General features: G+C 35.1%; 1 protein-coding gene across 1 annotated transcript; it reads right to left on the reverse strand.

The window, feature by feature from the left end:
• Positions 1 to 19,381: 19,381 nt before the first annotated feature.
• On the reverse strand, positions 19,382 to 70,630 carry LOC145678637 (epithelial serine protease-like). The gene is made up of 8 exons (XM_081749004.1): positions 70,609 to 70,630; positions 68,653 to 68,752; positions 58,539 to 58,590; positions 46,288 to 46,420; positions 43,901 to 44,070; positions 31,778 to 31,870; positions 27,759 to 27,886; positions 19,382 to 19,649 (listed from the first exon to the last, which is right to left on the reverse strand). Exons 2-8 carry the CDS (start codon positions 68,692 to 68,694, stop codon positions 19,485 to 19,487), a joined length of 783 nt encoding a protein of 260 aa, XP_081605130.1. The 5' UTR covers positions 68,695 to 68,752; positions 70,609 to 70,630; the 3' UTR covers positions 19,382 to 19,484.
• Positions 70,631 to 144,179: the final 73,549 nt, after the last annotated feature.

A 144,179-nucleotide genomic window follows, 5' to 3' on the forward strand; every position in this document is an offset into this window, starting at 1 on the left:
AATATTCCAAACGAAAAGAAGATAATATGTTCATTGCCTTTGTTATGGACACCATTGGTGTTTTCAGACAGAAAGCTAGGAAACTCCTAAAGGAAATCGGATCGAAATTAAATCTCAAGACGGGAGATCCGAGAAGTGCACAATTTTTATTTCAACTCATTAGTTTAGCAATACAGCGAGGTATTGCGGTTAGCATTTTAAGTACCTTCCGTCCTTTTAAATGGATGATTTTTTATTTGAAATGAACCAGAATGTATGTACACTTTGGATTGAAAATTTCGTTAACTATTTAAGTTTAGTCAATTCCGTCATATTTGTCAAGCTAGTTCCAAAAATGATGAAGACGGTTTTACTCGCTCTTCTCTATTATAAAGTTACTTATTCTACACAATTTTGTTTTTAATTTTCATTTATTCGAATATTAACTCAAAATCAGATTTGATTCAAATATGTAATGGTTTTTTTACCTCTTTATTATTGAAAATGACAAAATATCAACATGTACGTTTAGTTCCTATCTTCCATATGTATAAATATATAAACATACAATAATTGGTGTAAATGTTCTGGTAATAATGGATAGCTATATATATATATATACAGGGGTAAACAAAAAATGTAAAAGCACTTCATACAGCACACGTAAGTTTGGCCCTCCACTGTACAACACGTGTTGCGGTTGCCGATCGTTTTTTGTTTGCAATGTGTGATGTAGACCTTCCTCTTCCGTCAGCAGTAACCATTTCACCTGTGAATGTCGTGGTGTGGTAAAATGGGCGACCTGACAGACGTGCAAAGAGGCATGATTGTTAGTTGGAGCTCCAGTGGCAACAGTGGTGAACATTGGGGGGGTATCGAAAGGCACTATATCCAATGTCACGAGGGCGTACACAACTCATGGGCATTGGCTGCGGTGGCTCAGTGGTAGAGCGTTCACCTCTGGTGCTTTTGGTCCCGGGTTCGATCCCAGCCCCCGCCAAGTGAACTTTGTGGTGGACAAACACCGTGTGCGCGGGTTTCCTCGGGGTTCTCCTGTTTCCTCCCACTTTCTTCATTCCAACATTTCATTCATTACTCGTCATCACCGTCTCCTTTAGTCTAACAGGCATACCCGTGGGACGTAAAACTCAAAGATTTTATTTCATTTCATTTCAACAAATCATGGGCAAACGACGTCTACAAAGCTCAGGAGTGTTCGATTGACAATCTTGTCAGATAGGAACTGGAGGGCATTAAAACGCATAGTAGCAGCTAAAAAGAAGACCACTGCAATAAAAATTACGTCTGAACTCAATTTCGGCCTACAAAACAGTGCAACGGGAACTTCATAAAATGAAAATTCATGGCAGGGCCGCTATCGCCAAACCCTTGGTCACAGCAGTAAATGCAAAGAGGCGTATCCAGTGGTGCAAGAACCACAAGACGTGGACTCATGAGCAGTTGAAACACGTAATGTGATCCGATGAATCGACCTTCACCTTATTTCCAACTACCGGTCGTGTTTACGTATGGAGAACACCGTCGCAGGCCTATGATACAGACTGCCTGCTCCCAACTGTAAAGCATGGGGGTGATTGTGTTACAGTATGGCCAGTAATATCGTCTTTTTCTGCAGGTCTCATCATAGCCTTGCATGGAATGATGAATGCTAAGGCGTATGAGGCCACTTCGGGGGACCAGGTTCTACTTATGGTCCAAATATTGTTCCCTGATGGTGATGGCATCTACCAAGATGAATTGGGACCCTGTCACGCTGCAAAAACGGTGAAATCATGGTTTGAAGAGCATGACCAGGAACTATCACACCACCTCTGGATCCCACGATCACCAAAAACGAACATCATTGAGCCATTGTAGTCTGAGTTAGAAAGGCGTGTTCGGTCTCATTACCCTCCACCAGCATCCATTAAGGAACTGGAGCATGTTTTGGAGGAATAATGGTACAAAATTCCACACATCACGATTCAGGAGCTGTATACGTCCATTTCATGTCGGATACAAACTGTTTGGACGCAAAAGAAGGCACCGCACCATATTTGGTATGATTTTCACACTTTGGAAACGTTTTAGATTTTTTTGTCCAACACCTGTAAATGCTATTGAATGAAACGAGTATCTGTTAAATGGGAATTAGTAACGTATTTACAAATCTATATGTAAAACTCGTCACTCAATATCCAAAATTATATTGCGGCACTAATTTGCATGCGTATGAATTATTCTTACCAATTGGAGTGCATCTGCAAGTCGAAACTTGAGAAATAGCAACATTGAAAAAAAATTGTCTTACTGGTGAAAAATACAGACATCCTACCTGGTTCAAGTGAAGCTAAGATATTCACAAAGTGTGCGTTTACTTGATACGAGGGCTGTCCAGAATGTCGAAGAAGTTTTGGCTTATCGCGGCAATGGGAGGGGCTATAGTCACCATGTTTGTGTCAGAACGTTGCCATACTCAGTACGAGTCCGGCTGTGGTAGTATGAGGACTGTGAGACTCTTACTGTGCATTCAGTAACGCGTTACAATTTGCACTGCAATAGAAAATCCCGTATCTTACGAGATGCGTTCTCTGATTAGGTTTTTATTGCCAAAATACCACAAGCCAATTGAAATCCGTCGCCAACTGTGTGAAATGTACGGAGATTGAATAATAAGTGCAATGGTGCTTTGATTTTAAAAATTCCGTTCCAATGTTCACAAGGACAACTGCAGAGGTGGGCCTAGCCTTGTGTCTGATGAACTGGTGTGACAAATCGACCCAGAAAATTCGTGGAATTTGTCATTTCACGATTACCGAACTTATCGAACATTTTCCTCAAATTTCACCGAGTATGGAATGTGAAATTCCAGTGGAAAAGATTGATTACTACAAATTTGTGCTAGTTGGGTTCCGAAAATCCTAACGGAACAAAAAAAAAAAAAAAAAAAAAAAAAAAAAAAAAAAAAAAAAAAAAAAAAAACAGAGAGTGGCTGCCTCGAAGATTATGCAAATAATGGCAAGAAGGTGATGGATCCTATCTTCACTGGGGACGAGACTTGGGTGAAGCATGTCAATTGTTAAACAAAACATTAGTCGATGGAATGGGGACATACACACATTCAGTGACATAACTAAGGATGGAGAACTGGGCTTTTGCCTATGGCGCTGGATTGGGGGGGGGGGGAGTGCAAGCTAGTCAAATATTTATTTTTACTGTCAGGCCAGGGAAGGAGCTTTAGCAAACTAAAGATCATAAAAAAATACTTCAGAAACTTAACATGGCAACAACGACTCACCAACCTTAAGATCATATTCATACAGCATAAGTTAGCCTCAAAGCTATCTTTAGAGGACATTGTAAAAATCTTTGTAGTCAAAAGATAAATTTTAGTTCCAGCTTTTTGTGTTTCCATTTACCTCACATCGATTTAAGAGATTTGCAAAATAACCGAGTATAATACTCGAGACAACATCTTGACTCTTTGTCATAATTAAATATTCTATTCTAAAGCAACAGACTGTTGATTCATTCTACACATATGCTCCTTCCAATATAATTCCAAAAACCTTGTGAAATGCAGTTATTATGATAAGACTATACGAGCATGCCAAACATGGAATTCTCAGATTATTTGTCAATCAAACACTAATTAGTTTGGTGTTTTATCTTGTACTAAACAATTAGATTATCTACTGCAATTTTGAAATGAAGCGTTACCACTTGGAAAAAATGGAATAGGAGAATTGCTGTCTGATAACAATATCAGGTGTAGTCGGGGAGAGTTTTGGTTTGGTGGATCAGGGGTGGGAACGCTAAGTCGAGTTCTTACCCCGGACGACAACTAGCCTAGTTGGGTTGATGCACACATTATCCCAATAAACCAAGGAAACGTTTGCAAACGCTGTCAGCAAGAAAGATAATGACTACTGTGTTCTGGGACGCTCACGGACTTCTTCTCGTTGATTTTCTTGAACCTTTCACAACAATTACCTCAGAGATGTATTATGAAACACTGAGAAATTTAAGGTGGGGGATTCAGTACAAGTGGCGGGGAAAACTTGGCGCGAAGGTGTTGTCTTTTTACAGCAACGCACGCGAGGGCTCTTCGATAATTTTTGACTTGAGGTGTTCGATCACCCTCCATACAACCCGGATTTGGAGGCAAGCGACTACCACCTCTTCCCAGCCTTGAAGACATGACTTGCTACAGAACGCTTTGATACTGAAATTGAACTGCATGCCGGTATAAGCCGGTGGTTGAAATCGCAAGGGCTTATTTCTACCGCGACGGTGTTGCAAAACTTATGCCACAGTATGATAATTGACTTAATTTGCATGGCGGTCATGTGGGAAAATAGCTTAAACAGCTTTGAAATTTATATAACAGAATTTGGTTACTTTTGTTTCATTTCAAAACGTCTCTTATTTTCTGGACAGTGCTCCTAGAAGGGTGAATCATGCTTGTTGTACCTAACTAGAAAATGCTTTCATATGTGGGTAACTCAGCTTGGAAGAATTTTGATCAGGAAGAAATTGGGATTTAGACACACCATGCAAAATATTGGACATCTCTTGGAGTAGAACGTATAAAAAAGAGCAGTGAGTTAAAGTGCGCCAAAATGGTGTCAGAAGTGCATTGCTATAATATACAAATATGAGTAAATAGCCGTAGATTATACGGTAAAGTCATGGATTGCTACCGATGGGGTCGTATTCGAATATCGTTGTGGTAATTTATTATAATATCTCATACTAGTCGCAACACAATTACTACATAGCATATTTTCACTTTTGCTCAAAATGTTCACTTTGGGGTTAATAACTCTTGAGACACACCCTTTCAACCTTTCTGCTTACAAACTGATATGTTTTTCTTAATGTTCATTGAATATAATTAAAATTACCTCTAACTAATGCGAAGCACTCTTGATATAATTATTCATGTTATTTACAAAACATTCTGCAATTTAACATAATTTATGAATGTGCCAATAGAACTCTGCATCAGCTAAATGTCATTGTAACTATATTAAATGAATATGCTTTTTAAAATGTCATTCCCTAAGCAAAGTAATGGAAACTGGAAAACTGAAACGCGATCTTTTGACTCATTTTAGAGAAAAGAACACCAAGTCGAGATTTGAAAGAAATGAAATGAAATTTCTGTTTTACGTCCCACGATAATGCCGGTTAGCCTAAGGGAGACGGTGATTGATGAGAAATTAATGAAATGGCGGAATGAAGAAAGTGGAAGGAAACGGGAGAACCCCGAGAAAACCCACGAGCCCGATGTTTGTCCACCACAAAGTCCACACGGCGCCAGCTGGAATCGAACCAGGGACCCCAAGCACAGGAGGTGAACGCTTTACCACTGAGCCACCCCGTCCCCCTAGGACGAGCTTTGAATAAGGGTTCTCTACGTGGCAGTCTAAGCTTACGAATGTGCTACGGCAACTTCTCTACTGCCAGAAGTTACGTCAATCCATTTCTGACACCACTTTGCAGGACCTTGACTTACTGTCAATTTTTTGCATGGTATCTAGAACCCAAATTCCTGACAAAATTTGATCAAAATTGAACCAGCTACATATGAAAACATTATTTCGTAAGTCATAACAGATTAGAACATAATCAGATAATACAAGAGCCCCGATCAAACGTGATGTGTTAATTTTGAAGGATTCAGTATTATACAATGGCTTCATGGCAATTAAACGTCCGAGTGTCACGTGGGGAAGCTGGATTATGCGAAAGAAATATGAGATACCGTGAGTTCAAATCCCACGTAATGATAATTGCTATTTTTTCTCGTAATAATCTACAATACAAACCAAGTACGGTAGTATGCACACTCTACTTTATTTTGTATGTTGACAGCTCTTATACAGGAAGTAAAATAATGCGTGTCAATATTTTGGGAAAAGATTGCTCATATCAGGGAAATCCAAAATAACCAAACATAAAATTTGCGAGAAAGCTTCATATCCGAGATACACGCGATGTCAGTGAACCTTTCAGAGGAAGAAACGAATTGATACCAATAATCAAAAAATTACGCTCATAATATACCAGGTGTGTTGTGTAATTGTGAAACTGGGTATGACAATATTTAGTAGTAGAGAACAAATAGATGTAATTTGGCTGACACTGTTACCAATCGCAAATAAATTTACGCAAAATTATGCAAACCGCATGATTCTAGGTACAACACATAATTCGAGCCTCACACTCTGGAAAAATCTCTGCTCAATTGTAAGGATATAATTATTACAGCTACTGACCCGGGTGAGCTAGTGCCTGATTCTGGAAGGATGACAAGTGAAAGATGAAGTAAGTGATGTATTCATTTACCAGAAAACAAATATTGAAACCCATTCAAACATATTTGAGGAAGTAAGATGAATTCATTTTTATGGACGATAGTACTGCTGTTCGTACATCAAGAAAGACAACGGAATGGTCCGATGATCACTCTGAACTACTCTGCCTACACTGGCCTCCGAAATATTTTGATTTTATCCCATAGAACATGTTTTTGTTTCTATGGTTTAAGAGTGTGAATACATCGACAGGACCTGAAACACAAACTTTTTCAGATTCACATCATAGAACTCTGGGATCATTTCAGATTGTATTTGACAATGAGTTCCATTGTGTAACAAACATGAAGAAATATCTGTCTGCTATTATTATTGTCACAAATGCAGATTATACCAAGTTTTAATGTGTTCATGCGTAAAACGACGTGATTTCAATAATTCTTATCCCTTTTTCGGAAATCGTATGGGGCATGGTGGCTCAGTGGTAGAGTCGTCTTGTAAGTTTATGGTGGATAATATAATAGTCGTGGATTCCTCAGTGTTTTCCGTTTCCTTCCACATTCTACATTCCATTAATTCTTCCCTAATTTATTTTCGTCATCTTCCATCGCCTCTATTAACCTAGTCAGGATAACTGTCAAGAGCTTAAAATGTTTCATTTCATTGCTTTGCTATTTTAGTGGCAAGTGAAAATTTTATTTCGTTCAATTTTTCTTCTTCATTCAAACATATTGTTTCTTTCACAGCTCTCGGGCAAATTAAAATCTTGGTTATGTTTATAACTATAAATTTTACTACAAATTGTGGTAAATGTGAAGTTAAAGTTTATATATATATATATATATATATATATATATATATATATATATATATAATACTTTTCTACGTATTCCCCGTTCCTGTGTTTTTATATTTTAATAGTTAATAATTTCTTCGTCTTCTTCTTCTAAGACTTTTTTTCATTTAGCTTTGTTAGTCGGCTTTTCGGATAGCTGTTCTCACCGGTTTCACTTCTTTTTGACTTGTCTCGGACTCATTTCTATAGTACTTGTGAGCTGCGCATTTCAAAGCTCCACTTTTTCATGCGGAAACCATCTTATTTTTTCTACTACTGGTCTCACCTTTACTATTTCCCGGATCATTTTATTCTTAATATTGTCCTTGCGCGTCACTCTACACATTCACCGCAACATCTTCATCTCCGCAAAAATGCAACTTCTATTAATCTCTCTTCTACGTCGTCCAACATATCGCTTCGTATAATAAAGCATGTTTCACTACTGTTTTGAAAACCTTTCCTTTAAGGCGTATTGTTACTCTACAGCAGACAACATTTGTACATATTGTTTGAACATGATATCACCAGTACCTGACTTGAATTTGAAGTAGCGAGGACATGAAACTTCGGCGGATGTAATTCTTGAACATGTTGGCATTTGTAAGCTTTTAAGCGAAGATCCTTACGCAATGTACGCCGAGTTGTTGCATGCATGTGAAGCTTTTGATGACGGCGTCGAATCGATTGTTCACAGTCATGGTGCACATTTTGAGCTACTGCTTCATTCTTTTCACTACGATCTGAACGTGGTCTATTCGTTCACTGACTATCCTATAATGCAAACTCAGTTCAAAATATTTCGTTGGTATAGGCAATAATGCGTTCGATGGGTCTACTATTCCGATTGTAAGTTGCTCTAACATGGAACATTCGCAAAGTGTTGCATGCCGATTTCAACGAAATTTTGCAGGTAGATACTAGATACATAACAAAATGACCCGAATGTTTCCGCTGAAAAACGGTTTCAAGGGGTCTAAGCCCCTCATGAAATATTTCCAAAAAAGCTCGAAATCTCCAAAAGAACATGAGTAATTTGCAGAAAAAGGCGTATAGACATACTAGGTACAAAATTAAGGATTATGGTTTTTTCCTTCAGTGTGAGAAAATGGTTGCAGTGGGAGCAACGGCCCACATTTAAATATATCCAAAATAATGACAAAGGCCAGAATCGACAAAAGGGCACACGCTACTCCAAGGAAACTACACATGTAGATACTAGACTTAAAAGTAAGAAATACGTATTTTTCGTTTCTGCAAAAAAAAAAAAAAAAAAAAAAAAACGGTTTGAAAGGGCTTAATCCCCTTCCAAAATGGTTTCGAAAACGCTTGAAATCTCCAAAAGGACACGAATAAGTTTGCAGAAAAAGGCGTATACACATTCTAGATTGAAAATTAAGGAATACGTTTTTTTTCTTTTGAACAAGAAAAGGGTTGCAGAAGGAGCAACGACCCCCATTCAAATATCTCCAAAAAATATTGACAAAGACCAAAATCGACAAAAGGTCACAAGCGATTCCGAGGAAACTACGCATGCAGATACTAGACTTAAAAGTAAGAAATACATGTTTTTCTTTTCTTCGGAAAAACTGTTTGAAATGCATTAAGCCCCTTCCGAAATATTTTCTAAAAAGCTCTAAATCTTCTAAACGGCACAAAAAATTGTAGAAATTTCCAGCATGTATTTCACATACCCAACATATATTTCTGTGACCCGTATATCTTTGTATTACAAGCCAATGTATATGTTCCACTCATGGAGACACTACACTTAAAAGAAATAACTTCTGAACCGACATACGAATATCTTATGTCTCACAGATAGGAAGCTGTTAAAGTGTCATTTACTGAACAAACAATGAGAAAGATATGTATTCTGAAGAACAATTTGAAAGGTTCAGTACATATAATTGGGCAGCAGAAGATATCAAACTGTATTATGAAATATCTATAATGTTATCTTACATTAGCAAGCCTACGAAGTGGCCATGCTTATCGCTGCATATGATAAGTTCGAGCAATAGTAACTTTATCTGTGTGTGCAAAACATATGACCGATAATTTGCAAAGCGATGTGCAATTATACTTGCCTGGCAATTGGCTTGTGTAACAACTTGTTTACCTGTGATAATGATACATGAATGCCACAAAAGAACACTTCAAGATAATGAGCCGAAGGTGCAAAGTGAGATATCAATATCTAACATGCACAGGGGGCCAGTTAAATTCTTAAGGTACAAAATCCGTGAGAGGCATCTCAACTAACGCCCTCTCCAAGATTAATTACGACTCGTAGTAGCTAGAGCAGCAGCATAAAGTTGCCTCCAACTGCTTAAAGCAAAAATCGGAAAGCTGGTTGATGTGTAGAAGTGGGACGAAATGCTGGCTGTCGAAATGACAAAAGGGAGTCTTTGGATACTTGTACTCATAATACTTCTTGCTTGTATGATACACACCTATACACATTATATGATAATTATACACATTCACTTGAAAAAATATACAGATTGGAGAGGCGCCGATCAGTAGATATAAGTCGGGGAACTTAGTTAATCTTATAATGAACTCAAATGAGGGATTATATAAACAAGTTAACCACTTCAAATGACTGCACATATCCGCGTATCAAATAATATACGTATGGATTATGTGGTATATGTAGTAGGTTATTTTTTAAGTAACTCAAAGCTTTGCGCTGAGTTTTGAAATTATTAACAGTAATCCGACCTGTATATCAATTAAAAGTATGGATGGATCATTTGGGAGAAAGAACCCAACCCCGAATGAAAATTTTATTGGTCTAACAGTGTGTGAGCTCCTAGGTTCCAACGCCACTGATCGATACGTAATATTACTTCGAAAGAAGGAATTGTTGATTTCAATATTCGCTAAATAATTCTTGAAAATGCTAACTATTGGTAAATTATTTGTAAATATTAAAAATGCAAAATTCGATGTAACTCAAACTTATTCGTATTAACGTATGTCCCGTTAGGTTGTAAATATAACTGAGGTTTGTACCTAAGTATAATATTTGTGAAAATTTACACACTGAGACAGAAAGAGAAAAGGGGATAATATTGTGCCAATAAACAACAATATACAATCACGAAATTAATGGATATAAGCAAATATAGAACCATTGACAGAAATAATTCTGCATATCGTTTTTTTTTCTTTTCATTTCTCTTGCTTTATTTTCAGGGTCACTGAATTTCTCCACTAGAATCTTTCAGTCCATATTCTCTCCATCTTTCATTTAGCAGCATCCAACTGGAGCTCAGCCTTGTAAATTAAACATTTTAAAAAATTGTAAAGGGGAGGTTGAGAATCGCACCCGAACTGCGGGATTTGAAAACCACAACATTAACCACTCATCTAGAGCGTTACTTATTTTAGGTTGCCTAAATAAAGAGCCTTTTCAGTTCGTTCAAAACAGTTGCTTGTTAATAGTCAAGTTAATTGGCAAGAAACAGGAATATGTAATTGAGGGCTCCAAGGTTATTCACTAAATTATCAACATTACAGATTTTTTTAAAAAAACAAAATTCAAACCTTCTTTATTGTGAATCAAATACAGCGCGTTTATTATATTCGTACAGAAAAAAGTAAGCGATGTGACCGGGAATCGAACCAGAGACCCCTGGAGCAACAGAAGACAACTATTTTACTCACCAAATTTTCAACTGAAGCACTAAGTATTCAAAAACGATACACAGGGTAGATCATCTTGCTTCTCTAGAAATGATATAAACATTCATTGCTTTTCGGATTGGAAAAGGATTTTTAAATAAACATGAAAATCAACAAAATGCCGATGCTACCTTACAAAAAAGGAGTGAAATCCCATTAAAAACAGTGGACCTGTCAAAACGCTAGGCAGCGAACGCAACGAAAGTACTGAAATCAAATACACGTAAGTTGGCCAAGTGCTTTTGTTCTTTTGTGATGTGAAGTCATAACACTTGGCAAACCGCAGATGAGGTAGTTGAAACTGCACTTTCCAAATAACGTAATTTCACTTTTATAGGCTATCCTTTAAGGTACTTGGCTTACTTTGTGAGAGGTTCACCCTTTTCAATGTGTTTTACGAGGAGAGTTCAAATTACGTATTTAATTAACCTTTTTAAGGCATCATGGCCTATGCGTTGAAGGATCTATACAGTACCATATTTCACATAAGTAGAAATATATCCCCAGGTTAAGGGTTTGCGTATCCAGATTTATAACTATGAAAACATTTACGACCACTCCAACTACAATCACTTTAAGGATTAAAACTGTTTTCTATAAGTTATTAGGACATAAAATCTAATGTGCTTTATTCGGAAAATAGTTTTGTACATTGCTAGGCCTCTTACCTCGCGAGTCCTAAAATGGTGGAAAAACTGTGCAAAAAACACGTTTGTTTTCAGTTTTATTTCTTTTTGGACAATATTGCCATCACTTTTAGGCCCTGATAAAAATGTATGTTCTACCTAAGGGTATATATTTTTTTAACCAAACAATCAGCGACGTGTCCTCCCCAACTTTTTTCCTACAATTTCTTGATATTTTCAACATGCAAAAACATATAGAAAATATGCATTGATGGTTTTGTAAAAAGAATGGCATATTTACAGTGAAACTTTCAAAATTTTCAACCACCTCCACCAAACTTTTTAAAAAATATTCAATTTTGTGCATGTGTGATACGATAAATCTGTAAGGGGAAGGGGTAGGAGTCAAATTTTTTTGAGGTAGTTTCAGGGTGGGTCAATAACGACCCAATTTGGATCAAAGGCCGTTTTCACTATATTACTAGGAAAGACCCTTTACCATTCTCAAGTTTGATTGTACCATTTTTAATGAAAAACTTTAACGCACCCCCAAATAATCTCATAGTAGAAATCTGATGGCCTTAACATCTCATACGTAGTGCTTACCTTGTAAAACCACAAATTTCACCACAGAAAAAAATGTATGTACAATACTGCAATCGAGTTTTCGAACTTCTTGCATAAAGACATTCCGTTAATTCTGATATTATTCCAATATTGACACATCAAACAGCGTTATCAAGTGTGTGATACGATTGGGTTACTCTCATATGCAGGACATAGAACATATTCTCTAGCTTTTAGGACACAACAACACTTTTCATAGTGTTCAAAGTCATCTACATATGCTAGAATATATTCCAGTAATCATTTTCTCCGTGCAACGACTTGCACACACAAGCGTTGCCAGTTGCTAGATGTTACTAGAGTTCTTATTTCGTGGATATAATTATTACAACAACTACTACTACCATTACTACTACTACCACTACTACTACTACTACTACTACTACTACTACTACTACTACTACTACTACTACTAATAATAATAATAATAATAATAATAATAATAATGAGAATATGTTCTGGACTTACAACTAGGATTGTCAGATTCTTCAGAGAGAAAAGAGAAAATTTACAAGTTTTAGCACACAGATATAGCAAAATGCATACTTTTTCATCAGGGCCGTACTAGCCAGGCGGGAAATCGGGAAATTTCCCGGTGGGCCCTCAACGGTAATTTTTTTATTTTAGTGGGCGCTCAGCTTCGTATCGTAAGTAGCGGTATATGAACAAAAAGGCACACATCACGCACTCCTCGCATACATGAGTAAGGGAACGATGGACGATAACACTTTGAGTACAGGTAATACAGTCACCTAATCCCAGACCAGCGTTGCCAGTCCATGATGTTGCGAAAACTGCCTTTCACGTTTATCGTAATACAACCGCTGAAAGGTTCCTGATTAACCACTCTACTTTAAAATTTGCTAAAGCTAAATTGAAATCTCAAATGATACCATAACTTGAAATTAAATAATAATTTATACTTTACAGCACCGTTATTTTTCGTATAGAAAATATACAGGGCTGAATTAAGACCACTGGGGACCCTGGAGCGGGATATACAAGGGAGCCTCACCGAAACTTTATAATGGGCGTTCTCTGAACCTGTTCAAAAGGGTCCATGAATTATATAGGAGTGACTCATATCATGTCTTTTTATTATCTTTTATGGTGAAAACGTTTTCAGTAATTTTTAGAATTTTACCCCCCTCCTGGTCACAGTCAATCAGAACCGTAGCTAGAGATTTCGGCGCCCGGGACGACGTAGAATTCGGCGCTTTCCTTCCCTACATTCACTTCACCAAACTTTTACTTTATACATATAAGAGAAGCAGCTTTTGTCGTTATGTTACGATAAATTTATATCAAGCTGCTAGGATAGACCATTGCAACAGCCAAAAGCTATTATTATATTCTTTGACAAATAAGACCACTTTTAAGAGGCTTATATTAGTATTGTTAAAGTTCACAAAACTACCTTTGGTTGTATAGAAATCAAATTTGAAAACGGTTATAGAAATTTACAACTACTTACAATGATTCATACTATCGGTAATAAGTGAAACTTCAATGCATTAGAAACTATGTGATTTTAAAATGTTCGAAATGGATGAAAGCATTAATTTCCAGTCATAATTGTAAACTTTTGAAATTTTATTCTGCATGTGACTACAGAAAATCAATTTTTATTTCGATTGTTTTGCGGCAAAAAAATATTTTGTGAAATGTAACGGAAATCAGAAGAAGCTTTCTTTGCGAATTCATCAATATTGATCGACGAAGATGAAGAATATGTTTAATGTTTCTCTTTAAAATCCAAAATATAGTTTGGCTACTACAGATGTTTGAAATTATAGTAATTACTTAATTTCTTAAGAAATGAAAGTTCTGAAATTAAGGCTACTTATTATTAATTAACATATTGAAAATACACTAACACTGTACACATATATATGTTTATATATATATATATAAACATATATATATATATATATATATATATATATATAAGTTTATCTATCTATCTATCTATCTATCTATCTATCTATATATATATATATATATATATATATATATATATATATATAATGTGTGTATATGATTGTATGTATGTAGATAGATAAATATATCACACAACTAGATTCGTATTCACAAAAAATATTCTGGCGGTACAAGTAAATGATGGTGAAATCATCGCAATAAATTCCTTCACATTAGAAGCGTTTCATATGTCAATGGAGTAAAAAAAAGCACCAGTAGTGATCAGTCATTGCAAAGACGAAATTCGTTGGGTTACGTCTTGTTCTCTTAAGCCCCTACTCTACAACTGCTTCAAGTTGGAAAGTGTTACTATTTCCTTTGTTTATCTTCATTTTTAATATGCTCGCTCAAACAACAGTTTGCAGCCTTCTATATCACATCGTCATTAACAAATCATATATAATAACTTTCTTTAAGTAATAAGTAAAAGATTATTGAGACTTATAGAAACGTTTGGGGTGCTAGCGAAGCGAGGAAGAATTTTCTTTAATCTATTCTTTTGCTTTCCCACAACAATATTAATTCAATGGGGCGTCAATACTTTTTCGGGGCGACGCGTCGTTTATTCATTTCCATCACCTTTTCTTTCTTGTTCGTTCGGCACCCTCATGCTATCAGTGCCCAGGGCAAGAGCTTCACTCGCTCCCTCTCCCTAGCTACGGTTCTGCTGTTAATACAGGAGAATGGAGAAGTGCTGCATTTGTATAAATTATAAATTAATTCTGATGCTTCATATATGTATTTGTATATGCACCAGGGGCGCCTATGAAAAGTTTATGGCACAAGTGCAGCATTTTTATTTGGGAGACATATGAGGTAATCGAGCTTGTGCCATAAACTTTTGTGTAAATGATTGTACAGTTGCAAGACAAGAATGGAGGTTTGGGCATTACGTCAGATCAGTCAGTGTATTGAAGAAATTACTACCTTGTAAAAAGTTTTAGATTTGCATTTTAAGACTTTTCAGCATACTTGATCTGAGTGACACTCCCGGACTCCTTTTATTGTCGAGGGAGAGGACAGTACGTACATGTAAGTGGGCCCCCTAGAAAGTACTTTACCAGTGGGCCCCTGGGTTGCAGTACGACCCTGGATTTCAAATAATGTAGAAGAATATTAATTAAAAATGAGTAGTTTCATTAAAAATAGTTGCAACATACAAAACAACAATACACTACATATTAAAATTGCCGGTGGTAACTCATGTGATTCCGATTACACTTTAATAGGTAGGTTGTCTCATCATAGAGAAGTCTTATTGCTGAATAAGACACTAAACTCAATTCCAATTAAACAAGTATATTATATAAATTTTTTTCCATTCTTATTGAATTTTAATAAAAAAACTTTGCATCTCCCAACAGTCTTTTTTTTACACGTTCAAGTAATGAGCTGCTTAAAATAAATTATTCTCAAACATAGGTTGGAGTGCCAGTTATACAGGAAACATAAACGCTTCCTGTAGCGTTTCTCAATGAATATTAAGTTTCAACGTTGGGCTGCATTGTTAAATTTATGTGTAAAATCAATTCCTCTAATTACTTAGAAAACATGCACTAATTTATTAAAAATATTCTGAAATTGTTCAGGACTATATTTTTTGTTTGTAAGAAAACAAAGAAATTGTTTTGTATGTAAAGTGAAAAGTATAATGTAAGATGTGCCAGGAAAATGAAAATCTTGCAGAGAAAATGTAAGATTGGTACCGTTAGATTCAACTGTTTTAAGGATGGTAAAGTAGCTATTGTTATATTATTAGGTGGGTTAAAAGAATGTAGAGAATTATCTGCTTAGAGCGGAAGACAAATGAGAGGCTGTAATAAATAGTGGGAAAGAAAATAATGTTAGATATAATTGAAACGAGGAAGAGACTTGTGATATTGGCTAAGAAGAAACTGTATCACGAAGGACGTGGTAGAGATAAGGATTCAGAAACGAAAAGAAGGGGGTGAGGGGGGCTAGGAATGGTAGACGATACCAAAACCAAAATATCGTAAATGATGACGAAGAGGTTAGTTGAAAACCATGAACCATAGAAATTTCTTAGTTGTGCAAGTGGCCTGACAATAATGGCAGAATAGCTATGATGATTATTATTTGGTCTGATATTGAATTCTATCAGTTCTGAAAGCTACAATTACAAAATTAGGCATACCGAATTGTCTTCCTAATTGTCTTCCTAATAGTTTAATAAAACTCAAAGAATTAGCCTCCATCTCCTTTAGCCTAATCGTGGGACTTAAAACTCAAAAATTTCATTTCATTTCAAAGAATTAGCCAGTTACTGATTTTGAATACATTGAATAAATATCAAACGAATAAATGATTTTCGGAACTTTGAATACTTTTAACTGAACTTGCTTTCACAAGGAAGCTTGTATTCAACTATTGCCTTTCTCATTTCTGTATTATTTATTATGTTCCTATCATGAGGCGCAGTTGCGCCGGATTCTGTTCCAGTCCAATTATTCTAAATATCATTATTGTTATTAGCTTAAGTGAATGTTATTACCAATCCTCTTTTCCACATTATTCCTCTATAATCACATAGAAAGTCAGGTATCAGACTTAATGGAAATAGAACAGTAAAATTATTTTTCGATCCTAGTATTTCATGTGTTTGGAAACCGGCTTGTTTTAAATATGAAACTTCACGTTTAGAAATTTTTGAAGTTTTAATTACAGTTGAAATTCTTACTGGAAATTCAATTTTTTTCATAACAGCTTCACCCTTCGTAATTCCTATTTCTGAGAAAAAGAATAGAAAGACATGATGTATAAGTTTAACATATCATTTCCATCGTATATTCCTCCGGCCTGTAAACATACAACTTCAAATTTTATATAAAAATCTGTGTTGTGAGAATGGACAATACATTCGTAATTCTACGCATATTATAAGCTATGTCTTTATTATGCATATTCAAATTTTTAAATGTTCATTCAGAATATTTTCAATCGTATACATCTATTCTAAACACAACATTTTATTGTAAAACCGCACTTGTAGTTGCTCCATCGAAATTAATAAAAATTATCATCCTCATCTATTATTTTATTTGAGTTTCATTAATCTTATTTTCTATTACAGGAAAACAAAAAAAATTAAAAATTTGTATACGTGCTTAATCTCTGCATCTGTGTAAATTGTTGTACCTTGTCTAGCCACAAATACTGTTACAGAACTACCAGACGCTGCAACGCTGTTGTAAGTAGAAAGAACAAACCTGGTGGTGGAAAGTGTGATCATTCATTGAGAGTGCTGCTGTAGAAAGGGATACAGGTAACCCATATTGGCAGGATGAAATGGGTGATTATGAAAATAGGATAACAGTAATAGCGCTACACAAAGTTGGAAAAACAGCGAGCGAGTGAAATTTTTATCAGTTTCATGTTTGTGTACCACATCATTCAGCGGTTCCTTAATACTGGTTCTATTCAGGATCGTCCAAGATCTAGCCGACCACAAAGTGCAAGGACTCCAGACGCTGCGAAACAAGTGGCATGTATGGCACTATGAGGAGAAATCCCTACAGTAAGGCCCGCGAGATGAACATCTCCAAGCGAACTATGTCCAGGCTACTGAGAAGCGACCTTGGTATTCGAGCGTACCGACAGTCACGGAACAATTTCTGACTCCTCGTCTGATGAAGCAAAGGAATCGTAAAAGTAGGCGCCTGCTTCAGCGATACAAGCAAAATCGCACAGACAAGTTTTGTTTACCGATGAGAAGTTGTTGACTATCGAAGAGTGTTTCAATCGCCAAACTAATAAAATGTATGTACCATCAGCTCAGGAAGCCAGAGAGAAAGTTCCGAAAATCTAGAGAGCCCATCGTCCCGCGTCCGAATGGTGTGGTGGAGAGTATAGTATGCTGACGCAACATGTCTTCATTTTTGTGAGAAAGGAGTGAAAACTAGTGCCCGGGTGTACCAAAACACTGTGGTTGAGCCTATAGTAAAGGATTTGACTACCGCCCGCTTCAGAACACCCACATGGACTTTTCAGCAAGACTCAACTTATGCCCACAAGGCAAAATCAACCCAGAAGTGGCTGGACCACAATGTACCTGACTTCATGTCCACTGAGGTCTGGCCCTCTAACAGCCCTAGCCTTATCCTGCACTACAAACTGTGGACGGTGATTGAGGATATTGCCTGCAAGAAGCGTCATCCTACAGTTGCTAGTTTGAAGCACTCTTACTGGCTGTAGTGGCATCAATTTCCCTGAAGACAGTGTGTGCTGCCATAGGCGAGTGGCCCGCCAAGCTGCGAGCCTGTGTGCGTAATAACGATGGACATTTTGAAATACGATTGGCCCAAATTATTGTCAGACCACCTATCCTTCAGATACTACAAGCATATTAAATTTCATTTTCTCTTATTGCTGATGTTGAGATATTGTTTTGGGAGAAAGGGGAGTATTTATGGCTAGAATGACTGACGTTTCACTGTGCACGTAATCGCTACTTTCAACAAACATTCCATCGGCCACATTACTGTGAATATTTAATATGTTGAAAGAGTAAAGTCTCAGTAGCTTATCTCCAATATGTAATTTATTCTTTTCTAAAACTTTTTAATGCTCAAAACCAAGAACATATTATTATATCTCCAATGTCTGTTTTTGTTACTCTTTTTCTTAAATGATTTTCTCACAGGATTATGTTTATTGATTGAGATTCTAAATAATTGTTGAGATCTTTCGCTCTGTATGGCCCTAGTAATAGTGCAATAGATAATAGTGGACAATACACTCCAGGGGCAAAATCTGAGATGGCACTACTGAATTCAGTTCTTATTTTCATTGCACACTTATTTTGTACTACAAAACAAGTGTCACAATTGTAGGAAAGGATGAGATTATACATGCTATTCCTACATACACAAGAACTAATACTGTATCAAATTATGTCACAGACTGCAAAAACTTCATTGATTAAAAATATTCATTACAAATCTCACAAGCTGCAACCAAAACTATAATTTAGCACTACTAAGAGACCATGCAATATCAATATAATCGATTGTGTTGATGTTTGAGTTTAACATCCCGTTCATCAGTGATGCTATATGAGACGTGGACGTGCTGATTAACGTGGAATCCGAACCACTTGAGCTCCCGCCGGAAATCAAACCCGGGTCTCCCGCACCAAAGGTACGTACGTTAACCGCTTAGATGAATAAACTTATAACCATTATTATTATTATTATTATTATTATTATTATTAGCAATAATAATAATAATAATAATAATAATAATAATAATAATAATAATAATAATAATGATCATTGTGGGTATGAAAGAAGATGTAAACATTTTGTTAGTATATATAGCTAAACTCTATTAACATTTATTTCATCAATTGTTCGCATCAACAATATTGACTTGTCAGTTGCAAGTTCACCTCAACGAATGATGTTACACTTGTATTCCTGTTGTACTTGAGATCCAGTCTAAGTAATGAGTGAGGCGCATATAACCTTGAGGTGCTTCTGGAGCACAGTTTCCATCATACCACGAGTAAACTCCAATCTGAACATATCGACCTCCTTCATTCACTAGGAGAGGACCGCCACTGTCTCCCTGAAAACATGTACAATAGTGTTAATTATAAAATTGCATAAATTGATGGAATTTCAAATTAATGAAATTTGCACATTAATTATTACTGAAATATGTACAAACAACACTTTATCAAAAAGTGTATTTCTTGCATGAATGGCTGCCTTATGCTCTTCTTGATATGGACGACTATATAAAAATCCACAGAATTAAAGAAAAACATACTAATAGTTCCCCTAAAAAGCACTAACTGTGATATTTTCTTTTCTTCATTAAGCTGAATTTTTTAATGCAATTAAGTATAATATTTTTATAATGCTTATAACATCATCAATTACGAACAGGTAGTTTTTTTTAATAATAAAGTTAAATCGTGAATATTTTAAAGCAGTATTTTATTTAATATAATAAATTATTTTAAAATGCACAAAAATATTCTATAAAATTAATAAATAATAATGTTTGAATTATTTTATTTATCTGGAACAATGTGGGTATTTGTAGTGTTTTATACTCCCAAAAATTAGAATAGATTAAGTGACAACCTAAGACAAAATAATGCAAAATTTAAAAATATGAAATATGATTCTCTTAAACTAATATAATTATTATTTCTTCCGGTAAAGGTTACGTTGTATTTTCAGCATTAAAGTAAGTAATAATGCAAAATTTAAAAATATGAAATATGATTTTCTTAAACTATTATAATTATTATTTCTTCCGGTAAAGGTTACGTTGTATTTTCAGCACTGAAATAAGTATCCACTGTACAGGATAAATCATCTACCTTGATATGTCTTTTGAACGTTTAAACTAATGAAAAAACGGTAGAATTTAGTACAATCTAGTGTTGAAGAAGGACATTGAGGAAAATATTATTAATTTTATTTTACATAAGGAGTTTTATTGTTTTTTATTTATGGTTTTACATAATGCAGATATTATGAAACACATAGTTTAAAGTTTTTTGGGGTCTCCAATCAAGAGACAAAATATCTTCTACAATACTTGAGTGCTATCACGGAAAATCCTAACACACAAAATATATCACCACCAGAAGAAAGGAGTACAGAAGGGTGCATCAATTATCATAAGAGACCGGATGATTCTAGATGTGGACATGGAGAATTAAGAACATTGTTGGAATTGGTATGATAAATGTTGTACAAAGTGGTTGAAGAAGCGATTAAAAGACGTAAGTAACGATGTTATTAAAGCCGAAATGGTATTCTGAACAACAAAATTAGAGAGAGGTAATTTTGCAAGAGCTTCCCTACAGAGAGAAATTTTCCAGTTATTTTCTCTTCTAATCTAAACAAGAGGAAAATCAACAAACATTATATGTACTGAGTTGATCTAAGTATATTATCTATTGGATTAAATGTGTACTGAAATATCCTGCTTAGATGTTTGTTTAGACGTTTATAACTTACAATTCTAATAAACACTTTATGACATTGGAATATTGTGCAATATTTAATAGTTACTACACACAAGATATAAAAATATACAGTAGAACTATCGGCTCCGAAATATTTTTGGGCACGTTTTTTAGTATACTATTCTTTTTTCTAAGTCTTTGTTAGTATTAATTTAGAATCTGGTAGTGCAAATAGTGATAGAGGGTTTTCTTCAAGTTCAAAAATTTCCAATTGAACTTCAAGTCACGTACACTGGTGTGGAAAAACAACGTATGTTTGAGTTATCCAGGTATTTTCTCCTTAGTTTCATTGCATTTAATGTATATTCCAAAAACAGATGACGTAGTAATACAACTCTATTTACCTACTACTATTAAGAGTGCCCAATATATCTAAACCTGAGAGTAAGAATCCGTAGTAATGATTTTTATCTATCAGCGAAGCTTTGTGCGGTATATTATTGCAAGTAACGAACAATGTTTTATATTTCCTGGATGAGTGTCTCTGGCGGAGAGGACAGGGGGTTGTGTCTCTTGAATATATCGCGTAGACAAATTGAAATATAAGAAGTGCAAATGAATCTAATTTCTGTTGTTAATTAACAGTTGTCTAGATGAGAAGCTGGATGAAAGTTGGTGTATTTTAAATGAATTTAGACCTCCGTTCTCCCATTCTCGTGCATTGAAATGAATCTGCTTTTCTTTCGCATTGGAACGATATATGCACTCAAAGCAAAAACACGTATTTTCTGTTTTCATTTCTTCTTTCTTCTTGCTCCTTACCACCCTTTTCGCTTATTTCTGCAACACGTTTTAACAATGTTGTATACATGATTGGTCCATTTCTGAATGTTCTGCTTTGTTCGCATGGGTGCGTTCTACTTCATGGCCTTGAGTCGACTATGGGTAATATTTCGTACATTTAACCTTTCCCAATCTCTTCTCGTTCTCGCTATATTCCACATAATATTATTTTGACCCCACTTTTATGCCCTATTTGACCCTTCCACAGTGCTTGTTGGCCGATATAAAAAATACGTGTCGCTTCTTTTCCGATGTTCTGTATGTCTGTGCAATTTTATCAAATTCGGAGTGTTATGCTTTTGTACTCTGCCTTTTTAGTATCTTTAAAACATTGATTTCTGAGGTAGCTAAGAATACAGTATATACTATTATTACGTAACAACCGACAACATATTATGTATTTGTTGCATTTGTTCTTATTTATTAGTACTCAATTCTTATCAGCCTTCGTCCATTTCATTTTGAACGTCTTGGCACTAAGAGTTCGGTTAAACTTTAGAGAATAATTTTAAAGTACGAGAAAATGTAAGAAATTATACACCTAGGTATAGAAAAGAAAAGAAATCGTTCAAGTAATTTTAGTGGACTATATGATTGCTTTTTTGAAGTAATATATTCCCCTACACATGGTTTAGGAGAAAGAAATACAAATGTTGGCAGATTTTGTAAGTTTTTACAGACAATGCTCATTGAAAATAGAAGATACAATTAACTAACTAACCTTATGGTCCATGAATCCCGGAAATAGATTAACCAAAGCAAGAGGAAAAGGTTGTAGCTAAACGCTTTTGTGTTATGAGTAGATATAATAAAATATTATAAATATGTTCCCAACTGATTTAAAGAAAGGAATGTTCTTTCTGGAATGATAATTTCTGTTGTGTTATTTTTGTACTAGTAAAGTGAAAAAAGAAAGAGAAACGAGATCAAAAGGTATGCTACAGAAGTAAGATACAAAAAATTAAAGTAGAGAACAAATGCTAATTTGTTCGGAAGAAGTATAGAAGTATTTATGTTGAGAACTTAACAGAAACAGGAACTAATTTGTGGTGGGCACATTTTCAAATCTACCAGAGTCAGTCAGGAATCGAGGCGATATCATGAAGGGAGCAAAGCTAAACGAAATTCACAGTAAGCATTAATACTAAAAAATAGTGCAAAAAATGAAAAAAGATGTTTGCTAGGGACATTACTAGAAAAACAATAAACTCCTGACGTCTGTTGCAGAAATACCTTGCGGCAGGTTAAGAAGAATTTGTGATTAGTATAAAAATGAATTTGATGGAAAAGAGTAGAAGTAATAGTGGAAGGGTTGGTTTGGCACATAACACTGCTCAACAAGAAATTGTTTATCTTAATGTTTTTACATTTACCAAATGATTTTGACGTGCTAATTACGAATCTCGTATTAGTTTTTCTCAAATGTCGATTGTTTGGAAGGAATTTTACAAAATCAGCTTTGTTCAAGAACGCCATTTTAGAGAAAGATTTCATCCTTTACTTCGGCTGTCCATAGATGGCAACAGAGAACAAACTCTTGTGGATTAATTAGCAAGTTCCGTTTCGTAACATATGCGTTCTATGATTACAAATTTGAATACAGCATTTATTTTGAATGAAAATAACTGTCTAGAAAAATATAATTTCTTATTTTTTCCCTTACTTTTACAACAACAACAACAACAAAAATAACTTAAGTAAAGTCAGTAAATTTCTATATGACTCCAATTGGATAGCCAGCTCCATGCAGTATTGAGTAACTACTATTTTAACTACAAAATATCAGTGGCATTTGATTTAATTTCACTAGGTGCTGTGTGGAAGATAAAATGTTAGCAGACTCATTTTGTTATGTTTGTGGATATTACATAAGCCCCAAACAACTTAAACATAACATTGTGGTTAAAACAAAGTTTTGTGTTGCATATGAATCTTACTTTCGAGTGCCCGTAGATGGTCAAGACAAACATTGGACTCCACGTGTGTGTTGCGGTAGTTGCCGCTCTACGTTAGAAGGTTGGTTATGGGGAACCAGAAAGTGTATGCCATTTGCTATTCCTGGAATTTGGAAAGAACCTACTAATCACCATAATGACTGCTACTTCAGTTCAGTTGACGTGACGCACTATACAAGCAGAAAGAATATTAGAAAAAAAGAATACCCCAGTTTACCTTTATCCATTGCTCCAGTTCCACAGAGTGACGAACTCCCTGTACCCAAACAACCAGAGATATTGTCATCGGAAGGAGAGCCAGAGGAATCTTCCGATCTTGATATTAGTTTTTCGCATGAAACCAGGAAAAAGGAACTACATTTGCTTAATCAGCAAGAACTTGATGACTTCATAAGAGATTTAGATCTTCCCAAATCAAAGGCAGAACTTCTTGTTTACGTTTAAATGAGTGGAATTTTCTCCTTCCAACATGTAAAATATCAAAATATGGGAAAAGTCATAAGCCTTTTTCACAATTCTTCAAAATGGAAGGAAGTTTGTGTTATTCTTGTGATGTTAGTGGTCTGTTTGAAGCTATCAGTTTCCCATATCAACCAGAGGAGTGGCGTCTTTTCATAGACAGTTCATCTAGAAGTTTGAAGGCAATTCTGCTGCACAATGGAAATGTGAATCCTTCTGTACCAGTTGCACACTGAGTCCACATGAAGGAAGACTACGAAAACGTGAAATTATTGTTGGAAAAGATTCAGTACCAAAAATATAAATGGGATATTTGTGGAGATTTTAAGATGATCGGTTTTCTTCTAGTTTTGCAGAGTGACTATACTAAATATTCGTGTTTTCTTTGCCTTTGGATAGCAGAGCTACTGACCGTCATTACACACTCAAGGTGTGGCCAGAAAGGAAACATTTACTTCCTGGCACTTACAATGTCATACATGAACCTTTAGTTGAAAGGGAAAAATCTGCTGCCACCACTCCACATAAAATTAGGACTTGTAAAACAGTTTGTTAGAGCATTAGATCCACATTCTGCAGCTCTTTCTTACATAAGACAAATGTTTCCACAGTTAACAAACGCTAAAATCATAGCTGGCGTATTTACTGGCCCACACATACGTGTGATGCTTCAGTCTGAAGAACTTCAGAATAGAATGACTCGAGAGGAAAGAAGTGCTTGGGAAGCTTTTAGGACGGTAGTGCAAGGTTTTCTTGGTAAAAATAGGGGGTGAAAATTATAGGGAGTTAATAGATTCTTTGATTGACCTATATCGCAATTTGGGTTGTAGAATGTCGTTGAAGTTGCATTTTTTGTTTTCCCATCTTGACTTTTTCCGTCCAAATTTAGCAGATGTGAGTAAAGAACATGGTGAACACTTTCATCAAGATATTGAACAAATGGAAAGAAGATACCAAGGGCGCTGGGACACCGCGATGATGGGAGATTACATTTGGACATTGATTTCTGATGACAAATCAGCTTCGCACAAGCGAAAAAGCAAGCGTGCTCATTTTTAAAATGTTCTGCATTATGTGCTTGTAGTGAAAGTGGATATATTATTGCGAAGTTATTTTTATTTTGTACGCTGTGTTCGTACTTCATACTGACTAAGTTAATTATGCATAATTTCTTCAGTGAAGCATATTGTAAGATAACAATTAGCTCTAAGTTTCTCTATAAAAATCAAAATCGGGTCAAAACTGCGGCTTATATAGACTAGCCATTTAGTATTAACTTCTTCTGCGTACGAAGAGTGTTAGAAATGTAATATATTTTAGTTGAAAATAGGGATTAGGAACTATTACACGGAAATGAAAAATGACTTTTTAATTTTTCTTTGTCAAGTACCAGTTGATTTCATAACCAAATTTCCAATTTTGTCCCCAACATATTGTGTCTTCTCGTGAATACCAATTTAAAATTTACAGAATCAGTTTCTGATCAAAAATTATCTTATGTAATTTGACTAACTGTATAGTGTTGCAAACTCCAAAAATAAACAAAACACTTAATTTTGAGGAAAAATTAAGAATTTTCTCAAAATTTGTTGAATAAATTTTCTTTTGCATGTAATATTGCAAATAAACTCACACAGTTTAAAAGCCTGTTCCTTCGCTTAAAAAGCAAGGCATAACCGGTTGTGTTAGGGCAAATGGTATCTTAGTTATTATGCTTTAACGAAAAATAGAGGAAAAATCCGACAAATAACAGTATTTCTAAGGGTTAAAGACGAATTTTAAGGCGATTTTTGACATTTCGGGAAAACTAATGTTATGCACGTTATTAGTAGAGGAGAGGGTGCAAATGTGGAAACATGAGGGTAATGTGGAAACGTAACGTTGATTGCAGAGAGCTTTACCCTAGCAGCAATTGCCGTAAACAATCACCCTCATCCCCATTCGGCACGGCACAACGCTATGAAGCAGTCGGCCAGTGTAGTTAATGGTGGTGCGTAGATTGTTGTTTACACATTTTCGAGAAGTTTTTGGAGGTAAGTGTGTAGTATTATTAAGTCTCAAGTATCATAGAAGTAGTGTAATACATATTAGAGTATTGTGAAAGGAGGTTATTGGGAAGGTATTGGTAGCTTTCAATCAATTACAAGCAAACGTATTTTTAACTTAACTCGTACAATCCAATTTGACTACAGTGCTGGTAACTTGGAAACATGTGGATGAGGGAAATGTGGAAACGTTTCCACATTTCCGACACCCTAAATACCATTGCTTTGTTTTATTATTAGTGAATGATTTATTGAAGATAACACACATTTAAATCATACAAGTATATGTTAGATACGTTTTATTCATGGCCTAAGTGAGGGGTATGGCTTTGGTGTAAAGCAAAGTGAAAACAGACAAAGAGGTTGGAAAAAGGCAAATAATTGTCTCCACGATTTTTCTTACAGGGTCCTAGCGTACCGAGTACCTCTTCAGAGGATCCCAGTGTACCGAGCACCTCTTCACAGGATCCCAACGTTCTGAACACATGTCCAAAAGTTTGTGTCACCATGTGAAATCATGATAATACCCCTTTTTGGAGAGGAAGCCTTCGAATAGAGGCCGTAAGCCGAGTTCTTGTGCTGTTTTCACATCGTCTTCGTAGAGAAAACAGCTCGAGGAAACGTTATCTAAGAGTACGACTTAACCTAAACAGAAGCCGCCTGCAGCCAGTAAGAAAACTACAAAAATGCCCAAAGTTCCTCCTCCAATTTTTTTTTAAAAAACAACTGCAGTCTAACTTCCAGTTGAAGTAGAAGAGTCCACCGAGAAAGACGCCCTGTGCATGTTTTATGGGAATCTATTTTCGAAAGATATGCGTGGTGAACTATGGATTCAATGTCAATTATGTGAGAAATGGAAACTGACATTTATGTGTGATATCTGCAAATAAGACTTACCTACATAACGTCTTTGTCTGTTGACAACCAAACCTTGTATCGAAATTTGTTTACTTTGTAACTATCAGCTTTTTAACTTTGTAATCATTTAAAATCTTTTGTTGTCTTTGTTTCATCTACAGATTAAAACATACTATGATCAAACAACTTTAAGTGTATACACATTGATTTATTGTAATTTTATGGTCTTTCCACATTACCCTCAGTTTTTAAAAAAACGAAATATGCTAGTACATGTGGCAAATATTTTCTTTATTTTTTACATACATAGTTTTTGGACTTGCAAATTATGGTCCCATTTTTCTAACATTCTAAGGTATTTTGAGACAATTTTCCAGGTTAAATTAACGATTCACTGCTTTTTTACAAATTAAATTCAAACTGGGTTTCCACACTTGCACCCCCTCCTCTACCACCCAACGATATTAAAAAAAGAAAGAAATCTCATAAACACAAAGTTGGTCAAAATTTGTTATCCAGTGTAATAGGATTAACTTAATATTTTAGACCGACAAGGTATAGCCTTTATTTTTAAATTCTTAATACTTACAGAACATCCCCCATCTGTAGCTGCACCTACAGCACAAACTCCAGATGTTGGCATTTGCCAGGATTGAGCACACTGCGCATTACTAATTATCGTTCTTTCAGTCCACTTGAGGTATTCACGGTACTGATCTGAAAAATAAACAAAGGTGAAGTCTTAATCCATTTAAAAGTGTAGTGTTCCATCTACTCTGGTCTAGTGACAAGATCGTTTACCGTTGATGCATTACTCCAGATTAGAAAGCAGAAAAAATAAACGCATTACGTTACTTTGAACTCTACTTTAAACTTTGGTTTCAGACCTCATAAGCTCGGTGCTGAAGACGGCTTTAAACTTTAACAAATAAATATCAGTGTGTTATGTTTCAGTGTTTTAAATAAGATCTAATTTCAGTCTCGTATTTGCTTCGAAAATATTCAGATATTTCTTTGGAAAATATATGGAATTATTCCAGCAATTACTTAACTTTCTTTTGTCTTACACAAATTTATATTTTGTCTAATATTTATGTTTTAAATCATTTAGTCAATTCTTCCATTATAGTTTAAAGTGCTGTTGTACACAGCACAAAAAATATGGTTTCCTTGTCCCTTTCTGGTTTGCAGAAGTCCTGTTTTGTCTCGATTATCCAAGAATTGAGGAGTTTGATATAATAAGAACGTAAGCGAGTTCATGTCCTTTTTGCATCAAACGAATTTGTGGCTTTTGCCATGCTTGTTTAACCTCCTGGTAACTTTTCAATTCAATATCGGAATAAAATGCTGCATATTACATTGTTTTGTTGAAAAAAAAACACAACTTAATTTTTTTCTTCCAACTGCATATTTCAGACTTACTCCCTTATTGCATCAAACTCCTAAATTCTTTCTAGTCTTGTCTCAACTTTTGGAGAATTCTTTCTTGTCTTGTTTCTAGTTGTTCAAAGCTTTTCTCTTCTCGATTTGCAAAATCGCGGACAATATTATGTCCTGCCTTTTTCTTGACTTCATCAAAAAGTGATCAGAATCCTTCTGCGCCACCAGAGTTCCACGAAAAGTGTGATATAACATTTCAACCATTTTTATGATTGTAGTTTTGTTTTAACTTGCGCATCTTTTAACGTTGATAAGTTCTCTTCATTGTGTATAATCACGTTATTAATTTCTAGCATATTATACTAGGAACTATATAACAGGAAAACATTGTTTGATATCTAACAGTAGGACTTAACGTAAATTAGAGTTATTCATAGTACAGGATATCTCGTTCTCGTCTCGGTTTAATTTTCTTCTCGAAAATGAGACGGAAATTAGAAAGATGCTTCTCGTCACGTGGAGATCAGTTTAAAGTTCTTTTTTTCTATTCTAAGTGAAGAGAATTATATCATCAGCAAATATGAAATGATAACGTTATGAACCAGCTGCTTAAACTCATAAATTCGTCTTCTAATACAGCAAATGTAGACAATTATCTTAATGTCTCAATTTGAACTCTTCACTTCATTGTCACGTTCTAATAACGGATGTAGTAATCGAGTATATAGTTTGTAGCAATTAATTATATTTTCCTCTGACATGTTCCCTCTTAGTTCGTTCAAAATTACTTCCTATGCATCTTAAACGCAGCAGACATTTCAGTTCTTTACTTATTTCCACTACTCTATCTAAAGTATATTTACTATAAACTTCTATATTATCTACGAGAACCAACACTTTTTCGCTAGTTAAAATCTAAAATTTACATTACTCGATTCAAAGTAATATTAGTGAATAGCTTCCACAATATTGAGCGAAAGGTTGCTGTTATCTATATGTTTATTACACCTTCTCTTGTCTAACAAAGTACTCGTAATGTTAGTCTTATTCCAGCTTACCGACATTGCCCTTCACTTGACGCATCAAGAAAATAGGTTAGCGTAAATTTCGTCTTTCGTCCATTCCCCACCCAAGTTATTTTGCAAAATTTGCTTTCGATTTAATCATTCTGAAAGTTTCTATTCTTCTTCCCTCTAATAAATTTGCCCACTTCTTTTACCAGTACTTCTAATATCCTATTCTTTTATTTATTCTTTCTCTACTGGTCCATTATTATCATTCCAATAATATAAATTTTTACAGAAATTTTAGAATAAGTTGATCCTATTATTCTCACTTTTTGACAATATTCTATCAACTCTATTCATTACATTGTCTCTACTAATCATGCACTGTTGTTTAATTTTCAAACTCTATTTTCCTCGATTATTTTTGTCGACTTATTTATTCCACACTTGTAATCTTTGTTATATTATTTTCTTCTTTGATTCTGCTCTTTCCTATATCGACATTTTTATACATTTTGAAATTTCCTTTGTAAATCATCTTATTTTAGCTATATTGCTTTACAGCTAGACCTTACTTCTACAATCGATTTTCTGTTGATATTCTACCTCGTCTAAGACCTTAGAACTGTAACTTTATTAATTTTCAAGTTTATTATTTATTTGCTGTTAAATTTATTTTAGTTCTACGGCAGTTGGCTTTCTTTTGATACAGTACTTCCTTTCCAACATTATATATTTGAACATGTAATTTTTGACTCCTGTGATGACTGGAAATTTTAGAGCGGTTCATGTTGTTATACTTTAAATGTGCTACTTACTATTTGAAAATATGGTATCATTTCTATTTTACTTTAGCTCCTATGCACAAGAAACAGTTTCTTGACCTCTGAAAATTTTATTAATTTCTTCTCTTTATTTCTAAGATTTCTTTCATTAGAGCCGAATTCTTTCCCCATTGTATAGTACCTAGCCATCTTTTCTCTTTAAACGAGTTCTATGTCTTTCAGTTATGCCATTTAGGCGAAAAGAGAAGGATGGTTAATAGAAGTGAATAATTGTGAAAGAATTGGTGAAATGATATGTGGAAGGAATAGGAGAACCCATGGACATGATGATATTTTTCACAAACTCGCGTTGCTGATAAACAAATCACGAAGTCTACACACTAGAGGTGAGCGATTACTACTAAATTACCGTGCTCTCCACTAGTCTGTTTATTTGCTACTTCTGGATTGAAGTCTTCTATTGTGATTATAATATCCTGAACTGTTATTCTGAAACGTCTGACTTTCTTCGTAGAATTTCGAGTCGAGTTGTCATGATAATGTAGAATAATAACCTGGAATTATTTATAACAGATGCTTACACTACATCTTGTAAACACATCTATCTTACTACGCGTGTTATATGAACATATGCTTCAATACCCTCTGAAGTGTATTATACGTGAATTCTGTTAGAAGTAATACATGAATTCTATTATATCTATTCTTTTATTTATGACTAAAACCTACGCCTAACATTGTCCTGCTCTATTGTTTTGAAGTAGATTGTGTATCCTTATTTTAATTCTTTTCGTAAGCTCTTAGGTGATCTTTTATAATTTTTATTTTTAGAGCATTTTCTACTTGTGTTTCCTCTAACGAAAAAAAAATCGCATTTAATTTGCTAATCAGTTCGTGGACACAGCTTGGTAAGCAGCGCGTGTATGTTTACTCGACAAGAGTTCTCAAAAAAGTTTCAACACTAACAGATTCTACAGGGTAAAAGTTTCAATCGTCAGACTTTTACCTCAATTGTAAGCCTCTAATATGTTGAACAAAAATACATCCTTCCAGATTCTAGTAAAAATTCTGTGAAGTCTGCCCCATTTGTAAATTTGAGTTTTATATGTAAATTTGATTTTCTCCGCAGAGGCTATATTTCGTAGAAAGTAATTTATTATATAGTATTAGATTTGATATTTGTTTTCTGCCATCAAACATAATTGGATACTCATATCAATACTCTTAATTAATGTATAATGAAGTCTAAATAAGGTAGTCATTATGAAAGAAAGGTGAAAGTAAAACGTATTAAAATGATACTCTTAATTTTTATAATTTAAAATAGATTAATTTATAAACTGCAGAAAAATATCAAACGTAGCAGTCGAATAGAACAGAACTCACAAAGTCTCATGAAGTACCCATCCCTATATTAAAAGTACAATTTGACTTACGACTTTCGTCCATTCCCCATCCAGTTACCACTGCTGACCTTCCGGCGAAATCTCCAGCGTTCCTAGATGGTAGAGCAACAGGCTGAATGGTATCTACGGTGAGAAAATAAACATAATATAGTTTTAATGTGTAACATTTCGAGTGAATGTAACATTTATTTTGTCGAATACTCACTTTATTTAAAATAAAACTGCATCTTAGATTAAATTATTCTTTGTTTGTTATGTTGAATTTTAATTGGAATGTTACTTGCTAAAATAAAAAAAAAATCACCACATTTCTTGTTTGCCAAACTAATAACGTAATACATTACACAAACTAAGAAAAACAACACATACGCGGTTTAGACGGGGAATCGAAAAATCGAAAGTCTGAGGACCCATGTGCGGTAGTGGGGAGGAGTTGTGCCTATATGTAAGTATTACCACTGCGAAATCTCAGAACTTTAGGCTGGCAGGTATCTGAAATTTCGAAAATTAGGTAAAAAAATATAATAGAATTTTGTAAATTTTCAGTAGAATGGTATGCAGCTTCGCGGTAGTTCGGAAAAGTTGTACCTACATGTTGATATTACCTGTGCGAAATATCAAAACTCTACAATAATACCTTATGTTCTGGCAGGGAATGCAAAATTTTGAAAATTCCTTGAAAAATTCAAAACATTTATCTTTCTTTATTTTTTAATACTATACATTTATGAAGTATATTTTATGGTTGTAACGAAGAGTTCTGTTTACATATATTTAACACTATGAAAAGTTTCAGAGCTCTGGGCTAATATTTCTATTCTGGCAGTTTGCCTGAAGTTACATATTTTTTTTTCTTACTAGTACATGAACCATATTCTTTCAATTACAATAACATATGTTATTTGTTTCAATAAATTAGCAACTTTTTGTAACTACATAATTTTTAGGCTTCTAATGTCTCATTCAGATTAATATTAATCATAGTGTATTCATATATTGTATTAATCACAGTATATTAAGTTATCATATTAATGTGTCTTTTCCGTAGTGAAGAAAGTTGCAGCTGCATACTGTGCAGACTTTTAGAACTGTTGGGTATATTTCGTTCTGGCAATAGGCTTAAATTTTCATTAAGTTTAAATTAAAAAAAAAAAACATTTAAAAAAACTTTCTTAAATAAAAATATTATTCATTTCTTTTTAAATAAATAAAGCAACACCATTCTGCCTGCATTAGCGTGCGCAGGACATTGGGAATGTGGGTGTCAGATCTAAAGTACCACTATATGGAATGTCGTCCGCCTCCCCCCTTTCCCCTAAGAAAATATAGCGTCATTGCACTCGATGCTGCGTCGGCGACGCATGGCACACATGTAGACGGGAAATAATTTACACGTAATTATTTTGTAAACACCTCTTCTTGTGCACCTTACAAACATAGCGTACACACTCTTTATCCTTCTTAATTCACCAAAAAATAATTTTACTATTAAATATTATAAAATTAACATGTCATATTTAGCATATGGAAGTTAAATGTGATATTCTGAAGCAGAATGTAGATCATTCTCTTCTAGGTTTGTAATAATTCTGCATAAAAAAAGTCTGTCTAACGGGGGTGCCAAGGCACCCACGTTGCGCACGACTGTGTCTGCCTGTAGTCTGAACCTACAAAATGTGTAATTGCATTATCAAACCAAAATGAGGTGTACTACAAGTTTGCAGCGTTCGTAATAGGTTCGTTCTAGTTGTTTTAAAGATTGGGCTGATAAGAACAAGCGCAAACTGGTTTAGTTCAGTCCTTACTGCGTAGGGTAGAGCATGCCACATAGTTCTAGTGTACATAATGCTTTAACCATTTTGCGTGCCACATCTTGTTTTCTTTAGAGACACTTATAGTGTTATTACATTTTTGATGAATGAATGTTAGCAGTGTAGATCCGATAAATGGATGATGATTACTGCATCATTTAGAGATTCATACTGGTGTGGATGATTTATATTACTGACTGGTGACAGCCTCTGTTGTGCTTAGACTGTTCGTGTGTGAACTGTGTTGGTGTTTAGTGTTTAATAGAAAATAAAACTTCAGATAATAATAGTGTTTCATCAAAACGATGGCGAAATCTACAAAGTTTTCGAAACGACGTTCATTGGGTTGTTTACCTTTTCGACAACCAATAGATTTCTCTACAATGCTGCCAACATACGAAGATGTAATTAGATGTTCATTTACGAAAAGTGGAGTATTGGATCTGCTTCTAGTGGTAACAAGAAACCTCTGTTTTCTTTAGTTGCTCAACAAGTATGTTTAAAACTGCAGAAACTGTACTCTGAGGTCCAACTGTTCAATTCCAACTGTTTCGACAAAACGAGTCATGGATACGATAAACCCATACCACAAGAAATACATCGACATCAAGGCGGTTAGGCTTTTACTTTGACGGCCGACTTGATAACACATTGTCAAAAGAAAAGATTGAATAGAAGTACTATCAGAGAACATTATTAAAAGAACATAATTCTCTTGTGAAGGAAATTCTTTCTGCCTACGTTGGACACGTTACACCTACTTCTGGATCCAACCTGGACATTTCTGAAAGTATTATTTACTATGTCACAGCAGAGGTGCCCGGAGGTCTCAACAGCGTTCTTGAGCTTGATTGTGATAGAACACTAGTGAATACATGAATACATAATGGAATACTGTGCCGTCTTGAATTGAAGTTAGGCAAAACTGTTCAATGAGCTACCTACATTATCCCTACATCACTTTTACCAGTTACTTGATGGCCCCACTTCTAGTCCTTCGTCTTACACTGACAGCATTGGAAAATCTTTGGACGGATGCGAGCAGCTTCCGTTAGTAACATATGAGCCAATTAATTGTGCCTTCCCTTCGATTAATTCATCCATTCTTAGTAAGGATCAAAATATCTGATGGGTATTGCTCTTGCCATTTCCTCAGGAATCTGTCCAGAAGATTTAACCAAACGCAATCCAGGACGCCTTAACGTGTCCCGCTGGTTGACAACAGCGAAAATGATCTTACGACTGTATGTTTTCACAACGAAACCTTTGCACAGCCTAAACACCATATTGGAGGTCATGATGGGAGTGTATGTTCCATTCTGGTTCCGCATCAAAGTTCAACATTCAATTGAGGATGGAGCTAGACACGTTAACCAATTCAGTGTGACCTATAGTTATTTGGACAAAACTCACCTCGACATTATCGAACCTGTGATTTTGCGAAATGCTTTCTTCTCAAACTATTCTGATTAAGGTGCTAACCGACGAAAGATCACACATTCGAACACTTGGTTCTAGTAGTTATAAATGTCAGAGCTAGAGAAGTTGAAGCAACAAGTGAAGCTGATGATGTTCGCAAATTCAACATTCCTAAAGAAATTTTGAAGCTAAGAACTATATTGACATGATCGACTGGCAGACAACCCAAGTGAACCCACCACCAGTCTTGAATCTTATATCATCCGAGGATCTTCAAACCATATTGTAGGAAGAGGTTCTAACTGAATGCTCTTTCACTTACTTCCCATGACACACTCAAGCTGTGGAAAGAACTGTACAACTAGTTACGGAGGCCTCCAAGAAGGTTTGCGATCATGAAAACCACGACGACTTCATTCGGGCTATCTTGAAATCCAAAAATGTATGCCATCATTCAGGTCCAAGGGTCAGAATAACTGTGAAACTTGAAACCTTCGCGAAAAATTTTTACGAACCCGAAATTGACAGTCCATAAATTTTATAATGTATAAGTTTATTTTTCTGTTTGTTAAAACATAAACATTAAACATTCTAACCCACTCTGCTTACTGCATTATAGACAATATTTACTGAACATGGGTGAATTTTTCTACGTTTTACTTTCATGGCCTCCATTTCCCTTCCTTTTCCTTTTGTTTCTGTCTACTTACCTGAGATGGGTATATCTAAGTGAAAAAAGAACTCCAGGCACTTTTGAATATTTGTAATTGTAATAATAGCAATAGGACTTGTACCACTACTTGGTTTTCGAGGCCTGTGAGCTTTTAGAGGAGCTAACTACTGAAAAAAATACTTTTTGAATCATTGTAATATATCAATTAATATATAAAAATTGAATATAATTATGTGTGCCTGATCATCACAGCCAAATTGCAAAGGCAAACGAAATGACTTTTGGTATATAGTTAGTTGTTAATCCAAACTGGGATGTTATCATATCGCTTTCGTTATAATACATATCCTAAGGGGGTAGCGGAGATCTGAATTTTTGCGAAAGAAATTGAGTATTTCGCAAGCCCTTAAACTTATGGAGCTGAAATTCAGTATGTTAACTCGTTATTGAAAATAAACAGCACGTGTAACCGCATTTCTTAAATTGTCCTTTGTGGAGGGGGTGAATTTTCTCTATATGAAAAATTGGTAGTGGGTTGGTTTGTAAAAATAATCGAAAATGATCGATATTAGTCGAGAAAAAACCAGAAACAAATATTAATTCAGAAACAAGAAACACAGTGCTTCGATTTATATATCCATTGGTTGCTACTATGATCATTACGGAAGCTTATGTTTATTATTTGGAGCACTTAGAGCACAGTGCGATCAACCAATGAAGTTGTGAGAAAAAACCCAAAATTTGTACTGTAAGCTTAATTACACGGAAATTTTAAGTTTGGAGTGTACGCATGATTATATGGAAAATTTTACACATTCTTTCCTTTACGTTGATCTACTTACCTTGATTTGGGACTTTCACATTTCATCCCTTTCTTCCACTGATAATTATCGATAATTCAATAAGGAAATAATTATACTATGATAATTTAATTGAAATTCATCGTAATTTGGCCCATGACAAACACTTTACCATTTTATATCGTAAAGGTCAGATTCTTCGTTATTGTAACAGAGTGGTGCTTGAGCGATTGAGCTTAGAAATTCAAATTCCCATTAGCGATATTCTCACAGCCTTGCTTTATTACAAATGTATACTCTTTAGTCAGTGGAGAGGACGGCATGGATCATGTGTCAGAGTTGATGACGATAAATTTTTGTGGGTCAGAGTAGGTCACAGTGAGTGAGAGTGGTTCATAGTGGGTGGTAGATCGGAGTGGATCACGGTGGGCGGTGGATCAGAGTGGGTCACGGTGTGTGGTGGATCAGAGTGGGTCACTGTGGTTGGTGGGACAGAGTGGGTCGTCGGTCAGAATGGGTCACGTTGAATCGTAAGTCAAGTTTTTATTCACCCACGCGAACTCTGTAGAACATAAAGTATTATTCTAGGGATTTGAAATTTTGCACAGGTAATACCTACAGATAGGTACAACTTTTCCGCACTACCACGGAAGGACCAACGATTCTATTAAAAATTTACAAAATTTTACATTTTTTCCTTTTTTTTTTTACTAAATTTTTGAAACTTTAGAGTCATTGCCAGAACAGAACATATTATCCTAAAGTTCTGAAATTTCGCAGTGGTAATACTTACATACAGCACAAGTTTTCCCCACTACCGCAAGCGGGTCCTCAAATTTTCGAATTTTTCGACCGTCCCCCTAACGTGGGTGCTCCGGAGCTCCAGCACACACACAAATAATCTTGTGGTTTCGTTGCACCCACAAGATCTTTAATTTGATAGAAACAAAATAAAATAAAAATTTCTCACTTGCCATTATCAAAAAATAATAACCAATTACAACACTGAGATGGAAGTTAAAATTTCTAACCTATAAAACTTAATTGTTTGTTTCAAATGTGTTTGTGCAAAGATAACCAAGCAACACACTCTTCCTTACGTATCAAAGATCCGAGAAAATGTACAGACAAATATTTTTTGAAATAATTGATGTGGCTGTGGATTCGCTAAACCGTAGAATTCAAGCAAATGTTTTGGAACTTATTTCAGAAGTTGAAGCTTTTGCTATAGATGAAAGTGGTATTGATCGAATTCTACAGTTCTATAGGACAGACTTTGATAAGGACAAGCTAACATTGCATAGGGATATGTTCCTAGATCTGTGCAGAACAGAAGAAAGAGGAAGTGGCCAACTTATGAGACATTACAAATATTTTAAGTAGAGAAAACAGTGCTCTTGTGCGTGAAATGCTTACAGAATTTGTGAAGTTATTTGGATGGTTTTAACTATGGGTGCTACTTCTTGTAATTTTCAACGGCCATTTTCAGCACTTGGACGATTTAAAACGTTATTGAGGTCAACAATGAAAAAAAAGTGATTTGGCAAATTTGCATGTTCATAAGGAAATGACTAATAAAATTGGAAACAAATTCGTAAGTGCAAAATGACGTAAGAAGGAATGAGTTTAATATTGATAGATAACATGTCAAGATTATTACTACTATTTAGTACATAGTCATTTTATAGTTTATGTTAACAACAAAATTCTTGCACAGTTCCTTCTGCAATACCATTAAAGTTATTTGCTTTTATAAAGATTCTTTTTTTTTAAATTTTAATTTGTATGAATGTGATATTTTGTTTCGGTAACATGTTGATATCATTGCCTCTTGCAATCATGATGCATCATGTAAGTTGTTTAAAGGATACACTTAATGTTACGATTACGTACAGGTATGTTGAGGATATTTATTACAGTAACTTTTATTTAACCTTGGACGGGGGTTTGAACCAGTCTCTCTTACGTTTAAGTCAGCCGTGTTATCGAGCTAGGGCAGCTCAAACTTGTTCTTCTAATAACGGTATATTTTACTTTATCACAGCACAGCCCTTGATGACAGTGTTCACAAAATATTATAACTAAAAAGAAATCGACCAAAAAATATCAAGACCCCTGAAAACGTATAACTGGTCCCGCCATTGATATGCACCCACATAAATTTTGGAAAGTCGGCTCTGTTGAAAGAACAAATGAACAATGTAAAATTATTTTGTATATCTTATGTAAGAAACATTATCATTTGATTTACAAAATTCTTTACACAAAGAATGTATTATCTCTTAATATATCAAGGTTCTCCTTCGTGGCTAAGCAGTTGACGTACGCGCGTTTGACGTGTGAGATCAGGGTTCGATTCCCGGCTGGAGTTCATGTGGTTTGAAATTCACTTTAATCAGCAAGTCCCGTATCATATAGCCTCGCTGCTGAAAGGGGCGCTAAACTCAAAATCAACTCAACTCTTAACATGTCAACTTTGGCATCACTTTTCTACGATGGTAGTTTTCCCTTGATTTGAAAAACCGCGATTATAAATATGTTCGTAGCAACATCATTATTACTGCAATACAAAAATGGAATAAATAAATACACACAATTTTAAACAATCTAAAGCAAATATTTTTAAAGTAATAATCGTGACCTCTAAAGTAAGAATCTTACGTGTTAGTAAGAATAGACTTAATTCGAATTCAGTAATGACGAAACAAAAGTCATGGGAAAACATATTGTAAATATACGTATTGTAACATTTAATCTGGCCTACTGTCTTCATGTGGTGCAGCGAATTTAGTTTACATTGCGGAGTTGTAGTCATCAAGTTATTCTAGGGGTACCAATGACTTCATTGCTTCAGTTTTTTTTTCTTACATATTAAAACCAAGCTAGTAGTATTCTTTCAGAGTGTGAAAACATTAATAATTTCCTTTACATACTGGATACAATCATTATAAACCATATAATACATATATTATTATAATTATTAATTATCCTTATAGTAATAATAGTTTTGCAGTAAGCGTCAGTAAAGTTTCAATTATTCGACTATTCGAATGTATTTGTATGTTTGTCCGTCTGTTTATTTGTCTGTTTCACGATAACATTCACAAAGCTTATCTGAGTTTGATTATGCTTTGTATGTGCCTTTCCTTCAGTTGCACAATTAACCCTGTTGTTTTGGGTCGGAATCTATTCCTTATAAGATATAAAAAAAGAGGTTGAAATCAACCTCATGTTGCTAGTTTACGCTTGTAGGAGAAACACACGAAAGACACTTTTTAACACGCGTAAAAAAAATCGATTATGATATAACTTAAACCATATTTGCTATCTTATTTTTATGGCAGTGTGACTGCCTCCAACTTAGGGTTAAAATTCCCCAAAACTGAAAGTGTAAATTAACCTTCCTTAGTTTTCATTTAAAAATGTTGGATTTTGGTGTAATAAGATGTACATTTTCTTTAAGGCTTTCCAGTCTTCCCCTCTGTGGGGTTGTTAAAATCAGTAAACAATAAAGTAGTAGATTTACCTTCCTTGCCTACCCTTCCCTTAGATTTCTCCTAGACTTGCCCGTTGAGTTTTCTATAATCAATATAATATACATTTTCTTTAACTCTTGTCCGTAATTCCCAGTGTTTGGGATTATAATTAGTTACTTTTTCTCAAGTTGTACAGATTCCCTCCCCCACAATAGAAAAATAGGTTTCCCAACTACTTCCGTTACAGCTCTTTGATCTTCGTGTAATATATTCTACATTGTCATTAAAATTTTCCAACCATTCACCTCACATAGAGCAAATCAGTAAAGCATCATGTAGAGTTGTTATTATCACCACGTGATTTTTTCGAGTTCTATAACCGCCACCAGGTTATAGAAGTATTTTTTGTGGACACCCTGTATATTTCGTGAAGACAGTGATTATTATTTTCGATTTATACTTTATTCTGCCACGCACATAAGTTCTTTATTTGGTGGGAACTGCTTCTTTCCCACACAATTGGACAAAGAAGTCTTTCATCGTTTTTTCATATATATATTTAAAACGTTGCTTTTGGTGAGAACATTTCAGTTAGTGACGAACCATTTCAGTGTTTCTCCCTGACTCATTATATGCACAGTATATATTTTATAGTTATTGGAAACTGAATTAAGTGCTTTCTTTAATCACTTATGGAAACATTACAATAGATTAGAGAAATACGGGCTGACCAGATGTCTCAGTGGCCAAAGTGGCACCAGCCTCACAGTTTTTGCAGTTCGTTATCTGTACTTTCTCACGCCAGTGTTATCGCCGTGTCTAGTGCATTATAGGCAGTTGACTAAAATTAACATAAATTGTTTTCCGTATTCTGTTTGTATGTGCATACAGGTGAGTTAACTGAGTGATTTTTAAAATGGACTGCAAACACTTTTAGTTGATCATTGCAACCCGTAGCTTGAGCTTGGATGCTCCGGGAGTTTGACTCCAGGTCTGGAAGCCGTAACCACGCATATCGCGCCGAGCTTCAAATGTAACTTTCGTTAAGGTGCACAAGCTATTAGCCGGTGAAGGACGTTTTATTACGGCTAGCCCCAACTAGTGAAGTCCCAGGTTCACAAACCTAGTGCGCTAAAAAGTTATATACGCGCCCTCCCACATCAGCATTCCACTTTGGAGAATTTCTTGTTTAATTGCTGAAGATTCATCTTTACGCCGCAGGATTGTCGGCACAGCAATTGGATTCATCGTGGGACGATCCAGACAACTTTTCCCCAGTGCTAATCCCCCAAGTGTGTCAAGGGTGTGAGAGAAGCATTTGTAGTGATATCTGAATTGTAATCATATATATATATAAAGGACTATATTGCCCGAAAAGGGCAAAGTGTGATTTCAGCGACGAAAATTATTATATATATCTACTGTTCAGTGTTGTGTCCATTCCTCTTCGCTACTTTTTAAAATAGTGTTCTAATAAATAAGTATGGTGTCATTTAATCCAGTGTGTTTTCGTTGTTTGTATGAGTGGTGTTTGTGTGCGTTATGGTCCGGATGACCGTCTGATCGTCCGTGAGGTTTTCGAGACGAGACACCCGAACCTCTCGGCTCCTAATGCTCATCTCATTATTGAGACCGACGAGCGATTTGGAAACAGTTTGTAACCTTTTCTTGGAGAGGTCCTTCATCGTCCTGTCCAGGTAAGTTGAAGTATCAGGAAGATACTTATTGGTAGTACCACGAACCACGAACAGCGACTTGACACCCTGTCGGTTACAGTTCCACGATAATTTATGTAAAACGCATTCGGTTTTGTTACATTATTATGTATATGTCTGTTGACTGTTTTCAGTAATTCGTTGTACTTGGGATTGAAATCAATTTAACCCTTAACAGGAAACGTAATTTTTTCTCGCTTACAGGAAATGTGTGTCTGTGGGACACGGACATGTATAAGGCAATATCTTTTTTTAAAAATCATATGTGTGATGTAGATTAATGAAACATTATATTTTGTACTTCGAGCAAAATATGATAAACAAGAATTACATACATTAATTCGGTTCTATTGGCATATAAGTTCAGAAAATATTTCAATATCTAAATAAAAATAGTACATAAATTTAAAACAAGTGGACAAATTTTAAGTTAGTGTAATTCTACACATTACTACCATGCAAATATGCTATTTGTCCACATGCAACTACCCTGTTCAAATGTGCTATTTGTCCAAAAGAGCTTGGAAACGTTTGACGGACATGGTAGATCTAAATAGAGGTAGTCCGAAAGTGTTTTGAAAATGGTGAATACATGTCTTCATATCCTGATTTACAAATAGAACAGAACATTAGGATAGCAATAAGGGCTTTATTTTCAGATAAGTCAGTAGATCTGTAGTTTGACTTTATTCTACTTCAAATTTGTTTCGATCTTCTTCCAACTTCATGTTGAAATCTTTTCAATTATATCATCACATAAGGTAGACAAATATCAACTTTGCTTGGATTTTTTCTCCAGATTTCTTACATGGGTGGTTATACCAGGCATCCCTCTTACTACGTTTTGATGAAGAACCCTTTGGTTTCTTAGTGGTTCATTTGAATTCCAAACAAACCTGTTTTTATCTCTGTATCTAAGCTTTCATTATCACATGATACTTGAGTAGGGCTGCTCACATTGACACTTCTGTTACTACTTGACCTCACACCTTGCACTGTACCAGAATTAGTATCGCCCTCACTGTCAGTAGGTAATTCTTGACTTTCAGGAAAAAATGAGGGGTCTTAATCAGAATCTACTGAAGACAGTAACATAAATTCCTCCTCCACTTTCAGCATTTTTGGAATTTTTGCCGTAGAATAACGATCTGCTGTATTTACAGTTTCTTTCTTACATTTGTTTCTCGAAGTACTAGGTCTATATTTTGCAAATACATAAAATCACATACAAACAAAATAGTATGTTTAAAGAGTTCTATAGCTTCTCTTTCATGGTAAATAAAAGTCAACCACAAAACCTTCTGAAAGAAAAACCATCTCTTCAGGAAATGTGTGTCCAATAGACACGCAAAAATATAGACGATAACGGAAATGCGTGCCTCTCAGACACCGTAGGTTCTCTAAAATCATCTATAAATGTTCACTCAGACATTAACGCCAACAATGAACTATTGCAACACACGTACAACTAAATAATAGGAAGGTACTGAGAAAACCGATACATTGAGTGAATCAGTGTTGCCAATGTAATAGAAAGAAAAACCATACGTGTCTGACAGACACACATTTCCTGTTAAGGGTTAAAATGAATGGCAAATTTATCCCTTTACGTGGTATAGATTATCCCGACTCCCAAATGAAAAGTGTGTTTCATGATAATTTGTGTTAAGAAAATCTTAGAGTTTGTTGGAATACATTGCATATTTTCGTTGATCTTAGCAGTGATCCCTTATGAACTGTTTTAGAAACATCCGTGAAACATAAAGGGTTTATCCAACACTTCTCAGATTCTAATTACATAGCATGCTGGTTTTGTGTGCATGGGTATTTGGAGGAAATAATGTCAAATGATAATCAATAACTAACTTACCTGGTTTCCAAAATTTGATTGAAACATGACATGGTTAAAAGCCAAAACAGATAAATATTTTAAGAGTTTGGAAAAATAAAACTCTTTTAATTAGTCTGTGAGGAAGATGATAAACAATATTTTAAACATTTTATAATTGTAGAATAAAGTAAGTTGTTTCGAAGTTAGAGGAGAGAAGGATGAAACCAAATCAAAAGTCAGATCAGTTCATAGTAGATAACGCCTATTCTTATTATTCAGTAAACAAACAACATTGAAAAGTGTGGAGCATCCTTTGTTTAAATATTATTAGAGTACACATAGTTTGGAATTTGCAGTAAATCAATGTATAAATTTCCTGAAAAAAAAAATGTTATATACGATAACTGAAAGTAAGACAAAGTAATTACCTGTGAAATTGATTGGTTGTGGGAGTCTGAAGAGAGCTAAGTCATTGTTTGGCCAATCAAAGTCAGGATGTAAATGAATATCATTTCCAGTTATAACCACAGATCCTGGATCTTGACTAGGGTTATATGGATCAAGAGCTCCCAACGTTACAGTGAACTCATTAGACTCTCTAAAACGAAAGAAAGAAATTAACGTTCAATATAATCAATAAATTATGCAGAAATATGTTTAAAAGTTTTCACGATTTGGCTAAAATGAATCCACAATTTTAAGCCTTCTAACAAAACTGAGATTCAAATAGGAAACGTAGTCCTAGACGTTTCTCAGGTAGATGAGGGAGGGACAGTGGAACTTGATAGTAATCGTTTACTATTATTTTCGTAGTTTGGAATGAAGTCACAGTGAATAAGTGGTAAGATGTATACAAAATTTATGTTCCTGTTTCAATTGCAGGTTACGAAAATTTAGAGGTAAATTTCGTTGGCTTTTAGACTTTATTCCCATTTACTATTGTTACATTCCACAAAAGTCTTCTTCATTACTAATATGCAGTTATGTACTTAATATATCAATTGCAACTCTTTGCATATCTTGTTATGTTATCGCGAATGTTAATCTATAATTAATTTAAAATATTTTGTTTGAACTGCTTATGACATAATTACACCTAATATAGTTAACATTGTATAATTTATTTCATAAGATAAAGTTATGTTATTCCCTAATCCTGTACCCTTGTGCAGATTAATGGACTGAACGACATTTTGTCTTGAGGATCATATATTCACAAAAATGTACAAATTTGCATGCATGTAACGAGTTGTATAATTTTGTATATGGTCCATTGACATTAATTAGCATTTTTATTTACTGTGGAATTGAGTCTCCAACTATTTTCAAGTTGACATGAATGCGTCGTTATGGAACAATACTTTATTTAGAACGGAAACAATTTTCTTTTGTCGTGCAACTCTCTCTCTTGCAAATAGACCACAAATTTTTGATCATATTTAAATCAGGTAAGTTTCCAGCCCAGTCCAAAACGCTTACCTCCCTCTTTTCGAAAAAAAAGTTTCAATTTTTTTTTAGATATGTGACACAGTGCCAAGTCTTGCTAAAAATGTGCTATACTATATATGTGGTATATATGTATTTGTTACTGTTTTTAGTCTCTTTAATAGGTATAAGTAATCCTATCGCACTAAAGGAAAGCCTACCCCAAAATATCGGCTTTAAAGGGTGTTTCGTTATTTGGTTAATATGTTTCGGTGGAATGCCTTCGCCTGACATCCGACAGATGTATTGAATCCGTACCTCTTGGATCAGAAAGTGGATCTCAACACACAACCAGTATTTCTTTTTCCCAATTTCTGTATTTTCTTTCTCATTGGAGATATTTCTTTGTGATGGTCTTTGAAAATGTAGTTTTCTTTGTTCAATTGGCCTTCTGTTTCTCGGACACCTCCCAACAAACATGGACACATAGTTGAGTCATGAACATCAGTTTCAGCATGAAGACGGTCATAACTATTTTTCTATAAGTCCGTTTTACTTCCTGTAACAAATAAGAGTCATCGTTAGTAGTTATTGCCTTTTTTTCAATCACATTTGCATTTCCTACGTGGAGAAACGGGATCACATTCTTATCCAGACTCCGAAGAGACAATGTCTTTTTTTTTTACCGGACCTTGCTCGCACTACGCCACTACGCCACTACGTCGCACTACGCCAAGAATATTGTCATTTCTTCGTAGTGAAAGCATCCTCTTCGTTGAAAAAAGAAAAAGAAAAAACCGTATAAAATGTTTTTTTTTTAATGGAGTCCTCATTCTCAGGTACTATCTTAGTTTGGAAATAAATTTCAAAAATACATATCAATCTTCATAGTTTCTTCAGTCTACTGATTTTTTGTTGACTTTTATGCCATTGAGAAGTACCCTAATACTTTATTTTTTTCTTAAAGTTAAATCAAAACATTATCATAGTTGTGTGAAGAAAACTTACAACATATACTAAAATGTAATTTTCAAAGTTTAATATAATATTCTTTCATTATTTTCTGAATAGAGATGAATAAGATGTGAAAAAGTAAAAGATTTAAAATACAATTTTCTATTTATAATACAATACCCCTTCAGTGTGTTTATTGATGCAAGCTTCAAAACATTTATGAATTATTGGTTGCATAAACATATAGGCAAAAATGTCAATATTCTCAATATTCGCTAGCTGCAGTGCTTCCTACATATCATGAAAGATATCGTTAGTGTGCAATCAATTTGTATGGGAATGGAACTTTTGGCCTAAGCAAATAGTAAGAATTATAGAAACACAAGATATGATTAAAGTGGAATATGAATTTAAAACGGCATAGTTTTGAACTTACACACAGTGTCCAGCCGTTAAAACCCATTGTTCACTAAGAAGAGTAGCTCCACAGTAACAGCAACCCACTTGGTAAGCCACCATAAAGGGAAACTGGCCTCGTTCGGCAAGTTGACCTCCAGCAATTCTCTCATCTTTTCAGAAAATAAAAAAAAAATATTAAAATAAAAACTCTTTAAACCATTCTTTATTAGAGAATAAACAGTATGAGATATTAAAGCTAACTTATTTACAGCATACGGAATCCGCATTTGACTCCAGCATTCGCAAAACTTTCCACTGAATTCTCTACTTACGTTAGTCAATTGGATTCAGTTTCTAATTGAAATTCCTATTTCTGCGAAATTTATCTTAATATTGTCCTTCCATTTGTGCTATGGTCTACCTAATGAGCTTTTCTGACCGGATATCTAGTTACAGTTTTGAAAGTGTTGTTAATGTTTTTAATTCAAGATATTATTTCATTCTGATATGTCCACCTTAACACCTAAACTATATTAATTCTCTTAGATTATTTAGAGATGCAAAAATTTGGAAAGAACCGGCTTTTCGGGTTTTTCGATGGAGAATTTTCGACATTTCAACTCCAATGAAGAAATTTGCAATAACCTTTCTCTCCATTTCGAAGAAATATACGCTCAATATTTTTTATTATAACATTAAAAAAAACATAATTAATATACACTGAAGAAAACATTATATGAAGTTCAATATTCAATGACAATCGATCACGCGACAGGAAAGAGAAAGAGATCGGTGAATGCAATGAGTTTCCTGATTCAAACGAATTGTTTCTCTAGCTATTAGGATAGTGTTCATTGACAAAATGTTTTAATGAATAAAAAGTCTTGTTGCAACTAATGTTAACAGAAACTGTTCTGAATAATTTAGTAGTTAAGACTTGCTAGAACAAAATTAGCATTTAGAGGTTATGCATAAGGTAAAACTTAAGTTTCTTGAAGCTAAACATACCCTTTATATATTAGGTAATGCGGAACAAATTTTTATTGTAGCCGTTAAACTTCGAGTGGAAGAAGATTCAAAAATCTACACGAAAGTTTATTTCAGATTCATTTACACAATAAAAAGAAAAAAATGTAAATTCTGTAAATAATGAAATTTTATTACTACTAAAGTAACACCATATCCAAAACACCGTTTATGGATTTAATTTTGTAATCTGAGCTTAAATTAGATATTAATAGAATATCTGAAGTTCGCAAGAGTGTTTCCCGAACGAAGAACGAGACGCAAGTGAAATTCTATGCTGAAACAAATAAGGGCTTGTATCTGTTTTTAATTCATAAAACATTTTTCTGTCTGCTGGCTTAATTGATCAGGCAACTTAGCAACACACATTGCAAGGTGTATAATTTCCAGGAAGTTAGGAAGGTCGTTAGGCAACAAAATCAACCCTCTGTGTAGGTGCGTAGCGTAACTTACAGCTACTTGTCACTAATTAAACGTCAGTTCGAAATCCAATAAAGGTAGCCAGTTCTGAATTGAACATAAGTCTCATAAATAATGAATGTTGTAAAGGTAAAGGAACCTTTTTAGTTACTGAATCTTCTATAGGGAAACAAAGGTAATCCTTCAATAAGAATACCATAAAATGTACTAAAATCAAAAAGTTTTGTTTTCTTCCCCACAAAAGTTGACTTTCAATAACACAAAACTCCATCCCGAAAACTCTGACCTTTTTGCATCTCTACTGTTAGACTTGATAACCCTAAGGATGGCGAGCACCAAACTATTATAAATTACTCTTGTAGTAACTCTTATTTGTTTAGTCTGGACTACTTTAGTAAATTACTTCAATAGTAATATACTCTTTTAGTGACTGTTGGAGAGCTCAATTTATATTTACTTCTTTAGTTATAACTAAAGTAGTAACTCCTTTTTACTAAAGAAGTAAGCCACATCTGCACACTGCTGGCAAGTGCATTTCGTTTTCTATCGGCAGCTGAAGCTTATCGTAAGATGCGCCTATGAAGAAAGGCAGAGAATATGGGGTTGTAGTGAAGAGCAGGAAGTGGGAAAAAGCAAACGAGCTTCATTCGTTAAAAATGCGTTTAATACGAGAGGAATATAATGCAAAAATGTTGTTAATTTAAAGACCAAGACAAATCATGGAAGAAGAGCATAACCTTAAATGGAAAGTTCAAGAATGAAATGGTGCAAACTTCAGGTTCCGATTTTTCAGGCAATATGTTCGAGAAGTTTATGTTTTTGTAAATAAATATAAATATGTTTGATATGTATAAAACATATTTTATGTGCTTGATATTTTTAGTGGTGTGTTTTTGTTTTCCACATGACATAATATTTGTGTATATTATTTCAGTATTAGTACATTTAATTTTTCTAATTACGACATTCTAATATTAATTTGTGCTAGCAAAATTATAATAGTAGACATCTTGTTTTTCTTAGAAATTATCAAAACACCTTTATTGTATAACTTTGTGTATTTAAGTAAGAAATAAAACGAAAATATTAATTCTCTAATTGCAAAAATGAAAAAAGGAAAAGAAAAGAAAAAAAGAGAGAAACGTAACTAAAATTATACGTAAATAACAGGAGTGCGAGTTAATTATTTATTCATTTATAGAATTATAGAATATAGAAATATAGAATAATATTTATTCATTTATAGTATTCATTTATTTACTTATTCATTTATTTATTCACTAGAAGTTATTTATTCATTTAAGAAGGAAAAGTTTTTACACTAACTTATTTTACTAGAAAATTAGGTACAATTTTAATTAAAAATAATTAAATATAATAGACCTTCTGATAGATTGCCTTGCAGCATCTACTTCTGTATGAAATGCATATTGGTTGATGTATTCGCATCCATAACATTAAGGTAAAACACGCCTTCAGTTCTATTCCAAAGTATTGTAGAACTGCAGCAGCCAAAACATTCCCACACGTGTTCTGTTTATATCGCATTGTTTTAGTAAGAATTTGGAAACGTTTCTTCCAACACCGAATGTACGTTCTATTACACATTTTGTAGCAATACGGGCTCTAGTCTAGCGCCCTTTGGCTCCTATGTGGGGCAGAAATACAGAAGTCATAAGATGTTTGGAAAGAGCATGTCCACTGTCTCCATAACAATCAACCCATCATAGTGTCCATTATTAAATTCTACAGCAACTCTATTATTATCCTAAATACGTGCATCATGTGTGGAACCCAGCCTTTGGCTTACCATGTTCAAAAATTTCATATTGGCATCACAAATGATTTTTGTATTGATAGAAAAGAAATTTTTGTTATTTCTATATAGTTCTGCTTGTGCTTTAGAATGACAAAGTATGGGTATATATTGTAGAGGTATGTTGTTTTTAATATCTTATTTTTGGTGATTGGAATAAAGATTTGTTAGAATTAAAGTTAAAATATTAAAATGTTACGATGATGTTAAATTATGTCATATTGACACGTGCGTTTGTTTGTTGATGTAAGTTGTTGCACATGGTTGTCTTTATGTTATGTTATTAATGAAATCCTGGCGAGAAGCTAACTCGCAGGATTATGTAAAGATGAAAACCAAGAACTACAACCTCCTTACGTCGTGCCTATAAATCATGGGGATATTTAAGTAGTGACGTAACGAAGCTGCTACTACTCATTATCCAAAATGTTTAAAAGGTTTAAATGAGAGGATAATTACAAAAACCCTATAATTCGGTTAAATTATCTATTTGGCTATTTAATGTCATTGTGTTAGTGTGTGTGCAATGAATGAATATGGCCTAATGGTTCAGATCACAGATCGTTAAATGCCCGGAATTTAGATCACGATCAACACACATAGCTGAGGCACACATACCTTGGTTATGTTGCGTCTGTCTGGAACGATAACTCCTCACTGCTTGGCTCTGGATCTTCCTCTCTGGAAAAGGATGGTGGCTGCGCTTGGTCTCCACAGAATGCCAACTAAAGACCAACCATTACTCGATTATATATCTTCGTGATTAAAACGTAGTGTAGATCAACCCTCGATCTACTTGCGGTCTCCAACTAATCTCAGACCGATGTTCATTGACTGATCCAAGACTGATCCACATCTGCTCTAAGACTCCTCCACATCTGATCCAGATTCTCTCTAACTCGGGGTTTTTGTTGTCCTTTCCAGACGGTGGAATTCGTCATGTTGTTCAACTGTGTTTACATCAGCTATTGGTAAAACATTTGTTTCAAACCGTATTACATCGTGACCGTGACTAGAATACAAGGATGAAGTATTAAAGTGTTAGATTAATGTAAAAAGGAAGAAAGATGGGCAGTAAACATATAGAATTTAGGTAGATATTTCTAATGGAAGGTTCCCTAGATAGGTAGGAAATCACATTCTCAAGAAGTTCAAGTTGGTGGAAAACCACAATTCCTCTGAGAACATTTTTTTTTTAAAAAAGCACATAAGTCTTCGACGACAAAGAAAGAAGAGGCACCCGCTAGGAGAAGTGGGTCAGGTCTCGTTTGTTCGTTTGTAAAGCGGTGGTATATTTATTTATAGTAGAGTTCTATTTATCTAGTTAAAGGAATTCGGAAAAATCAAAATTAGATTTTAATTTTAGTGTGTTAAGAATATTATGGATAAATATTATTTATGAAATATACAGACAAACTTAGTTAATAATCACCTTGATATTCGGAATCAAGAATAGATAATAGAGATAGTAACATATGATAGAAAGATAGAGTCATCAATAGAAATAGATAATAGAGAAGAAAGATAGATATTAAATAGAAATAATGAGACGTTGAAAAATACAAGGATAAGACTAATGATTGCTTGAATAGACGAAGTTTTACACGAATATTGACTAATGAATATATAGAGATATGAGAATATAAGAAGATAATGTAAGAGAATAGAAATATTGATTAATGAAGAATATATAGATATATAATAATAGTAGCTACGAAAAAGTAGAAGTATAGAAATATATAAGAATATAATCAGTAAGAGTATACTCAGAAGTAAGTATAAATATTTAGGGTAAGAAAAGACAGTGAGGAACACTAGTCAGAATAATACCCCTAAATGTAGGAACAATATTAGATTGGTTTAATTTATAAGTCTAATCGAAAACAAGACTAAGGATTACCATATCAAAGCTGGACCATTTGGTATAATAATAATATAGAAGAATATAGTTAAGATTATCAGTTATGTTAAGAGATATTAAGAATTATAGATAAGAATTATTTTCTGATTAAGACATTTAGAATACTACTGAAATAGACGGATAAGGAGTTAAAAACTTCCAATGATTTTGACTAAATCCTAGATTTGTCGTGGTTTGAATGGTTATCAAGCGCGAAATTTAGGTAAAATACGGATATAGACGGTTGAAATTTCACGATAATGGTTTTTAATTAAAATTCTATTATAGATTGCATTGAATTTTGAACATTGTTGGAAATCACCATGTTAATTAAAAGTGAGGACTAAATCTAGTCATAGAACTCAAGATGAAATCTAGTCATAGACAAAATGGGTCTATCGATGAAACTGCCAGACAGGCGGCAGTTTAACTACCAAAGCTCAACTGAAGTCTGAGGAAAAGCGAACTTCCCACTGGACATGTTTTGAATACAGTAAATAGAAGATAGGTTAGTAGATTTATATATATTCATATATACACATATTTATTCTTAGATGTACGTAGTTAATAATTTAACTTAGGTAGTAAGTAGTATTTATAGTATAATAATAATAATAATAATAATAATAATAATAATAATAATAATAATAATAATAATAATCATAATCATAATAATAATCGAAAAGTAGTAACATAGTAAACGGATGACGTAAAACAATGTTGGACGTACCTTGTATTTTTAAAAATAGTGGTGAACATTTATAGGTATGGAGAAAAAAAATATTTTTTTAAAGTGAGACAATAACCTGAAGAGAAATACTGAATTAAGAATAGTAAACAGTTAGAGAAATTAGTGTAAATACTTACCGAACAAGAGTGGTAACCATGAGTCATGAGTTAGTAAGCCTAGACAATAGGATAATCCTAGAGATCCTAGAGTCAGAGTATCCATTGGTGTAACGGAGAGGTTTAATCGAGCGAAAGGAAATACGTATGAAGTAAAACGATAGCATCCTGTACCCCAGTCACGTAAAAGAAGCAATAAGAATAGTAATAAGCAAAGCCTAGACCATCAAAAATGAGGCTAGAGAACATCAAATAAATGTAGCGATAACTAGGATTAGTAACAGTCAAACATCAGTGAGACAACTAGCTGAAAGCTAATAGAGTTAGCGAGAATAAAAATAGATAAAAGAAGTATAAGTATGTAGAAAGTAAGCTCATTAGTTAAAATAAATAAGTTGAAAAAGTATGTAGAAGTTTGAAAAATAGAAGAAATACCGAGAAGCAAAATAATAGATCAATAGTTAAAAAAGTGATTAATAGACCATAAAATAGTCACAATAGAATATATAAGTATTGCATCTTGTCTAAAACATTCAAAATATTAATGTAAACATTGTATTTTGGACCAAGCTAAATTTCTAAATTCAAAGTTTTTTAAAAATAAGTGAAAATTAAAAATAATTAGTAATTAATATAGTAACATATTAGTAACTATAGCATATTGATATTAATCAATATGAGTTAAAGTATTCATTATGTAACATATCAGACGTAAAAAATTAATTTCTATATGGAGAGCAAGACAGATGTTGATTGCTCTGACGCAGAATATACAATAGCATGGCAACCATGTCTGGATGTTTCGCAGCACGAGCGCTGGTACTGTAAAATCCCTTGAAACGTCAACGAGGCGGAGCTTACGGAAACAAAGATGGAAGCTTGCTGCAAGTCACGCTTCCACATAATGAATACAGAATTTTCATGCAAATTACGATGCAATATGTATTAATTCCGACTTAATAAATGATTGTAATGTTATAGAAAGATACAAGATAGATAAATACATGTATTAGAACATAAATATATGCGTATAAGTAGTTGAAAAGAGTATTTAAGTACGTAAATATGAGCGGTAATTAGTCTCGGTAGTACGGCTTTGGAAAAAAAGTGTAAAATAAGAGAGGAGAAATGAGAGAAGTAATATGTAATAATAGTGATTTCTAGCACTAGATAGATTTCATAAGAGTAGAAAAATAGTTCATTGCAAAGAAATATGCATCTATTGTGCATTAAAAAGAAGCAATGAAAAATATATAGAACGAAAAATAGACCTATGATAGAATACAGTTGAAATTTTCACTGATAGAAATCATAGACAGAATTATAAAAACTTATTAGCTCAGCTAGATGGAAAAAGAAGAATAGAGTCTCACACCTAGTTATTTTATATTTTTGCAGAATTATGGAAGAGAAGACAGTGATGTTAATAGTAATTTTAATAGCCTTAGGAATGTTAGTATAGTTGGTAATAGTAGTTACTGGATATTAATATATAGATTAAAGAAACTAGACAAAAAGAGAGTAAAGATCACTAGTAGTGGTCTCATAGAAAACATGGACACGACGTATGAAAAAGCTAGGCAAGACGTACACTATGCTAGTACAAACATTTACACTGTAATTAATAAACACAACACTGGAAATCACTGGAAAACACACACTTCGGATCACAGTAGTGAGATGATTGTAATATCACGAGAAAGCACAGATATAGGGGGTGCACAGGTTTTAACGGACACTGATGTAATCCAGAGTGTTGCCGATAGTAACACGAATTGTGGAAGTGCCGATAGTGAAAATAAACACGAACTTTCATCTCGATAGTCGAACAATTCTAAACTTTATTTTACACCTTGCGACATTGTTATTATCTAAAAACTAACAAATTTGCAAGAAAAATAGCGACAGCGTGAACTTCAGGGCTATAACACACATTGAGAGGAAACTACTGAGGACGCCACGTAAAAGATTTTCAAGTTCAGTGCCAAGGACAGTCAAAAAGTTCGGACTCAGCATTCTACGGCATGGTTGGAACACATAGTCGCCAACCTCATGATTACTATTTGTGATGTTGAATGAAGTGAAAACTTAGTGTTGTTATATTTTAAGCATTTTTTTAGCATACTACAGAAATAAGATAACGTAATAAGGACGTTATTATAGCAACAAAGAAGGTGTGCAAATATATTCTAGATACGTAAATTTTGTTTAAAATGCAAGATTAATGGTGAGATAAATGGTGAGCAAGACAAAGAGACTTGCAATAAAAGTATATGAATTAGAAACTATGCAGTAAACTTTGGTACTGTAACGAATGGAAAAGTACTGTGAAGAGATCTAAAAAGGAAATATATGTATATAATTTTGTTGAGAGCACTGAGCAGTAAGCAGTACAATGTAAAAAACGCTAGATGGCATAAGATCACGTTTTACCATTAAAATACATGCCATGAACATTTAAAAAACCTGAAAGATATAGAGAATGTATATATTTTTGAAATTAAACGTGAAATATTTGTTTTATATAAAATAAAGTATAATAGATGAATAACGATAAATATAGGTGATGGGAGATATGTATCTATTTATGAATTTTAAGATATTAATTTTGTTTAAAAATGAATTATTTTGTATTAAATGTTAAATCGATTTCTATGTAGAAATCTAGTAGAGAACGGAGTTCCCTCGTTTTGAAGGCGGAGCATGTAGAGGTATATTGGTTTTAATATTTTATTTTTGGTGATTGGAATAAAGATTTGTTAGAATTAAAGTTAAAATATTAAAATGTTACGATGATGTTAAATTATGTCATATTGACACGTGCGTTTGTTTGTTGATATAAGTTGTTACACACGGTTGTCTTTATGTTATGTTATTAATGAAATCCTGGCGAGACGCTAACTCGCAGGATTATGTAAAGATGAAAAGCAAGAATAGTAATGTCAGTTTTGTAATGACATAAATGTGTAATATAATTTGTTGTTAACATTGACACAATTCGGATATGGCACAATATTCAGATTCGCAGAAAATTATAGTCTGGGAATTCGGTTACGATGTAATACGGTTTGAAACAAATGTTTTACCAATAGCTGAGGTAAACACAGTTGAACAACATGACGAATTCCACCGTCTGGAAAGGACAACAAAAACCCCGAGTTAGAGAGAATCTGGATCAGATGTGGATCAGATGTGGAGGAGTCTTAGATCAGATATGGATCAGTCTTGGATCAGTCAATGAACATCGGTCTGAGATTAGTTGGAGACCGCAAGTAGATCGAGGGTTGATCTACACCACGTTTTAATCACGAAGATATATATAATCGACTAATGGTTGGTCTTTAGTTGGCATTCTGTGGAGACCAAGCGCAGCCACCAACCTTGTCCAGAGAGAAAGATCCAGAGCCAAGCAGTGAGACGTCATCATTCCAGACAGACGCAACATATCCAAGGTATGTGTGCCTCAGCTATGTGTGTTGATCGTGATCTAAATTCCATTCATTTAACGATCTGTGATCTGAACCATTAGGCCATATTTATTCATTGCACAGACACTAACACAATGACATTAAGTAGTCAAATACATAAGTTAACCGAAATATAGAGTGTTTGTAATTATCCTCTCATTTAACATTTACCTACTCATTTTGGATAATGAGTACTAGCAGCTTCGTTACGTCACTACTTAAATATCCCCATGATTTATAGGCACGACGTAAGGAGGTTGTTAATATATATACATAATCTATGACCCCTATGACATTCTTCAATCCACCAATTCTATAGAATTCCCTTTTGTTCATTGATATATTTTCTTGGTTCTGTGGCACGGATACATACAGTGGCTTTAAGGCAATAGAGTGTCTATCACTGGTAAAAGCTCTTCCAGCACTTAATAAGGATCCCCTGCTACAATTTGAAAAGTATATACCAGTGCGAAATATTTGCAAGCCACAAAGGAAGTTGCAGCTTGGAGACAAAGCACGGTTCCTGTCAGAATTATGCTACAGTTACGGTTCCAGCATACCAAACAGCGACTCGAAAGATTCCGTACAAAACCCAAACCGTTCTTTGAAATCAATGTCGCTACACATAGCAAATGGATCTCTTCTCTCCATTGAAGGCTCCATGCTTGGGATGTGTACCTGTTCTGCCATCTCTTTCTATTCTTTGTAGACCAGGTAATCCATAGAATTCGACATTTAACACGCAGAAACCAAAGAACTCATCTTACTCTCTAACTTTAGTCCTACTATTGCTTAGGAGTAAAATTTGGTCTTATTTACTCCTACAGTTACTAATGTAGTAGTGTACTCTTTGATGGTACTCTCCACCACTTGTGGAGTAAATAAATGAATGGGTGAGTTGAAAAAGGAACACATTCCAAAAGCTCAACTTTCAAACACTGGGTGGAAACATGAATACATTCCAGAAATATGTTCGATTTTTCACTCATACGTTCGCGTAGACTTCAGTAAAGAGGACCTAAAATTAATGAATGCGTTCCTTGTTTCTCTTACGCGCTGTAGGTATATATAAATGAATATAACCATCTCAGTTTAGCTTGCCTATTTTCTGGAATGTGTACCTTTTTCAACTCACTCGTTCAAATTTACTACAGTAGTAAATGAAAATTTTTCTTCTGTGGTAATTTACTCCTTTAGTTCAGTACTCTCGACTGGAAGTCGCCGATTTCCTTCTCTCTTAGTAAGTTACTACTTTAGTTTCACTTGCTCTTGGCTGGTAGTCGCCACCCTAAGTATGATAGATGAGTGGGAGAAATTTCGAAGTTTCTCGTTAGGAAGTTTCCGCAATTCCACTACTCCGTTCTCTTCTCTTCTGGGTCAGAATATTAGCCTCAGGATTTTATTCTCAAATACTTTCAGATTGCGTTCTTTTCTTATAGTAAGGGATCATGTTTCGCAACCATAAGATATTTATAGTTTTATATATTTTAAGCTTTAAATTTTTCGATAGCATTCGGGAAGACAGAATAGCCAAACGATACTACTATAGTTGGTGTCAAATTAGAGAAAATTAATTTTATTGTAAACTTGCACACTGAATGGGTCGTTGTTTTATATTTTGTCATATGTTTCTTTAAGTGTAAGATTTCATACGTTTATTTCTTTGGTTACAAACCTTTGAATAAAATGAGTACTGTAAGTGGAAAGTTCGCCGTGGGGAACACAATGGTTTCAAAGATTCATAAATTTGCTTGGCTTAAAAAAAATATCAACCATTATTCTACATCCAACCGGATTCTCAAAAATGTATTTATTTATTTATTCATCAACACAATAGGCATATGCCAAATTACAGTGTTGAAATATTATAATTCATTTTATAATAGTTCTTTATCAGTGCTTTACAGGACATTGTACACATTTCAATTTAATCTGTTTATGACATAATTATTATAGAAAGAACAAGCTCTCCAGATTGGTGGCTTCAGCATTGTGTTGGTTCTAGCCTTTTTGAAACAAAATAGATTTGTACTATTTGTTCTAGTTCTAACTGCAGGAACATGCAAGTATAATGAAGAAGTATCCAGTTTAAACAATCGAATTCATTTTGAACGATTTTTTGAAGGAATACCAGATCGGTAATATTACGCCTTTGTTCTAACAGGTAAATATTAAAATTGTCTATCAGTATACTATGACTTTCAAATGAGGGATAAGTTCCAGTAATTTTGCGCATCAAATACCTTAGAAATCTTGATTGAATTGTTTCAATTTGCTGCCGATATTTTTGTTGTGAGGGGTTCCAAATCACGACAGCATATTCCAACTTGGTGCGTACATATGAATAATACATTTTCAATATTGTTTCAATATTTCTGAAGTCGTTACTACTTCTAATTATAAATCCTAATAATTTAAACGCATCATGCGTATCATTTTCGATATGTTTAATGAACGCTAATTTAGGGTCAAATGTAACACCTAAATCTTTAACTGTATTAGGTCTACTTATAGAAGTCCCAGTTTCTATTTCTATTTCTTAGGGACAAATCCACCTAAATATTGTCCTTCTATCTTCACCTAGTCCTTTCCAATGGTCATTTTCCTATTTAATTTCTAGTTCAAGTCTTCCATAAAGCTCCTACGTTATTCAGTCCTACTTTATTTATATGCCTAAACAACTAATCAACCTACCAATCATGTTTTGTTTGAGAAGAAGCATTAAGTGGTAAAATAAATGTTATTTTGATATCTCATAATATAAAGTAAATGTGTGAATAGTTGTCAGTAACAGTAAAAATACACCTACTTACCTAATTTTGTTTTACTTAGCGGCCTCACGAACTCTGATGATGAGAGTGCTCCCTGCAACAATAAAAGTTTCTTCAGCAAATCATCGTCTTAATTCTATGTATGAAGCTAAAATTTATCAGTCTGTGAAAAAAAATGCTAATTTAGTGCTAATAAAATATAGTGCAATAATCTCGTTTATAAGAGAGATCATATTGCGAGCTTAATTAAGACAAGAAATATAGGAAATGAAGAAGCTGTATGTAAATTTAATGAAATAAACAACCATTATAATTACCATACATGCCAATACAAACGTTCTTTCAAAAATTATGTTTAAAAACATGCAAAATGGTATTCTCTGAATGTCCTCTAAATTCAACGTTCCCAATAAAGGATGCAAAGTTTTTCAAGTATGGATTTTTTAAGTGAATGTAATATTGTAATATTACAAATGTGAGGAACATTGCTTCCAGCCTAAAGGATTAGACTTCTATTTTCCAATCAGCTTAGGTTATCAATTATCAGCGGTAGATTATCTATCTTTTACGTTATTTCTATTACATGCTATATAATTCAAGATCTATGAGCTATGTTTATCTTTTAAGCCACCTCCCGCCAACAACCAGTATGCTTCGCGATTCCGCGGGCCATTTAGATGATTTTTAATTCTCTATAGTGTATGAAAGAAAAGCGTATAGCATTACTTCTATTGTGCATAGAGACATGAAGTAAAAAGTAGCTTATTGTCTAGGATCTCTATGTTAATTTTTGGTGGAATTCATAATATTTTTTTTTCAATTCAGGGTGGCCACGGGAGGCAAAATACGAAAATTCTAGAAAATTCTTTTGGGGGGAACCACCCCAAAAAACCCTGTTTTCAATTTTGTTTGTAAATAATTTTATTTGAAACGTATTTACAACATTTCCATTACGAAATCTGTTTGGTTTAGGTGGCGCTTTTGTTTCATATACTATAGACTATTAAAAATCATTCAAATGATCCGCGGAATCGCGAAGCATACTGGGTGTTGGCGGACGGTCACAGGAGGATTAAATGTTGACTGAAAGCAGTGGGAATAACATACTTATTTTATTATATGGTGTGCCTTATTGTGTAAAGAGGTATTCGACACCTAAACGAACCAAAAACTCCATTTCCCAACCAGCCAGCTGCATGTCACATCGGACCTTCTGCATACGCCAATATAATGGCGTACGGGATCAAAGGACGTACTATTTTGTCAATGTAGTTGTGGGCTGAAACAAAATGGTACATATCAAAGCATAAGGCAATGAAAAAGTCAACCCATGGAGATACTATTCATTATCCAATATATATCCATTTTTTTTCGGTGAGTATTGTCGGTCTGCCACTTCCTAGGACACCTGGCACACGCTTAGTTTTCCTGAATTGGTAGTGCTGACACTTCATGTTTGATTTATTTGGAGATGCCTGCACGAGAAACGCCTTTTCAGAGTGTACTAAGGTTGTACTCTTCCAGAATAAAAATAATTTCCTCCAGTGTGTGCACCAGTAATGGATCTGGTCACGAACCTCATTACCTGTGTTCCGGAGGCAGTAAGAGCCATGAATTTTCAGACCCGGTAATTCGGGCAAATTGAAGATTCGGAATATCACAGTCTGATCTGCCGTAATCCGAATAGATTCATGACCTCAAGTGTCCCGGCATCACCGGATCAATTCTTGATTCGGACCACCCTGTGTTACTCAGACGGTAGTGTGACGAGGAGACGACGAAACATTATCATACACTGGGAGTATATAAGAGGTTCATAGGTCATGTACGAGGCTACAAGTGCATTAATTCAACAAATACGATTCCTCCATCTCTCTCTCTCTCTCTCTCTCAATCTGTCTTCTCAAGTCAAATCCATAATTTTCTTTCTCGCTTCTTCTATGAGTCCTTATGTGTCAAAACATTGTAGAGAAAGGTAACTACAAGATTTAAAAGAGTATAAATACGTTGGGATCACAGAAAAATAAGCTACATGTCTTTCTTGTGGGTGATCTTCAAAGTTTAGTCTAGCTTACAAATAAGCTTGTGACAGAAGAAAAGAGGTGTCAATCGTTAGTGCTATATTAGTGTTGATTAGTGCTACATTAATACTACAAGCACTACATTAGTGCTAGTACGTACGGAAAGCTATAAAAAATTAAATTGACGATTTGACTCGAGTCAAACCAAAAGCGTTACTTTGACAAGTAAGCTTTGCCGAAAACGGAAAGCATCTCAATTGTTAGTGCTGTTTAGTTCTACAAATGCAATGATAGTGCTTCTAGTATAGGAAGTCGTTCACAAACTAACCAATTTAAACAGGATTCTAGATTGATATAAAACCAGAATCGCCATTTTTATAGAGAAGCTTTACAGAAAACGAAAATGTTGATCATTAGTGCTATATTGATACCCATTAGTACTGTAGTACGTTAGTAATAATGTTCTTTGCGTAGGACCACTACCGTTGTGCTTATAGCAGTAACGTAACACTAACGACTTATTCTTCATAAAGTTGATTTTAAAGATTGATGTCAAGGCAAAATTGTCACATTGGTTTGTTAAGTAAGGGCACTAGTTTTGTGCTTAGAGCACTAGCGTGAAACTAATGATTAATACACATTTCGTTGTCCAAAAATGTTTTGTAAATGTAATGTTTCAACTTTCATGTAAAACCAAAATCCACGTTTTTCATTTATTAATACATTTCCGTAATATTATGCTCAACCAACACTAACTAGCGGTAAGAATTAACACCATTTTTACTATTCACAAAGCTGTTTTGTAAAAACTGTGATTCTAGCTTGATATCAAGCCAGAATATTCAGTCCAATTTGTTAGTAACGTTCCGTACGTAGAAAAACTAATATTGAGTTTGTGGTAGTATCCAACAGTAGGGTAGCACTAGAGACTGACATTATTTTTACTCACCACAATGTTAGTTTATAAAACTGGCAATTCTAGCTTGACGTGAAGTCAAAATCTCACTTTAATTTCTTAATGAGTTTCCTTACGTAAACGCACTAATGTGTTTGTACCACTAGCTGCACTAACGCAGCTCTAATGATTAACAGGCTCTTTTTATGTGTAAATGTGGCTTTCTACTTTCATGTACATCCAGAGTCATCACTCTATTTTATTAATAACTTTCCGTAGGTAGAAGCATTAACATTGTGTGGATTGCACTAACCAGCAATAACGTAACACTAAGGAGTAATACTAATTTTATTCTCCACAAAGTTATTTTGTTAAATTGGTGATTCTACCTTCACTTCAAGCTTGAACCGTTATTTAATTTGCTAATAACTTTATGTAAGTAGAAGTACTAATGTTATGTTTGTAGTAACACCCAGTACTAACGTAGCACTAATGATTGAAATTTCCATTTTCCTCATAGTTTGTTTATACAACTGGCGATGTTGGCTTGATGTCAAAGCAGAATCCCACATTAGTTGTTAATAACTTTCCACACGTAGATGCATTAACTTCTAGCACTAAACAACACTAATGAGAGAAACCTTTTTCTCTTTCCTCAAAATGAATTTGTAAAAGTTGAGATTTCGGCTTGATGTTAAGCCAATATTGACATATTAATTTGTAAATACTTTTCTGCAGACAGAAGCACTAACATTGTACTACTAAGCAGAATCAATATAGAACTAACGTCTAATAGTCTTTTCGTTTAACACAAAATATTTTTAGAAAAACGACAATTTTGGCTTGACGTCATGGCACAATTGCCACATTAATTTGTTAATAACTTTCCATTTCGGAGCACTAATGCTATGTTTGTAGCTTTAATTAGTACTAATGTAGCACTAACAATTGACTCCTCTTTCGTTCTTCCTTAAGCCTGTAAAGATAAAAAAAATTGTTTGACGTTAAACCAGAATTACCACTTTAATTTCTTAAATAACTTTCCGTGCGTAGGAGCACTAGCATTATGCTTGTAACACTAACGCAGCACTAACGATTGACATGCATTATGTTTTCAGCAAAACTTATTTGTAAACGTACGATGGACGTCATGCTGGAATCGCCACTGTAAATTTTTAATAACTTTTCGTGCATAGCAGCACTAAGATTGTGCTTGCGGTAATAACCAGTAGTAATGTAGCAACAAGGATTAGCATAAATCTTATTAGGGTCTTCAGATGTGACGACTTTGACTTGATAAACGTTTTGAAATAACAAAGAATTAGGATTAGAAATTATATTTCTAGGCTTTCAGCGTCTATGGCTATGTTAGCCCGTCCTATATGAGGGACGACGTCCCAAGGGGTTCACATTGCCCGGAGAATAAGAGAGGAGGAAAGGAAGGAAGCGGTCAGGAGACGTTATGCTAGTGCCATCCCGGGATTTGGCTGGAGAATGGGAACAAACCCAGGAAAATCTCACTGCCTGAAAAAGCCGTTACATAAAGCTAAGAAGTCAGTGTAAATAAATTGAAACAAGTATATATATATATATATATATATATATATATATATATATATATATATATATATATATATATATATATATATATATATATATATATCCCTAGCAGAAATAAATTTGTTTAGATCTAACAAAGAAGTTAAGTTAAGGGATACATGATCTTATTTTTCTAGAATTCTTGAAAATTAATGAAACATAAAGTCAATGAACAGCATTGATAAGTACTAAGTTGATAAAATATAGTAAATAAGTAACTAATTCAATATCCTACGGAACCCACAGTTTCAATGCGGCATTCAATAAAGCTCTCCATTGACTCCTATCCTTAACCAAATGGATCCAGTTTCTATTTTGTATACCTATTTCTACGAGATACATCTTAATATTGTAATCCCATCTCCGCCTAGGTCTTCCTAATGGTCGGTTTGGAATTGGACTTCCAGCTAAAACTTTCAAATCGTTCCTACTTTCTTCTATTCTGGTTACATGACCTGTCGACCTGAGCCTCCTACACTTGATGACCTAACAAGGTTTTGTAAACGGTATATTTGATGGAATTCCCCCTTAATAAAGTTTCTACCATTCCCGTTCTTTTTGGGTCGAAATATTCGTCTCAGGATATTGTTCTCAAATACTTTCAGTCTACGTTCTTCAATCGGAGTAAGCGACCGTTGAGGAGCACGATATTTAATTAAATGGAAGGGCTTATAATAATTTCCTCACATGTACATTAGGTTGATACATATTTAAGGAATGAGAAATGTTTCTACATTAAACATAATAATTATTTAGGCCTGCATGGAAAGATAATTCTAAAATGAAACATATTCCAGAAGCCTGTTGTTTGTAGTCGTGGGTTAAATTATTGTAATGACATTTTCTACGTCACAAGTTAGAGCACAGCTAAATAATAAGGAAGAAATATCTGATGCTTATTTTTAATAGTGCAATAATTTGTATGGATCATGCATTTCCGGTTACCAGCACGAATTTGGTCAGGGTGTTTAACGCGACATGTGAATGAGAAAAAAGCCGGGAGACAGCTCCTCAATATGTTTCATGTACTCTGGGCGCCATCTTGAAAAATAGCCTACTTTTCACAAGTTCCCTAAATTTTGTCCGATTTACACCGTGTTTGGGCTCAAATTCACAGGCAAAACGACTGTAGAAAACTATGGACTGCTAGACAGTAGCTTTAATTTCTTGAGGAGGCTAGTGAAAGGACACAGGTATTCTGGGAGGGGGAGGAGTTATTTTGTGTACACTAAAAATAAGACTATTGTATTACTTGACCTATATATCAAGTTCTACATCTCTGGGAAGGGGGCTCACGACAGGCCCGTGTCCAGGGGGTCATGGTGGGCCACCCCTAAGTTTCTACTGCCCCCCTAAAGTTTTCACGGGTTGGATCGGGCCCCGTAACTTCTCCCGCTCCCCCTCTATATTTTTGCGATGGCTACGAGCCTGGCTCACGATGCCACCAGAGGGCACTTGCCCACTTCTTCCCATCTAGCGTTGTCACAGTGCTGCCATTATTTGCAACATGTATCGACTATTAATACATGTTTCGGCTGCATTCAGTAATATTTTGTTGGAAATAGCAGCCATCTCGAAAATGTCTTATTATTCTGCAACGTGCCTATAATGAAACGTTCAAATAATACATTTTTTATGATCTAGTTCGTACATTACGTGCGTAGAAGTATCATTTAAATTTTGCGTGTGTGGAGATTATAAAGAATGTAACACACAACCGTAATTACTAGAAAAAGTAATTACTAGATCGAGATCACACCACGAAGACACGGATGCATTCCAAAGCAAGTGCAGGACACATGTGAAGAACCTATTTGATGTACTTCGTAATACTGGTAATCCTTTTGAAGAAGAGCATCTATCTACAATTGTGTTCACCAGACGTATAGCACCAGAAGATTCGTGCCAGTCTGTCCGCATCGCAGCTACCACAGGAACCAAAATGTATGAGGACTTCGTTTATAACCGTCTAATGACATGCAAGCAGTCTATACACGATGTTATAAAGAAAGTTAATATGCAGCTTTTCAACTGTAGCTCGTTGAAAGTTCGTTGCAAAGATAAGATAAAACTTGATAGTGCACACAAAGATTCTAACCTGTTCAGCAAAATGTTCATAGCATGTCAGGAAAGGGAGGACGATATCAGAGAATTCTTTTCTCATGAGAACATAACTTATCCTCCATCAATATCTGAATTTGGAGATCTCAGACTTCCTACCTCTAAATTAGTTCTCACGACGTTGTAAGCTACCAATCTCTCACGCTAATCCAACGATTTGTGATGCTCATGTACGACAGATCGAGTTCTTTCGAGAAAGCCAACGAAACCAGACGTATTCTATTCAGCGAGAAAAATTGCACAATACAATACCACAATTGCACAATTGCACAATAGACAGAATACCTCCAACCGAAGACGCATTGAATCTCCATACAAGAAGAGCAACTCTTCAGTGCACGGCCTGGCGACAGTGTCTCGAAAAGGATGTGCACGATGTTGAACCCATGAACTGGGGTTGGGAGGAAACAGATGACGGAGTCGGTTACCAACCTGTGTGCACTACGTTGAGGAGTATGTCTGATAACAGTCGACAACTAGTGACATGCCGTTACAAACTGCGCTGTACTGGGAAATGTACTTCTATTAAGAACGACCTCGTCTGTACGTTGCATTGCAAATGTGAAGGACAATGATCACAGTGATATCACTATGAACACAGCAGCTGAACTTTTTTTTAAATGTGAATGTGTATATGAGTTATGTAGATATATAACATTGTAGCAAACGTATTAAAGTTGTAGAATGATAAACTGTATTAATTTGTACTTGATATACAACATCTCTAGAATAAAATCTCACAGTGAGGTCGGGTGACCGGGGAGGCCATTCATGCAGCTAACCTTTATAGGACCTTGCCTTTTTATGTAAATTTTAGAGTTTCAGTCAAGCAGTTATTGCAACTAGACTGTTTATCGTAGGATCATGGTTCATACCTCGTTGTTTTTGTAATGAAGCTGCGTTTCCAACTATACTAGTCAAATTTCCTTATTTTGTACCTAAGACGGTAAATCCCCGCCCAAAGTGGGAAAAACGGAAATTACAAAAAAATGGCACCAATATCTTCCCTCGAACATGTAAGTGGTACATGACACGAACATGCAAGTGGTACATAATACGAACGAACATGCAAATGGTACACCGTACCAAAAATTTTGCTTTATAGTGAATAGAATGAGGTATGAAGAATGGTCGCCCCAAAATTAGTGTAGATGCCCTAGCCGATTTACCAATTTCCCCCAATAATACATTGTCAGTCAATTGTTTTTCAATGAGCTTCAGCATAAAGACTATTCTTCGTAGGAACATGCATCGTACCTTGTTGTCTTTGGAATGAATCAAACTTTCGACTGGTATTACTCGCATGTGGGTACTATGTGCTTGTGGACGAAAAATTACCTCCAAAGGGAAATTTTGTCAGAAAAAGCACTCTTTTTCAAGTTTCGGTCCCTCTCCCCTCTGTGTTGACGCTTAGATCTCAAAATCGCCTAAAACATACTACATGGTGTATGTAATATCTGTGGAAAATATCAATCTCATATCTTGAAACCTAAGGGCGGTAAAGAAAATTCCCCCACGTGGAAAGCATAACTCGTTCTACTTTAAGGAAAAAACAAAAAATCCCTGACACGTCCCTATTTATCCGAGGATCATAATTCGCAAACGATTTCGTGTCAATTTAAGGTAGCTTTTAAATGGTACCACTCACATGTCCCTATCTTGTCTCCGAGGGGGATAAATCCCGAAAAGGGACATTTTTCCTGAAAAAATCTCATTTCTTTTCAATTTGGACGCGATTTTCTCGCTTCTGATACACAATAGGGAAATTGTAAGAGTACAGTTGGAAACAGTGCTTCGTTACAAACACAACGAGGTACAAAACATGATTCTAGAATAAATAGGAACGTGTCAAAAAATTCCCCAAAAAGTTCTAAAATTACCCAATGTTTTTCTTCTTCAGTGTTCGTGACGTCACCACCCGTAGGCATCACTCGCGTGACTGGAAAGTACCCATGGAACACGTTCTTTGATGCTTCCACGCTTGAATAAATGCAAAAAACGATGTAAAAAGCTTAACTAGAGACTTATAAGGCAAACTCCAAAGATCGACGCTATGATACAGATGTTCCATCGGTCCCCAAAGGGTTAAATGACTAAAATCGAATTTTTTTTTTGCTATTAACTGTTTCTGATTCTGTTTGGCAACAGACTGGAGAAGAAGAAAATTGTTTTCTAAAACTTTCATGTAAATATTTAGATTAAGTTGCTAGAAGTTAGCCATTTTCCAATATGGCGTCCAGGGTCGACCATAATGATCCTACGAACTGTATCCCGGTAATTTTCCAACCTTGATTGGACATGTAACAAAATGGCAAACTTTCATACTGGTAACCGGAAATGCAGGATACTTACGCTAACATACCACACTATAATGAATTTAATGAATTGAATTGGTTTTCAAACAGAAATACAAACATTTGATAGCTAATAATTAAACTCTATAATAGAGACATCTGGTGGTAAATTTCGAAGCTATTGAATATTAAAGAGATCGAATTGTAAACATAAAATTGTTCCTTTTTCTTCAGAAATTATTCAGTAAAATAATACGAAATCGATGTAACCTATATATTATGATTTTAGGATTGAGTAGAATACACTGTATTAATGCAAAATGTATTTATTGAATTTTATTTTCATTTAATCTTTAAATTACTGAGAGTATGAGGTGTTACACTGAGAAAAATCACTTATCCAACAGCGGTATGTTGTAAAAATATACGGAATATTATATTTACTACAGAAATCAGTACGGAGCATACGTTATCCATAAACTACGTACGTACTACCCTTTTCCCTCTCGGATATTTCATCATGTCGTTGCAGAATGTATTACATCTAATAAACTACAGTAAGTCCAAAAACTACAGTATTTACACATGCAACCTATGCTTTCACGTACGCCACACTCGTTTTTCTTTACTCAGTGTAGCGAGATTCTCTAGGAGTATTATAAAGATGTAATTGAAATAGATCTTGAAAAGTTGCAGTTCATTTCAGTTTGCGTAAACTAGTCGCAAATTGAAACATTCTAATATTAATTAATTATATTTAGTTTTAGTAGGTGGAACTTTTCCTAATTATTCCTAATAACAATCTTTATTATTATTATTATTATTATTATTATTATTATTATTATTATTATTATTATTATTATTATTATTATTATTATTATTATTATTATTATTATTATTATTATTTAGTAGTAGTAATAGTAGACTCCAATTATTTATTTACTTGTTGTTTCAACCTGAAAGGAAATTCATATGATTTCGGTAAAAAGCAAATAATAATAATAATAATAATGATAATAATAATAATAATAATAATAATAATAATAATAATAATAATAATAATAATAATAATAATAATAATAATAATAATAATAAACAGCGATGCGGCCCTAGATGTGCTGACACTTCGTCAGTTTTAAAGAATAGATATTTTAGATCAATCAGTCAATCTACAGACACATTATTAATTCTAAGCCAAGTAACACATTAACATAGACATAAATTACCTGTGTTAGAGAAATTAAAACGAGTAGTAGTAAACCTTTCATTCTTGCTACGTTTGAAAAACTGCCTTGTGCTTGATGTATCCTAAATGATTTGATGGCACTTTGAAAGAGAGATAAAGTTAGTAAAGATTTTTAAAATATATGTAGTTTTTCTCAATAACCTATAATAAGTGTGTCAATATACTGAAACCTTTGATCTAATTTTTCGTTATCTCTATATCTGTATTTTTGAATGATGAGAATAGGATTTTAGAGATTATAAACAATAATGAAGGACAATATTAGAGGGAATTTCCATTTTTACCATTGATTGTTCAAGTACAATAGGTAAGAAGAAACTCTCTTATTAATACCGATCTTTTATCTTTTTTTTTTTATCATAATGAAGAAACAGTAAACAGTAGACAAGTAAAGAATACTCGTATGTTATTATCGATCAATTTTCAATACAGTCAGGGTCATTCTGAAATCTATTTTACTGATTGTCCCGAATTGGAACCAGTGTTGAATTCAGACATTTTCACCCTGGGGGGAATGTGAACTCGTCGGAAGGAAGGGAAGTTTTTCTATATTTTTGAAAGAACACAGCATATTTAACAATTTTATTCACATGCACAACTTATCAAATATTGGGACTAATTGTGGATAAATATTCAATTAAGATTATAATTTAAAAAAAAACAATCGTTTTCTTATACAAAACATTAAATAATTATTAAAACTGGCAAAAAAATATTTTAAGACTAAACTTTTGTTGATATTTACAGTAGTTATTTTTGTTATTGCTTCTTATTTACAGTAGTTACTGTTCGTTATTAATGTAGAAGTTTGGTAAAAGAAGATTTAAAATATCTCAAAAATTTTAATTTTCCTAAAGCAAACATATATATAGATATTTTAACAAAAAGTTCTCATTCTTTCTCATACCTCTGATTATAAATCAAACACATGCGCCTATTGATAAAATCTATATAAATCTCAAACCCAGGGAGGACAACTGTTCCTCCCTGATTCCTTTAAATGACGCTCTTTGAATTTCTCCCTCTAACTGACTTCACTTTTGTTAAACAAGATGTGTTTGCTTTAACAATCGTAAAATACACGTCTCTTACTTCCGGTGCCCAAAATGGGATTTAGGTTGCTCTATTTCAAATAATGCAAGAACTGTCAGTTTTCAAGAACTGAAGTCTGCTGACGTCAAAGATCATATCGAATGATCGAAGGGTCTTTCCTATCTTTCCTTTCCTATCTCAATCTGTGCTAGTGCTACCTTCTGATATATAATAAAGGGCCAGAGTAGAGTACCTACTAAAATATAAATGTTTCATCAACAGTTGACAACTTCATGTTCTGCCAAACTCAGTCATAGCGTTAAGGAACATAGGTTCTATTGATTATTTGGTATTCTATCTTAGATGTAACATGTTTAATATTTATATAGAATGGGTCTGAGTCATTTATATGTATATTGAGAGATCGGACTTCTTCTGCACGTGCACGGAAAGAAAAGCAGGTTACTGGGTGAAGTAATTTCTTCATTTTGTGAATAAAATTTCGAGTTTCTCCGGGGAAGGGTGAATTTTCTTCGGGGGATATTCTCCCCAGGGCTACCCCCTGAATTCATGTCTAATTGGAACCCATCCTAAAGGGAGCCCTGTACTGAAATGTAATGCCTCGGCTTTCCAAGTACAACACATTGTAAATTGTCAGGAAAGTTGGAAAGACTAAAATTATTCTCGCTTTAACCCCCCACCTCCTACGGTAGAACTTGAATTTAGCTTAATTTATTTAAGAAGCAGAGCTGAAACCGTACTAAGTGTGTGGTATGTAATAAATGTGAATATTTTGCTTCTAGTGAAAGTCAAGACCGGTATAAAGGTCCAATGATTGTACTTACATTCATAGTTTCTAAATTATATTATAAGTATTATGACACATTTTGGAAATTATTCTTACCAATCACTTGAATTTCTTAGAATAAGAGATGCTTAAACGTATTAATTTATTTTCCTTCAGTAATACAAATAATCGTTTTTAATTGAAATAGTTGTTCTCACCAAGCCGTCTGCTCGTTGTACTCTAAAGATAAAAAATCGTGCTTAATTAAGAGTTCAGTTTACAGTTAAGCTTTTTTTTTAAAAGAAAAGAAAAAGAAAGAAAAGATTGCTCACCTACTAACTGAGGTTACGAACATATTATAACTGATTTGAAAGTTTCAGAGTTACTCTGTAGAGTGGAGCGTTTTGCACTTTTGTTGGAAATTCGATGTCGGCTTGTGTGGAAAAGGTGCCGTTAGTGGCACCGACATTACTGATTTTTTATTTTATTTTTTTAAACAACCCCTTATCCTGCCCCTGCTTGTAGAGTTGGCAATACGCTTGCCAGTGCCTGGCTTAGGTGTGGCATGACCCAAGTATTCTGAACTGGGCTCCAATAGAACTGTGATATGCTTTTCTGTAACCTCTCATCTTCGTAATTTGCCGTTAATATTTTCTTGCACAAGAGTTGCATCATTTTTTTTTCGTCGAAGTAGATACTTGTAGTCGCCCGGCCTAGGTGAGCCTTTTCTTTCTAGATTTTTTCACGCATTTTATCTTTTCCTCTTCGTACCTTTGATCTGTCAACAACAAGGTTCTTGTTCTCTGGCGTTATGAGTCTCCCGTCCTGAAGTACGGCAGAAGCGATCAAAGCAACATGTCTGTCTGAAGCTTCAGTTCTAAAAGCTGCCTTCGCTGTACTTTGAAAACAGATGCGCTTTAGGCTATGTTTTCTTCTTGCTCGCACCTCGAAGTCAGATGCCGACGTGCATCCCGATTCAACAGCTTCGCTGGATTCCCATGAAGACACCAGTATCTTTGACCTGTGCCTATGCCTGTCCACTAGTTGATGGACTTGCTTCAACACATCCAGCGTCTTTCTTGGTTGTCTGCCCCTTAAATCTGCTCACTTCACGGGAAAACATCTTTGACAGAGATTTGCTTGTTCGGACGTCAACGTTACCAATGCTCATTTTCCGTGATGTTCTCTGGTCCAAAAGAAACTTGAATTATCGTTTTGGAATCTTGCGTGTCCTCTCACAGTTGCAATCTTCGGCGGTTTTACATTTGCAAGACTCAATATCAAAAAGAGACTTTTCCGTGTGTGTAACAAAACCTGCACGAAGTGTTGCTTCTTGTTCTTGTCAACTGAAATGTTTTTCCTTGGTGCGACACTTCTTATAAAATGCTTTCAGCATGTCAAAAACTCTCTTTTCTCAAACCACAGCAATGCCTGCTTTACGCCAAAAATGTACAACTCTTTGACCAACTAGTTTACAAATGTCAGTCACTGGTAATTTAGTTACACTTTCGTCACAACTTAAATTACTTCGAAACCAATTATAATGTCGCATAACTTCAACGTACGTGGGTAACTACACTTCACTCATTTCACTTGGAGTGCAAAATAAGCCTCGATTTACACTTTCCAGCGTTGGTCTGCTATGAGGCTTTTACTTCGTCTTGCTCTCCATTGCTTCCGAACTTGGAAACCAAAGTATACAAAATGTCTCTGAATCGTATCTCACTACGAAGACTGTAACTTTAGGTACAATGCACAAACTCTCTGTCTTAACAGAAACAGTAGCGAACTAAAACCGTTAAAGCTTAAGCTGCAATAAACTGGAGTGTTGGATTGGTTGGTCGATGTACACCATATTTATACCATCGCCGCACTTAGAGCGAGAATATTCTAGAAAAGTCGGAGTAGGTTCCTTAGTTGTCGGCGTAGGTAGCGGGAGGTGCGGGAATCTTCTGGACGAAGCCGGACGTTGCGACGACGCTCGAAGAGCGTGCCCAAAGTAAGCAACCACGAAGTAGTGTAGCCTGCCGCTAGATGGCATTTGCTGTCGTTGTACATAACAAGCAAAGAGTTGCCAAAAGAAATCGTGTTATATCAAGAGCTATACCTATAATCATCGTTAACATGGCATTCCAAACAAAATGTGGACAATAATTCCAACAACTGAGCTAATATGGCTGTGCTTTGACTCATAAACATTTTAAAATTATTTACTGCCATTGCTAGAAGTTTCTTTTAATAACATAATTGTATTTTAGCCATCAGAAACTCTAAAAACGACCGCAAGTAGCTTTTCTGTCATTGGTGTTGTGCGTGTTGCCTAACCAAACACTTTAAAATTTTAAGTCCGTTGGGGCAGGGTGAGGGGTTGTCCAACAGAATTTTTAAAAAGTGTGGGAGTTCTGTCCATTTGTGTGGGGGTTTTGTCCATTTATGTGGGGATTGTGACCGTTGCTATGTGTGGCTGTTTTGTCCATTTGTGTGGGAGTTATGACCGTTGGAGGTTATGACCGATTACCAGTGTGGGGGTTTTGGCTGTGGGGGTTATGACCGTTCGTGTATATGGGAGATTTGTCCATTTGTGTGGGGGTTATGACCGATCGTGTGGGCGTTTTGACATTTCTTGAGTGTGGGGATTTTGGCTGTGGGGGTTATGACCGTTCGTGTGTTTGGGAGATTTGTCCATTTGTGTGGGGGTTATGACCGTTTGTGTGGGCGTTTTGACATTTCTGGAGTGTGGGTGTTTTGGCTGTGGGGGTTTTGACCGGTTCCCTTCGGCACTAGCCGTCATCGAATTTCCAACAAAACTGCAAAACGCTCCAGCCTAATGCTCAGTCCGTCTGGCCACAGCGTAGTTACATGCATAATACAATATTGTAGAAGGTAAGATTAGGGGTTAATTAACTGTTTGTTGCCATCCGATTCACATATCACTACGAATAGCTTAGTATTAATTACTGTGAAGAAAAGCTTAACCTTATTAGGCTTCAAAAATCTGCTACATAATAAATACAGAAAATCTCATAGCACGTCTATGTCCGTCTGTATTTAGACAAGCATTAGAGTAAGAAGAGTAACAGATAGCGAGAAGCAATTTATGGAGTGCTTTCAGTGTCCTATATATGGTGTCCTATATAAAGATGATATGTATAGTATTTTTGGTAAGCTGAATCTATTGTGAAAGATTGAATCTCAATATCTTTTATAATTTTTGCCCAATGGAAATCAGTAATGAAACTGTATAGAATAGTAAATCTCAACTATTACAGGTTTTGAAAGAATGTTGTGGATAGTCGTATGATGTTATCTTGAGGAGATGAACTGTTTGCCCCCTCCCCCCCAAAAAAACTTGTAGTGTCTGTTACCGTTTCTGTTCTATGGCGATGAACGTTGAAACTGGAAATATCTCATTTGTATCAGTTTTGGTGTGAATGGAGGGTTAACAGAGGCTATAGAAGTGATTCTCGGAATGCTGAATGAAGTCCAAAATATCACTTCTCGATATATCTTATCAATTTTCCTCAGGTGACTGCCGACAGAAAGTAGGACGGACGAACGAAGCCGTTCTATAAGAATTCCTACCCTTATGCATAGGATAATTTGGAAGTCAAAAAGAAAGAAGGTAATTGATAGCAAGAAAGATAAATCTATACCTATAACTATATCTATATCTATATCTATATCTATATCTATATCTATATCTATATCTATATCTATATTTATATTTATATCTATATCTATATCTATATCAATATTTATATTTATATCTATATTTATATCTATATCTATATCTAAACCCTATATATATATATATATATATATATATATATATATATATATACGATTCAAATCTTGGATTATTATACTATATTCTATAATCACAAAGCCTGAAATATCTATTCATTAGTTCGATAGTAAGTGAAAGAACAAAAAAGGTTATGATAATTGGTCTATACCGCTTTAAGAGCCCCTTTCGGTTATATGGTTAGTGTGCATACATTTGACGTATGCGAGCCGGTTTGATTCCCAGTGGGAGCTCGTGTGTATCAGACCATACGTTTAGATGAAGATCCTCGTTTCATATAGCTTGCCGACATTTGCCAATTGAAAGAAATGAAAAGAAATGAAAAGAAAAGAAAAGAAAAGAAAAGAAAAGAAAAGAAAAGAAAAGAAATAAAGTCGTTTAATTATTTCTCATGTTTTGGAAATGATGAACTGCTTACATCTTTCACTTAATTGCATTCTCATTGTTAAAGGAGATTCATTACTGTAATTTTTTTTTTTAAAAAAACTTACTTCTATACGTCTTATTTCCGATATGGACTAAGCCAATTTTAAATGGATTTTTCTTACATTTCAATTTTCTATACTGCTTTCTTCTTGCCTCATCCAATTACAAGTTACGGTTTTTGTGTTTACTGTTTCACTAGTACGTCATACATTATCTTTATTTTGGTTTGCAAACTGAAAGGAAAGTAGATAAGAGTTCTAAAATTAAACGACAATGATCTGGTTATACCTTTTATCAATCAACTGTTAACTATTTGAAGGCGAATCAATCAACTATTTGTTATCTATATAATAGCTGACCTTTGATTTGAAACTCACGGTCAGTGTTGCCTATTAAACCATTTTATAGCTAAGTCTAGCCACTTTCATATAGTGTTTAGGAACTAAAACTGTAGTTTTGCTATAAGTTTGGCTAACATAGATATTTTTATAAAAAGGTCTTGTGTCCATCTTAAACATAAATTAAACATAATTTTCTTACAAGGCTGTCTATATTCTTTATTATAAATTAACGAGAAATGTTACGAGAAATGTATATCACTTCCTTCTTCAGACTACTATTCCAACTGAAATCATAGATAACGTAACATAATTTGTTATCTCTACCAATCAAGAATCATTTTTCTCGTTAATTTATAATAAATAATATAGACAGCCTTGTAAGAAAATTATGTTTAATTTAAGTTTGGCTAATTCTAAACTCATGATTGCCAATTTCTAGCAATTTGTTTTTAGTGGTAATTATTTTTTTAAAACCGAAACTTCTTTTAAAGAAAATATGAATAAAACAAAATAAAAAAGTGACTCTTCTTTTTGCTCATTTATACTTCTACTTCACAATGTACAAGTATCTTGTTCTCGCTTACGTATCGTGGTGCAAAGACAAGTCGTGATTTCGTATATTTCGCCTTCCAATAGCTGATTTCAATACATAGTTAAATTGCATATTTGTGTTTAGAGTGCATGTTTAGCTAGGGCTGTGTACTTTTAGTGTTGTGCTAGACAAATAGTGCACCAACATACCGCCAACACTAGCACAAGAATTGACAATGGAAAAAGAAGTCAAAGGATACTTAGTATCTGTGATCAATGAGACTAGCATAACACACTATAAATACTTTGAATGTAAACTAAATGGTAGAAGTATTTGACTTGAGAATACCAATAAGAATATTACAGTATTCTTTAAGTAAGTATGTACAGGTTCGATCGCTGCTTACGTTATTATTAGATTCTGTTAGGTACAAATTTAGTCATAATTTTAGAAGAGTTTAGCTGTATTTAGCTATAAATTAAGCTTGTTTGCAGCAGTCTCAAACTCTAATATTCAGGACTTAAATATGGTACAAAAGCCATATGTTTAAAATTGTAGGTCCTATGGTATATAATGTGGGTCTAAAATTTACTAACTGATCGTTCATGATAGAATGTAAAGTCTCCCTAAGCAGCATCACCTACTACTATAAACTTTATTAGGATCACGCTAAGAGACCATTAAAGATCGTAATGCTAAGTACGCCCGTCCGTCCGTTCGTTATTTCACACGATAATTTTTAAACGCAAGCGAATTTTTATTTATTTAGTTGCAATAAACAGCTAGAGCGAATACTATATAGACCAAGTCAGGTAATAGAAAAATGAAATGAAATGAAATATTTCCGTTAAACGTCCCACGTTTACGTTAAGTGAGACGATGATTAAGGCATTTGAATGATGATGGAAGAAATGGTGGGATGAGAAAGTGAGAGGAAACGGAAGTACCCCGAGAAAAGCCACTGACATGATGCCCAGCACAAGCTTACTTGCCGCAGATCGAACCAGGGACCACGCGCACAAGAGCTAAGCGCTCTAACACTGAGCAACCGTGCTCCCTTCGTTAATAGAGTCAATGCATTAATATGTTCACAGTTAACAGTGAATTTAATACTAGCCACCATAATTATTCTATACATGGAAATATGTGCTGAGTCTAGTTTCGTTAAAGTTGATGCCACACAGATGTGCTACCCAGAATTTAAACATTTTTGGGGGGTTAAAACTCTGAAAATATTGGTGAGGTTAAAATCTCATGTACTTGGGGTGTGATAGGGTATACAATACTAGCTGCTTCAACTACCAACATAGCTTCATTCATAAATTCAAGTTTCTCGATATTCTATTTACTCTCTTTACCAGAGCTAAGTACTATATACTATCAGAATTATTACAATTACGTACGATATTTAATGAAATTGAAGAAGGTATTGAGGCGAGATTGTATGCAGTCCCGGTCTAGCCTTGGTTTACGAACACCGTTCTTGATCTCGATGTCATCTCGATCAAGTGATGTTTGCTTCAATCTTTGTCTTGGACTCGAGGGTCAATTCTCGCTCTTGTAAAAAAAAAAAAAAAAAAAAAAAAAAAAAAAAAAAAAAAGTGAAAATTAAAAAAAATGTATAAGTAATATCTCATAACCTGTCGTTTCTTCTCTTTATTTCCTTCACTTCTTTCTTGACTGAAAAAAATATTGTAGGCCGCGTTACAGTTCATAAATCATTGAGATAAGTGGCTCTCGTTCGTGCTTTCTCTTGTATATGTCTGCACGTTTAATCTTCAGTGTGAGTGCACTATGCCATGGTTAGAACCCGAGTAATGATCCGCAGTCAACTTTAACCAATAGGTTTTGTATCATGTGGTCTCAGTACTGGCTATATAATTTAACTCCAATTAACCAACCCTAATACTATATTTCCGTTCGATTGAAATATTTTATTTAATCGCCTAGCAGATAACACAGTAAATTAAAGTGTGAGTGCATTTAATCGAACCAAACTTTGAATTTTTCGATATCTCATTTAGTTTTTGCTATATTTTTCTCTGACAGCTTCATATTCGTCATCTTCATGAAGAAAAATCATGGGGCCATTATCTTAACTGATATGTTTAAATGATTACTACAAAATATTTTGTTGAAATTTATTGAATCCGTTAATACCGTTTCACATCCTAAACTTTACTAGACACTTAATTATACTAATTCTACTATCTAGACCATCGTTTCCCAACCGGTGTGCCGTGAATGGGCCGCTGGTGTGCCGCGAGGAATCGAAACAAAATTATTAATTTTATAGCAATCAAATTGCAAAACCTAGGAAAAAATGTATATTTGTATTTCACATTACTCTGCACCTCTACTATGAATCTACAATTTTAAGTTTCATACCGGGTTCTGTTCTGTACATTTCTAATGTTGAAAAAGAATGGTTATCATTGTTATGACCATTATTGCTTCTTTATTATTGCAGACTATTTCGTAACTTGAACATTTAAAATATCATTCAATCCTTTTGACAAATTACCTACGTTTGGGTTTTAAAAGTAAGAGAGATTTGTTTGTTCGTTCGTTATATAGTGATCTTCCTTCTTAGTAAAAGTTTGGATACAGTTTTTAAAAAGAAAGCGTATTTTTAAAAACCTGGGTGCAATTTTTCATTGCAATTGTTTTCTATTTTTTAAATTAGAATGAAAAATAAGCATAATGATTTAACGGGGAAAAAACAATGATAGAGCTTTCTTCTCTGTGAAAAGGAGATCAATAATCACAGAAAAAATACCACTGTGTTTTATATTTACAAATAATAATATCTATAAGTGTGCCTCGAGAATCCAAGTAACACCCGTAGTGTGCCACAAGTTGAAAAAGGTTGGGAAACGCTGATCTAGACGACCTTAATTCCATAGTACAGTAGTACAGGACTCATCTTTTGTATGCATGGTTTCGAGTTGGATACACACACGATTCAATTTCTGATCAGGGCTTGGTCTGCCTATGCGCAACACGTGCACTTGCAAAGAGCGGCAAGTATCGAAGGGGGGGAGGGGGCGAAATCTTTCATATCTATATTATTTAAAATAAGTATTTCTTGCTGACACGACTACGTGATGATGGTAGTTAAATTTACTAAGCTGACCTATTATTACAATACCACATTCATAAATCATGTTTAGGCCACATTAGTTTAAGGTCACATGGACAGTGCTGAAACAAAATGGTCAAATCCCAGCATGAGTCACTTGATTGTTGTCAAATACAAGAACACAATTCTTGAACAGTAGCAAACACATGCTCCATTTAGTTAGTTATTAGAGTTTTGATATGAAAACTAGTCTTGTCTTTGTCATAAACTTGTTCCTTATCATTGAAAGTGCAAACAAGTTCATTTTATTTTTTTAAGAGATGTAGAAGGAAAATCAAGGTGGTTCTGCTGGAATTGCAAACTGATATAGGCTATTGGGATTGTAAGTCGATATTGAATTGTATGAAAACGATTACCATCTTCTCTCTGCAGAGTCTTTAGTTTATATTTTACTGACATAATAGATTATATTTTAAAGAAAAAACTGACACGAGATTGTTATGTGGTGTTTAGGCCTTTGTGAGTGCGAGCGCTCTTTTGCTTCCTTTTGTTGTTCATGATAGGGTAGGGTACTTAAAATTATGGCTTTTAAGACTTGTCTTTTCTACAGAAAGGGGTGACGCGACAAATGATGTCATTGTACGGAATGGCAAATTGTCTAGGGCCGGCCCTGGTTGTGATGCATCTCGTGGTTGAATGTTACCTTAAGAAAACTCTGCGTCTTATAGTAGTTCATAAGGTTGTAATGCATAATATAATTACAGTATAACCTCGTTAACACGAACTCGCTTAAGCCGAACACTCGGTTAGGACGAACAAACTTTCGGTCCCGGCATCGCTGTACGTTATCTTATAGGAAGTTTTATCGGTTAACACGAATTTCGGTTAGCACGAATTACGAACTAATTTTTAGTCCCTTGAGTCAGTAAAGGTTTTGATTTAACACGAACTTTCAATCTTTTTTTTTTAGATCATTTTTCTTATTTCAGATTTCATTCCAGATCAGTTTTTGTCATATAGTATTTATACAGACGTAAATTGCCTTGTAAATAAGAGAAAAACCAGAAACAGGTATCTTTCCTCTCTTTTAAGGTGTTGATTCTGTCCTCCGTCATGCGCTAAACATGCAGGTGCTTGGCAGACGAGCTGGCGACAGCTCGAGACAAAACATCTTCCCTCCTCTGTAACTCCAAATTGGTGACAGCAATCATAAATACCTTTCCGTTACTAGCGGTACTCACCCTGCTAGCGGAGTTATCAATTTTATAACCTGACCTGGATTTTCTGCGTGGAAACTTTTTTTTTTTTAATCTTCGAAGATAGGATAAGAAACTTACTGTAGTGCTTTCACTTTTTAGAGGATAGTACCGAGACCGAAACTAGTCTCGATCTCGATCTTAACTCGAATTTGAGACCGAGGAGTGCTTTTCGAAATCGAGACGAGACTGAAACTCTCAGTCTCGTTTCGATACAATTCTGTGGATGGTATCAAGACGGAGAATAATCTTGGTCTCGTCTCGAATTTGGAACCGAGACGAGACCGAGACTACTCAGTCTCGTCTCGATACCATCTCTAGTGTTTTCTATGACATACATAATATACTGTAGTGGTATGTATAGTCTGTATACTGTAGTGCGTATGTATGGAGAAAATGTATTCGAATAATAAATTTTGGGTCCCCGGTTAACACGAATTCTTTTAATACGAACTCCTGATTTTTCAGTCCCTTCGAATTCGTGTTAACGAGGGTTTACTGTATATACATGTCCTGAGTTTATTGTTGTTCCTAACAGTAAGAATATAAATTAGATCCGAACTGCTGTGTATACTTTGGTGTTTGCAGTGCAGTAAAATGGAACTGCTATAGGCCTAATATTAAATATACATGCAGACAAAACATACTTTATACAAAATAGAAAAAGAGAATCAATTTTAAACTGAGAATAATGCCTATTATGATCGAATTAAACATTTACTCTTATTTTCCTTTTCATTCCACATGAATTCGTTTTACATTGATATATATGTAAATTAGAAGTTCCTCTCCCGTTAATCTGCAAAAGATTTATACCAAACGTTGTGCTGCATGAATCTTTAAATGTATGGCAAAGAAGATTGGAGAGATTGTCCTACTTTTGAATTCACTCAACACAGCCAATGAGAAACCTCAGGTTGAACATTAAATAAATAAGTTAGATTTTTATTTTAGTTCTAGGATTAACACGTCATAACTAAGCATTCTACTTAGTAGGGGGCCGCGGTGGCTCAGTGGTAGAGCGTTCACCTCTGGTGCTTGGGGTCCCGGGTTCGATCCCAGCCCCGCCAAGTGGACTTTGTGGTGGACAAACACCGTGCTCGAGGGTTTTCTCGGGGTTCTCCCGTTTCCTTCCACTTTCTTCATTCCACCATTTCATTCATCACTCATCATCACCGTCTCCTTTAGCCTAACCGGCATAACCGTGGGACGTAAAACTCAAAGATTTGATTTCATTTTTCATTCTACTTACTAAATTGGATGTTTAAAAGTTCTTTCTGAGCATGAAATTCATATAAATGTGAATGCAACAGTAAATCTGGATTCGAAAGGTGGATCTGAAGTACATGGGTTCTTATCGGAAATACTGTAAAAGCCACGTTCCTGGCAACACGTTGGAGACTGATTAGTCTAAGACGCCTCTGAGGGATTTACTATATGCTTCTTCTGGTAGATGGCAACTTGTCATTTAATTGAAAAGTAAATAAATTCTTTCATCATTGTCGTTATTATTATTATTATTATTATTATTATTATTATTATTATTATTATTATTATTATTATTATTATTATTATTATTATTATTATTATTATTAGCATCAGCAGCAGTAACATTAGTAGTAGTGATAGTGATAGTAGTTCAGCCCCTAATATTTTCTTGTGAAAACTGTCTCATGTTCTCTTTCTCTTTCTTTTATCGTGTTCCCTGCACAGGTTCACGAAATACTATACAATATAAATATAACTAAGACTTGTTGCAAGGACGTCAGAATCTACAGTATTTTTATGCCAAAACCATGAATATTTTGGTACAACATAAAACACAAGATTGTGCTTATACGAACAATCTGTTACTTACTTCTTAGATTGTCTTCCCCTGACAGCTATGATTTATAAATGTTGTATTTTTTAAAAAATATTTTTCTTTAAGATTCTAATATTCTTTTCGTTCTTTTGCCCTTGGAATTAATATAATTCCTTCCGGCCTCCATTTTCATTATTTACTTCTTTATAATCACTAACACTTAAATAGAAAGTGGAATATGCATCATACCTGGTTTCATAACATAATTCACAACACTTACACCAACTTCAGTTTTAAACAAATTAATTAACTCTTCTTAGGCAATCCCAGACTCGAAATTCATCGAACGGTGCCTACCGTTTCATTGGTTTCTTGATTAATTTAAATGTGCCATTTGTATTTCATGCTTTTACCATTCTGGTTATCGTTACATTCTTTACACTATATTGTCCCTCCTCAGCACTACTTTTACGTATGGAAGTTTTTTGATACTTTGAAGCGTTGATAACTGTGATTTGTAGTTGAGACAATGAATAATATTTGTTTGTGTTATCAGTATCCATTACGGAAAAGTGAAAACGATGACTAAGATCCAAGACTCTTGTTTTAAGTTCCAGTTTCCTCGTTTCAGAATACAATTCACAGTTCAACTGTGTCAGCTGATTGCATAAGTTTTCTTTTTCACTTTTTAGAATGTTTATTTATTTCTCTTTTGAGATCACTGACCTTTTTACACACTAGCATCTAGCATAAGATTTTTTTTTTACAAGGTCGCAATTTGCCCTCTGGTTAGTCAGTAGTTTGCATATAAGCTATTTTTCCACGAAATTATTGGTTTGATTTCTGAATATTGAACGTAATGCACTGGTTATTATTCTACTTTAAACTGTAGGCACAGTATACAGCCTTGAGACTGACAAAAAGCGAAAGTTCACAATAACCAATTAATCATAAGGTTTCACACGATGCAATCATTTGTCATTGTCTTGTGTACTTTTGCCATGCATACAATTCCAATAATACAATTCGTCACTTTCTGGTACTTATTCAGATATTTGAATTATTGTAACCATTTCTTTAGGTATTTCTGTTATTTAGCTCCAACATGTCAAATATCTGAATTCCCACCATCTTCATGACTCTCTCACAAAATACGAGGGAATACTCGTAAGTGAAACGAAATTAAATATTTCATTTTAACGTCCTACGTTTATATATCCTTTAGGCTAAGGGAGACGATGTTTAAAACATGTGAATGATTGTGGAAAAATTGGTCGAATGAGAATGTTGGAGTATCCCGAGAAAATTCATAGACATGATGTTGTCCATCAGAACTTACTTGGTCGGGGATCCAACCAGTGACCCTACGCACCAGAGACAAGCGCTCTTCCACTGAGCCACCGTGCTCCTTGAAATATTCGTATTTGGTCTATATAAAATATTATTGTTCCTTGATATTCAGATATTAAGGCATTGCAACTATGTATAGAATTCTCAAACTTGTCTTTTCAATTTCAATTTTCAATACACGGTTTGTACTTGGCTATCAATTTTAAACAGTATCTTCTATAAACAAACTTTTTTTTTGTTTTGTTTTTACATGGAATAAGTTATGACATCTAGAAGATGGCAGCTATAATACAAGGGTGAGCCTTTTTTCAGGCATTATTTTAATGATTTAAATTTTACTAGTAATAATAATACAGGGTGGTCCAAAATTAGGTATACACCCATGCTTTGATCAAGTAGGCCTATAACATTCTAGTTTATAGTTTTATTTGCTTCGGCTGTTCCGAGCTTAAGATATAAGTAAAAAGACATTAAGAACTAAGTCTAACAATAAGAAATGATATAAAAACAATGAGTTGATCAGTACGGGACTGTATACCTACTTTCGGGGTACCTAAATATAACAATGTATAAATAAATAATTTTAAGGTTTGAACGACTTCGATATTGTGTAGTCAGTTTAACACGTTTAATCCCACTGTTCCCAAATGGGAACATTTGACATTTATGTTTAATTTTGTACGAAAATGGAACTTACGGTGCTTCCTTCGTATTCGTGGTAATGGTATCACTCCACACAATCGTCACATAATTGTTTCTTGGTGGGTGTTCTGCTTGATTTGGCGCCATCTGATTTTTGTTGTTGATACAGCGAAATGGATGACCTTCGAAGGGGTGTGAGTTTTCAATTTATTTTTAGCATAACAATGAAAACCACTATAGTTTACATAACTGTAGATATTTTTGAATTTTAATAGAGGAATTGCTTATCTCCTTCTTTCTTCATTTGTTTCATAGCATACTTCCCATTTGGGAACAATGGGCCTTAGGTTAGGTTGAAATTTAATAAGTTCATTGCGTTCGTTGCATAATACTCTTTTCAGGTTCTCATATGAAAGTTTACGGTAATGTAAAAAGCTATCCCCCTTTTTCCGTAAAAAAGAAAGTCCTAATATTAAATTTCATTGAAATATATACAGATGTGCATTAATTCACATTTCTTATTAGATAACGAAATAATATACTAATCGGTTATTCAATAACGAGAACATACAATAAAATAAATATTTATAACAGCATTCATGCGTTTGCCCCTAGTGAGACTGATTCGTTCCCTAATATTGTACCTCAGAGGTAAATTATGCTATCATATAATTCTAATTTTACAGGAAAAGAAAACCAACTGTTCTGAAAGAACGAAAGGGCATGTTTATAATTATGTGGAAAATTGATTCAAAAACTAACCGTGCTTTTCAACCGTAATTAGTTTTCCTCTATAAAGAACATATTCATACATGTACGAACATAACGTTAAGCGCTCTCTTGTTGCTAGGGATGCGCAAGAGTCGAGTCGAGTCGACATTTAAGCCTGTTTCGACTCGTCTTGAGAAAATGTCTCGACTCGAAAATATGTTTCTGTCTCGACTCGACTCGAATTCGAGACGAGACGTCTCGAAATTCAAAAAATGAAATGAAATATTTTAAATTTACATCCCACGATTATGCCGGCCAGGCTAAAGCAGACGGTGATTATGAGAAATGAATAAAATGGTGAATGAAGAAAGTGGGAGGAAACGGGAGAACCCCGAGAAAACCAATGAGCACGGTGTTTGTCTACCACAAAGTCCACACGGCGCAAGCTGGGACAACAAGCACCGGAGGTGAACGCTCTACCACTGATCCCCCTATCTCGAAATTCGAGTCGAAAAAAATATATGAGTTAACATATACGCACACATCAGCCAGAACATTATGACTATCTACCTAATTGTCGGTATGTACACTTTTGGCACGGATAATAAAGGCGACGCATCTTCGCATGGACGCAATGATCCTTGGAAGGTTGCTGGGGAGAGTTAGCACCACATGTGCACTCACACAAGCCCCGTAAATTCCGATGAGGGGCGATGCGCTCTGACGTCACGTTCAATCATATCCGAGATGTGTTCGATTGGGTTTAAATCCGGCGAGTTTGGGAACCAGCACATCACTTGGAAGTCGCCCCTGTGATCCTCGAACCAGTCCATCACACTCCTGGCCTTGTGACATGGTGCACTATCTTGTCGAAAAATGCCAAATATCACGACATTAATTATTAGTTTTAATTAACTGAATTGAGCTAAAAATTAAATACTGATCTCTAAAGATTAACTATTAAGTTTATGCGTCCTGAACCTTTCTAAAGTAAGAAATGTTGAAATTGGTTTTAAGGCTGTTTCTGAGTGAATACTTTCTTCAAAATAATATTAAAAATTATAGAAAGATTTTCGAGACATTCGTGTCGGGTCGAGATTTCTACGAGCAGTCTCGACTCGAAACTTTGAGTCGAGAAATAAGATTGTCTCGACTCTTGTCGGATTTCACAAAGTGTATCTGGACTTTAATTCGAGTCGAGTCGAGTCGAGATTCGAAACATGTTTCGACTCGTGCGCATCCCTACTTGTTGCATATTCCAGCCTTATTTATAGATAAGAAAGATGTTCTTTTTAGTTTGTAGAAGAGTGAATGATTGAACACCTAGATTCTAGTTTATTATGTGTTCATTGTTGCAAGCTTAACGTACACGAGATAGCAGAGATTCTGGCAGAAGATAGCGACATTTTTGATGCTGATATCACTATTTTCTCTCCTGGAGGCGAACTTTCTCATGAGGATAGCGTAGAAGAAAATGAAGCCAATCTGAATCGACTTTCAGGTAAACAACTACTGGCAGATGTAGAGGCAACAGTTCGCAAACTAAATAATGGCGAGGTCACAAAGACGATAAATGCTCATATTACTGCAGCTAGGTCTTCAGGTGACGATGATTTGAAAGCTATTCAGAGTGTGAATATGCACGAAGTGACTGCAACATAAACAAGTCTCAAATAACAAGCAATCGTTCAAAAAGATTAAAACAACACTATTATTGGGAAATAAAAGATATATCTTCCTCCTCGGAAATAGAATTTGAATGACCAAAGTGGTTGCAAGAAAGTGATGGAGACCCTGTAAGTTTATTTGAATTGTTCTATGATGCATCTGTTTGTACTGAGATTTGTAATTATACAAATCAGTATGCTTTCCAGAAAGGTGAACCCAATCTTGGTTTGACTATTTACGAGCTTCGAGCCTTCCTGGCCATTCTTCTATTTCGTGTCAGGGTCCACGTTATCGAATGTATTGGGAAAAAAGTCCCGACTGTTACAATGAACTAATTAGTGCTGTGCCGAAAAATAGGTTCATGCAAATAATGAAATACTTTTATGTTTGTAACAACCATAACCTAGATAAAGATCGTTTTACCAAAGTTTCCCCCTTGTGGAAGAAACTGAACGAACGTTGGAAAAAGTACTATAAAAATGAGGTTAATATTTGTTTTGATGAGTCTATGATTCCCTACTTTGGGTGCCATGGTGCAAAGCAACACATGATAAGTAAGTCAATTAGATTTGGTTACAAGGCTTGGTGTGTGTGTGTACGCGCTTGGGTTATCTTACTCAAGCCAAATTGTACGAAGGAGCAAGTACAGGTAACACTCACCCAGATGTTTTAGTTCGAGGATCAGTTGTGTTTGATCTACTAGACGAAGTGCAGAAAAATAAATGCAATGTATTCTTCGACAACTTCCTTACCATTGTCAAATTACTAGAAAAGCTGAAAGAAAAGGGCATACAAGCAACAGGAACATTTCGCTGTAACCGTACTGAAAATGCACCTTTGATTGATCCAAAGGAACCCCGCAAGCAATTCAGAGGTTCACATGATCAGATTACTGCTAAAGATAGTGGAATTACCCTAGTTAGAAACCACGACAATAATATTGTAACAGTGGCGTCAATTCAAGCTGGAGTTACTCCTATAGCAAAAGTAAAACGATTTAGCCATGCAACTAAGAAGTATATTTAAGTATTTACACAACCATCGTGCGTTGTACTTTATAATATATATATGGGTAGGGTGGACCGAATGGACGAAAATATAGCCAAGATGAGAGTGAACATTAGAGGTAAAAAATGGTACTGGCAACTGCTATTGTTTCCTTTGAACGCATCAGTCAATAACGCTTGGCAACTCCACAAATGGTCCAAACGTAACAAGGAAGATCAATTGACCTTCTTCGATTCAGACGTCAAATTTGTTTAACCTATATACGAAAACACACACAACGAACCTTGCCTCGAAGACCACAGCGTAACCCAAAACCAGTGAACAAAAGAGTACCGAAAGAAGTTCGTTACGACGGTTTGCGTCACGATATTATTCGTAATGAAAAACAATCGAGATGCGCTCAATGCAAGAAGAATGCAAGAATGAAGTGCGAGAAATGAAACGCGGCTTTCCATAACCACTGCTCCCTTTTGTTTCACAAGTAGAGTGAACACTGATTGAAACTAGTCAAGGGTACAAAAGTATATCATTAACTTTTCAAATAGAAATAAAAAGGTGCATTCCTATGAAATATACAACGAGGGATACAGTGCTTATTGTATTTGTAATCAAGTATATATCATTTTATATATGCAATGTAATAGATTTACTCAGTTTTATATTTGAATAGCAACCTGTAAAATAACGTGCATTTTTTGTAACTGCAATGACAATGTAAAACACGTTTTCTTTTGTTATCTTTAATAAACTCTATAGTCTGTTAGTTATAATTTCTGACCATCCTTTCTGATCCCACTGTTCCCAAATGGCAACACGACATTTGCCAACTTCACTATGCCACCCAGGCCCACTGTTCCCATTTGGGAATATGCGCTTGCGCAGATATCTCAAACTTGTAATACTCAAAAACGTCAATAAAGGATAAAGTAGACCAAAAGCAACAATATTTACGTTAAAAAATACAATTTTGAAAGTAAAAATTAATTTGGGATTAAAGTGGGTTAAAAGCATGTTTATAAATAAGAAAAAATATAAGTCGAAGAACTCTAGCCTATAATTAAGTTCACCGTGTTAGTAGGGTTAAACGAATAAAAAAAATGTTCAGAGATGAAAAGTATATACCAATTGATAAATCTAAATTGCTCAATAAAAAGATATGGGTGTGTGCTTGGGTTTTAGCAAGAATTTAAGAATTAAAACTGCTTTTCTCTGTAAGTCTCCAAATTGATGTTGTAAACAAAGATGTTGTAGAAATGCACTCTATATATTTGAGATGTAAGGTCCCAGGAACATACACCGAAGTTAAAGGAAAAGGTGATCATGAGATGAATGACAATGGAGAAATGAAGGAAGTGGAAGGAAATGGAAAGTCCTGAGGAAATCGACCCACACGGCCTTTGTTCACTACAAAGTTCACTTTGATAGAGGTGGGATAAAACCAGAGACTTTACGCCCCAAAAATGAATGTTCTACCATTAAATTTCTATAATCCCCATGAGAAACTAGTACTGAAGTACATACTAAAGAAGATTTCATTACTATACTAGCAAGAGAACAATCTATACTGTACAATTAATCAAATATAGCTTTCCGTGTTGAATTGGGCCTTGCATTGTCGTCCGAAAGAATCACAATACGTGGGAGGAGATCAAACTGTTTTCGTCTGACCAGGCCGTTTACAGTCCCTTTCGGCATTCACGGTTTTTCTCTATTCCAAACAATCAGTCAATAATACACTTGATAATCCCAGAATACGGTGCACAAAACTTGTCTGGACGAAGGAATTCCTTCTTTTGTTCCTTTTTTCCTGGAGAAGATGCATGTTTCTACTCCACGTATGCCTGCTTCCTTGAAGTGAACAGGAATGAAGTATTTTTCACCATCAGTCGTTTCTTGGCAAAGAAAAATGTTCTTCTCCGCTGTGTAATGCTGCATAATGTTCAGCAACGACGCAATTCTTGTTTTCGAATACTGCCCGTGGCACCCGTTCCTATACCACAATGTTCTTCACAGTATCATATCATAGTCCCAGCTCAGTAGATATTGAAAGTAGCTTTCTTCTTCTGTCCACACGAGTACAGTTCACGTCAGTGATTAAGGTACTGAGTCTACCTTGTGCCCAGGCATATTAACAATACTAGTCCATCCATCTTTGAAGGCACGACACCATTTCCTTACATGCTGAAATTGTGCCCTCCTCACACACCTCTAAAATATGCCTATGACTGTCAGAAGGTGCAATGTTTCTGGCTCACATGAACCGTGCCACTAGCCTCAATTCTACTCTTGACCAAACTTCCGGACGAGTCAACATTTTAAATGCCTGCTTCTAGGGTATAAGTAGTCAGAACCAGATGCCCTCAAACCTGCTACATGTTATTAATCTACAAATAAATTTTCGTTAGGTTACAGTAAATAACGAGATCAATCATCCCACATATAGAGTCGAAAGGTAAGACATGAGGGGTGTTCACAGTACAAAGTAATATTTTCAATTGGCAAAGTTGTGATAAAAGCAGATATTAAGTATTGTGAGATGAAGTACATGTAAAATTTAAAACATTTTTAACATGATAAGAGTTATTTTCTGTAAAATATCTGAGCACATATAAGTCTGAGCTCTGAAAGAAGCTTCAGATAGTGAACACAAAGATGACATATCACTAAAAAGTAAACGTGATACCTTGAGAACTGAACGCGATTTAGACCAGTCAACAGATTACATTGACCTAAATCGAATGACACGCTTGAGAATAGATTTTGATGCGTACGTTTTGAGAAAAAAGCACATTATGGCATTAAAAGTATGTTGTTTGTTTTTAATCTGTTAGAATAGATAGTCTTTATTCTGATGAAAGTAGTTTGTTTTAGGTTTGTACACAAAGCAAGCCGCCCTAACGGGACTTGTTATTTCTAATAGTTTCATTATGTTTTACAAGCTATAGAAACTGTTGTAAACGTTAAGTAGTACATAGGAAAGTGGGTCAGGGATTTCCTGTAAGTGGAATTACATTAGTGAGAATTTATTGACCTTCTGACGTCATTACGACCTTGGTCCATGGCCCCCATGGCTTAAGAATTGTTCCTGAAGAGTGCCATTGTGTAGGACGGTCCCAGGACTCCTCTAATGGATTTGTGACCCTGTCCTTATACAAAATAATTGTAGGACACTTCCAATGGATTTATCACATTGCCCCTGTACATCTGCATTGCTCAGGACCTTTAAAATGATTGTCAAAAGAGTGCCTCTGTGTAGGACCCTTTTAGGACCCCTCTAATGGATTGAAGACCTGTTCCTCTGTCACTGTAGAAATAATTCTAGGACTCCTTCACTGTTTAGGACCCTTCTGGTTCCTCAAACGAGCCCCTGCCTTCCCAGGACCTCCCTATGTGAAAGACCTTCATACTAACATTTTAACCAGTTTGTACTTTTAACAGACTGCTTCCATATGAAGCTGAGCATATACGTTGGTTCGTATGACAAGGCATACTCATTGTAAAAATATTCCGAAAATACTAAAATGTGTGAGTGTACTAAAAATGGGAATCGAACCCGCGACCGCTTTGTAAAAGATCTGTACAGTAAGCCATAGAGGAATGGAGGAACAGGTTAAGGAAGGAAGAAAGATTTCTTTATTCATTCGTAATATTTATTTTATTTATTCATTTACTTTGTAAATTCAGAAGACTGTGGGTGAACGTTTTAAAAACTCGTTGGTAATAATCTTTATTCATTCATTTCTTTTATTGAATCATTTACGTTGCATATTCTGAACACTACGTGTGATGATACTAAAATGCTCAATGAACACACAGCTATAGTACGATAAAGAGCGTGGTCTTCGCAGATCCTTTTCTCATGATTTCATGATACTGAATGAGACTAGCAGTAAACTTGGAGTTTTTCGAAGTGAAAGTGTGTGTGTCAATGTACGCGACGTCACAACCATCCACAGGGTCTCAGTTGGAATTACCGGGCTGCGCTGTCCGTTACAAGGAAATACGAATGAAGTCTCCTTCTTGTTGATGCTTACCGTGCTTTCTTGTCCATACTGAATACGGATTACCCTGCTGAGGAGAAAAAGCGAGTATCTATGTGATTGAACTACCAGTATGATGTGAGCAGATAGTGAAGGGGTGGGGGATGAATCGACTTTGTGTTGTACGTGTGATGAAAAAAGTATTGGTGGCAATAGTTTGCAGTCAACCTCTCCCTTTTCCTCGTATTACATACTGTAAGATGCGTATATACAGACAACTTATCCTCCTTTAACCCTCTATAGTTGTGAACAATCTGTTTCCTTGATTGAACTGGAGAATGTGAGACTGAAGGAGTACCTGAAATTGAGTTGGGTTACTGACCTAAGTGACCAACTTTCATCTTGGTATAGAGAGAGATGATTCAGAGTGATTACTTGAAAATGTTCTTTGAAAATCAGATGAAAAACAATGAGTTGAGAACACAGTTTCTCTGAGAACACAGCTATATATTAGCATGAAATTTTATCATTCAAGCTGTACATGAAGTCCAGATGCAATCACAATATATGTATGCAATATTCCAAAAATTATGTAGATTTCATTTTGAAAATTTTTTGTTCAGACAAGATGTAAAATGTTTTCTTCCAATTGCAGTCAAAAGTTTGATGTTTTTTGCAGATAAAGTGTTAAGTAATGTCGAATGACCCCCTAATGCGGCAAATAAAGTTTATAAAGCCCCGATTTCTGCCTCTTTTTTATATTCTGATATTAAACTGTGTATACAATGTGTTTGTTGATTTTTATGACTTATTTTGAACTTTGTTTTTGTAATATGCCATTACAGTCTAATGATATTATGTTTTTAATAGGAGGGTGCCCGAAATTTTTTGCAGTGACTGTACCTGACGTTTAACAAAAAAATTTCTGGCTGTTCATATAATTCGTAATATTGTTCATTATTCTATTTCAAATTAATATGGAAAACTGTAAAAAATTTATTAGGAATTATAGTTTTGGGAATCAATATCTTTATTTATATTTTAAATTAGTTATAAGTCTTGCATATGTATATGTAAATGGATTATTACAATTCTTACGGTGTCAGTGCTATCCGAAAATATAGATCCACTATTGGACGGAACTTTCCAGATCAAATAACCAATCTAAAATTCGACAGAATTCTCAGGACCACCCTTCACCTCTCTTTTAGATACCTAGGTCCTTCTAAAATCTAGTTTAATCCAGATTTTACCAAATTTTATTCGTTTCAAAGCCCCACCGCCAAAATGCTTAGTTTTGATTGGCTGATAAACCCACGCTATGATATTAGGGCGCAATTATTCCATTCCACGCCGGAAAGTGCTACTGAAGACACTGGTTTTTGTTCGTCTAACTTAAAAGTCGAAAGGAGTGAGAGAAACTACAAACAAGGTAATATTTGAGAGTTTTTTAACCTCTAAAATCTCTGGAAGTCTCGAGGAGCCATGAACTCTTAAATTCCATAGTAAAACTGGTTTAAAAAAAAGCTGAAATAGGAGGTGCAGATATAGATAGTGATGGACAGGCTCCACGAAGTGCATCAGTTTGCTAGTGGTTCTTAAATATCCACAGACAGTTTCGGAAGAGTAGTGTTTTCCCCTTAAAATATTTTTATCCTTAAAGTTATTTCCTTTCGAGTTACGTAAGACCTGTCCATATATAGATTTGTTTATGTAGGTAGCGAGTGATTTTTTTTAGCATACATGGCGGTATTTAATTTTGTTGTAGTTAGAATAGTGATCACAATGTACGTGTAAATTTACAGTAAGGGCTCCTATCTGACTCCCAAATTGGGAGTACGGCTTCCAGCGGGATGAGTTGAACATTTAGTTTGTTTCCGGGTTCCTGCACCTTCAGGGCAGGGGTCCTATTGTTAGCTAATACTCCGATATGTCCCCTCAGGGCATTAATTAAACACTTAAGAATGTGATTTAGTGAATACAGGGCCAGTTGGCCCTGTTTCCTTTCTTCCCCTTTCCTTTCATAGAGCCGATTTAAAATGGTAAAAATATGAATGTTTTCTGTGTGTATTTATCAGTACAACATGTGTTAATGATAGTGATAATTGGTGTGTATTGGCATGATGTGTCTTGTAGTTTAAGTAGTATGTGTATATATGTAATGTAGTATCAGTGGTAGTGGTAGTTAAGTGATGAAAGAGTGTGTGAGATAATTAAATACGGACAGTGTAGTATTTACTATGCGATAAATTTTTATTACTCCGTCATTAAGTGAACGTAATATAGTATAATAATTCCGTGTACAAGGTCACATTCCGTTGTTCAAGGGTTGATTATATCGTCGCTAGCCCTAGTGTCAAAAGTCAGTACTAACCGCCATTCTTCCGTCGAGGTGCTTAGTGATTTAGTTTCCATGAAATTGACCTTTCTTTCCGAAATAAAACCTAGAAGGTATAATTCACAGCCCATATGAATGTACAGTTAGGTCAAGTGACCCAAAATTAATATATTCTGAAAATTTCAACATTCTGCCTAGTCTAGAAATCGAGATATTTAAGTAAATAAACAATACGTAAATTTTTAACAGAAGTCGGGCGATATGATGCTAGTTCTTCGCTTTGAAATTATAATAAATGTTCATTTTTCTTCGTGGCTGCAGAAGTACATTGTTGCTGCAGAATTTTATAAACATTAAACATTATCGCAGATAATTCTATTTTCAGTGAATATACGTAGGATTTTTTTTCTTTCTTCTTAATAAAGCTACCGAGTATTACATAGTATTGTGTGTGGGATGAAAGAGTCTTGAGTTCGAGTGAGGTTGTCGTGCGGTGATCGGAATGGGAAATGTTTGTAGTGACTATAGATTTTAAAGTGTTATGATGAAATGTGTATATAGGCTGGGCGTAGATAGAGGAAACAGGGTGTTTGTAGAATATAGCGTCGTGGCAAATGAATATTAATGTGAATATGAATATAAAGTATATGAATATTGTAGTAAATGAATATAGAATATAGGACACCCATATAGTTAAATATATAGTAGCCCAGTGAGTACTTCGCCGTGTGTTGATATATAGATATTGAATAGATACGTGTAGCTACGAACATCTCAGGTTCTGACCCCTGCACCATAATATCACGCGGACCGGAGGGCGATATATAGTCGGACTATGGTAATACTTTGTAGTTTAATGTGTTATAATAATAATCAACCATAGTAATACCATCTGATAGAAGGGGTAGCATCATATAATCGTTGACTAGACATATTGAATAATAAATTATGAAAAGACAATAGTAGTTATACAACAGGGCTGTAGTGAATCATATCTTCTGGTCGGTTTTAAAATAGAATATCCTGCTCCGTGAGATTTTTTTTCCCACGTTACCTACTCGGGCTAGCTTACAATGTTCATGGAGGCGACAGTTCTGATAGGGTTACAGAATCAAAACAATTAATTATTGAGATTTATTCGCGTACCCGGATGTCGACCCCTAGTCCCTTTAAGTATTTTCATTTCTTTTCTTAGTTTAATTAGACGAGGGAAATTAACGACATCCCAGACTGTGGCGTGTCTGCGCAGGGTAGCTATCGGTGGAGTTTGGCAATAGAAATCACCGATCCAAAATTCAGTTTATTTAATTTTTTTTTATTTCGGCAAATCATTAGTTAGGGATATCTTAGGTAATACTTCTATTCTAGTTTCATTACTGTCCTCGAACCTTCTTAGTTTTTCTAAGGGGTCGAATATTTTTTTTTACTTAGAGATTTCAAAATTGGGGACGCAGTTACCTGGTCCCTTTCCCCCTCTCCTTTTATCCTGCTGGTCTGGGCCGGATACGGGGATCGGATTTCAATCTTACAAGCAAACTCTTGTGGGATTGGGATCTGATGGACACAGAACTTGCATCCTTGGCAGCAGGGCGCCCCTTGAGTCTACGTATTTGAGTAGACCACCCTTTTTGGCATGTTAAGAATATTTTGGCTATGGATTTTGTTGAGAGCGAAATTCGACTTCTACCTTTGTAGCGTTAGTTATTTCTCACTTAAGTCTTTGGCGCCCCTATTCTTCGTCTTCCTTCTTCTCTATCTCTCTCTCTGTCTTCATTTCTTCAAGTTTTTTTTTAATTTTCAACCTTCCCCCCCCCCAAGATTTTGAACTTGTTACTTACGATTTATTTAACGTACAACTCTGATCTGAAATTACCAGCTGAGACGTTGCAAGACACGATTCATGAATGGAGTAGATAATGATTGGGTCCTCCATCACATTTTGACCTATCGCCGAAATGAACAAAGACTTAGTATTTGACGACAATTCGATTACGTTCTTTCACCGTCGTTCCTCTTAAGTTTTTTTTTGTAATCCGTTGGTCACTTCCTTTTCTGCGTTGGTTTTCGATTACTTTGTAGTTAACCTGGGCCCAGAAATTGTATTTCAGGTTATCTAGTTATATCTTTAGAAATGCTCTGTGTTACGTGCCTGCCTTCCAAAGTTTTTTTTTCCTTCATGATTTAAGCACGAACTGATTATATAAAAGTGAAAATTTATACATGCGCGGTATCAAGTAAAAAATCAATTTTCTTTTTCATATGTAATGTCGGAAGTCATTTGTTTTGGACAATGTTTGCAACCTTGTAAAAATATTATTATTGGGGTGATTAATTTAAATGTGTGCGCATTTATTGAATATAAATATATATATAGAGAAATGAATACGTCGAGATGTATATGTACTTAGTATACGAATATGATTTTAAAGTAAAAGTATGATATTAAATGTATTATGAATATATGTAAGATCTCTCGTGTCTGTCCCCCTAAACGTGTATTGGTTGCTATAGTTTACTAGTAAGTTTTCCGACGTATATAAGAATGTAGATTTTGTCAAGAATACCGCCGTCCACTCAAGTAATTTTCCTTTTCTTTTGAATAAATGTAATTAATAACCTCTGTAATTATGTAATGGCATGTATTGAAAAGTAACGGCAGGTCTAAACATAACTCACCTCATAACGCATATTATCCCTGAACTACCAACCAAAAACCATTGTGGAAAGTGTACCTTGAATCCTTCTCACCTGCATTTGTATCCTGTGACTTGACCAGTTTTTTTTTATCCTCAATTTGAACCTTTATACTCCGTACACCTGTGGAAGATCGTTTTTTTTTTAAATCCGAACCATGTATACATATATACCAAAGTGATCTAAAGGAAAGGTCTCATGACGTGTCCCAGTATTAAATAAATAATTTGAAACTATTCAGATAATAAGTTTGGAAATGGATCGTCTCAGAGGAGAAACATCCTCTAGTGAAAGTTGTTTTTCTAAAAATCCCTAGATGGGTAAAGCGTCGTAATGTGCGATTGCAGACATAAACTGTTACGAGTTATAAACCAAATATAAACGATGAATGGTTTTTGTAAACCAATAGTGAGATATATATATATATTTATAAATAAACACGAACGAAGTTAAATGGAGCGAAATGTTTTGGACACTATGAGTAGTGCGTGATTTGTGATTTGAACGCTCAAAATCATTAATATTTTATTACCCAATGTGAGGTAGAGACTCATATAAGTTCTAATCCACCAAAAGGTTTTTTTTCTTTCCTCTTTGTCCAATTTTTTTTAGTGAAATAAGTGTCTTATTTGCGTATGTCGCAAATCATAATTTGGCTTTAGCATGCCTAAGATATGATACATGTAATTATTTTTTTTTCTTTCTTTTTCATTTGTCAATATGATTGAATATATAAAAATTTACTAAAATATAACTCTTTGTATTCTATTGATATATAACCAAGAACTTGTGCTTTTAATATTTTCTTCATAATTATTTGTTTGTCTTTTCTTTTCACTATGGATGTAATAAATTATTTGTATCTTTGTAGTTAGTTGGTTTCCTTTAACCATATATACACTGTCCTGAGTGAGTGAGCGAGTGAATGCATGATAGATTTAACTTAAGTAATTTTAGTGATGTCATTTGTCATATTAACATCTGCAACATATGTGTCATGTTTTAATATATGTGTTAAGGTAAATAACCTAGGTCATGAAGGACCGTCACTAACGGTTTAAATCGGCTCTAGGAGTGAAACAAAAATAGCAGGATGAGCCTAAATACGACATCTTTCTTCCAGGAAGTTAAAATTCTCGTTGATACGATACATAAATTTATATTGAGTTTATAAGTCTGATTTTTTTTTTCCTTGGCTAATTCATATGTGTGGTCGATCCTAGAGAACAGAGTCCAGATGCTGGATGGTAATCAATTACCGGTTGGAATAACAGTACAAAGAATTAAATTTCACTTTTCTCATTTCCAGGTCTAGGTCTGGGCAACCCCACGATCGTGGTGCCTGGAGCTAGGTCTGGGTGGTATGAGGGAACATGTGTCTATTTCGAAGCATTCCAAAATTGATTAGTCGTTAATAACATTTAGAATGATTCATCTTTCAACGACTTTCCCGACCTTTTACTATATTTCCGGAATTATCCAGTAATCTGTTTCTTATTAAAATACCCTATTTCTTTTCTTTCTTCTTTTCCTACCTCCTTCTTTTACCCTTCTACCTTCTTCTCTTTCTTTTCTATTTCTAAATGAAAGAAAACGGAGTCATGACAGAGTAGTCGCTATTGGCACGGTCAATAAGTTGTTTCAATGAGTTTTCTTCGGGAGTCCGATATGGAATAATTAACAATAACAAAAGGTTTATTGGAAGTTACTTTATTGGAGAATAATCATGATTTCAATTAGTAGACGATGTTTCGTAAATCGTCCTCGTAAAAGAGAATTAAATTGTAGCGACTCCTCTACATTAGCTCTTTTATCTTCGTTTATTTTTTTTTACGTTTACTTTCAATATTGGCTAACCGTGACATTATCTGTTGCCCCGGAAACGGCGGTTTCTATGGCAACGGACTAACGTTTTTCTTTCAATTTTTGGCGACCGTTGACATCGGACAGTTACCATGGAAACAATTGTTTTCCCTGGTAACGAATCTGAAATTATTTATTAAACACTGTTTAGGATCGAGCACATATTGACTTGGCCACAAAAGGTGCATAATTAAAAAGTTACTGTGAGATTAAATAATTATAGTCATTGGCTGTTCTGCTATCTTTGTCTCTCTCTGTAGAAAGGGGGAAATGAAGGAATTTGCTAAAGTGACTTCTAAAATTTGAAAATGCTGGAAGTTGACCCAAGGAGGGAATTAGATAGGAGTCCCTTAATTTATGAACAGTACCTGAATAGCAAGTTTTGTTAGTCTGTAAGTATATAATTGCATGTGTTTATATTGTGTCTTTTTTGTATGGAAGCTATGGCAACCAATAGAGAAGTTGTATCACACGAGAACGCGGAAGTCTCATGTACACAATGTACATTAGAAAGTAAAGAGAAAAGAGCTCGCGTCTCCCGTAGGCTAGTGAGGTGTCACGAATGTGGGCTGAAATGGATCCATTTCAGTTGTATTAATTTAGAGGATACTGCTGAAAATGCAGAAAAGGTCCGGGCTGGTGAAATAGTTAAATACTGCAAAGAATGTGAGGGGAAGCTCCACCAGTCGCGTGAACCCATGAGTTTATCCTCTGAAAAAGAAAATGAACATCCCGATTCAGACGGTGAGCGAGGGTATAGTACCCCGAAGAACCGAGGATAAATATCTCCAGTGGAGATATCTGACCTCGATGATGATGAAAGAGATGGGGATCCAATTGGTGATAAACCCAAAGAAAAGCAAAGGAAGACTGGGTCGTCTAATAATGACGCTCTCCTCCTTTCATTGCAACAAATGCTACAGGAAATGAAACGCGAAATAAATGGAAAAATAGATAATAATAGCCTGGAAATGAAACGCGAAATAAATGAAAAAATAGATAATAATAGCCGAGAGATGAGACGCGAAATGAATGAAAATAGCCTGGAAATGAGACGCGAAATGAATGAAAATAGCCTGGAAATGAGACGCGAAATGAATAAGAATAGCCGGGAAATGAATGAAAAAATAGATGCCTCGAACCGAGAAACCGAATCTCGATTCGAAGTATTAACTCACAAAATAGACAATATATGTGTAGACTTTGCTTCCTCAATAAACAAATTGAGGGAGCAAACGTCTACTGAAATTGATTTGGTCAGATGCGAGGCTCAACAGTCCCTAAAGCAACTTCAGCAGGAGACTGAGGGTAAATTAGATAATGTAAATTCTGAAATCGAACAAATAGATACCAAATTGCATAAGATTAACAATAAATTAGAAACACAGCAGGCCGAAATTGATAGTTTAAAGTCAACCTTGTCAGATTTATTATTAGAAACCAAACTGGAAATGACTGACCAAAAAATTTCGAAAATTCAGAACGAAATAGTAAATATTCAAAGAGAAATAACGAAACCTAGTTGCGGAAAACCAGAGGTAACCTATCCTTTCCCCGGTAGCGATTTCTCAGAAATATTACCTGCGATAACAACTACATGTAGCGCAGGAAAAGAAAATTTAATGTCGGTTGATTCACGGGATATTGCGACGCACTACCCCATGCATCGGTCAGAACCAAAGTCGTGGTTCAATTCTAATAGTGTGCCGAATCAGTCGAGTGTTGTGACGACTACGGTCACTAGCGTGAGTGCTCCCTCCTTACATGGAGGTATACAATCACATAGCGTGTTGCCGGGAAAAGGAGATGGGTGCCACTCTGAGTCGTTGTTCACGGGTGCGATTGGTCCGGGGATGGAGCCCAACATATTCAATACGACCAACAGAATCCCTTTCACTTACATGGGTAATTATAACACCGCTACGACATCGTCAGTGGTAAATCCGGTGACGACTCCGATTGTGCAGGATAATATGTTAATTCCCAGTAACTATTCCCCTGCTTATGTTAGTATGGGTTCCAAGGTTTCGCTGAGGGACATCGAACGTTTTCCCACTTTTGACGGGAATATTACCAATGGACAGCCTCGTGTTTTTCTGCGTAGATTGCAGCAGTGTTTAGAAATGTATCGGCTGACCGATAGAGAACGTTTACAAATAGTTGAAAAACTTTTAATTGCAGCATCAGGCGCGTGGTTTGCTTCTATTAAATATAGAATTCATACGTTTGATGATTTCCTGATCCTTTTTAAGGAAGAATACTGCAACGAACATATAGAGAGGCTTCAGAAACGCAACCTCCAATCTTTAAGATATGATCGAGCCAAGTATGGGTCCCTTTTGGACTATGCTTGGAAGATCATCGAACTGTACTATCAGATCGCGGAAAATCCATCGGAAGCCGAGCTAGTAGACATAATAGTGAACGCTCTTCCACCAGATGAGTCGCGGGCTATTGCTTCCTACTTGTGCCAAACGGTGCGAGAAGTTACGTCACGCCTAGCTGCCCTGTGTGGGAAAGTAACTGGAGGCCCACAGAAGAGGTATTTCGCCCGACAAGCAAAAGTTGTGAAACCCGTGAAAAGCAAGGCAACGGCTAGTTGCCAAACGGACTTTCTGAGTTACACCCAAGCTGGATCTCGCTATCCGAGTGGGAGTGGCTCAGAAAGCAATCAATATAATGGTCGACGTCTGTTCCGTAACCGACCGATGTTTAACAATCGCCGGGGTTATCGCCCCTATGACCGCACAATGGGGGAATCGAACCCGAATAGGGACGATAATAGGAGGAACTTTAACGGGGCGTACCGGAGAAGAGAAAACGGTACTGGTCAAAACGGCAACGTTAACAATAACTGTGCAAGTAGATCTCAGAATTCTTCCCCTTCGCAACTACAAACTAATGGCGGAAATGGAATTCTAACGAATCGAGGGATTGATAGTCGCGAGACCGCTGTCAAATCGACAAACTAATTCCGCAACTACCTGGTGAAATGGGGGAGGATAGTTGCGGGAAAATATACCCCATTATTTTGAAAAATCAGACTGACCAGGAATGTAAATCTAATTTGTGGACACAAAATTTATCATTTCGGGACTCGTTACAATTTGTTATAAAATTTGTTATAGATGAGGAAGCCTTTGCTTCAAGTGAAGAACGCTATTTTTCTACCTCTCCCAGCCTACGAGGAAGTATCGGCGGCGTTGAACTTGTCGCTACAATAGATAGTGGCTCGGAGCTCTGCCTAATGGACTGGGAGGTGTGGAAAAAATTAAAGCAACGGTTTCCATCCGCTAAATTGAGACCATACACGGGCCTTACACTTGGCGCTTTCGCTGGAAAAGAAAGTTTTTCGGTTCAGGGCGTTCAAAATTTTAACCTAAACATACAAAATCATATATTCGAAATAGCCATCTTCGTTATAAAGTATTTGCGAACGGACCTAATACTGGGATGTCCGTTTTTAGACAAATTTCATTGTATCATTGACCGGGAAAAGAAAGAGATTAGAATGAAAGATAGTTTAGGAAATACTGTTATCGTTCCTACAGATCGACCTAACATCATGTTAGTGAAATTACCCGTAGAAGAGATTGCAATCGGTGAATCAGGATGGCCGGTGGTGGATCAACCTATGCTTGACCCCAGTTTAAATTGTCAAGCTGCCTGTGCAGTGACACCTCTCCACAAGGGAGGGGTTAACAGGGGAGATCAGCTGGATCCACTCCTGGGCACCGAATGCAATGTCTCGGAACAAGAGATTGATTCATATATTGCCACTCGGGATGACTTACCATCACCGATTAAATCAGGTCTTCGGAAATTATTAATGAAGTACCGTTCTCTTTTCTCTGAGTACCCACGCCGCGTTAACGCGCCTCCCTATAAAATACAGTTGAAGGATGAAGAACCAGTTGTTGGACCATGTTATTCCGTTCCTCAGGCTATACAACCTGAGTTTGAAGCAGAGTTGAATAAATGGTTACGGTTGGGGATAGCAATAGAACAAATGTCTCCATATCGAAATCCTATTCATGTCGTCCGGAAGGCCTCTGGCGGTGTACGTCCAGTTTTAGATCTGAGGGCTACCAACTCAAAAATTATATCTCCACAGGTGCAGGTAGAACCTATCAATGAGTTACTACACCGTGTTTCGCAGGCAATGTGGTTTTCGTCGTTTGACGCGTCAAGTGCATATTATGGGATTAGTTTACACCCAGACTCTTACCAATGCACCAGTTTTGTGTACAAGGGAAGACAATATTGCCTTACTGTTCTGCCACAGGGGCTGAAAAGTAGTCCTGCTGTATTTCAATCAGTAATGACAAAATTTTTTAATGACTCAACCCGTTCTTTTGTTATTTTGTACTTAGACGATGTACTAGTAAAATCAACTACTGAAGAAGAGCATTTGGCTCATTTTGAGAGAACTTTCGAAATCTTTAAACAAGCAAATTTTTCATTAAATTTCAAAAAATGTAAGTTCTTTGCACGGGAGATCAAATTTTTAGGACATATAATTAGTGGCAGAACAATAAGGGTTGATCCTCGACTCAATGAGCCAATTCGTTGTTTTCCAGTACCGAAATCCAAGAAAGCACTACAGAAGTTTTTAGGGCTTATAGAATGGAGGCGAAAATTCATCCCAAACTTTTCTGGTCTCACTGCTAATCTGAATCAACTCCTGAAAAAGGATCAGAAATTCGTACTGAATAACGAAGCCTTGGAAACTTTCAATAAACTGAGAACTCTTCTTAGTAATCCACCTGCATTAAGTCAGCCGGATTTCTCTTTGCCTTTTCACATCCATAGTGATGCGTGCATGGAAAATTTGGCTGGCCTACTTGCACAATATCCTTCAGATAAAGATAATCCTAACGTCATTGGATATGCCAGTCGACGGGTGAAACCCTATGAGTTGTCTCTTTCAATATCTCAGCTGGAACTCCTGTCAGTCCTGTTCCTCTGTGAACATTTTGAGCAGTATATCATGGGTCGTACTACTTATGTCCATACGGATAACGCGGCAGTCACACATGCATTCACTCAAAAGAACCTTGAGCCACGAACCACCCGCATTCTATTGAAACTGCAGAAATTTGACTTAATTTTCCAACACTGCCCAGGCAGAGAAAATTTTGTAGCCGACACAATTAGTAGATACCCACCGGAGGTATTGCTTGAGCCCGAAACACATTATGTTCATTTTTTAACCAAAACGCAGGATGCTGATATTAATCTAGACTTTATTCGAGAAAATCAAATAACAGATGAATTATGTAAGAACCTGTTAAAGCAATATGAAAACAACCGTAATCTGGACAGAGTAACAATGTACTGTGGGTTAATTTATATTAAACCTTTGCGTATTCAGAAATGGCTCCTAGTGATACCGCAGAGTTGTATACCCCAAATTATCAGTGTTGTCCATTCTACCGGTCACTTTGGAGTTCAAAAGTGTTATCGTTTTTGTCGAGCTATATTTTATTGGAAGAATCAAAAAACCACGATTAAAAACTTTATACGAAATTGCATAGAATGTGCCGAAACAAAGTTTACAAACCGTGCTATAGCTAAGCAGGAATATCATATTCAAGCCACCGTACCCCATGAGACTCTGGGGGTGGACCTTATTGGAAAATTGCCACCCAGTCAGGGATATTATTATATTTTATCTTTAACAGATATTTATTCTCGTTTCGTTACCTTCCTCCCACTGAAAAAGGCTCATACTAAGGAAATAATCACCGTATTAGAGAGACGATACTTTCATCTATTGCCTTACCCACAGGAATTTTTATCCGATAAAGGACCGCAGTTCCAATCTAAGTTATGGCAGGACTTTTGTAACAAATATAAAATTAAACATAAGAAAACTTCCAGTTATTCCCCGCAGGCTAACGGCATTACAGAACGTAGCCATAAAGAACTCAATAGATTAGTTAGATTATGGTGTCATGAGGATCAAACCACTTGGCACAAGTACTTAGTTAAAATTCAGGACCTTCTGAACAATTCATATTGTTCCAGTATTGGCTGTACGCCTTCGGAACGCTTTCTTAGTTATTCTGCCGTTGATAGCTATAGGAAAGTGTTCCCATGGCCCAAAGAGTTAGATTCCGTAGATAACCGTTTCCGATACGCTGAAGTAGAGGTAAAATTAAAAAGTCATGCTAAACAGTCGTCAAACGCTATAAATCTGCAAGAAGGGCAATTAGTGATGTTGAAACTGCACAACTTATCCTCACTTATAAAGCATGAGTCAGCAAAATGGATGAAAGTCTATACCGGCCCGTTTTTAGCAGTTAAATTATTGAAAAATTGCGCTGTATTACATAATCTAAAAGGTGAAAGTATCGGAATTCACAATTTCCAGAATCTTAAGCTTTTCAACTGTACTGAGGACAAAAAACGGGAACTTCTATCTCAATACCCAAAGTGAATGTTACACTGTCTCATTTGAGTGCATGAGTGTATGAGTGAGTAGTTAGTTTATTAGTATTAATACATGTTAATTCTATTCAACAAAATTTTGTTATTCAAACAAAATTTTTTTTAACGACGCCGGGGAACTGTAATATGCCATTACAGTCTAATGATATTATGTTTTTAATAGGAGGGTGCCCGAAATTTTTTGCACCGACTGTACCTGACGTTTAACAAAAAAATTTCTGGCTGTTCATATAATTCGTAATATTGTTCATTATTCTATTTCAAATTAATATGGAAAACTGTAAAAAATTTATTAGGAATTATAGTTTTGGGAATCAATATCTTTATTTATATTTTAAATTAGTTATAAGTCTTGCATATGTATATGTAAATGGATTATTACAATTCTTACGGTGTCAGTGCTATCCGAAAATATAGATCCACTATTGGACGGAACTTTCCAGATCAAATAACCAATCTAAAATTCGACAGAATTCTCAGGACCACCCTTCACCTCTCTTTTAGATACCTAGGTCCTTCTAAAATCTAGTTTAATCCAGATTTTACCAAATTTTATTCGTTTCAAAGCCCCACCGCCAAAATGCTTAGTTTTGATTGGCTGATAAACCCACGCTATGATATTAGGGCGCAATTATTCCATTCCACGCCGGAAAGTGCTACTGAAGACACTGGTTTTTGTTCGTCTAACTTAAAAGTCGAAAGGAGTGAGAGAAACTACAAACAAGGTAACATTTGAGAGTTTTTTAACCTCTAAAATCTCTGGAAGTCTCGAGGAGCCATGAACTCTTAAATTCCATAGTAAAACTGGTTTAAAAAAAGCTGAAATAGGAGGTGCAGATATAGATAGTGATGGACAGGCTCCACGAAGTGCATCAGTTTGCTAGTGGTTCTTAAATATCCACAGACAGTTTCGGAAGAGTAGTGTTTTCCCCTTAAAATATTTTTATCCTTAAAGTTATTTCCTTTCGAGTTACGTAAGACCTGTCCATATATAGATTTGTTTATGTAGGTAGCGAGTGATTTTTTTTAGCATACATGGCGGTATTTAATTTTGTTGTAGTTAGAATAGTGATCACAATGTACGTGTAAATTTACAGTAAGGGCTCCTATCTGACTCCTAAATTGGGAGTACGGCTTCCAGCGGGATGAGTTGAACATTTAGTTTGTTTCCGGGTTCCTGCCCCTTCAGGGCAGGGGTCCTATTGTTAGCTAATACTCCGATATGTCCCCTCAGGGCATTAATTAAACACTTAAGAATGTGATTTAGTGAATACAGGGCCAGTTGGCCCTGTTTCCTTTCTTCCCCTTTCCTTTCATAGAGCCGATTTAAAATGGTAAAAATATGAATGTTTTCTGTGTGTATTTATCAGTACAACATGTATTAATGATAGTGATAATTGGTGTGTATTGGCATGATGTGTCTTGTAGTTTAAGTAGTATGTGTATATTTGTAATGTAGTATCAGTGGTAGTGGTAGTTAAGTGATGAAAGAGTGTGTGAGATAATTAAATACGGACAGTGTAGTATTTACTATGCGATAAATTTTTATTACTCCGTCATTAAGTGAACGTAATATAGTATAATAATTCCGTGTACAAGGTCACATTCCGTTGTTCAAGGGTTGATTATATCGTCGCTAGCCCTAGTGTCAAAAGTCAGTACTAACCGCCATTCTTCCGTCGAGGTGCTTAGTGATTTAGTTTCCACGAAATTGACCTTTCTTTCCGAAATAAAACCTAGAAGGTATAATTCACAGCCCATATGAATGTACAGTTAGGTCAAGTGACCCAAAATTAATATATTCTGAAAATTTCAACATTCTGCCTAGTCTAGAAATCGAGATATTTAAGTAAATAAACAATACGTAAATTTTTAACAGAAGTCGGGCGATACGATGCTAGTTCTTCGCTTTGAAATTATAATAAATGTTCATTTTTCTTCGTGGCTGCAGAAGTACATTGTTGCTGCAGAATTTTATAAACATTAAACATTATCGCAGATAATTCTATTTTCAGTGAATATACGTAGGATTTTTTTTCTTTCTTCTTAATAAAGCTACCGAGTATTACATAGTATTGTGTGTGGGATGAAAGAGTCTTGAGTTCGAGTGAGGTTGTCGTGCGGTGATCGGAATGGGAAATGTTTGTAGTGACTATAGATTTTAAAGTGTTATGATGAAATGTGTATATAGGCTGGGCGTAGATAGAGGAAACAGGGTGTTTGTAGAATATAGCGTCGTGGCAAATGAATATTAATGTGAATATGAATATAAAGTATATGAATATTGTAGTAAATGAATATAGAATATAGGACACCCATATAGTTAAATATATAGTAGCCCAGTGAGTACTTCGCCGTGTGTTGATATATAGATATTGAATAGATACGTGTAGCTACGAACATCTCAGGTTCTGACCCCTGCACCATAATATCACGCGGACCGGAGGGCGATATATAGTCGGACTATGGTAATACTTTGTAGTTTAATGTGTTATAATAATAATCAACCATAGTAATACCATCTGATAGAAGGGGTAGCATCATATAATCGTTGACTAGACATATTGAATAATAAATTATGAAAAGACAATAGTAGTTATACAACAGGGCTGTAGTGAATCATATCTTCTGGTCGGTTTTAAAATAGAATATCCTGCTCCGTGAGATTTTTTTTCCCACGTTACCTACTCGGGCTAGCTTACAATGTTCATGGAGGCGACAGTTCTGATAGGGTTACAGAATCAAAACAATTAATTATTGAGATTTATTCGCGTACCCGGATGTCGACCCCTAGTCCCTTTAAGTATTTTCATTTCTTTTCTTAGTTTAATTAGACGAGGGAAATTAACGACATCCCAGACTGTGGCGTGTCTGCGCAGGGTAGCTATCGGTGGAGTTTGGCAATAGAAATCACCGATCCAAAATTCAGTTTATTTAATTTTTTTTTATTTCGGCAAATCATTAGTTAGGGATATCTTAGGTAATACTTCTATTCTAGTTTCATTACTGTCCTCGAACCTTCTTAGTTTTTCTAAGGGGTCGAATATTTTTTTTACTTAGAGATTTCAAAATTGGGGACGCAGTTACCTGGTCCCTTTCCCCCTCTCCTTTTATCCTGCTGGTCTGGGCCGGATACGGGGATCGGATTTCAATCTTACAAGCAAACTCTTGTGGGATTGGGATCTGATGGACACAGAACTTGCATCTTGGCAGCAGGGCGCCCCTTGAGTCTACGTATTTGAGTAGACCACCCTTTTTGGCATGTTAAGAATATTTTGGCTATGGATTTTGTTGAGAGCGAAATTCGACTTCTACCTTTGTAGCGTTAGTTATTTCTCACTTAAGTCTTTGGCGCCCCTATTCTTCGTCTTCCTTCTTCTCTATCTCTCTCTCTGTCTTCATTTCTTCAAGTTTTTTTTTAATTTTCAACCTTCCCCCCCAAGATTTTGAACTTGTTACTTACGATTTATTTAACGTACAACTCTGATCTGAAATTACCAGCTGAGACGTTGCAAGACACGATTCATGAATGGAGTAGATAATGATTGGGTCCTCCATCACATTTTGACCTATCGCCGAAATGAACAAAGACTTAGTATTTGACGACAATTCGATTACGTTCTTTCACCGTCGTTCCTCTTAAGTTTTTTTTTGGTAATCCGTTGGTCACTTCCTTTTCTGCGTTGGTTTTCGATTACTTTGTAGTTAACCTGGGCCCAGAAATTGTATTTCAGGTTATCTAGTTATATCTTTAGAAATGCTCTGTGTTACGTGCCTGCCTTCCAAAGTTTTTTTTCCTTCATGATTTAAGCACGAACTGATTATATAAAAGTGAAAATTTATAGATGCGCGGTATCAAGTAAAAAATCAATTTTCTTTTTCATATGTAATGTCGGAAGTCATTTGTTTTGGACAATGTTTGCAACCTTGTAAAAATATTATTATTGGGGTGATTAATTTAAATGTGTGCGCATTTATTGAATATAAATATATATATAGAGAAATGAATACGTCGAGATGTATATGTACTTAGTATACGAATATGATTTTAAAGTAAAAGTATGATATTAAATGTATTATGAATATATGTAAGAGCGCTCGTGTCTGTCCCCCTAAACGTGTATTGGTTGCTATAGTTTACTAGTAAGTTTTCCGACGTATATAAGAATGTAGATTTTGTCAAGAATACCGCCGTCCACTCAAGTAATTTTCCTTTTCTTTTGAATAAATGTAATTAATAACCTCTGTAATTATGTAATGGCATGTATTGAAAAGTAACGGCAGGTCTAAACATAACTCACCTCATAACGCATATTATCCCTGAACTACCAACCAAAAACCATTGTGGAAAGTGTACCTTGAATCCTTCTCACCTGCATTTGTATCCTGTGACTTGACCAGTTTTTTTATCCTCAATTTGAACCTTTATACTCCGTACACCTGTGGAAGATCGTTTTTTTTTAAATCCGAACCATGTATACATATATACCAAAGTGATCTAAAGGAAAGGTCTCATGACGTGTCCCAGTATTAAATAAATAATTTGAAACTATTCAGATAATAAGTTTGGAAATGGATCGTCTCAGAGGAGAAACATCCTCTAGTGAAAGTTGTTTTTCTAAAAATCCCTAGATGGGTAAAGCGTCGTAATGTGCGATTGCAGACATAAACTGTTACGAGTTATAAACCAAATATAAACGATGAATGGTTTTTGTAAACCAATAGTGAGATATATATATATATTTATAAATAAACACGAACGAAGTTAAATGGAGCGAAATGTTTTGGACACTATGAGTAGTGCGTGATTTGTGATTTGAACGCTCAAAATCATTAATATTTTATTACCCAATGTGAGGTAGAGACTCATATAAGTTCTAATCCACCAAAAGGTTTTTTTTTCTTTCCTCTTTGTCCAATTTTTTTTAGTGAAATAAGTGTCTTATTTGCGTATGTCGCAAATCATAATTTGGCTTTAGCATGCCTAAGATATGATACATGTAATTATTTTTTTCTTTCTTTTTCATTTGTCAATATGATTGAATATATAAAAATTTACTAAAATATAACTCTTTGTATTCTATTGATATATAACCAAGAACTTGTGCTTTTAATATTTTCTTCATAATTATTTGTTTGTCTTTTCTTTTCACTATGGATGTAATAAATTATTTGTATCTTTGTAGTTAGTTGGTTTCCTTTAACCATATATACACTGTCCTGAGTGAGTGAGCGAGTGAATGCATGATAGATTTAACTTAAGTAATTTTAGTGATGTCATTTGTCATATTAACATCTGCAACATATGTGTCATGTTTTAATATATGTGTTAAGGTAAATAACCTAGGTCATGAAGGACCGTCACTAACGGTTTAAATCGGCTCTAGGAGTGAAACAAAAATCGCAGGATGAGCCTAAATACGACATCTTTCTTCCAGGAAGTTAAAATTCTCGTTGATACGATACATAAATTTATATTGAGTTTATAAGTCTGATTTTTTTTTCCTTGGCTAATTCATATGTGTGGTCGATCCTAGAGAACAGAGTCCAGATGCTGGATGGTAATCAATTACCGGTTGGAATAACAGTACAAAGAATTAAATTTCACTTTTCTCATTTCCAGGTCTAGGTCTGGGCAACCCCACGATCGTGGTGCCTGGAGCTAGGTCTGGGTGGTATGAGGGAACATGTGTCTATTTCGAAGCATTCCAAAATTGATTAGTCGTTAATAACATTTAGAATGATTCATCTTTCAACGACTTTCCCGACCTTTTACTATATTTCCGGAATTATCCAGTAATCTGTTTCTTATTAAAATACCCTATTTCTTTTCTTTCTTCTTTTCCTACCTCCTTCTTTTACCCTTCTACCTTCTTCTCTTTCTTTTCTATTTCTAAATGAAAGAAAACGGAGTCATGACAGAGTAGTCGCTATTGGCACGGTCAATAAGTTGTTTCAATGAGTTTTCTTCGGGAGTCCGATATGGAATAATTAACAATAACAAAAGGTTTATTGGAAGTTACTTTATTGGAGAATAATCATGATTTCAATTAGTAGACGATGTTTCGTAAATCGTCCTCGTAAAAGAGAATTAAATTGTAGCGACTCCTCTACATTAGCTCTTTTATCTTCGTTTATTTTTTTTACGTTTACTTTCAATATTGGCTAACCGTGACATTATCTGTTGCCCCGGAAACGGCGGTTTCTATGGCAACGGACTAACGTTTTTCTTTCATTTTATTCTTCGTAATAGAAGTTTCATAGAGAGTAAGTTCTCTCTTTTTTAAGTTGTTATTTTATGGTGATCTTTCTTGTATGAGATTAAGAGCTAGTATAGATTTTTGAAAAAGTAACATGAGAATGTGGGAGTTAATGAAGAGAACCCCGGGAAAACCCATGGACATAATGTAATTATTTAGTACAACTTAAATTGTTGAGTTGTTGAGCTAAGTTTTATGAAAAAAGGGTATTAAGAACTATATTATATCGTCTGAAAAATGGTGGGATGGGAATCTTGAAGGAAACGGGAGAACACCGAGAAAAAACAGAGACAAACACATTGTGTATTATATTTAACGGCTCATAATAAGTTTAGTCGGTATTAAGTTATAACACCTGAGAAATGAATGAATCAAATAAGGGAATGGAGAAAGTGGGATGAACCGGGACATCCCCCGAAAAACGCACAGACATGATGTTATTATTTAGTTCAACTTAACTTGTTGAGCGAAGTTTTCTATGGAAAGACGTTAAGAGAAAAAAGTAATGGGTAGAAGTTAGGTAGGAACAAAGAGCTGAATTATTGTTCAACATCACGGATGTATGAGACGTGAACCTACAGTTTTTACTGGTCAACTTTTAGTGGGCTAATAACTAATTGCATAATTAACAAACTATATATTCACAGGACTCTGTTTGAAGTGATTTTACCTATAATCCGAACTGTATAAGCCTACTATGTCCGGGAGGGAACCAATCCACATAATGTTTGCTGAGTAACATTTGAATTCATGCCATTTCAAACCATAGGTATGTGCTATATGAGTTACTGCACGCGAGCTTCTTAGCCGGGTACTAGGTGGATGCTTACGGTAATATACCGAACGTAATCCGAGTTTTGAAGTCGGATCTTTAAGATAAACACGCGTACATTAACATTTATGTTTCCTACGGTAGAGGCACAAACAATGCGTGTTATTTCTAGCGTTTTAACGCACGTTACTGCACGGAATAATTTACGGTAAAGGTGCTTCCCTTGGATTCGAACTTAGGTTCTGAACGTCAAAGACGCGATAAATAGACGCATTTTCTGAAGTTTAAACTTAGAAATTTTACCATGAAAGACGTTGTTAAACAGGCTGAATCGATTGTTTTTCCGAGGTGCCAGATTTGGAGTTCGGTGGCTTTTACCGTCTTCATTCGTAGGAAATTCGAATAGAGAATGTTATTAAATTATTCATTTATTTGTTTCCTCTCGTATCTTTTTTATTGTTTCCTTTTTAGTGAGGAAAACTCAGAGGGAATATATTCCGAAATGTTAAAAAGATTGATGAACACTTTCAGTGTGAACATGTTAAGAACTCGCTGTTAAAAATTCCTAGAAAATTCAAATAGAAATTACTAATTATTTGATGATGTACTTGCCAAAGGAAGCTCAGGTTATGCACTAGGGGAACCCCACCCCGTAATAGTTGTGAACCCATGAATTTTTGAGAGGAAATAGTAAAAGCTCGTAATAAATAACTCGAACAGTCACCGTGTTTTTTACGGATCGATATCAATGAAATCACTTAAAGAGAAACTATTTTTGAGAGGAACGGAATAAAATTTATGTTCGTAGGTACAACACGCAAGCCCCATTGATTATTAAATTTCCATAATTGTTTTAAAATGTTCATTAAATAGAATAATGTTAAAATGATCATTTCTTTATAATAATAAACTTACATATCACAAAATGATTTCACATACCTGAAGAGAGAGAAAAAGTAGGCAGGTACTCCCATGCGCAAAAAAAAAAAAAAATAAAAAAAAATGCGCGTATACTGTAACTCAAGATTTTTCCCATTTATTCCATTTTCCTTACGTTTATGGGTAAAATTCAGTTATTAGTATGTGGAGATAATAGAAAGCAATCCATCTAAGGAGATATTTCCAAAAAAATATAATAAAATAATAAAAATATAAGCAAAAAACAAAATTATGCTCGGTTTTGTGTATACTGGCAACGATGATTTCTAGGGATTTTTTTCACTAGCAGAGCACGATTGCGGAGGGAATTCAGTAGGGGAGTCGAGGAGTTAGATCAAGCAACTGGATAGTGGAGTAGAATGTTGCATTTATTGGTTAAAACCTAGTGTGTAGATTGCCTGCTAAATATACACCGTAAATTAGCTTCTGTACCTAAGATGTCGTACGAAAATATAGAATTAAACTGAAAAACTCTTATCTTAAGGTTCTAAGCGATATGGACCATGGTTATGAAGATTATTTCTTAAAAAAAAAAGCCAACACAACGTAGCCTTCGTGGTTAGGTGGATAGAGTGGTGGACTCATAGTTATTTTATTATTTTGACACCACATCGAATCCCATCCAATCGCATACCATTTCTTTTTTTTTCTTTTTTTTTTACAAAACATTATTTTTATATTAATAAGAACCGAAGCGATATAATAAGGACAACTTACTGATATTTTGCTGTAATGACGTATTTATCCAGGATTAGAGAACTATTATTTTCTGTTCATGCTGTTGTATAGCTTCTCTCATCCTGTTTTCTTGGGGAAAGAACAATTTTGTCTCCAACGAAGTGTGAAGGATTTATACGGACAGAAAAAGACATCTTAGTACTAAACGTGATTTATCGTGATGAAATGGATTAGTTTGCCATTATTAAAAAAAATTGTAGTTAGCTTTTCTTTAGGTTTTAGCTAATTTTTTTTTCTTTATAAGACTATACTTTAAGAGGCAAGGTGTGTGATCATACCCACAAATTTAGCTAGGGAGTGAAAGATAATTGTTTATACAAACATTTTACAGGTTTAGGTGCGTGAAACACCAATACACCATGGTCTCGCTTATCCGACCATCCTTTGTTCCACATACCGTATGATCCGATATATCATTGCAAATAGTACCAATCGGCAAGAAGAACTGCAAGTTGTGGTCTTAATCTATTTTTCATGCTCTGGAGTCTATCGCCTAGCGCGCCCGTCTAAAGCTTGACTCATACGTCTATCATTCAGTGTAGGCAGCAGAGATGGAGTGGGTCAGTGGGTCAAGTGGGTCAAGTTTTTTGAGTGGGTCAGTGGGTCGTGGGTCAAGTGCATGTGACCACTGTGACCCACCATCCACCGTGACCCACTGCGACCCACCACCCACCATGACCCACTATGACCCACCACCCACCGTGACCCACTGCGACCCACCACCCACCATGACCCACTGTGATCCACCACCCACCGTGACCCACTGCGACCCACCACCCACCGTGACCCACTGCGACCCACCAACTCAGTATGATCTACCGACCCTCTCTGCTCACTGCATTGTAGACAGTATCTTCTGAGGATTGGTAAATTTGTCTCCGTTTTACTTTCAAGAGCTTCATCTCCCTTTCTTTTCCACTTGTTTCTGTCTACTTACCTGAGGTGAGTATATCTAACCAAAGGAAAAAAGAACTTCAGGACTTTTGGATATTGATATTTTTAATTGTAATAATATAAATAGGACTTCTACTACACTTGGCTTTAGAGACCTGTAAGCTTTTAGAGTTAACTACTGAAAAAATACATTTTTGAATCACTGTAATATATAAATTATTATATAAAAATGAATGTAACTATGTGTGCCTGATCATCAGGGTCAAATTGCAAAGTGAAAAGAAATTACTTTTAGTATATAGTTAGGCCTTAATCCAAATTGGGATGTTATATTGCTTTTATTATAATGCATAATAATCTGAGGAGGTAGTGAGGATCCGAAGTTTTACGAAAAAAAAATGACTATCTCGCAAACAGTTAAACTTACGGAGATGAAATTCAGTGTATTAACTCTTAATTGAAAATAAACAGAGAGTGTCCTATTATTATTAAAATTCTCCTTCATGTGGGAGGGGGGGCACTTTCTATACATGGAAAATTGGTAGTGAGTTGGTTTGTAAAAATGATCGAAAACGATCGATGTTATTTAAGAAAAAAATCAGAAACAAAAAATACAGTGCTTGGCTTCATATATCCATTGCTTTCTGCTATAATAATTGCTGAAGCTTGTGTTTATTATATGCAGCGCTTACAGCACAGGACAATCAACCCATAAAGTTGTGAGAAAAATAGGCATAAAATTTGTACTGTATGCTTAATTATTCGGAAATTTGAAGTTTGGATTTTACGCATAATTGTATGGAAAATTTTACACTTTTTCTCCCTTTACGTTGATCTACTTACTTTGATTTGGAACTTTGAAATTTCATCCTTTTTTCCACTGAAAAGTATTGATAATTCAACAAGGAAATAATTATACTATGATAATTTAATTGAAATTCATCGTAATTTGGCACATGGCAAACAGCAGTGTGGTAATTGAAGTTGAAGAAGGAGGAAAATTCCCATTCACCTCTGAACACTTTCCAGGAACCTCTTTCCCTTTCGCTTTCTAGGGGGGAGGGAACTTGGTAATGGTATCAAACCTTCATGTGTAATTACAAAAATTAAACTTATGAACAAATAAGAAATTATCAGTTTATCAGGCTTTAATTGATAATTTATTCACAAGATTCCCTATCAAAGGCGTGGTAGATGAAGTTTCTGCTCTACATGGATCGACATTGCCAACTGATATGGTCGATATGGAAAAGATATTGTATGGTGATAGAGAGATGATATTTCTTGCTCAGTATTTCAAACCTGACCGAGAAAAATCGTTATCAGACTTAAGTCTAACAAGCAGATTGTCGATGAGGAGTTGCAGAATCGGGTAGAAGTAACATGTTATTATCAATTTTCACGACAGAGTGCGAGCGGGGATTTCCCCTTATGAATTTACAGATGACTGATATTAGAAATACACTAAGTGCTCAAACATTGTATAACTTGTTGCTCATCAATGTTAATGGCCCACCGCTAGACAAGCTCAAAGTAGACGAGCTAGTTATTTCTTGGCTGAAGGATGGACATCATTCGACTTCGGATGATTTACAGCTAGAAAGTTACCAACAGGAAATAAATCCGATTTCAGATTTGTTTTAAGGTGGAAAATTACCAGTTACGGAAAATGTTTACTTGTATTACTAATGGCTTATTTGTGTTATTCAACTTTATACCTAATTTTTAGTAAGTCTCTTCTTTGCTTTAGGAAAACTACTTTGAATAAATATTCATAATAATTGCAATTATGCATATTTGTAACTTGAATTTAACGTGGTGTTTTAGTGATTACACAAATTACAATTATGAGCATAATTTATGGAGATGCTCTCACATAGCGTACCCGAGCACCTTTATACCCTATGAACAACTGAGTTTTCAAGTCTTTTGTGAGAAAAATACTGTGAACTGAGAAACCATAACCTTTTCCATATGGTACAGGGGTATTTTCCTTGCGAATAGAAGTTTCTTGTGGAATGCGTTCAGAAATTAACACTTGCAAGAATACTCTCTTAGTTCAAGTATATTTTAGGCACACACTAATTTCCCCCCACCTCGAACTGTTTCAATTACCTCACTGACAAACACTTTACCAGTTTATATCGTAAAGGTCAGATCCACTGTTATTGTAACAGAGTAGTGCTTGAGCAATTGACTAGAAATTTAAACTCCGATTAGTGAAAATTTCACAGTCTTGTTTTATTACAACTGTAAACTCTTTAGTCAGTTCAGAAGAGGCCGTGGATCGTGTTCAAGAGTTGATGACGATGGATTTTGGTGACTCAGAGTAGGTCAAAGTGGATGAGAATGGTTCATCGTGGGTGGTGGGTCAGAGTGGGTCACAGTAGATGGTGGGTCAGAATGGTTCACTGTGGGTGGTGGGTCATGGTGGGTCACGGTGGGTGGTGGGTTAGTGGGTCGTCGGTCATGGTGGGTGGTGGGTCAGTGGGTCGTGGGTCAAGTTTTCGTTGACCCACGCCAACACTGGCTAGACAGGTATCCAGATTTTCTATTCGGAGGGGGCCCAACACCAATCCTCGTAAGCACGTAATTCTAATGTTTTAAAAATATCAATAATAATAATAATAATAATAATAATAATAATAATAATAATGCAACAGTTCTGTACTTCTCTTAAACTTTTTCCTACTTTTCATTTATAAACCGGTTTACTTTGGAAACTGCATTATAGCACAAACAAAATGAAACATATTTTCGAGAGAAATGTAACTAAAAAAACTGTCTGCTACTTATATCACATAACAAAAATAGCAAGAAGACATTGAGTGTATCGTTCTAATATATTAAAGTTAAAAACAGAACGGAAACGAAATGTTAATACTATTTAAAACTGTTCTTTAATTCCACCTGGTAAGTTCTTAGAATTATAAAAAGACAACAGCACATTGCCCAAAGTTTGAACACTGACTACTAGTAAACTGATATAAAAGAACCTCAAAAGGGTAAAAGCAAGTTTATTAAAAAGTGCTTGAGTTTCGGAGAGAGACAGCTCTCAGGCCCTCACGCTGGATACGTCCCTGATTCAGTGCAGTGCAGTTATTTGTTATAAAACATTATTATTAGATGTGTAATATGTAAAATTATATCATAAGTGTTACTTTTAATAGGTCTTTTCTTAACACATCCATATTATAAAGCGTTCTGACTGCCTGTTTATGTCGGATAAGCGAAACTCTACTGTATTTCCAAAGCTAGAATATACATAAACTAGAATTGTATAGTCCTAGAACAGAAAATAGTGTGAAATGCTTATATTAAAAGGCTGGAATAAAAAGAAAAGCATAAGTACTGTTTTGGTAGCGTGAGAACAAATTGAAAACAATTCAATATATTTCCTAGGTATCAGATTATCATTTTATTGTGTCGATGTGTATTCTTTTTTAAACATAGTTTTAAAAGTCATACCATTCACAATATTCCTAAGGAAATCGAAAGAAAAACTCCTATGTGCCTCTTATGGCAAAGCGGCTTAAGTGCATGGTCTGAAACCGATTCCCACGTTAAGGTATAGATAAAGTCCCCGTACTTCAAAAATGCAAATCCGGGACGCTACTAAATTACGAGAATCTTCGAAATGCTCAAAATTGAAAAAAGTGTTGAATACTAATTTACTTTCCTCCATTAGATAGAGTTGTTCAAGTATTACGTTATTACATTTTTCTTCACTTCATTAGATCTTCCAAGGACGCCAATTTATCTGCAAATTTGGGGGGGCATTCAAATGCAGAAGATATATATATATATATATATATATATATATATATATATATATATATATATATATATATATATATATATATATATATATATGAAGATTTTAAGACAAATTACACTCAAATTATGCCAAATATTGTATATTCATAAATACAAAGGAGGCCTACATGAGCTTTGGGCGGGCCCGGCCCCCCAGGATCGGCGCCCTTACCTTCTTCCTAGTTAAGCAAACGTATGCAGATGATTTACTCCCTCCCCCTGGTAAGCAAAATTGTTTTTTTTTCCTCAAGATCTGTTGTGTTTCGTGAAATAACAGCAGGAATTTCCTGATTACTTAACCATCTAAATGAATGTTTTCACTTAGAGCCATCCCGTCGATTCGCGTTGCCTAGGACTAAAATAAATTAAGGGTCAATAATGAAGATGAGACTTCCATATCAAACATGAAGAGACCGGAAATCTTTCTTTGTTCCAACTTTGATTTTTTTCAAATCCATGATGGGAAATTATATTATGAGTACAATTTTCGAAATTAATAGTATACAATCGTAAACATATCTTACAAAACGATGGTTTATTGCAAAATACTTTGACTCAAAGAATAAATTACAAGTAATAAACTTGTTACTTTTCCTGAAGAGTCTAAGTCTTGAATGAGACGGAAGCTCTCGAGCGTAGTGCTTGGATCGATTGCCTCACTTGTTCTACCTTCCCGTCGCGCAACCTTGATTCGACTTGATCCTAAACGGATTATTCAGAAGTCGAAGTCGGAAGATGTTTCCCATTTTTCCAAAACACTCTTGGTCGATTACAATCTGCCTCACTCGTGAGGGGACAATTCCATGTCGTAAGCGTCGGTGGACCACCGATAGGCAACTAGTGACATGTCCCCAAAAATTGGTGGTCCCGCAGCCAAAAATTGTTCCCACTTCCGGTTTGAAAATTATATCACCACCGGCAGAGAAGCGACCGAACGCCACCGAACCACAAAATTATTCCCCTAAAATACGTTAAATCGCCTATATGCGTAATTTCTTTGCATCAAGGCGTCTAAAAACATTTTAAAAAAATAAAACAAAAGTGTCCTAAGCTGGGCGTGAACCATCAACCTTAGGGTTACTAGCTGCGTGTAGAGTGATAAATCGTTGAAGTCTTTTTAATATTTCTAATCAGAATGCTCCTTTAACCGTGTATATTTGAAGGTAACTCTTTGGAATCACATCAAATGCACTCGTCATATAATTTTATAACAAAATGGCAAGCGTCTATTTACTTTTGTCATAGTTCTTTCATATTCACTTGCTAGTGATCGGCGACAGTTGCTAACTAAATTTATACAATTATACGCACCCATCTCAAGATTTTTCACTTCATGATGTAAAGGCAGGAGTTACTCTTGACCCCTGGAGCTCAAGTATTGTCCTTATAATTACAATTCGTCAGGGAAAAATAATATATAATAATAACCGCATGCACATGACTGGCGATAGTTCATGTTGGTCCCTTTACGATTCTCCGTGACAAATCAAACGAGCGCGGACCAAATTGAAGTCCTCGTTCTTACGTGGTGGTAACTTCAATACCCCCGATTCTAGATACCTGCTTCGACTCGACGAATCCCTGCCACTAGTGGCACACTAGCGGCAATCCTTCGACGCGTCGCTATATCGACGATCGCCATTTACCGGCAAGAGGGCCACTAGGTGTTGGCTACGTGTACGGCATGGGGAAGCTAATAAACAAACAAACCAATAAATAAATCTAAAGCCTTATAAAAAAGTTTTCCGAAAATTTACATCTAGCAAAATCATTTGTTGGTATTCCAGAACTGTGAATTCACCTTTATTCATAATTTACTTCTATCATAGTATTGATATGAGAATGATATGTCTGAAACTGTAACACAGGTCATTAATATCTTTTTCTTTTCTTTTCTTGTTTCTTCTTTTATTATTATTATTATTATTATTATTATTATTATTATTATTATTATTATTATTATTATTATTATTATTATTATTTTGCTTTACTCAGATTTAGCAGTTTTACTTAACAGTCAGTCAATTTGGATCTGTGATTTCACAGTTTTAGAGATTTCCTTAAATTTTTCATTTCTATAACAGTTTGCAACTAACACCATTAGCGTATCTCTTTCGATATTTCCATATGTAATAGCTTGGTCACTCCCCGTATATTTCAAACAATAAACTATTTACGGTGTTTTACTCCATTAATCCGAACTACATTTTATATCCAACCACTCTGTGCATTTTCCCTTAAATCTGCAAACTTTCTACTAGGTTAAAACTCAGTATTTTCTATTTTTTTCCTTTCTTGCTAAAACGAAAGTGTTCTTTAGACAACTTGAAATGATCACTCTATACTACATTATGTTGCATGGGGCATTTTATGTATCATATCATTTGACGGTTGGACACTTTCTTTTTATATTGAAAGCAACAGGGATTAAGTCCTTCTACATTTACATGAGAAGTAAACACATTCTTTTTAATTCGTGGAATTGTGCCAAAGCACTAGGTCCAGAGAGTTTTTAATTTAAGATAATAATAATAATAATAATAATAATAGGAATATTATTATTATTATTATTATTATTATTATTATTATTATTATTATTATTATTATTATTATTATTTTATTGGCTTAGGTTTTCTTGATTATTAAGCAATATTTCACAAAATCTGGTATTTTTAAACAAATGTGTTCGATATCAAGTTTTCATAAAGTAGTCACTCTCTTCTATAAATAATTTCAGAGGGGCCGCGGTGGCTCAGTGATAAAGCGTTCACCTTTGGTGCATGGGATCCTTGGTTCGATCCCAGCTCGCACCAAGTGAATTTTATGGTGGAGAAACACCATGTGCATGGGTTTTCTCGGGGTTCTCCCGTTTTCTCCCACTTTTTTTCATTCCACCATTACATTCATTTCTCATCATCACCGTGTCCTTTAGCCTAGCCGGTATAACCGTGGGTCGTAAAACTTACAGATTTGATTTCAAATAATTCCAACCCAAACAGTTGCAGGAAGTATGTCATTTCGAATAAAACAAACTACTCTATAAAATTCTGAGTATTATTATTTTTTACAGGGTTTGTCCGGAAAGTAATAGGACTGAGTCGATTTTAAAAAGAAAATTATTGAGCCAATCGTTACAATTCTCTAAAAACTTTCAAAATAGGCTCCGTCCGCGTCGATGCAGCGCTGCCAGCCCGATTTCCAAGCATTGAAGGCGTCACGGAAGTCATTCTCCGGAATAGCCTTGAGAGCCGCGGTGCAAGCTGCTTGGATCCCTTCTGTCGTCTCAAAATGCCTTCCTTTCATCGGGCGTTTCAGGCGAGGAAACAAAAAGAAGTCCGGGGGAACATCTGGGCTGTAGGGCGGCTGCGGAAGCGTTGGGATGCCGGCATTGGTCAGGTAGCTGTTGACAAGAAAGGTGGTGTGAGCCGGGGCGTTGTCGTGGTGCAGCTTCCAGTCGGTTCCGATGTCTGGTCGGACCCGATTGACCCTTCATTTGAGTCTCTTGAGCACTTCCACGTAAAACTTGGCGTTGACGGATTGTCCAGGAGGTACAAATTCATGGTGGACGATGCCTTTGATGTCAAAAAAGACAATGAGCATCACTTTGGATTTGCTCATTCTTCCCTTTTTTGGGCGAGGAGACGCCGGCGTGTGCCACTCGGAAGATTGCCTCTTTGTCTCGGGATCATACTCAAAGATCCATGATTCGTCACCTGTGATTACGTTATTCAACAATTGGGGTCACTTTCACACATGTTCAAATTTTCTTGGCACAATTCCACTCGCCGCAATTTCTGGTCGTCAGTGAGCACTTTTGGGACAATCTTCGCGCACACCTTGACATGTTCAAATGCTCCGTCACAATTTCATGAACCACAGTTTTTGGTAAATTTAACATCTGGACAATGAAACGAATACTTAGTCGACGGTCTGAGTTCAAAACTTCGCGCACACGAGTCACGTTGTCGGTGTTTGTCGAAGTCGAAGGTCTTCCAGCACGGTCATCATCGGCGACCTCTTCCTGGCTCTCCGTAAAGGCCTTGTGCCACAGAAACACACCACTTCTTGCTAAAGCATCATCTGGGTAAGCCTGCTTGATTATTTCAAACGTCTCTGTCGCAGATTTACCGAGTTTAACACAGAATTTAATCGCGTACCTCTGCTCTAACGAACGCTGCATTTTCGGCTTGCACCACTCACAGAAACACAGAAAAAGCCTGTCCTGACTCTCCGTTTGCTCGGAGACAACTGACCAGCCGCTCGTTCGTTAGCTAGAAACGCCCTCTACCGGATCCAGTCGGTGCGCGCACGCTCCGAAGTACAGTCATGGCGGAATAAAATCAGTCCTATTACTTCAGGACAAACCCGGTATATAGGGTCTATACAATTCTAGCGGACCTTATTCCTAAATCGAAGGGTAAGATGACTAAATTCACCTCTTATTATTATAAATTAATTTCAATTGAAGCAGTTAAAATAGTTGGGAAAAATTAGAAAGCCATACCCTATATTCCAGTGTGACACAACCGGATAACGCGGCACACTGGCGTTCCCAGCAAAATGAACAGTGTGATGCAAACTTTTAACTATTATTTACAAGAATATTTGTCGAGTTTATTTTATTTATTATTATGAACGTTTCTACCACGGATCAGCTGTCTATATACAGTTAAACAAACAAGTATCACATTGAGGGAATGAGTGTAATTATTTACTTTAATAGTAATAGAAATGTATATTTTCTTGTATTTTCTACCGGGAATAACTGCATCCGGTCTAGAAAGCTGGGACTAACATCAAAGGAACCCGATATGCCAAACACACACCACCTACGCACTTCAATACACCAACGAAGGTGTAGACTATTCATGAGTTAAAATTCTCACCCAATGTATTCTCCTAACATGTCTCCCAGCGATTACAACATTTTTTGGTATCTCAATCACTTCCTAGTAGGATAGCTTTACCTAGAGACCAATGATTAACCTGGTATTGGATGTTTCACTTTCTTACCTTTGGAGTTGACAGTCATCGGTTGGACATCTCACACGCAAATATCTAATATTAACAACGTTTCTTCTATAATTTCGTAATATTGTATCATTTCTTTGTATTATTCATTAGCTTGGTTAGGATTGTTTAAACACTTTTCTCTTTGCACCTACTTATTACCTATACCTTAACGTTGGATAAAAATACACTAGCTCTCACCGGGAATCAAATCCAGAACCAATGCACTTGAACCATTTGGCCACAACAAGGCACATTTAAATAGAAGTTTCGATTTTGTTAGGAAAATTGTGATTAGGTGTAACATTTAAAAGTATATTTAAGAATGGGCACGGATGAAAAGCACTGAATTTTCTCGCTCGAATATCTTAAACTGACTCGTGTTAGGCTGCAGCTATTACTGAAACATTTATTTGGGAAATGCGAATAAAATAATGTGTTTTGGAAAACTTTGTTCGAAGCAACTTATGTCCAAAAGTAAAGTACCCATTGGTCATATTTCTGTTAGAAATAACTTATGCCATATATTAGAATTATTAAGGAAATAATTGTATGTGGACTATGAGCAAAAGCGTCTGAGTACTTTTTGAGAAATCGTCAAAAAAGTCATCCCCAAGAATAAAATATCCCTTGTGTATTTTTTCAGGACAAACGAGTTATGCTATTTATGAAATACGAACAAAATTGCCATTGTCATTCTAGACAAAATCATAGGGTAAAACTTGCTCGGAAAAGTAATATACCACTTCTAACTTTTTAGGATGATGGAATTATACCATATCGTTAGCTTATTTATATAAAATTTATTTATGAAATATGAACAAAATTGCATCATGCGTTAATGGGAGAATCGTCGGAGAAGAGTAAACTACCTCTTCTGAATTTTTACAGGAGGAACGAGTTGTGTCATATTGTTAGGTTATTAATGATACAATTATTTATGAAATGTGATTGAAAAAAATATTCAAAAAACGCATCCCATACAGTAAATTACACCTTATGTATTTTTTAAAGAGCAGTGATTCATACTATATTTGTAAAAAAAAATAAGCAAAATCTTTACAGCTTTTTTGAAACAATTTAATTATTTTAAATCTTCATCCTTCAGTAAACTGCCCTTATTTTTAGGTGTCGGAGGATATAGAATTCCCAACGACAAAGTGTTATAAAAACTTCATGTCTAGAATTCGGTCCAGATACGTCGAGCAGTATGGCCTCTATTCGAATGCATGTAAAAGCGTGACGAACCGACAAACGAACAGATGGACAGACATCAAAATCAATTTTTTGATAAGTCGGGGCGTGAAACTTGAATTCACTGAAATCTCGAATTCGATTGTTATCACTATTACTACAATTTCTTCTTTCGTCGCTTGAACATGAAAAAGAATAGGAATACAACGACACGTAAGGTGATAATTTGTAACTCCCAAAATTTAATGAGTTACGTTTAATGTGTTGCCATGCTAGAATAAAAAGCTTATGCCTGTTTGTTATATCATTTTAATATCAGTTTTTCACGCTACTATATAATGTAGAAATATTGTATGATTATCGTTCATATTCATTCTATCTTTTGCAAATATTCGTGTTCCGCATACATAGATCTGTATAATTTAGTTACGTTCAACGAAAGCATTCTTGCATTTGTGGATATGAAAAAAAGAGAAAGTCAATACTCTAAAAAAGCAAAAAACACAAGCACGTATAACCGCTACCAGGTTATAGAAGGATTTTTTGTGGACACTCTGTATATTTCGTAAAGACTGTGATTATTATTTTCGATTTATACTTTATTCTGCAACGCACATAAGTTCTTTCTTGGTGGGAATTGCTTCTTTCCCACACAATTGGACAAAGAAATCTTTCATCGTTTTTTTCATATATATATTTAAAACATTGCTTTTGCTGAGAACATTTCAGTTAGTGACTAACCATTTCAGTGTTTCTCCCTGACTTATTATATGCACAGTATTTATTCTGCAGTTATTGGGAACTGACTTAAGTGCTTTCTTTAATCGCTTATGGAAACATTATAATAGATTAGAGAAATATGGGCTGACCAGATGTCCCAGTAGCCGAAGTGGCACCAACTGCGTTGTATTCCAGCCCGTTATCTGTACTTTCTCACGCCAGTGTTATCGTCGTGTCTAGTGCATTATGGGCAGTTGACTAAAATTAACAGAAATTGTTTTCCATATTCTGTTTGTATGTGTATACAGGTGAGTTAACTGAGTGATTTTTGAAATGAACTGCCAACACTTTTCCGTTGACCATTGCAACCCGTAGCTTGAGCTTGGATGCTCGAGGAGTTTGACTCCAGGTCTGGAAGATGCAACCACGCATCTCGCGTTGAACTTCAAACATAAGTTGTGTTAAGGGGCACAAGCTATTTAGCCGGTGAAGGACGATTTCTTACGGCTAGCCCCAATCAGTGAAATCCCAGGTCCTCAGACCTTGTGCGTTTAAAATGTTATATACGCGCCCTCCAATATCTGTATTCCATTGTGGAGATCTTCTTTTGTGTGTTTGCTGAAGATTCATTTTTACGCTGCAGGACTGTTCAGCGTAACAACTGGATTTATCGTGGGACGATCCAGACAACTTTCCCCCAGTGCTAACCCCCCAAGTGTGTCAAGGGTGTGAGCGAAGTATTTATAGTGATATCTGAATTATAATCATATATATATATAAAGGGCTAGATTTCCCGAAAAGGGCAAAGCGTAATTACAGCGGCAAAATTTATTAGTGTCCAGTGTTGTATTCATTTCTCTTCGTTATTTTTTTTAAATAGTGTTCTAATAAATAAGTATAGTGTCAATTAATCCAGTGTGTTTTCGTTGTTTGTATGAGTGATGTTTGTGTGCGTTATGGTCTGGATGACCGTCTGAGCGTCCGTGAGGTTTCCGAGACGAGACACCCGAACCTCTCGGCGCCTAATGCTCATCTCATTATTGAGACCGACGAGCTTTTTGGGAAACAGTTTGTAACCTTTCTTGGAGAGGTCTTCGTCGTCCTGTCCAGGTAAGTTAAAGTATCAGGAGTATACTTATTGGTAATACCACGAACTGAGGACGGTTACACACGCACACACACATAAACGTTCATTTAACATCAGATCGATGTAACAAGGGGTAAGACTGGAAAGACTGTCAAGGTTGCGTATATTCTTCCTCCTGTTTCTCACACAAAAACCCGAAGTGAGTTGTCTGCTGTTCAAGAACGGGAAGTAACATACAAGACTATAAACTGAAAACAATAACTGTTTCCAATAGTACACGTATTCTAATACTGAATAAATACGTCGAGTGAAGTACACTATCAATAAATTACTTCCTTATTATATCTTTTCGGTTCTTATTAACATGAAAATTATACACTTCCTATAATGTTTTGTAAAAAACATTGGAATGGGATGGGATTCGATGTGGTGTCAAAATAATAAAATAACTATGAGTCCGCCACTCTATCCACCTAACCACGAAGGCTACGTTGTGTTGGCTTTTTTAAGAAATAATCTTCATAACCATGGTCCGTATCGCTTCGAACCTTAAGATAAGGGTTTTTCTGTTTAATTTTATATTTTCGTACGACATCTTAGTTACAGAAGCTAATTTATATTTGGCAGGCAATCTACACACTAGGTTTTAACCAATAAATGCAACATTTTACTCCACTATCCAGTTTCTTGATCCACCTCCTCGACTCCCCTACTAAATGCCCTCCGCAATCGTGCTCTGCTAGTGAAAAATTCCTAGAAATAATCGTTGCCAGTATACACAAAACCGAGCATAATTTTGTTTTTCGCTTATATTTTTATTATTTTATTATATTTTTTGAAAATATCTCCTTAGAGGATTGCTTTCCATTATCTCCACATACTAATAACTGAATTTTACCCATAAACGTAAGGAAAATGGAATAAATGCGAAAAATCTTGAGTTACAGTATAAGCGCATTTTTTTTTGCGCATGGGAGTACATTCGGCGTGACACGAGCTCACAGCGAACTAGATAATAGTTCCAAGATTTGAAACCAGGTGTTGCTACTAGCAGCGCTATCGGCATACATCTTACGAGGCGATATAATAGTTATTTGTCCGGTTTTGATATTTCCTTTAACGCCGTTACAAGGAAAAATGAAATCTGAGTTTCGTCTAACATTTAAGCACTTATTTGTTTTAAGCACTTGTTTTTAAATAAAAATATTTGGTGCCGAATTATAAAGGAGATAAGATTTTTATTGATATCAGTAATTACTATATTACAGTGATCTAATCCCTGCTGGACTCAGCGGAATCTTAAGTAGTGAAAAAATTCTTTTTTAAGGAGAGACTTCAATTTTCTGCTGTTTGTTGGACGGCAGAGGTACCGACGCGGTTATGTGATTTTGCTGCTTTTTAGAGATTAACCACAGATTAACTAGAGATATTTTACATTTCTTATAGTTATTGAATTTTTAAAAAAGAAATCATACATTTTTGCACTTTTCCTTGGCTTGCTTTTAACCAGTATTAAGGAACACTTTTTAAAATTGTACTCAATCTTCTGCATAAAATAATTTGATAGCTGTCTGTCTTTTATTATTATTATTATATTATATATTATTATATAATTATTATTATTATTATATTATTATTATATAACTGAAGCTTGACTAATTAATCTCAATAACTAATTAATCTCAGTTCTATACAATATTTAACTGCTGTTTGAAAATAATCGATTGGTCACACACAATATTCAACTGCAGCTTAAAATAAGTGATTAGTCTCTTTTTAACATCATTAGTAAACTGAGCTTGATAACTCAAAATCCTTGTTTCTCTGTTATTTATTTCAAATGGTTTTCTTCTGCCCAGCTGAAGAACTTAACATGATGATGAGATTTATCTGCAGGATATGGTGCGCGGTCTGAACGACTATTCGAAAGATTTTAGCATCTGCAAAGCCGTAATGAAGGTACAGCGACTAGGACATCTGAGGTCGGAGAGATGCGATGCACTATTACACGCCCTTCGTGCCTTTGAGATATTAAGTAATGACATTAGTCTAGCAGCACTGTTTGTCCAGTGCTGATGTACTGGACCTGTTTGTTCACGGACTTTTCCGTACATATGAAATTTATGATCAGGCGTAGAGAAAACGTATGTATTTATTATCTTGTAGGTAGGGTCAGGTAAACAGAATGAAGAATACGGAGCTGTCAAAATTTTACGATTTTGGGACTCGGTTTGTTTCGGTACAATCCTTAATCCCACCTGAAACCCCCATAGTCGTGACCTTCTAAGAAAATTGTAACTTGAGAAATAATAATAAGTCAATTAACTAATGAAGACGTACATTTTTAATAGAATTGATCTAAATTCCGTTGAAGAAGAAATGATGAGATTGGTTGAAAATGTGGACGATGTTGTGGTTAGACCAGGGACAAAATCCTATATACATCACAACTCCTGAATATTGGTACAGGGTAATCATAGCTATGGAAACTATTCTGATCCTTAGCCTGGACCGTCAGACGCCCCTGATCGAGCACTGGTTGGATATGAAAGCAATCAAAGTAATGGTACAAGTGGTACGAGTAGTACTATTGGTGGTAGTAATACAAGTGGTACAGGAACAATAATAATGACAGACGAAATCAGTGAAATAGTAACTTCGAAGTTCATAGAGAAAGCATAAAAAGGTTTCGTAAGTATCATCTTACGGGATATGAAGACGCTATTAGACCTGTCTATAATGAAAGAAGCATGGTTAATCCAGATTTGTATATTGAAAGTTTAATTTCGATTTTGCGTTGGAACATGTGTTATCTTACGCGCGCCCCACAGATTATATCGGGCTATACATAGATATCAGTAATAGTACAAACAAGTCTTTGTATATTCCATGAAGAAAGCGCGATTTCTCTGCTAGAACTGTCCTTACCTCAATTGAACGAGTATTAAATTCAAATGAGGAGTTCCTTTTGGGTCATGAAGTACAGTTTCGATTCCACATTGCAGAAGGCATTTATGGTCAGGAAAGAACTAATAAAACAAATGCAGTTAATAAATATTCAAAGCACCAAGATTATTTAGAAAAACGTTTAATATTAATAGAAATTAAGAATATTTATTGTTCCCCATGGCAATAGATTATTGTGTAACGAAACAAAGAGCAAGTAGTCATAGTTTATATATTTTAAAAAGAACTCATGAGGATACATGGCTTCTTCAAGCAGAAGTTCTCTGCGAGGTGGTAGGAGTTAACGTTTGAAACGAAGGGAGGTGTGACTTCACATATGTTGACGCTTTCCAATCTTATTTGAAAGGGGAGTATGAAATTGTAATTTAGGAGGAGCATGACAAGAATAACCGGCAATATATAGTTCGTTATCCGGGGAACCTGCAGAAAATATGATCTTTATTTACTATCAGAGAGGTTACACTGTTGATCATTTCGAACCCATTCGTAATATTAAAACAGTTCTCAATAAAAGGAAGTATTGTTATTATTGCTTGCAGGGTTATAATAGTCAATCTCTGAAACACAAGTGTGAAATTCAGTGTTGTCTTTGCAAACATAATCACGAACTCAAATATTATAGTAACAAAATATAGTATAGTGTTGCATGTAATAGAAAGTTTGCTGAGTATGTGTTTTGCGACTAATGTGAAGCGTAATAAAGCGAGTAAATCGGTTTGTGATATCGTTAAGGTCTGCATTAATTGTGGTGTCATGTTTGATAACAGACGTCGAATATCCGATCATGTGTGTGGTAAACATTTCTGTTCGACGTGTCGTATGCGTGTGGATATAAACCACATATTTTATACGAAGACAAAAGCCACTACATAGTAATAGGTTTATGTACATTGCATGTAACGTAGAAACGATGTTGACGGCACAGAATGCGCGCGGTGAAAGGGAACATGAAGTAGTGATGGTGTATTGTACTCATATTTGTGACACCTGTATAACTAAAAGTATCGATGAGCTCTGTAAAACGTGTGGTGATAACGTTGGAAATTGTTCGTTTTATTTTAAGAAGGTGATGGTTTTTATTAAACATATGTTAGTAGAGGGCCTTGAATTTAGCATGATACTATGAACCGCTCATAATAGTAGTCGCTACGATGGTCTCTTCTGCCTTACAAATCAAATAGAAAAGCAGCATATTACTCCTAATGTCCTTATTCAGGGTCAGCAAATTTTTAATATTAACATTGGAAATAATTTTTCATAGATCCTCGGCGTTCCTCGTGTTCCTTGTTTTGTGCCTCTCCAAACTACCCAAAATTTTAGGCCTTAATCAAAATTTAAAGAAGGGAGATTTCTCATATTTCTTTAATACAGCAGTAGATCAAAATTTTGTTGGTTCCTATCACACGCTTGAGTTTTACGACGCTGAGGGGAGAAGCAGAGAACAAAAGGAAGCCTGGCACAAAGAACGTGCGACAAGTGGCGAAGAGTTAAACCTACAAAAGGAAATGCTGTCTTATTGTGGGAATGATGTTAGAATTCTAGTAGAAGCGATCATCAAATTTAACGACACTATTCAGGAGAAAATGAATGTTTTTTTATTTTTATTTATTTATTGCTCAGACGCGCCTCTTCGGTTTCGGCACCTGAAGATTTGAACCGAAACGGGCTATCATCACTGGAATATCATTCTTCAACATTTATTTCATTATCCATATTTACTTTAGGAACGGGGACAAGGGCAAGGACGAGGACAAGGTAGGGTTTGACAAGGCACAACGTTCAACAAGAAAACAAGAAAACAAACAAAACAAAACAAAAAATAAAATTTGAAAAGAAAACGAGATAACCTAATATTGATTAGTCTTTATTTACGATCTAACTAATCTACTTTGATTCTGAATCGAGTCCAACTTGACGTCATTCCTAACATTTTCATCATTCATTGCTTCTGATCGATATTTAGCCTTTCCTGCACTATTTCCTCTTCCTCGTTTTTCGTATGGAGAGTATGGAGGGTGTGACAGCACTTCCCAACCATGAGTTTGAATATCTTCCTTGGTCATATTGGTGATATGAGTGCGGGCTTTGTCGTAGAGAGAAAGAACACCATGCTACCGATTAGGTATTTTCTCTTGAATAGCCGTGTTGAGTCGTTCTACTTGTTACACATAGAGTGCCCCGTTGATCGTTTGGTTCCTTTCAAAAAATTCGAATGAAAATCCCTTCCCAGGTCCATCATACCACAACATCGTTTTACGCGGATGAACGTCGTGTTTCGCGCGTGGGGTTGCTTGTTTACCGAGGCTAAGCCATTCCTCATGCTGCTTCACATTTATGTAGAGGCACCATTTTTCATCACCAGTAACGATTCGGTAAAGAAATTTTTCCTTGTGTCCATGGGTTTCACGGAGACGAGCAACCAAACCAGAGGAGATTGCGGCTCGTTGACTTTTGTTGGTGACACTTAAAGTGCAAGGCACCCATGCTCCACACTTCTCAACTTTGCCCATCGAGTGAAGATGCTTCTCTACAGTAGTGTGGGAGCAATCCATTGTTTCTAAAAGTTCCCTTGTTGTTTGACGAGGATTTTAATGCCAAAGGTGGTTCAATCGCTCTTCATCGAAGTCAAATGGACGACCAGAACGAGGTGTGTCTTTAAGGTCAAAATTTCCTTTTTTGAACTTTGTATACCAATCACAGGCGGTTCTTTGAGCTATATCACAAACTTCATACACAGCAAAAATGCTGCGAGCAGCTTCTGCGGCCTTAGAACCTTGATTAAAGGCAAAAACGAGGTGTTGAAAATGCTCATTCTTCTCAACTTAACATTCTATGTTATTGACCTGTAAATAACAAGAAAATGTATCTTAGTAACAACGAAATATATATATAGGTAGAACAATATATTCTCTTTCGAATCGTGTACAACTTCGTGCCAAAAGTATTTAATGTCATACAGATTTTCCAATTTAAGAAAACGGCGGTAACTTAGTTGCCAACCCAATACATCGGTGGAAAACAACGGTATTACTTTGATAGCCTTGCTATGGACATTTCCAAGGATATATAAAAAAAATATCAAAAAACACAAATGTATTTTATAGTCAACAATATTAGGACGATGATTCTGTGTTGTGCGGATATTTTGTTTTATTTTTGCATCATATTATTCGCACTCAATAATTTCTAAAGTGGTTAAAAATGTTTAACAAGAAAAAATTGAATAAGTATGATGATATCATTTACAAACATGTGAACAAAATTTTAAAAAGAAAAGCAAAATAATTTTTATTTTATTATATATTTACAATTATTTTACTTTTTATTGTATATACATTATTATTATATATACAATTTTTAATTACATTTTTAAATATTACTATAATATTTTTATTATTACATTTCTGCATTTTATTTACAATTCCTCATTACAATCTTGATAATGCTCCTGATCGTTCATATTTCCAACAATAATTCAACTCTTGTGGGTTACGATATGCACATTCTGATTTCTTTACAATATTTGTGTGAAAAGAAAAATATTCATTAAATCTGTTTCCACACATTTGATTTAGTGAAAGAAAGTGTTGTGTTTCTAAATCAATAACATTATCTAGTGCAAATATTCTTTTGATCAGAAGAGATTTCTCTAAACCTTTAGATTAAAAGTTTCTCTAAATCTTTGAGTTCTTTGCACATAATTGATATACAAGGTTGCGTATGAATGATATATTATATCCAGTTTTCTATCCCACTTCAAACCGTGTAAATTTAATTTTAACCAATCAATTTGTTTTTGACAACCTAATGATAATAAATTATATTGTACTGGTGATTTTACCAAGCAATGAAAATTTACTGTCTTGTTGCATGCGCTTAGAAAAACTCACCAATAATAAATTCGTTAAATAAAGAATAAAGAATGGTATAATTTATCTAAGAAATTCTGCATTTTTTAAAGGTCAAAAGTTTTACGCATAACGATATGAATGAGATTTCACTATGTTCTTGTTCAAAGGCTTCAAGAAGTTCACTAAGAGGTTTACCAAGAGATGAGTGCTGCGCTGCAAATGTTGCAGTATTTTGAGAATGAGTTCAATCATGGAGAATATTTAGTTTGCATTCCAAGAATTCAGTGGGATGATTATCATGTAAGTATACTTTTATTGTTTTTAAGACATAATAAACATTAATATTTTCAGCAGTACATAACACGCATGAAACACTACCATTGTTCGAATACATTTCTCAATCCGGAATGGCAGATTCAGTCTGTCTTTTCTTAATGAAACATCCAGTAATTCTTTGTGGTAGTCTATATCATTTAATAATTCCACATATGTTTCATAGTTTGTTTCTCTTGAAATTTTTCCAATAATGTGTGTATTTTCACACAAGGAAAACACATCTTCTTCAACACTATTACTTGCTATAATACTGCAGGCACGGATTTCCAATGATTTTGGGGGTACATTCATATAATCATGAGCATAATCATGACAGGATCCATCTCTACAACCATCGCATATTAATGTACGGCAAAAACCCATTTTTATAGGTCTTTTATACATTCACGGTCCATTTTTTACTATTACAACAACACTCTTAACTCCAAACTCTCAATGTTCTTGATAATACATATGGAGATGTATTGCGTCAATATCAAATCCTTCATCTGACTATGATTCGTATATTTCTGATTCAGCACCAGATGACGGTGTTTCAATATTAGTATTGTAACGATTCTTTTTCTCATAGGACTGCATGACGTATCTTTATATATTTTTTCTCTTATAAACTGAATTAAAGTAATTTCATACACACGAATTAATAACGTGTTTACCTTACGCGGCCCTAAGCTTGTTCTCAATTACGTTGTCTGCATTCTCTGATGTCTCCTCACCGTGGCGTTAATCTTGTTTGCTATTGCACCGGTTAAATTCTGTGATGTCACGTAGTAGTAATGTCAGTACCCTAAAACAGCAGCTTTCGCTTCCGCCCATCCATCAGGTTTCCAAAAGCGTGCGAAAGGCTCAGTTAGTCTCCTGATTTCAACCAAGAAGGACCTATCTGAAAACTGCTCCGCATCCTGCTACAATTTTCTAATATGTTCACACTCTAATTTAAGAACGAGTTTTTAATATTTTGGAATACATTTTTTCCGAGTTTTCTTTAATGAAAACGAAAGAATGAAAAGATACGATGCCTCCGAAAACAAGTCCGGCATGAATAAACTTTATTCCCTCCCATAATTTTAACAACGAGCTGTTCTACGGAGTATGTCATGCATACGATCCCTAACAAATAATTGGAAAAAACAAAAACAATACGATCCAATTAAAAGAAGCTAATTTTATTCTTTAGTATAGCTATTCTATGAAATTAATATTATAATTATTACGCAAAATATTAAATAGCAAAATATTAAAAATTATTACGTCACAATCAAATTTAATAACGCGTTTTAATATATTCACAATCAAATTTTGAAAAATGAATTTCCAGGGGAAACGATCCAATAAGGAAATAATACGAGGGAGTTAAAAGATACGATCCAATTAAAAAATAATTAATATGATCACAGCATAGCTATTCTATTTAAATAAATTAATATATCATAATCAAATTTAACAAGGAGTACGGTTAGCGTACAATCCAATTAAATATAATTAATATGATCCCAGCATAGCTTTTATAATGACCTCCCTACGGAAGGAACAAATAAAAATTATTACGTAAGCTAAGCTTCCCACGTAAGCGATCAAATAGAAATATTACATCACAATCATATTTCAGAACGTGCATGCTATTCATAGAATCCATTAAAATTACGAAAGAATAAAAATCACGTGATGCAGGTCATTAACCTTAGAGGAAAATCCTCACTCACTTTCCCAAGTACCACTTAACGTTTAGAACACTTTCTATAGCTTGTAAAACATATTGAAAACATTAGAAATAACAAGTTCCATTAGGCCGACCTCCTATGTGTACAAAGCTAAAACATACTACTGATGGAATATTAGGTTACGTACTTTGTATAAAAGTTACAAACTTCTAAGTATCTGATTGTATATATATATATATTGTTGTTTTGTTTCTCCTAACCGTGACGCACATAACTCTAATAACGCTGCCCATACAATTTGTAAATTAAATGAATGAAGCTGCATTTTCCTGTATTGGGATTTACTAAAAGAGTTACGAGTAAAGATGATTTTCTGTAGAATTTATTTCACAAATAAACTTAGAATATCTATAATTAACTGTTGAGTACTCGGTAATGTTTTAAATCTTCGATTGTGACCCCGCGTAGCGTAGTCGGTAACGTACTCGCCTTCGGTGCGAGCGGACCCAGTTTCGATTCCAAGCCACCAACCCTGAATGAGGATTTCTTGGATTTTGCTCAATCTCACCAGGCAAATGCTGGGGTGATACCTAACTTATAGGTCTCAGGCCGCTTCCTTCTTTCCGCAATCCTTTCTTCGCACCCTTTCCTCGGACGTCATCCCTCAAACGTGCCTGGCTAAATGGCCGCAGATGCAGAAAGCCCATAAACCTAAATCCTAAATCCTAAATCTTCGATTGTTTAACTGTGCTTATTTACCCCTTCTGGCAAAACAATCGTAACAAATATTCTTGTTTATTTGTGTATTTATTGAATTTACTTCTAGCATAGAGTCTACGTGTGTCGTAGACCTGCAATTTAGTATCGAATCCGAACTGCTGTAATACGTTCATATTTTGATCCTTTTCCCACAGGGTTCACCTCTTATGCTTGGGGTCCCGGGTTCGATCCCAGCCCCCGCAAAGTAAACTTTGTGGTGGACAAAAACCGTGCGTGGATTTTCTCGGGATCCTCCGCTTCCTCCCACTTTCTTCATTCCACCATTTCACTCATTACTCATAATCACCGTCTCCTTTAGCCTAACCGGCATAATCGCGGGACGTAAAACTCAAAGATTTCATTTCATTTCCTTTTCGCATAGGGAATAAAAACACATGACTAAGTGCATCAAAGACACAGGCGCTAGCTACTTAAAAACTGAAATAGAAAACTCCAAACTTCACATCCACCAACAATATCGTATTTTACTGCACCATATATTAATGTGCATATATTTCCACTATTTTTCTTTATTTCACAATTTTCTTCTTTTCCTATATGTTCTAGTTGTTTCTTCTCATTTACGTTTGTTATTTCTATTGCTATACAAAATACTGAAAACCTCACTATATTTTATTATTTTTTTTCTGTAACTTATAACTGCTAAATAAATGTATGTCTAAATATTTATCATTGTGTCTATATCTATGTAAACTGTGAATATTCCTTATTCACGATAAATGTAAATGAATGCAAAATTCCTTACCTCTAATTCTACAAATAAAGGTATACTACCGAAGTTAAACCATCTCCACATCTTCAAACCTAAGTCTTCTTTCGCCACTTACTTAAAAGAGACAATAACCTTCTAAAAATGTATAAAATCTGTGTCAATGTTAAATATAATGGGTCGAGATTCAACTTAAACAATAATAATATCAATAAATATTGTTATTTAATAGTCTAGCGACTACCTTACATATTGCGTTCCCAGGTTCGATTCTCGGAGAAAGACTTTATATTCGATCCTCAAATCAGAGTGCGCTACATTTTCAATAAATTATAGTTTCTTTTGAACCACATTCTACTTATAACAAGTAGAAGGGCTTGAATTGTTTTGCCTTGTTTCTATGTTCCATTATTACTATGCTTAGATTTCAAGACTCATTCTTGCTATTTCATAACAGAGAATAAACTTATTCTTTGAGCATCTGTATCACTAAAGACCATATTAAAATCGGGATAAAATTATCGTTAGTTTTCACATCAGTGCTTACTGACTTTTAATTAAATGTTCAAATTTTGAACAATGTATATTTTTGTTAAATGTATCTACTTTTACCAATACTATAATTGACTATATTTGAGATCAGTTTTGTGAAAAGAAAAATACCTTGAGAATAACAAAGACTGATCACATGAATACAAACCTTAAGAATGAAAAGGCATGGAACGTGATTCTTATTCGATTTTTGATTTCGAGTTTCTGTTACATATAGTTGTCTAACTATAACGATATATTGAGAAGTTTTCACATTATAGTAAATGAAGTTACATTTTACACTTAAGAATATCGCTTGACATATGATAGCAAAATTTATTTTCAATTGTACAAGTTTTGTTTTAAGACTTAAATCCGATTTAAACTATTCGCTGAGCACAACGATACGTTTACTGTTAAAAGTATTAATGTGTAACAGTTTCGCCAATTATCCACTTGCCTTCATCAGACTCTATCTGATCGTGTCTGATGAAGCCAAGCGGATAGTTGGCCTAACTATTACACGTTAGTAATTTTTACATTAAATGTATTGTTTTCCAAAGCGAATAGTTTAAATCGAATTTAAGCAAAATCTAGAGTATATAGTTCGAATTCTCAATTCCATGTTGTAAGTTTAATAAATATTTTAATAAATATAACCACCAATTAATGTGAACAGCTACAAATCTTGGTCTAGTATCTCTACTAGAATAATCGACAACGCAGACACTTATAGTGCATGAAGCCTAGGATTTGATTTCCCATAATTGACCCTAATATTAGGATTTTACCTATATAGACATCTATAGTCTCTTTAATAAACAGAAATGTCAAATAATAAAAGTAACCAATCATACAACTGAGTACAATGTGTTTGAATTTTATATTTAAAACTAGCTTTTGCCTGGCTGTGGGTCCGCCTCCGACCCCCGTATTAACTCGGGCTACGGCCTCACATCTCTTAATGTATCAGCCTTTGCCTTAACAGTGAACTTCGTGCATTTGCTCTTCACATTTTCGGAATTCGCCCACCTTGTGGCTTCTGCCTTGCACATCATAACCCACCAATTCTACCGAATTTCGAGTTCCTTTTCCTATTTCAGCTATCTAAAATATAAGATTTGTGTAACCAAGGAAAACGCCTTTTGAAACAACATGGGAATTTCTTTATCCCACTTTTGACCCCTTAAAAAATCACTTTTGGCAATTTTTCTTACTGTTAGTCCAGGAAGACTATAACCATTCCAAATTTCATCATCCTAATCTTGCCGGAAGCCTAAACATTTTGGGGTGTAGAAGACGTCCAGAATAAATAGCATGGTAAAGATATTTCAGTTCCCCTTAAAATCACTGTAAGATTTTTAATTTTATTTATTTACTTATGTAACGCTAACGACAACGTACAAGCAGCCCGAATTTCAAATTTATATCTGAATTCCAAGTACCTAAAATATGAGATTATATGTGAAAAAGAAGCCCTTTTAAATAACATGGAAAATGTCTTCATCTCCCCCTTAGACCCCCTAGAAACTAAACATATTCACCTTTGGAAATTTTCCTGTCGGTTAGTCCCAAAAAGCTACATTCATGTTAAATTTAAACATTGTAGCCCAACAGGAAGTGACCAATAATGTTGGGGTGTAAGAGCTGTCCCATACAAATAACATGCTAAAGATTTTTCAGTTCCCGATAAAACCACTCTAAAGTTGATTTTTTTAATTCTATTGATTTACTTAGGCAATTCTGACAAAAGCGTATAAGTATAAGAAATGTCTACTTTGTATTTTAATTCAAAGTTCCAAACTGAAATTATAGGTCCAAAAAAACCCTTTTAATTAACATGAGGAAATTCTTCGTTCCTCCTTTAGACACCCTAAAAATGAAAATTTCCGCACATGGCAATTTTCCTGTCCCTTCGTCGCGGAAAGCTACAGTCATACCAAATTTCAACTTTAGAGTCACGGGAAGTACCCCTTTAATTTATATCAGTCATGTAGTTTTATATATACTTAGGATTAGGATAATATAACATTGAGTACCTTGTTTAACAAAGTTAATTGCTATCAAGCGATCGAAATCTCAGACACAGAATATAATCTTTTGCAAACTGGTACATTTATTTCTCAGCTGATGTTTGCTTAATATGGATCTGGGAATCTAATGACAAATTAAAATATAATTTTAGAAATTGTTCATAGAAGAGCTGATACCTTAATGGTACTAGGCTAAAATCCTACACACAACCACACATACACACATACACATACACACACACTCACACGAATATATACCCATGAGAAAATTAAATAACATTAAACAAAAAGGGAATAATATTAAATTGTATCCCCTAATGACCTACAGTTTTGAATGTACTAATGTAGTATGCAATATTAGACATAGTGACATAAGTTGCGAAAGAAAATGTTAAATTAATAAATGAATATTTGAAGATAGCATCTATTACTGACTAAAGATAAGTTGCAAATAACGTCATATGTTTGTTTCTGTTGAGAAACTAAAATGTTGTCACATGACCCAGTTCCTATTAAAAACTTTGAATCTGAATCCAAGAGCATGGACTTTAAGGTGGTCACCATTATGGACTAATACAGTAATAGATGCGGTTCTTCCTACATTACCGTGGTGGACAACATAGTGTCTATGTTTTTTCTCGGCGTATTTCCGTTTCCTCCCACTTTCTTATTCCACTACTTATTCCATAACTTACTTCCGTTAATCGTCGTCTCCCTTAGCCAAAAAGGGTATAATCGTGAGACGGTAAACTAATACATTTCATGTTCTATCTACATTACTCCTATCCAAGTTAGTCACTCCGTTTATCTGTTCAAAAATAACCAGGTATATTTTCTTCATATTGTTCAATTGAGCTAATTTTTCTCATGGGTAATTTTGTTCTCATATAGAAGCATTTTATTGAGGTATAATCAAGAAAGTCGGAAAAGTTATATATATATATATATATATATATATATATATATATATATATATATATATATATATATTATAATGTTTTGGTAGAGTCAAATGATAGACCGAGTGTCTTTTTCTCCTTCACCAAGTTTTATTACAAAATATAATAAATACAAGTGTCTGTAATTCAATATATCTTCTTCAATGACCAAGTAAAGGAATACTAAATGTTTTGCCGGGTGCCCTTTCCACTCATGGCAGTTTCCAGAACACTTTTGCAGGTTGTAGGTTAGGCTTGGATTATAAGTTTCAGATTGATCCCTAGCCCAGTGCGACATAGGGTAATGAAGGGGTGCTCCTAGTTCACAGCCACATAAGAAGGTAAAGGTTAGGCGATCAGTTGGTCGACTGATGCTGGGTCCCTCGCTGGTTCTCCTTATATTTGTCCTCCTCGGGTCCTTCCGTGAGGTCCGTCTGCTTTCGGTGTTCCTCGGTGTCTTCCGTGCTGGCCTGTTGTCTGCTATGTTGTTTGTAATTATTAGCACGTGTTGAGCTGGCACGTGCGTATGTTGTGATGTGGGGATCCTTGCACCCCCACACTGGAAAAAGTAATCTGGAAGATTATTTTGAGAAAATACATAATTGTAATTAGTAAAAGGTAACTGTATCAACACTGACACACCGTTTACTGTTTAGACACAAGAAAACACTAGAAACACTATGATACACCAATATCACTATGAAAAACTTGTTGTGAAATATACATATAATGGTAATAACACTGCAATTCTGACCCAAGTAAGCACGATCAAAAACAGTTTATCATTTCCCTTAAAGTGGGTAGAAGTGTCATCACTGTGATGAATAAATATATCAGTTTATTAAGGATCGGTTACATCCGGTATGGATAATCTATATCAGTGGAGTCTCTTTTGTAGTATTAGTAGGCGCCAGTGAATTGAGTGTTCCGAATGGTGAAGGTATGTTTAGCCAATTGGTTAAGTTAAGTTTTGTAGCGGGGCTTATGAAAGGCGAGACACAATTTAATTACTACTAGAAGGAATGTAAAGAGAATAATCAGTTTTGGGATTTAATAGCTTCTTTTCTTAAAAAAAGAAAAAATAGAGAATGTGAATTTTTGGTCACTCTGTATAATGTTATCAAGAGCCTGATTTTATGAACATCCTGTATAAGGAGAAGAAGTGACGTAATAAGCATTCATGTACGTTCGTATTGAAGAAGTGATGTTGGAGACAAGAAAGCATTGCATTTTGACCTTGCAAGGATTATTTACTTTTGAAACTAAAAAAAAAGAAAGAGAGAAAATGTTGATCTTGCATTTTGCGAGAACGGAAACACAAATTGTAATGAAGTTAAATAACAAAATGGGATATAGTTTATAGTTGAAATAGAGAAGTGCAAATTTATGTCAGTGCATCTCTGTCTCTCCTTTTTTTCGTTTCTTCTGCTGTTAGTTCCTCTTCTTTTCCTGGTAAGTACTAGGAATTTTATCAAATTCTTCTTTTTGGATTTGTGCCTCTTTCTTCTTAATCTTGTGTTCCCTCAGTTCGGTCCTCGTAAAATGGTTTTAAACGGTCGATCGCTATTGCTCTTTTGCATTCTGATTGGCCCACCTACCACACCCAGGATACACGGCATGACACACTTGTACTTGGACGGCGTGTACAGTCACAGCCGGAAGAATTCAATGGCATGATTTCTAGAGTTATCCTTAGATCTTTAACTATTTGACCAATTTCCGCACATTAATGCGGTGTCACGTTGTCAAAATCGTGATTAAGCATTATGTATCCTGTGTGGTGACTATGTATAACCTTCAACAAGTAAGCTTTCTACGAAAATTTCGCATTAGAAGCAACGTCAGTTGCCTTCAGAGGTTTTGCGTATTTCCTTTTCTTGTTGCTAGCTGTGACAAGCCAAGAGAAGAATAATGTCTATTAAAATGTCTATTTCTTTTCAATTCATTCTAATAAAGAGCAAGGTAACCATATTTTGGATCCAGCGTCACATAGCATACGTTCCAACTTTTGGTTTGTATTGTAGGCCTTTCTATTGTAACTTTCTATTTACATAAGTGTTTTAACCGTGCTTGAATGTAATGTTAGGCTGCATCACCTTTTGTTATGGTTCTAATAAGTAGTTGCGTAAACTTTTGTTAAGGATGTAATGATGGGTTGCATAACCTCCAACTGTTTGGTTTGTATTGTAGGCTTATGTGACTTTTTATGTATGTAAGTGTTTTAAATTTACCTAGAATTTAATGTGGGTTGCATAGCAAACTTCTTTATTGTAATGTTGGGTTTTATAAGCTTCCGCTTTAGTTTGTAATGTTGGCTTATACTTTGTGATTCTTTACGTATGTAAGTGTTTTGACTTCATTTTTAATGTAATATTGGGATATATATATATTGTGACTTTTACATATCTAAGTGCCTGTTAGTCATGTTCTGGTTGTATCTTAAGCACATATGGTACTACTGTAGTATGACTGATTTACTTATTTATATGTTTTAACCAAAGTATTTAATAACAATTTTGACACTAGTCACCTACTTATAAAGATGATTCATCCTGTAGAAGACATTATGACGTTTTGCTTTTAACATGGTTTACAACTTAGGTTGATTTATTGTAGGAACTGCGTAACAAACTATTATAAATACGTATAAATAACCTTATATCAAGCATACGTATTCGTCCTTTATCTTATATAGAATACACATACTTCTTAACATGATATCAATATTTGTTTGTATTTAGGTACAGGAGTAAAACATAATATTTTAAATTGTAACGATTTTATTGAGCTTTTGCTTAAATACATTTAATTTTGTAATTATTTTTGTATTTATATAGTTCACAATATTCTATTTTCAATAACTATATATATATATATATATAATTCTATATTATTCTATTTGGAACGTTCTTTAAATTATATATTTACTATATTTACAATATTCCTTAATATCTTATTTCCATATTTACATTATATATACCTAGGAGAAATGCCAACTGACGGGTTGTGAAAAATTTATGAACGTATCCGAGGATACTATGACTATGTTACGACACAATGTTACCTTTTACACAGTTTACTATTTACATATTTACTTATACACTTATATATACAATACTAATCATTTAACATACCTAATACTTTGATAACCATATGGCAATGTCCTACAGTCAGTAATACTGTCATGGTAAAATCGTCATGATTTATTTTCAACTGTTTGATGTATTTTAGAATCAGACCTGGATACGATGAAAACTCTGGCTTTCGTACAATCCTCCGTGGGTTGCTTAACTGTTTTTGTCAACTTTACCCCGAACTAGTTGATAAAAATGATCCAAATTAATTTCTTGTTTGTGATGATTCGAAGTTATTCCTCTAATTTTAAATACATAATCTACTTTCTTCGTTTCAACCTCTTTCAAACAATACACATAATTTTTTGACCATAATCCTATAAATGCATTAAATTACCATCCCTCGGGAACTTCATTAGTTAGTTCACTCAGGTAGGAACCAAAGATAGGGGAGCCTTTTTATTACGTCGCTGTAAAACATAATACTATAAGTGTCGCAGTAGAGTACACGATCAGGCTGTACATCTGTTAAAAAGTTGTAAAGTTTTAGACGTCCCAAGGAGGTTGTGAATGCTGCAAGGGCAACGTTTAAAAATTTGCATGGTTTGTTTTTGTTTTCAATGTTTTTATATGTTACAATCAGATGTTGCTCTCCAATAGGTAATACATTTTGTACCTCATATTGTGGTGCCCATAGATAACTCAAACATTTTTATGGAGTATCCACGATTACAGATTTCGATAAATCCGTTCGGTGTCTCCATTTTCCATATAGGGAATTGAAGAATATTTTGGAAATATACCTCGAGTCAGGGTTCGATTGAATGTTATTTTCCGTTAAAAGAATGCATTCATGGACATAATAGTCTGCAATATATATCTCTCTTTGTCTTCTTTAGTCTTTCACCAGGTGGGAAATCCGGAAGACTCCTGTTCATTTTTAGGAAGAAATTCACATAATATTTAAACAGATTATCTTCCGATCCGGATAATTCGAATTCCGAAATCTCGATAATTTGCAGTATCTGGTATTGACGTTTTAAGGCTATATGAAGTTCAGGGGTCCAGTACGTGCAAGTGATGACAATTTTCGAATCGCCGTGTATACAATTGTCAATACCTTCTTCCATACACGTACGGCATAACCCAAACAAAGCGACCATTAGACGTATATGGTAGAATTGGAAAATATAAGTTTTTCGGAGGCAATATGGTACATTTGACTAATTCATGAATACTTTCTACTTGTGGAAAGTCCGGACCCTTGCAAATATTTGTTTTATCAATAGACAATGGCTTACGATCTACCATCCAAGAGTATAACGATATTACATCATAATATGCCACGAACTCTTCGGTGGTACCTTCGCAAATTGCATTGAAACATTCAGTATGTCCACCATGAAAACTATCCTTGAGTACCAG

This window comes from Thermobia domestica, chromosome 2, assembly GCF_964235325.1.
Source record: "Thermobia domestica chromosome 2, izTheDome1.hap1.1, whole genome shotgun sequence".
NCBI classification, from domain to species: domain Eukaryota; kingdom Metazoa; phylum Arthropoda; class Insecta; order Zygentoma; family Lepismatidae; genus Thermobia; species Thermobia domestica.

Bases quoted from the DNA above. Each gene is read 5' to 3' on its own strand.
- LOC145678637 (XM_081749004.1), bottom strand. From the start codon at position 68,694: ATGAAAGGTTTACTACTACTCGTTTTAATTTCTCTAACACAG. The intron at 27,887-31,777 runs GTAAGTCAAATT...TTTATTTTTCAG, and splicing joins ATGGGGAATGGACGAAAGTC to ATCAGTACCGTGAATACCTC. The intron at 19,650-27,758 runs GTAAGTATTAAG...ACATGTTTTCAG, and splicing joins CTACAGATGGGGGATGTTCT to GGAGACAGTGGCGGTCCTCT.